Source organism: Ceratotherium simum, chromosome 22 (assembly GCF_057802395.1).
Source record: "Ceratotherium simum simum isolate JZ-2026a chromosome 22, ASM5780239v1, whole genome shotgun sequence".
NCBI lineage: Eukaryota > Metazoa > Chordata > Mammalia > Perissodactyla > Rhinocerotidae > Ceratotherium > Ceratotherium simum.
The window spans coordinates 34,429,556-34,558,292 of record NC_141921.1 but is presented as its reverse complement, the minus strand read 5'-3'; the positions used below and the strand labels follow the sequence as shown (position 1 = coordinate 34,558,292).

Here is a 128,737-nt window from a genome sequence, read left to right as displayed (position 1 = left end):
CCTCCTCCCTGGACCCCTTCTCCTCTCCACACACTCTGAGGGGCAGAGGAGCCCTCGAGAGCCCCTTGCAGAGTTGAGAGCCCGGGCAGGGCAAGCGTGATTTCTTCGCCCCTAGAATTAACCCCTTGGGTTGGTTCTCAGAGGAGGATCTGGCTCCCTTTTCGCAGGGTGCTCTGGAGCCGGGGCTGGGCCCTTTCTGCTCTGGGCAGGGCCGCAGATTCTGGGTGGAGGGACCACCTCAGGGCAGTGTGGGAAGCCCACTCCCCACAGGGCAGTCCAGCAGGGCTCCCGAGGGGCAGGCTCTGGGAGCACTGAGGCTGGCCTGAGGAGGCAGGAAGTCCTTCCGTAGTGGCAGCAGCAGTGGCGCCCAGAGAGCTGGGGGGAGGGGAGGACCAGGCGCTGGGCCTGGGCCACTGGGGGTGTGCACAGTACCAGGGCTGGGACCCAGGACTCCGGCCCCATCCAGGCTGCCGCACCGCCTTGGACGTGGCCCTCCGCCTCGCCAGTCTGTCTTGTCAGTGGGAATGATTCCTGAGTGGGCTCTGCATGTCCACTTGGCAGGGTGGCCAAGGGGCCTCCAATGTGCCAAGTTTCCCAGCCGGGCCTGGCCCCCGGGAGGCCCCGCTGGTGCTGGGACAGTGGGCCCTTGAGAGGGGCCATGGGGGCCGCAGGCTTCCCACCAAAGACAAAGAGTCCAGTGTGGGCTCCGGCTCTTGGGCCCTGACCAGCTGCAGCCGCTTCACTGGCAAGAGCTGGGGGTGGGGTGGGGGTGGGGGTCATGTTCCCTCAGCCAGGGATGCACAGGACACTCTCTGGCCAGCTCCTGGTCCCTCAGGCAACTAAATGCACCTTCTTCACCTGCAAGACCACTTCCAAGAATGTACCCTCTACGTCACAGCGCGCGAGCCTGAGGATGAATGGCTGAGGACAAGGGAGAGGGAGGCACGTGCTTACATCCCCATCCTTGTGAACCCTCCCAGGGATCAAATCCCACCTCTCCCACTTGTCAGCTGTGTGACCTTAGGCAAGTCACTTCATCTTTCTGTGCCTCAGTTTCTTCATCTGCGAAATGGGGTTGATGATGAAAACAACAGTACCTACTTCAGAGGGTTTTACCAAGGATTAACTAAGTTAATACTTGCAAAGCATCGAGAATAGTATTTGAATAGCATGTGTTTATTGAATAAAACACTAGCTGCAGCATCATTTGTATTAAGCTGAACTACATGAAATCACCATTTTTGTAGTTAGCAAAGATTTATTAGTAAGAGTTCCAGAACAAACTAATGGCCATCCAGAGGGAACTGGATAAATAAATTCAGGTCCATTTATACCAGGCGGTACCATGCAGCTGTTGGAAAGATCTATGTGTGGGCATGTGGAACCACCTCCAAAACAGACAGACACACACAGAGAGGCAGTGTCGTAAGGGCGTAGAGGCTGGACCAGGCTCTGACACTTCCTAGCTGTGTGACCTCAAACACATTATTTAACACCCCTCAGACATCCGACCTCCACTGGCCCCAGTGACAGGGAACTCACTACTCCCAAGTCAGCACAGAGCCCGGGCTTGGCAACTGGCACTGGGAAGTCATTGCCATCTCTGGGGTGGGACAGGGCTCCCTTCTTCCTTTCCCTCCAGCTTCTCACCTAGAAACCAGAGCCAGGCTGCCCCCCAGGGTCCAGGCCCTCCCTCTAGTAGGAAGCCTCCTCTTCTGGGCCTCCTAGATTTGCACCCAAGTTATTCAAACAGCTGTCAGACCGTGTGAAGGAGGAGGGAAGGGTGCAGAGGTGGAGGGGTTCAGAGCTCCCTTTCCAAGTTCACCCCAGGTTGAACTCTGAGAGTTCCACCTACCCGCCTCCAGCTCCCCCTTCCCAACCCTCGGCAGGGAAATGTAAGGGCACAGGGAGGGTCAGACTGCTGGGGGGATCTCAGGCCTGGGCTCCAGATGGGGCTGGTGGGGTCATTTCTTGCCAGGGTCCCCAGCAACCTCGCCCCGACCCAGTCATTCCCATTCAGGATATCTGCCTGGGGCCTCCTGGGCAGGAACAGAGTGGTGCTGGGCTTCCTGCCTGGCCAGGCAGCTTCCTGTGTGGCTCTTCGTTAATCAGTTTTCCTTCCTGGGCCTCAGTTCGCTCATATATTAAATACCCACTCTGGGCCGGCCCCGTGGCTTAGCGGTTAAGTGCGTGCGCTCCGATACAGGCGGCCCGGGTTCGGATCCCGGGCGCGCACAGACGCACTGCTTCTCCGGCCATGCTGAGGCCGCGTCCCACATACAGCAACTAGAAGAATGTGCAACTATGACATACAACTATCGCCTGGGGCTTTAGGGGAAAAAAAAAAAAAAAAAAAATTAATTAAAAAAAAATAAATAAATAAATAAATAAATACCCACTCTCACTTTGCTGGGTTAGAGACATAATAATGGAAAAATGCATTTGCCTTAAGAGAATTCCATGGGCTTGAAGCATCATTATCTTCAGCCCATGGCCAAGGATGCTGCAAACCTTGAGCTCCTGGAGAAGGAGTCTCCTGGGGGGTCTCCAGGCCCTGGGAAGGGGAGGGAGGAGTGAGTGTGGCTTGGCTCACACTCTCTCCCCAAGCAGCTTCCCAGTGAGGTTAGTGACCCAGCCATCCCCTGTCCTGGCTCTGAGACCCCTCCCCCATTCAATGGGTTCCTGAGACCCCTGCCTACTCAAAGTGTCCCCATCAGGGACCAGGACAATCTGGCCTGGCCAAAATAAATACCTCCACTCAGGCCCCACCCCCGAGGATATGTCTCTGGTTGCCATATGGACTATATGCCTCGAGGGTTCCTGAGAGCAAAGCCCTTCTGGAAACATAGACACACATGAGGGCACTTCTTCCTTCCTTCAGTTGGTCAACAAATATGCACTGAGCACCCGCTGTGTGCCTGACACTGTTCGGGCACTAGCAATAGAGGATGAACAAGATAGACAAGGTCCGTGTGGACCCGTGTGCTCACCTGCACAGAAACTTCACCAGGTCGCACACGCACTTACCCTTGTACTGTGCACTGAGGCACCTAACTCATGCCTCTGGAGACCATATCAAGATCAAGTGCACGCAGACATGCTCACATGAACGGCAGCCTCTGCCCTGCAAACCCACAGGTGCACACACATGCACAGGTCAGATCAAGCTCACACCCACAGGTCCCAAATCAGTGTGTGCTCGCCTACTGAGATGGCTGGTTTTGCACACACGTGTGCACACACAGCAATGACAACAGATTCATGTACAGATTTCACAGGCCCACATGCCCTTAGGTCATGGGCTTTAAGTGAGGCTCACACAATACACACACACACACACACACACACACACACACACAGAGTGCCCAGCTAACTATTGGGAAGAAATAAAGGGAGGAGAGAGGATGGCTCTTTGGGGGTCCAGAGATGTGCAACTGCTGCATCACCGAGGAGAGGGGGTGCTGAGGCCCCTCTCACACATTACAGGCTGGAGTCCAGCCTGCCCCCCTCTCCTACCCTCTGCTATGGGCAGGGCTCTCCCCGCCCATTTTCAGGGGCAGTAGGCTGAGCTGGACGGGAGACTGCTTGATGCCCAGACTCCACTCAGGGCAGCTGGGCTGACCGAGCCCTGGACCAGGGGGCAGGAGACATGGGTTGGGGTCCTCGGCTCTGCTGGTCACTAGCGTTTCCTGGCACAAGCCCCTTCCCACTTCAGGCCTCTGCTGGTCCATCTGTAAGATGGGGGACGGGATGCCCTGTCATTCCTTAAAGTGTCACCCTCCTGCTCAGCCAGTCTGGGATTCTGCGAGCCCCTCTTCACCCCGCCAAGGCCCCCACCTTGGCAGTGGTTCTCAACAGGGGTGGTTCTGCCCCCTAGAGGGCATTACGGAAATATGTGAGGGCGGTTTTGGTCCTCAGCAATTACTGGGATCACCACTGTCATTCAGTGGGTGGGGGCCAGGAAAGCTATGCCAGGGAGAATCCCACCCAAGGAAGACTTATTATGCATCCAATATCTCCCCAGACATTCATGTGGGTGAAAAGCCTGTTTATCCCATCCTAGAACCTAACTCTGGTTTACATCCGAGTATTTTTTAGTGTGTCTTTAATACATGCTGAGTCTTCCAAAGATGCAACTACTGAACTAGAAGTCAGGTACAGCGATAAGGTTTTCTGCCCTTAAATCTCAAGTTTATATATATATAAAAACAGGTGTAAGCATTTGGTTACTTCATTAGGTCCTGTGGTGAGAGCATGCCAGAGTATTTATGGAAGTAGAGGGCTTTTACTTCCCTAGGGCAGTATATGGTTTGGTTTTTGAAATTAGGTGTGTAGGTAGGCTTATTATCTAGGAATGCCATTAAAGGAAAATAAAGAATGCTCTTTAAGAACGTGTTCTGAAAAGGGCCTGGGAAGTCCGCCGCGGTTCCGGGCGCCCTCAACTGGCCACCACAGGAACTGCAGGTCGAAACCCGGGCGGGCTCCAGGACCAGGGACAGCGCCCCGGGACGGCGTCTCCCCTGGGGAGGGTGGGGACCCCCGAGAGGGCCCGGAGGGAGCGCCCTGCGTTCCCGGCCGCGCCCGCCACCCCCGCACTCACTCCTCCCCTTGCGCGGAGACGGCCCTCAGAGCCTGCCCTCTCCCTTCTCCCTGGAGCGAACTGCCGCGCCTCTCCCGGCCCACAATGGCACACCTGCGCGCGACAATGGCGGCACCTGTGGCGCCGCCCACCGTGTTCCCGCCGCCCCCTCGCTCCCGGGACCCGTTCGCTCGGTGTGCAGATCACGGAGCCGCACCTACGCGCCCCGGGACCTCTGTGATCCCCACAACAGCCCCGTGAGGCAGAGCATGCAAGAGTTACATCAGCCATGACTGATGGGAAACTGAGGCTTGCAGAGCAGATCCGTCTCTTTTGACGCCCCCTCAAGACCTCAACTCCCACCACACGTGCACCTCACACATGCACCTCAGCTCAGTAAGCAGCAACTAGTTCCCAAGGCCCTGTGCCAAGCACTCCTGCTGGTTCAGTCCTCATGACCACCCTGTAAATTAGGTGCTATTGTCATCCCCAGTTCACAGACCAGGAAACTGAGGCCCTGAGGGGCTAAGCGGCTTGCCTGAGCGTCAGAGGAAGTAGAAGTGGCTGTGAAGACCCTCTGAGGTCTTAACTCTGCTCTGAGTCACTCTCAGGGACACTCCCGCCCAGAAGAAAGCCCTGCAAATAGCACACGCTACCCTGCCCTGACACCCTTGGAGGCGGGAAAGCTTCCTCTCTCTGAGGTCTTGGGTGGGGTGGTGGCATGGGGCCCCATATCCCTCACAGAGGACTCTCTAGCTCCCCATCCTCACAAGCTTTAGCCTAACACAGCTCTTTCCCAAGGCACACAGTAGGTGCTTAATAAATACTTGCTGCTTGGCTGAAGCCCTGCCTTCCAGGAACCTGGATTCTAAATGCATAACCACACAGCCTGGGCACAGAGCCTGGACACAGAGCAGGGCAGACTGAGCCACAGGGTAAAGGCACAGGCATGAGAGCCAGACAGAGCGGGGTTCCAGCCCAGTCCTGAGCTGTGTGACTCTGCACCTCAGTTCCCACATCTGGAAATGGAGATACACTAGCTCTTGGCTCACAGGGTGACAGTGAGCGTTAGATGAGGTGATGCCCACAGAGAGAGGAACTAGCACAGTGCCTGTGCCCGCAAAGGGCTGGCATGGCACTGGTTGCTAATCCTGTTGCCAGTAGAATCTTCTTCGAAGTGCACAAAATCCAGAAGCCCCTGCTGAGTCATGCCCCCTTTCCCACAAGGGTAAATCAGGCTACATCGTGGGCAAGCAAGCAGGGCAGAGAAAGAGGTTGCAAAGGCACAGTCTTTGGCTGGGTTGGGGACAGAAGGAGCGGGGGGGGCAGCCATCCTTGGTGGGGCAGAGAATTTAGGAGTGTCTGGAGACGGGCCGGCCCTGTGGCTTGGTGGTTAAGTGCGCGCGCTGCGATGCTGGTGGCCCGGGTTCGGATCCCGGGTGCGCATCGAGGCACCACTTCTCCGTTCATCCTGAGGCCGAGTCCCACATACAGCAACTAGAAGGATGTGCAGCTATGACATACAACTATCCACTGTGGCTTTGGGGGGAAAAAATAAAATAAATAAAATCTTTAAAAAAAAAAAAAAAAGGAGTGTCTGGAGACCTGCCACCTCACTGCCTAATCTCTGACCCTCAACCCCGGCCTCAGCCTCCAGATCAGCTCCCTGGCCTCCTCGGCACAATAGGCACTCCACGAATGTTCAATGAATGAACGAATGATCTCCTAGGTTGGCTATGAACAAAAAGGAAGACCAAATCAATTTTATTCCTATCATAATACACAGAGGGGTTGACATCAGCCTGGCTTTGGAGTCAGAGGGACCTGTGTTTGAATTCTCGCCTCTGTTGCTTCCTGGTTTGTGACTTTGGGCCATTTTCATAACATCTCGAAGCTTCAGTTTCTTCATCTGTAAAAGGAGATGGTAATGATAATAATAGTACTTACCTCATAGGGTTGGTCTTAGGATTCAGTGTAAAGTGCTCAGCCCTGGCACACAGTCGGCACCCAGTAAGTGGAGACTGTCTTCAGTCCCATTACTGGACATGTGCAGCACAGCCATGCACTGAGTCAGGAGAGCCGGGTCCTGGGCCTGGCTCTGCCACCGGCTCAGTGTGACTGTGGCAGGTCCCTACCCCTCTGGGCCCGTTTCCTTCTCAGTGTAATGAGGGCTCTCAAAGAGCCTTCTCAGTCTGATTTTCTGGGGCAGCCTGGCTCCCAAGGGCATGGTGGGTGGGGAGGCCTCTAGGGAACGGCTCTGCCCCTCAGTCTGTCACTCTTGGCACAGAGAAGGGGAGTGTGTTCCCGCAACACGGAGGAAGGCGGGCAACTCTGCAAGTCCCAGAGCTTCACTTAATACCTGCCGTGTTCCCACGCAGACCTCTCAGAACCAGGCCCCCCAGACACCACCCCCTGCCCTGCCCCAACGCAGGATGCAGTTCTGAGCCACACCACGTGGGCTCCGGGTCTCAGGGGACCCAGGATGGTGCAATGGGCTCAGGGGGAAGAGAGATCTGAGTGTGGAGCCCAGTACCAAGGCCAGCTGTGTGCCCCGAGGCCCATCTCTGAACCTCTCTGAACCTCGGTTTCCTCAGCCCAAAGTGGAGAAGAGAATAATAATAATCACCACTCGAGTTCCGCCAGCCCCAAGGGCTCTGGCGCACATCAGAGGCAACCCAGATGTGAAAGCCCTTTGTGAATTGCTACCATCGGGCGTAATTATAATAATTATTATCTGTAAAACGAGGGGGTTGGACCAGCTGATCTCCATGGGCTTCTCTCCAGCTCTGATGCTGAGGATTTCTCAGCTTCCGAGCTGGGAGTTCATACAGATAGAGGGGGCCAGGAGAAGCCAGGGTCTCTGGGATTGTACGTCCCTGGGAACCTCCGCAAATAGACCTCCCCACTCATCCTCTTCCCCCAACCCAGCCCGGGGTGCTGAGCCCCAGGGACAGGCCATGGGGAAGGGAAAAGGGAGGGAAGAGAAGCCAGGAGGTTCAGGGCCAGGTCCTGGGTGTGCAGACAGCCCCAGAATTTGAGCCCCACCCCCGCCCCTGCCCAGAAATGCCCCATTGCTAGGGCAGAGCCCATTCCTCTCTCTTGTGCCCTCCCCTCCCCATCTAATTCTGCATGCAGTACACTGAAGTGGTAAAATTGGACTCAGACAGCCCTGAATTCAAATCTCAACTCCAGCCATACACCAGCTGGGGGACCTTGGGCAGGCTACTTAACCTCTCTGAGCCTCCGTGGGCCTAATAATAACTGCTCTGAGGATTAAATAGATTCGTGAAAAGTGCTCAGCACAGGGCCAGCATACTGTTAAGTACTCAACGAACACCCCCACCTGCGTTCGATCACTCAGCCTCCAGTCTGCTTCTCCCCTGCCAGAACCCTCCTGGAGTCCCTGAGCCAGCCAGCCAGCTCCCACCCTGGCTGACACAGGACAGGCCCCGACGGTACAGTGAGGGGGCGAGGGCACAGGGCAGGTCCCAGGTTTCTCTGCCCCTCAGAGGACCACGGGGGACCACACCTCTCCAGCCAGGGAGGTCTGGGGGCCTGCCAGGACTGGGACAGGTGAGGGCTCTGGCCCAGGGGCTCTGTCCAGTCCTGTTTCTGCCAGCTGGAAGCCCTGGGCGAGGGACTGTAAGGGCACTTCTATGCACCTGGAAAAGCCCCTACATCTCAGGGGGAGGCAGGTTGTGAGTGGGGCAAGGCTGGAGCCCACCTACCCAGAGCCTTGAAGCCCTGCGGCCTCCTGAGCCTGCTGCCCCAGCTGGCACAAGGCCTGCAGCAGCCTGCCGAGGTGGATGGCCTCTCTCCAGACCTCCGAGGTCGGGAAGAGGCAGCAAGGTGGGAGGCTTGCCTACCATCAGCCTGGGCCTCGTCCTGGCAGCCCCTCGCAGGACAATGACACACCCTACCTTTGAGACTGGAGGAGTCAGGGCTGCCCCAGCAGTCCAGCACCGAGCTTGGAGCAGAGAGAAGTCTCCAAGGTCACTCTCTATCAGCCACCTCCACCCCACCCCAGAAGCTCTAACTCAGAGGAGCCTTGGAGGGGACTGTCCTCTGAGCTGGGGATGGGGGTGTCTTTCCCTCGCAGACATGGGGCCGAGAACTCAGGAGCTGAGCAGAGGGCTGGACCCACATGCTCACTCCTCCACTCCCCCCAGCAGCCTGGCTACAGCAGGTCTGAGGCTCCTGCGGCTCGAGAAGGTCATGGCCTCTCTGGCGGATCAGAGTCTGTCCTCACTTGCTGTCCCCCCAAATCCCAGAAGCCCCAAATTCTCAGGGGAGCCTGGGGAACAGCTAGTTGCAAGAAACAGCACCATTCCCCCAGAGACAGGACACAGCTGAGGCTCATACAGCACGGGCACCAGCTTGGTCTCACTGGAGCCAAACTGCAGAGGCAGTTTGAAACCACATCCACCCATTCCACAGATGGAAAGGGAGGCTCGAAGAGACAGGTGACTTGCCCGAGATCACCCAGCTAGCGAGGTGGGGTCAGAGGGGGAACCTGGATCTCCTGTTTTCCAGCACAGACAACAGCCCCCTAGTTCCTGACCGGTTGGTGCCTTGGTCCTCTCGCCTGCCCCTGGGATGGAAGATGCAGGAGCCCCCTCCTTTGCATACATGGGGAAAATGAGACCCAGAGAAACAGGCAGTGGAGCCATACTTACAGAGCAGGCGCAGGACAGAGAACTGGGCCAGGCCAGTTCCTCATTCCTGGCTAGTGCGCCAGGCCAGGTACCCAAGGCCTGCCCACAGAAGGCTCAGCCGTCCCTCCAATGGTCTCCCCACTGGCTTTCAGGGAAACACAAACTCCTCAGCCTGGCATTCAAGGCCCTTAATAAACTTCCTTCCATCCGTACACGCACCTTCCACTGAAGCCAAGCCAGTGTCCTGATCGCACCTCTCAGGCTGTAGTCGTCACACCGCCAGAAACACTTCACTCCTCCTTTCACTGAGCGACCCAGAATCTCACCAATAGCCGCCCCTACCATTTACCGACCACCTACTATGTGCCAGGCACTGAGTCCTCAAGGGGGAAAACTACTCATCCCACGTGGGAGCAGCAATGCCAACTGCCTTGGAAATGTGAAGTCATGGAAAAAATTCCCACTACCCCAAAACAGAGAAGACAAGGCTTATTTTTCTCTTGCTGCAATAAAATATTTGAAGTTTTTTAAAAAAGATTTTCCTCCATATTTTCCTGGTGTTTGTTTTTCCTTCTGTGCATTCATATCTCTGAGGGAAGCTCTATGTTTTTCAAAGCAGCTCCCAGCCATCATGTCTGATCTGCACAAACAACACTCCCAGGTAGGAGGCAAACAAGGGCTCATCATCCCCATTCTGTAGAGAAGGAAATGAGGCACAGAGAGAGTAACTTGTCCAAGGTCATACAGCAAATGAGGCACAGAGAGATTAAGTGACTTGTCCAAAGTCACACAGCAGAGACTGGACTAGGACTCCTGACAACTCCCAGCCCATCTCCTCCTAGTCCCCAACAAATGCCCGCGCTGAGCTGGGCACTGCCCTGGGCATTTGCCTACATTAGTCTTCTTAACCCTTGAAACAACCCCATCAGGCACATAAAGTGGGGGATCTCCACTTTACAAATAAAGAAACAGGCTCAGAGAGATGGAGTAACTTGCCCCAAGTTGTGCAGCTAGTCAGTGGCAAAGTCAGAATTTGAATTGAGGTTTTCTTCCTCCAAAAGGGGGCCCAAAGGAGCGTGGCCCACGGTGGCAGAGGTATTTACTAGCGGAGTGGGCAGGTCACTTGACCTCTGTGAGCCTTACCTCCTCATCTGAGACGTGGTCACAGTAACACCACACTGGGCTGTGGCAGGGACCGAAGCATGCCACACCCAGCTCACACCTGTGTCCCGGTGCCTGTCATAGTCCCTGAGACACGGTACACACTCAATACATGCTTAGCGAGTGTGCAAACGCGGTCCCTACCATTGTGCCAGCACACGGCAGGCGCATCACAGGTTTGCCTCCTTTCTCCCAGTGGGGAAGGCTGGTATCCCAGTGGGTCCCCCTGTTTTGGGGTGTCTCCCCCCGGCGCCCCACTGCCTCTTCTCCCTCCCTCCTCTCTGAGTCACTGCCTGCAAGCACTAGTCTGCAGCCCTAAAAATAGAGCACATTTTGGGGCATAAAAATACCCATAGACGTAAACTACGGCTGCAGCCCCCTGCCCTCAGGTCCCCCTCTGAGGACCCCAGCGTGGATGCCCCAGGAAGTCCCCAGAATGGCAACCCCTGCTTGACCTAGTGCGGACCTAGTGTTTTCATTCTGCCAGGAGCCCCTAGCCAGGGGCCCCGTCTTGCCCCATGCTGCCCAGCAAAGCCACACTTACTTTCCTCATTGGCACAGGGCTGCCATCTCACTCCTCACTTAGCCAGGCTGAGCCGCCTGGAGCTGGAGATGGGCCCAGAGAGGGGAAATCATTCGCCCAAGTCACACAGCCAGCAAGAGGCAGGGCTAGGCCTGGGCTTGGAACCAGCACTCTGGCAAGCCTAGGGTGTGTGCCCAAGTGAGAATGGCGAAGCCCAGAGCCCCTCGCTGCCCCCCACCTGGCATCAGTCTGCCCTGGAGACTTCATCTGAGCCCACAGAAGTATCTCTCAGCAGGTGCTTCCCAGTGATGCCAGCCTCTCGCCAGCACAGCCAGGGGGCCAGGGCCAGCCTGGCAGAGGTTCTGCCCAACAAGGAGGTAAGCAGAGGAGGACTCTAGAATTCCCCTCCCTTCACACCAGCTGGCCCCCAGCCTTGCTGGAAGGGCAAAGCAGAAACCAGGACCTGGCAAGCCCTCCCAGTAAAAGTGGCAAAGGAGAGGGAACCCCAGGGGTGCTTGGGGCCTGGGCTGGGGGGGTTCTGTCTTGGGAGTGGCCTGTGGAGCGGCACCTTCAGGGGCAGCAAAGGGGCAGCCCAGGGGAGAGGCTCCTCTGGCAACCTGGCAGGTGTGGGGGTCGAGTGCAGGAGAGGAGGGTCCATTGAAACACCAGGGTTTCCCAGTATTTAGGGTCAGCCAAGCTGCGTTCACGTGAAGCAGAAAAGAGAGAAGAGAGAGAGGCTTTGCTGGAAGTGGTCAGAGGGGCCTCTGCCACCCCCTCCCGGGGTGATGAGGAGTTCATGTCCCACATGCAGGAAGCTGATGCAATGCACGCATGTGTGCACCCACAGCCTGGGGAAGGGTGGGTGCATGTGTGTATCTGCCAGGTTCATTATTAAGGGCGTGGAGCTTTCCTGTGCTCTTTCTCGCGTGTGTGTGTTATCACGTGAGCACCCTGGAGGGGATAATAGAAGCAGATATCAGCCCAAGGAGGGCTTCCGAGGAGGTCTATCTTGCTGTGTACACATCTGGACAGTGTGTCTCTCGTGTCTGCAGTTGGTCAGAGTTGGAAGCGGGGGTCTTGGCCTGGGTGTGCCTGTGTGTTCCTGCGTCTGGGTCTCGGGGTGTTTGTGAGTTGAGCAGTGTTTGTGTCTGTGTCTGGCTGTGCGCGGTCTCAGTTGTTTGCACAGCACGTGTGACTGCTCAGCAGCCTCTGACAGCCTGGACAAAGGCCTCCATAGACAGACAGGTGGTGTGGAAGACAGAACTGCCCCAGGAGTCCTCAAAGGGCCTCTCGCTCCAGAACACAACAGCCGGGCCGGGGGTGGGACCAGGTGAGAGGCAGGTACAGCGGGTTCAGGCTCCCTCACCCCAGGCCTGTGCAGACTCTGCAGGGAGCCTGAGGCCCGAGCAGCAGAAACGCCTGAGCCAAAGAGGAGACCCTCTGCATTTCAAGAGGCCAAAGGAAGAATCCTTCTTGTCTCCTAGGGGGTAGAGGGTGGACAGAGCCAGGAGAGGGACCTCCTGAGACCCCTGCCAGGCAGGCACCTTGGGGCAGAGAGAAGAGGAGAGGGCTTTGCCCAAGGAAGGCTGAGAGCTGGGAAGGTTCCAGAGTGGGAACACCATCATGGCTGTGGGAAGGGGCAGCAAAGTGAGCACGGGGCTCTGTGAGGGAGAGAAGGTCTCAGTTCTGGACCCTGAAGAAAGGTGGAGGTGTTCTCTTCGACCTGACCCAGCTTCCCTACCTCCATCCAGATGCCCCCATGCTCCCCTCCAGCCCCCGCCCCAGGCAGCACAGGGGAGCAGGTCCACTGTGGACCACTCCACCCCTTAGGAGTCAGAGAACTGACTCCAGCCCAGGCAGAAAGCAACTCTGGGACCTTGGGCAGTTTACTGAGCCTCTCTGACCCTCAGTTTCCTCATCTGTACAATGGAGATCCCAGCCCCCCACCTTGCAACGTTGCTGTGTATGGGGAAGGCACGCCCGCCACCTGAGGATTAATCATTACCCTGGGATCCTTTCCAAGGCCATTAAGGCACCCCTCCGCTTCCCCAGATCCTCCAACTGCCAGGGGGCTCAGAGGGAGGCTGAGGCCCTGGATAGAGGAGTGGGGGGATGCTCAGGGCCAGCTGGGCATGACCACCACCTCCCCCACTCAGCTGCTGCCCTCTCCCAGTTCAGGGGCACCTTCGGCTGATGTTCCCTCTCATTAGCTAGTAATCTCAGTCCCCCCACCCCCTGCCCTTCTTCTTCCAGACACTCCCAGGAAAGAGGAACCACTGCCCTGTGGCAGGGTGGGCCAGGGGCCTGGGACCCAGCGCCCTTTCGGGAGGAAATGATGTCTCCATACTTCATCTCCCCTCTGCCTCTCTCTCCTGCTCTCTCCTGACCCAGCTTCCCTCAGTGCCCCCTCCTGCCGGCCTCTGACTGGCGAGGGAGGGAAACGAAGCACGGGGACAGATGCCAATGTGCCATGTGTGAGGGTGGAGTGTCCTTCTTGATTGCACCCCCAGGCTTGTGGTACGACCCCAACAAGGACTGGTGGGGGGGTGGTCACACACAGGTCAGGGTCTGACTACCATGAAGGGAGGGTGTGCACCTCCTGAGCTGTGTGTGTGTGTACAGACAAGGTATCTTCCCCAAGCCCAGTCACCCCACAGCTGGCACCAAAGCCCCTGAGGGGCGCAGGGACCGCCCTGTGGATTCCCACCCAGTCCTGAGATCCTGCGGAGCCAGGAGAGGCGACGAGGGGGCGCCCGACTGCGTGACGCGGGTGCCCTGCTCCGCGGTGGGTCAGGGACAGGGGGCAGGGGGAATGCGCTCTGTCCCTGGGGAGGCAAGGACGTCACCGCCCTCATGGCTCAGGGTCGTGGGGCTTGGGGACCCCCACTTCCCTCCTCTGAGAACCGCAGCGCCTCCTCCTGGGGGGTTAGGGCCGGGCCCCTCCCTAGGGATCCGGGTAACGCACCCACTTCTTCACGTTCCCTCCTCTGAACCCAAGGCGCCCCTCCTCGGGGTGCGCGGGGGGTGGGACCCGAGCCCCCCAGCCGCGGCCTGGACCAACCCCCGCAGGCGGGGGGCTCCGCCGTTTCAGCCCAGGCCTGACCTCTCGCTCCCCCGCCCCAGCCGCGGCCAACCCCTGTCCCCGCTCCCCGTCGACCTTGGGGACCCGGGTCCCCGCCCGCTCCCCCCCTCCCGCCCCGCCCGCCCGCGCGGGGTCCTGGCTGCCGGCCGAGGGCAGCCCGGGCCACCTCCGACCCTTTCCCTTCCCAGGGCCGCACCCCGGGCGGGGCGGACTCACCGCGGGCCTGGGCCGGGGCGTCCTGGGCTGGCTCTCCGGTGCCCGCGGCAGCCGCTGCAGCTCTGCTCGGACGCGGCTCGGTCGCCGCCGCCGCCGCCGCCGCAGTTCGGGGAGGGGGGGCGTCACGTGACCGCGGAGCGCTGTTCCCGGCGTCGCTCCCCCCTCACTGCGGAGCCGAGGCCCCCCCCGCCCGGCGCCCCACGACAGGTCCCGAGGCCGGCGCTCGTGCCCCATTTTACAGGTGTGGAAACTGAGAACAGAGAGGGCAAAGACGGGCTCAAGGGTGCACGGCCCGACTGTGGCAGGGCCCGGGGGAGAGCCCAGCGGTCCAGCCAACAGCTCACGCTCCACGGTGGGAAGGACAACTTCGGGGCAAGTGGGGGCGACGGGAAAGGTGAGGGCCACGCCCCAGGCCCCCACGGGCTCCGCGTCTGCAGGAGCCGGGCAGGAAGGAAGGGCGCGCGGGGTTAGCTGGGCGAGGGGGCTGCGCCCCGGCGGCACGGACTCCGCTCAGAGGCCCGCGGTGACCCTCCCCAGCCGGTCAGCGGCTCCCGGACACCCTCCCTGGACTGAGCTGCTCGCTCCCCACTCCCAACCTCACCGGGGGACAGCGGGAGGCGAGCCTCGGGCCGCGCTCTAAAGAGGAAGTGGAGGAAGGCAGCAGGAGTAAGGTGGGGTCCCGACAAGAGTTGAAAACCCAGACAGGAAGGGGCCGCAGAGATCACCTTAGTCTGACCTCGGAAGCTCAGAGAGGGGACGAGACTTGCCCAAGGTCACAGGTGGCTGCAGCAGCAGCAGCACCGGACACTTGCGCGGCTCCTGGGCCCCACTCCCCACTGAGAACCCCAGTTGTCATACACCTCTCTGTTCTCTACTGGGCTCCCCTCCAAGGGGCAACCCTAGATGAATGGAGGAAACTGTGTCTGCAAGGCCAGAGCTGTGGGGGACAATGGGTGGGGGTATGCTTGGTGGCCCCAAGATCATGCCGCGAGTCACACAAACGTTACTTTTAGAGGGGGTCTTTGAGACCCCTGGATCTCACCCCCTTGCTCTAATAACTGGAGAAACTGAGGCTGAAAAAGTGATAGAGACAAATCTCCATCTCACCAACTATTTAGAATAGGTGGGTCAAGCCGACAGGACCCTCCAAGGTCAGCGAGTCCAATAGACCCACTTCACAGACAGGACTTAGGGAGGACTCAAGGCTTGTCTTCATTTATTTAACATTTATTGAGCACCTGCTCTGTGCTTAACAAGTGATTGTCAGTTCCATCCCCCCCACCCCTCCCATTTTCCCAGCCACAGGGACTGCATTTCATTAAGGGAAAGATCTGGGACCTTCAGCAATCCTTACATCAGCCTCTGGACGATGTGAGATATGCAGGCCCCTGAGTTTTCAGTCCCACGAGATTGAGGGTCTCCCCACTAAGACTTTCACCCCAACAAAGAAATTAGAATTAAGAAGGAATAGATAGCAGGACATGCCCCCACCTCATCTCACCCCCCACAAATGTGAAAAGGCAGAAGGGAAGTGGGCACGGGGCACTAGTTCTTTCCAGTCCTTCTGTAAGCTCCCCCAGCCGCAGAGGACCCAGCCCGAGGCTTCTCCAACTTCTAAGAGCATGAGCAGCCTGATCCCAATGCAGATCCTGACCCAGTGGGTCAGGGACCTGAGCTCCTGCATCTCTCATAAAGCTTCGCAGCGCTGCTGGTGCTACTGGGCCACAGAGGACATTTTGAGTGGCGCTGGTAGAACAAGGGAAGTTGTCAGGCCAGGAGGAAGACAACTGTTGGGGCTGAGGACAGACTCCTGGAGCATCACCTGCTCACTCTGAGCCCAGCCCACCCCTGGGGGCCCTTGATTTCCAGCCTAGCATCAGGCCTGGATCCTTCTCAGGATGCACCAGGGCTATATGGTTGGTTCAAAGCTGTAATAGGAGGGAAGTTGAACGAGCTTGGCCAAGGCACTTCTGGGAATGGTACAGAAGGGATTTCATGGTGTAGCAATTGCCCCAAACAGGTATGGTCTACAGGGCACTGGTCCTGGGAGAATCTTGGTGAAATAAAATCCTATTGGGAAATGCCGGCTGAAAGCCTTAAGACCGTCTAGGGCAGCATGCACTGGGCTGACTGGCCTACAGCAGGGCTAGGCTCGCACTCTCAGGGAGGGCACACCAGATCCAGGGTTCTCTGAAGGACATCTCCCCGCCATCCTTCAGCTTTGTTGTGTGCTGTGATGGATGGATCCTTGAATTCAATTTCAATGCCAATCCCAGGGCCTCTTCCTGCTTCTCCAGCCACTCTGGCAAAGAGCCCTCGCCCCTCCACGGTGTGAGACAATAGACCATGGGCTCCCAACTCCAGCCAGGAAGGCACTACCAATGGTACCTTCCAGACTGCGAGGGCAGACAAAGGTGCCCCACCTGAGCCGGAGCAAGGGGGCACACGGAGGCAGTGGTAGTGCAGAAACGCACTACGTGAGGAGTTGCAGCGGTGACCTATCATGGTCTGGACTGTCAAACTCCACAGTCCCCAAGGGCCTAAGGTCCTATTGGCACCGGGGGACTGAATGTGCCCGACCCTGGCTGCGTAGGCCAAAGAACGAAGGCACTTCTGCGCCAGGCCTCTCTATTTCTTCTTTATAATCAAGGAGCTTTTCAATTACAGCATTTTCTTCTTTACAGAAAACCTCAATGCAAGAGGCTTACAATCTCCAGTGTGTCCTGGGGGCACCATCCTGACTTTCAGGGCCCCTGGGGAGAAGGCAGCACGTGCAGTGGGGACCAGGCAGAGGGCCTGGCACGGAGCCCGGGTACCGAGGGGAGGTTGGACAAAGGCTCCGGGGCTCCGCTTTCCCTGCCTTATTTCAATCCAAACCACTCAGGACTGACCACTCATGCATGGCTGCCTCTGGGCACAAGCCTTTTCTTTTTCAAACACTTAATACCCTACGACCTAGCCACCACTCCTGCCCTCTCAATTGCTGAAAAATGAAAGCTGGTTAGAAAAAATCTGACATCTAAGAAGGATGGACAATGAAAACGTGGGTGGCACAACAGTAAACTCAGAATAATGCACGAGGGAGTCCTCAAATGGGAATGACTCCTCTGGGAAACAGCTCTCCTCTCGCTGCTCACCCCTCCCCGGCCAGATCAAAGGGGAAAAGGATGGGGATACAGACTGCCCAGCAGGAAAAGCAGGGGCAGAAAACTCGAGAGCGGTGAGTCCCCCAGGTGTGTTGTCTTTGAGCACTGAGGAAGGTCTAGGAGGGGCTGGTAAAGAAGAGGGTGGGCTGCAGGGGTGGCTGGGAGAAGAGGATAGTTCCGCTCCAGTGAGAACAAGACAGGAGGAGGAGTGGGAGTCGGCACCAGGGCACATCTGTCAAAGGACACGTTTGTCAGGGAAGGAGGCTGCCACACTGACGCTGGAGATGTGGCAGAGGATGCAACCCTGGGGGACACACTCCTGGGTTACAGAAGTCTTTGGATCACAAATGTGCACAGAGCTAGGAAGTCCCTGTTTTGAGGACGAAAGAGACAAGCCCAAAGGTGGGGACAGCTCTGGTCATACCGAAGTAACAGAAAGCTCCCTCCCAGGGGTCTCACTGTCAGAGCAGAAGAGCTTCTAGTGGATCCTGAAGTGTTCATTCCTTTTTCCTTGCTGAGGACGTATTATGTGGCACACTGCGGGATACAGTGATGAATATGATGGCCAGAGCCCCTGCCCTCAGGGAGCTACAACAGTCTAGCACTAATTACATTGATTCATTTTCTGGGATCAGAGTGGTTTTAGGTGCAGACATAAGATCCAGCCCTAACTCTGCCTCTCAGTAAGACAAAAATAAACAAAGTTCCAGAATTCTAGACAGTCTAGCACGGCTTGGAGCCTCTTTCATCCAGAGAACCAGTGCATGCTATAGATGGGAAAGATGCAGCAAAAACTGCAGAAATAAACCAACCAAAGAGGCAACTCACAGACTGACAAGAGAAGTCCTTAGAGGCTGTCCAGTGGGCGATTTTCCAGATGCACTCCCCGGAGCTTCCTCCAGGGAGTGGGTGGGTGTGGGAGCAGAGCTGAAGACATGAGGCCCCACTGTCTCCTTCCACCTAGCTTATGTTTGACAACTTCTACACATCCAACTTCCTTTTAGAGAGAACACTGAGGTCCAAAGGGGAACACATTTGCCCAGGATCATAAAAAGAGCTGGTAGCATTTACTGTTCCCTCGGTTACAAATACAAATGCACCAGAGAATAATGGAGGAGAGGGAGTGTGACACCAAGCTACATGTGTGCATAGGCTAATGTGCCACCTGGCAACGATTCAGCCCAGGCCTTCTGGCTTCCCTGGGGTGTGTCCCCCACTTCCTGTGGCCCAGGGCCTGCCCTCCCTGGCAGCACTGCAGATCTGGAATTCAAGCTGCCATTCCAGCTGCTGTTATAAGGCTGGCTCCGTCCCTGAAGGAGAGCAATTTCACTTCAAAGGCCCTGGCCTACGCAATCTTAGCCGAGTCCTTGAAGGCAGGGTTTTTTTTTTCTTTAAGCATGTTAGAGGGAAACAGATCATGCCTTCTATCTGCAATCAATATAGTAACATGTTGGACAAGCCCTTAGGACTAACTTCAGGGGGAATTTAGACAGCGTCATGAATGAGAAAGTGTGAAACACAGTACGAGAAGAGCCAACACGTCACTTGTACTTGTGGGATGGAGGCCATGTGGCAGTAGGATCCACTTCTTCGGGGATCATGGTCTTGCCTCTGCTGGGTGGGACACAGCAAAGGCTCGGTCCAGTAATGAGCTGGTGCAGGTCCCAATTCTAGAGGCAGACCAATGTCACCTAGAAGAGGTCACACAACTCCTGGCAAGTCAGAAAGAGATGAATTCTGCAACCTCCTTCTTCCTTCTTCCCAAAATCTAATGAGGTTCAGAAAAGATACTTAAATCTCACCATACGAAGAAATGTCACCAACTTGTCTAAAACGTACGCATTAAAAAAAAAGTGATGAATGAGATACAGTTAGCAGGATGCTGTATTAATTTGAAAAAGCTGGTCCTGTGGGTTTTTTGTTAGGGAAGGGGAAGCACAAGAAATACCTGTTCCACGTACTCTACTCTTGAACGATATTATTCCCTAAGTCTCAAGAGGTATATAAAGAATGAAAAACACATGGTTCTGAGATCAGGAAGCAGCCTGTCAGCATTGGCCACAGTCTCCTGCATTGCTTCGAGCTGCCAGGTGCCTGCACAGCCCTGCTTCCAAGGCTCCCAGCACCTGTTCCTGATGTTCTTGGCAATGACAATCAAAACACTGAAAGCTGCCCCTCTGGGGCAGGACCTGCCCATCACAAAGACATAAATCTTCAACACGCATTCTCAACGTGTTTTGAATACTTTTCAGCATGACCCTGCAAATAAACACAGAATCAAGGCAGCTTACTGTTTGGCCATTAGCTTCATTTTCCTTACTGGCCAGGAGGAAAGATTTATGTAACAGGATGATGGAACACCTGCCCAGCAACATTTTAGCTCTAAGGGCTTCCAGCATAAGGTATGTTCTAAAGTTCTCAGAGAAGGGGTTCTGGGTAGCTTGGCTATGAGGTTCCAAGACCTCTTTCTGAAGACTTGCGGAAAAGAAGATTCCCTAGCACTTCCTCACAAAGGCTAGAGTCTTTCTAATTACAAAGAATAACACAAAGCCTTTTACCCCAACAATATTTATTACTGCTTGACTCTCAGTGTGGGAGGGTCAACAGGCAGCAAACACTGACTGCCTTCTTCTAAGAGATAAGGAGACAAGACAAAGCTAAGTAACTTTCCTTAGTCACAAGGTAAATGGTGAAATTATCTGGAACACAGGTGACCCAAATTCTCAAAACTTGCCTACATAGGTATATGCTATCTGAACAGCTAGCAGACTCCCTAGCCCAACTGACTCAACAGCCAGACTTGAAAAAACCACAAAGGTTGGGGACGCATGAGGTGGAGGGGTTGTTTTCTGTGTCTCCCACTAGACTCTTTCCCTGGCACGCAGGACTCGGCACAAAGCTGTTGCTCAGTGAAATATCTGTCCAACAGAGTGGTACCATTTTACAAGTGTTTATAATTTGTATTTTATTGAGTAAAAGATTCCAATAATGTTGATAATCAAATCCCCAGCTAATACTGGTGTCCATACAATGTCTGTGGGTTGGGGCTGGTGAACTGCTAGCCTTCAGAATTAGAAATGCAACTGGCGACAAAACCCTGCACCGTGTGATAGGGGAGGGGGTGATGCTGGCAAAGGGGTGAGAATCTGCTTAAAATGAAAACGCTGGCTTTTCACCTGAGTGAAATCTGCTCACAGTCCCCTGTAACACTGAACCAGCTGAACATTAAAATGCAACAAGAGAAAGGATGTGATGCTCCTCCACGGTCTGTAACAGGAAAGACAGGCTTTGATGCTCACTTCACTTCTCCCGTTTGTTTAGACAGAGATAAATCAGCCTTGGGGACTTAAAACAGGTTATTCAATCCCAGCATTAGCTTCAAATATTAACCAGGCTCTGATCAACAAGTTCATGACCACACAGACCAACCAACAGGACATTTTTAAAGTAAAAAAAAAAAATTCATTCTGGATTACGATTCCATGGAAATAAAGGGACACTCATTTCTTTTTAATTTGGCAGAAAGATAACAGTAACTCTCAACAACACGGTTCATTAATACACAGAAAGATACTTATTCCCCCAGGGAATGAAGACGTCCAAATGGCAACCTGTATTTCAGGTAATGGCAACAGTGTGTACCAGCATATGATGTACACATTCGTTTAGGATTAAGGAATGGTCAGAGATATAAGGGGATGGGGGACCTCAAGCTTCATAATACCTTCAACAGAAGATTGATCTAAAATTAAAAAGGACACGTGCACTACATAAAAAACCCGATAGAAAGAGTCTTTCTACTTCAGTGTGGTCACAGCCCAGAAGACAATGGTCTCCATCCATTTCTAAATCCAGACAAGGCAAGAATCTGGTTTTAGGCTACACCTTGTACCTGTTTTCCCTGTACAGAGGTGAGAGGGGCAATGCAAGGCCACTAAACACGGTATACATTTCTTTGTAACTTTGTATCGGTCCGCCAGGGCTTCTCAAACTTCCAAGAGCAGGAGCGGTCTGATCTCGATGCAGACCCTAATTCAGTGCCTCTGGGGCCTGAGCTCCTGCACTGCCCATACAGCTTCGCAGCGCTACTGGTGCTATCGCACCACACACGTTTTGAGTGGCACTGGTAGAACAAAGGAAGCTGTCAGGGCAGGAGGAAGACAACTGCTGGGGCTGAGGACAGAGCCCTGGAGCATCACTTGCTCACTCTGGGCCCTCCCTTACCCCTGGGCAGAGTTAATAAAGAAGCCAGTACTGAGACTGGGTTATCAGCCTGACTTACATAAGGCTGTTCTTTTATAGCATTGCATAAAGAAAACAGACTCAAGTAACAATTTTAAAACTGTTATTAACGGCAAATTGGGAAAAAATATATCAGATTCCTGGCGGCTACTGACGTTTTTATATCAATCCCCAGAAAGAACCTGCTCTGGCCAAACAGCTTCTTTGTCGGGAAAAGGAAGCTTCTGCATCAAGCACTAAGTGAACCTGCACACACGTCTTTCCCTTGGGAAAGAGTAAGCCGCTTGGTGTGTTATTACTTTTATGCTCCAGCTTCATTTCTTTGGGGTGAAATAAAAGATTGCAATCTAAAAATCAAGATCAGCTATCCGGGATCTCCACTTCGAGTTCCTTCCCTGTGCCGACCTCCAGGTGGGAACCGCTGGCTCCTAGGACGGTTTCTGAGGGTCCCATGTGCAGCTCTCTCTCCCACACAGGCTCATTCAACACCCCCCGCCTCCTCAGGGGGCTAAGACTGAAGACATTGCAAACACAGAGGGGAAACACGAGCAAGAAGTTATAATTTTACCAAACAGCCATAATTATTCTGATAAAAAGAGCTATTCAGAGGGGAGGCTGCCAAGGTTACCGGTCCTCAAATTGAAACCTGCCTCTTCCGTCCATTATTTGAGTTTAAATTCTCAGAAAAGGGGGGTGGGAGGGAGAAAGCCCAGCACAAGCCCAAGGCTAAAAAAAAGTATTAACGAGAGATGCCTGAGTCAGCGTCTCTGCTCCGAACACGTGCATACAGACTCCACAGAGAAACAGCGACACAGACCCCAGGCTTAAGTTCCATTTAAAATTCCTTCAATATTCTTAAGAATATTGCTTCAGTTGTGTGTTGCTAATAAGAATAATGTTGAGTTAGATAAAACGGCACACCCCGTCCATACACTTGTTTTCTTTTTTAAACAAAGTGATCTAAAAGATCCTCTCTGGGCATTTCAGAAGAATGCTTTCAAAAAGAGAAGCAAGATCCAAGAAACGACTTAGAGGACAGGAAAATAAATCTTATAAAAACCTTGTGGTATTCAAACATCCTTCAGTCCACTTCACTCTTCTGATAAGGTGGTCAGGTTTTTCAAAAGTGCAAGGTGTATTTGATTTCCCACTTTTGAATAACAGCAAACCTGGAGGAAGATGCTACTGCATGTAATACACATTTGCCATCCTTTCTTAAATGCCTGAATGCAAAAAGCCTTTGAAGCCAAAACTGAGACACAATCCCCTGCTCATTGCGAGAGACACACAGGTGCCCCCTCCTTTACCCAACACTACGGGACAGACCACTGGGCAGTGCATGAGGCGGGCGCGCTGTAGGCGACATGGAGAGGAGTCTAATCCGAAGACACTTTTCCACAATTATGGCAAGTTCTTCACTTTCATGCTTTATTGAAAGTAAAATATGAATCAAAGACAGGTATTGGTAAGCAGGTTATGTCTCTAAAGAATCACTTTTAGTTCAGAGCAGAATGTTGTCCTCTCTACTGTGATACGAATCCTTTATGGACCAACGCATCTGGTATGAAACTCAAGCAAGGAAATATAACAACTTTATTTCCTCCATGACTATAAATCTCGTATGTAAACATGATTTACTGTTACTGCTACTAAACTTGTTCAATCTTTACTTGCCCCCTCCCTCCCACCCCCATTCCCCTTAAATATAAAATTTGAAACATTTCCTTCAAGTCTGATGTCCTTCAGTGCAATCTGCTTTATTTGACATAAGGCATTTGGGACAGTCACTTTTGAATGGTTTTCTGCCTTTTGGAAGAGTCATGTAATGGTTTAATTCTTAAATCCACCTTTTCTTTAATGCCCTAACATGTCAAACTCCTCTTCCCTTCTGGTCATTTCTTAGCAGTCAGCCAAGTGTTCAAAAGATTAATGTCCAAGTAGACCAGTACCTGGGAAAAGAAACACACGTGGAGGTACAGTTGTGAACTGAAAATTATGAGATCATGTATTCCATTTGCTGAGAACGCATCATCAACAGGGATTATCCAATTAAATACACAAGCACAGCAGCCCCTTGATGTTGACGGATAAAAAAAATATCAGCAGACTCCAGGCTTTCAGCTAAATCACATTTCTGCTGAAAGCCATGTGTTTCCTATGCGTTATCTTCACACAAGTTAATCAGATTTTATTGATGCTTTCATTTGATGGCCATTTGTCATAGAGAAATGTTTTGCTTTGTTTTGTTTTGTTTAACCACACCAGGAGTTTCTTGGTAGTAGTAACGTGTAGACAACAAAGCCGCACTGAGAGGAAGGCTTTACTGAGGCCAGTAGCTTGGCTCACTCATTTGCTTTAGCAAAGCACCCCTGGTATTTGATTCAAACTCATTCCTTGGCAAAATCAGGACCTGCCACGGACCTCTGGAGTAGGCCACAAGGAATCAAAATGGCAACAGTTAAATCTGTAAATGTCAAAGGTCTGTATTTGATGAATAATGAATATTATTGGTGTACACACTTTAGCGGCCAAGACATAGTACAAGGCACCGCCGTGTCTCCATCTAAAGTAATATTCCAAGAAATGCCTTAATTCTAAATAGATTAATGAAACCTTTTCACTGAGCCTGATACAATTCAGCAAATTCTTCTCCTTTAATTCTTATCAGTTACACACAAACTGTCTGCTCTAAAGCTGGGACCGACAGGAGGAACCGGAAAAAGGTCAAATATAAATCTTGAAATGCCACTCGCTAATTTCCCAACCTCCCCCCTGAAATGAGAGAGAAAGCAGAATGGACATCTGGTAGCAGACACTTCTAACACACAGGCCCTATCTGAGGCCTGAGTGCTGAAAAAGATAATGAAGAAGCTTGAATAAAAAATGCATTTAACTAAAATTAATTTCAGTCATGAGACTCAGATTGAATTAAATTTTAAAATCAAATTATAGCCTGCACTTTAATAGAAAATTACAGTATGACTCTGACATTCATGAACAAAACATGACAAATGTAACTTACCTTTAAACCCTTCTTCTGGCATACACACTGGGAAAGAAAAAAAAAAATTCCACATTGAAAAGATTGTCGTGACAGACAGTAATCAGATCACTTCAATGCCTAAAGATGAAAAGTTTAAAATAACTTTTAATTACCTTACTTACCCATCATGATTACTTTTGAAGTTATGGATGACAGTAATCAGATGACAATTTTTCTCTCTGTTTTTGTTTTTATCAGAGTGATATATATGCATCGTTTAAAAAGTCAAATACTGGTGGAACAGGGGTTGTAAGTGGAGCCGACATTCTGCATGACTGCAGGGGAGGCCTGGAGAAACCATGTGCCTGATGCCCTTTGGAGTTGGTTTCTCCCCCTCCCCCCATTCCCATCCTCTAGAAGGAAACACGTTTGACTCCTGTAGCCATTTCTTCCGGTATTTAACCTCTTTATTTCTAAATAACATGCTTATATTACTATTTCGTAACTTTAGGTAATGTCTACTAACTCCTTCAAGGAAAGATAAAACGTGAGCTCTTCAACCACCTGTTACATACCTCCTGTCCCCAACCCTTCCTCCCGACACTGATACTTGCTGCTGTTAAGCCAAGCTCCAGTGTTGACATTATGTTTCACTCCATTAATACTGCTCACCGTTGAACCTTCTGGTGTACCTTGGTTATATTTCTTGTCTGGCATGACTTTTTTCTTTCTAGGGTTGGTAACTGCTGCATTATTTATGTGTTTCCTTTCCTCTGTACCATCTCCAATTCAAGTGTCAACTCTTAAAAGACCTGTAAACCTCGAGAGAGTCACCTGTCACTTGCACGTTTCCCTGTGGACATCCTCCACCAAAGCCTGCATGCCACCGCTCCCACCTGAGCGGGTGTGCCCACCACCCGCCGCAGAGCTTCGTGCTGCGACTTCCCTCACCATCTTCCAGGCCTCCTTTCCTATGTGGATCCCTGTTTTCTGGTTCCTGTTGGCCTCTTTCTTGATTTACTCTCTTGTTTAAGAAGAGCACACCCTCCCATAGTCTCTCAGCATGAGAGACCAATTTTTTGAGGCTTTACGTGTGTTCAAAGAGCCATCAAGTGTGAGGGTAGAAAACAGCCTCTCTAGTTACAGAATTCTAGCTTGAAACTCACTTTTCCTCAGAATCTTGTGGGCACTGCCCCATTAGTTTGTCTTTCTGACTCTTCGTCCTATGAATGTGATGGGTTTTCCTTCCATATCTCTAGATGCTTTTAGGATTCTCTTATCTTTAGGCTTTCACTCACTGTATCAGGCCCTTGGTGCAATCGTTTTCCACTTTCATGAATTCTTTTCTGTTCTCCAAATGTTCCCTTTATATAGGCCCTAGCTGTTGTCTGCCCTTTCTCTCTGTGTTATTTACAGTTAATTTTTAAGCTTTCTTATGCTTCCTGCGTCGTCTCCTTCCTCTGGGTTCCTTTTCTCGGACTGTTGACCGACATCTCTCAGTTCCATGCTCTTGTTCCTCAACTGTCCGGTGATCTTTGGCTGCCCATTTCTGCCTACTTAAGTGTGAGGTACTAAAAAGATGCCTGAAAACTCTGTTCGGTGGGCACTGGTGGGCTTCACTGAAGGGTCCCCAGGAGAGGAAACACTTTTTTTTTTTTAAATATCTCTAGTTATTTTCTTAAATTGGCCCGTTTCCCCAGAGTGGAATCCCCTCCCTCCCATGCGGGAGGAAAGGGACGGGCTGCCAGCACTTGAACCAAGAACTAAGGGTGTTCTCCCTGTTTGTACATAACAGGCCTCATTCTCACCTTTCTAGTTTAATTTCTTCCAAGAGCTGAAACATACTGCAGTTGCTCTTCTGAAGTGCAGGTGGGGAAGAGGCCGTGATGGATATACAGGGATGGGCTGTGAGGATCCGCAGGGTAGTGAGTTGTCCAACTACTTCTTATACAGTTTTCCAACCAAGTTTCCTTCTTTTAGGCTCATACCTCGCTCCTCCTTTCAGAGCAGGAATTCCTGTGTGCCTCTCTGAAGCTCTGTGATGTGAATTAGCTTTGCTGCCTGTTGACCTCTTCCATCTGTAGGGTTACATTTACTTCGGTTTCCTCAGCTCAGCTAAATAATTACTACTCTTCTCTCTGCTTTCCATTTTCCAAGTTTTTGTAGACACCTTTCTCTCTCTTTCTATGATCTTTTAAGATAAATAATGTGAGGTTCTACCTTAACAACACGTAGAAGCTTTTTTCAAGGTTAAAAGTAAAAAAACATTGTAGACTAAAGCTTCAATATCCAATCAGTATCAATATCGTCTTTACCTTGCATGACATCATCCATTGCAGCATAATCTGCAATTGGTTCATCAGCCTGGAAAACAAATGAAGACAATTCAAAACCAGGAGGGAATGGGAGCCAGGAGGAGGAGCATGACAGACCCTCACCACTGAAGTCTGGCCCATGAGCTGACTACTCTTGCTACAAGACACAAATATGAACACTGTCCAGCAGAGAGTCGGGTTTAAGCCACAGCCAGTGATGTCAAGGATTAACAAATGCTGCCCTGCCAACAATGGGTCTAGACTACACCCCAAAAACTGCACATTGTATAAGGCATTGTTTTCTTGCTCCTAAAAACACCTTCAGATGTGGAAATGTTCAGATACCCTGAGGTTACTAAATGCAGACTTAATTAATGTGAATTAAGATGCTAGTGGTGGCAGTATGAGTTAGGTAGAAATAAAAAGTCAGACTGGTCCTCTAAAAATACCAATTATGTTAAAGACACATTTTTGTCCCTCCTCACCGTCAAGAACAAAATACCCAGATCCTTTTTAGGGCAGAAGCCAGCACTGAGTCCGAGCTAATGCTGGGATCAGCTGCAAGACCAGTACGGACTCCAGGTGCCCATCTCAAGTACAAATTCTTTAGTAATGCAGGCTGTTTCTAGAATTTTAGACAGAGCCCTTAGGATTCAGCAACTCAACAGGTTTTCAAAAGACTTCCACAGAACCTACAGTTTCAAGAAAAGCAAAAAGTAAACAGGGAGGAGTAGGTGGTAGGTGTGTGTGTGTGTGTGTGTGTGTGTGTGTGTGTGTGTGTGTGTGTGTGTGTGTGTGTGTGTGTGTGTGTGTGTGTGTGTGTGTGTGTGTGTGTGTGTGTGTGTGTGTGTGTGTGTGTGTGTGTGTGTGTGTGTGTGTGTAGGGGTAGATATGGGTCCGCTTCATCATTTCCAGGGCCTAACTTTATCTCACCAGAATTGAGGCTCCAGGGTATGAAAAGTATACATTTCACAGTTCAAAAACCTGACTACTACTCTACCACATAATGCAGTGGTCTTTCGCACAGTGGGAATGCTTCTGGCCACCAAGAAACAAAAGAGGCAAAGGGAAGTGATGAAATGAGATCCTTAGGGAGGGTAGGATCGGGCTAATGAGGCTGGTTCAATGATTCTTCCCTTTGACAACTTTTCAGAAACCCCTACTTTCTCAAACACCTCCACCTCTTCTAAATCCATTCTACCCAAAGCAAATTTCCACACCCCATTAAGCCAACCAAAAGTATTTCAACTGTTGTGGCCAAGCCTCGTGTCTTTGTTTGTTTCCCAGCCTGACTGGCTGGTACTTTTGAGCCAAGAGGAAAGGAAGTGATACTTTAATAGTAGAAGTATGGTTAAGTAATTCTGCTGATCCAGAATTTAGGGAGGAGGCTAAATCTAGATCTATTATTTTTAAGAAAAATTATCAAAACCCCGCAAGACCCAACGATCTCGTGACCCCCTCTAAGTTTCTTGTGGCTCAGCCAGAGCTGGGGAATCCAGAGGCCAGCAAAAACTCACCGCAGTCACTTTTTACCACACCCTGCCAAGGACCCGAGGCAACCTTAACCACCACTGCCCGTAATTTGCATATGGGTGTGTATCATGAAAACCTTCTAGAGTTCCTCAGGTAAGGAGCTGTTACATACCTTTAACAAAATGACAGATTCAGGAATGACGCCAAGGGTGCCGAGAGTGGCACAGTCATCACTTAAAATCTTTCCATCAATTGACAGATTCTGGTCAAAAGGAGCAACTGAAAACGCATGCATGATCTGTGCCAATATAAAAGAACAAAGTTTGGATAAAGCAAAATACTGAGACTTATGCCCTATTTGAATAAATAATGCAGGGATTCTTTAAAAAGAAAAAAGACTTTAGAGTACAGAAGATACTCCTGTTCGCAGTCAGCCCACTTGCTACATTCCTACTGAGACTATAATCCCAATATATCTGGGAACATCCTCAGGAGGTCTGGTAGAGAACTAGGGAACAATTATACCCACAGATCCTTTTGTTCTGCACCTTACCACCTCTCCAAGGGTGGGGGTGCGGGAAAATCAAAGGAGCAGAAGGGGGAGTGACGGTTCCTCTGTTACAAGGCTTGGGTAAGGCCATCACCGCCACTCCCATCATGCCCAGGTCCCACATCCTTTCAATAATCAAGTCAAGTCCAAATTCTTTCATAAGACCATCTTTAAATTAACCAGCAGGCTATCTGGACTCTTCCTTCTATTCTGATGCCTGCAGCAAGCAGCCTGGACTACATAAGTCAGCCCTTGGGACTGTCATATAGTCTTAGACCAAGTCTTGCCTCTAGGAACCAAAATACGAATTTCTTAAAGAGTAGAGACCACATACCTCACCCCAGTTCTAGCCAAGTGTTAAAAATTAAATACATTCAGAGAGATTATTCTATATAATACTTAACCATTTTTTCAAATTCAGAAAATTTTTATCATTTCTGGGTAGTAATTACCAGTGGGGGGCAAGGAGGAGCTGGGCTCCTTCAATGATACATTCTAATTCCTAACTTGGGGGCCGGCCCCGTGGCTTAGTGGTTAAGTGCATGCGCTCTGCTGCTGGCGGCCCGGGTTCGGATCCCGGCTGCGCACCGACACACCGCTTCTCTGGTCATGCTGAGGCCGCGTCCCACATACAGCAACTAGAAGGATGTGCAGCTACGACATACAACTATCTACTGGGGCTTTGGGGGGAAAAAATAAATAAATAAAATCTTTAAAAAAAAAAAAATAATAATAATTCCTAACTTGGAGGGTGAGTTCAAGAGTGTTCATTTTAGTATGCTTCATAATACATACTCATTGAATGTATTCTATTACGTGTATCTTTTATGACACCAATATCTGTGATGTTATGGGAAAAACATTCTACCTTTTTATGTACTCTCCTCCTCTACTCTGAATCTGGAAAGATAATGTGAGCCTAGCAAAGCAGCCCTGAACCAACTGTGTGTATAATGGGGCCCAAGAGCATTCTAAGCTGGGAAAGTGACCAGAAAAGTGATCTTAATAATGGCACACAGATGAAATGAGAACAAGGATAACAACACTGGCCTCCCTAACTGTTAGGCCAAGATCTTAATTGGACTTCTCAAAAGGACATCAGCCCCTGAGAAGCAAGCAGAAACTGATTAAACAGGATGCATGGACATCATTAATGATCTGCCTACGCAGCAAGAAGCCTCTTCTGGTAAGTGAGAAAGACTGACAGGACAGTTCTACCGAAGCCAGCCCAGCTCACAGGCATCAGGCAGGGCAACTGGCCCCAGGTTGGTAAACGGGGCCCGTGAAGCGAGCACAGGTCCAGCGGAGGCGTCGGATGCCAGCACAATGTGCGCAACGTCACGGCTGCTTGGCTGTAGGAGCGCTTGTCCCCCCTCCAAATGCTGAGGGTCTTGTACTACCCTGAGACGGGACAAACAGCAAACGCCTCCAGACACCTGTGCCATCACTGAGGGGCTGATGCGCATACTTTATCCCTTGAGAACGCATACAAGGACATTTAAATTCACTCAACAACTGATGAAGCGTTTATTACGAAGCTACCGTGTGTCAAATACTGTGCTAGGTGCTAGAAATACGAAAATGAATAAACCCGCCCTGGAGAGGTTCACTGGAGTGAGGGCAAAACCAAGTAGTGAAGACGGTGGCTTCTAGAAGGTGCATGTAGGATTTCGGAGAGCACGGAGGAAGGAAGAGTCAGCTCTACAACTAGAGGCCAGGACAGGTTTTGTAGAAGAGGTGCTATGAAAGACGAACAGTGTTTACTCGTGAGGAGAAATGGTATTTCAGAATGAGGGAACAGACCAATCAAAGGCATGGAGGTCTTTGGTACAATAATTCAAACCCTAAGTGCTAGGAGAATGCCTGAGGATAGTTAACATTACATAGGTCCGTGTAACAAGTAGTGCAGCATTCCTGACCTATGGAGCATAACAGGAACAACGAAAACCCTGTTCCTAAAGGTGAGCGGCTCTACGCTGCTTGCTATGGCAGGTAGGGTGGTGTGTGTGTGTGTGTGTGTGTGTGTGTGTGTGTGTGTGTGTGTGTGTGTGTGTGTGTGTGTGTGTGTGTGTGTGTGTGTGTGTGTGTGTGTGTGTGTGTGTGTGTGTGTGTGTGCGTGCGCGCGCGCACGCACGCGCAAGTCTGTGTCTGAAATAAGGAAATGAAGGAGCAATGGCTTCAACTGCCAGCCATATAACCTCTGTGCCAAAATTCCCTCCTTTCTAAGGCAGGCAACACCACCTACTCAAAATCTACCCTCGGGAAAATGAAATAACACCATTCAACACCGAGCATCTTCTGAGACAGGAGAGGAATAAATTGTACTTCATTTACTTTATGGCATCATAGATGGATGAATAATACTTGGGCAAAGCAAGTTTCTTAAGGTTTCAAGCAACAGTAAATGGGCATGTCTAGATAAAGCGTTTATAGTTTCACAAAGGCTGTCACCCTCTTAACGTGGAAATGTAGTATCATCTGGAGGAAAGCCTCCATCAGACAGAAAACACATTACATGCCTTTAAAAAAATCACCCCCCACCAGCAGCCGAGGACCACACGCATGCCCACCACAAACGCCAGTGCTGCCCAGGCTGCTGGGGACAAAGTCTCACGTAGCTGCGGCTTTCAGAGCTGCCGGCGCTGAGCAGTGAGGGGAAATTACGTTTCAGCGCCCTTGCTTTTGACTCTGTTTGGATCACGGTGGTCTTTGAAGTGAGAGTGGGAGATGAGAGAGAGGAGAATGCAAAGGAGCTGTCCGAGAACAGCAGGTTTGGGGCTTTCACTTGAACGGCTGCGGCTGCCTTCTAACAATTCATCTGTGCAGGTAACACGCTCCCCGATAGAGGCTATTTCTGCTGACTTTCGATTTATTCATCAAAAATGGCCGTCCATAATAAAAGCACAGGCTTTTTGAAGATCCTTATCACAGGGGCTCTTTTTGTAATTTAAAAGTTTTGAGTGTTCGAGGTTTACCACTGACAGGCAGAAAGCCGGTGACAGAAACAAGCTTTCTTAGATGTAGAAGGTACAATAACAGAGCAAAGATATTATGCCAATACGTTTATTTTCAGAGCCGTGGGTTCAACCAAGGGAAATACTGCTCCCAGGACAATCTGGGACACATAACACCCTCAAAGAAAGCCTGTACTTTTGCCTCAATTACAATGATAAATATCAGCAACAAGAAAAAAATGCATAACCAGTAAACTACGCCACATGAAAGTAGCACAGAGGGAAATTTGGTCAACTTTTTGGATACGTATCAGTGGCTGAAACAGATTAGGGGCCAGACTTTTTTCATGGACATCTTGAATTTATCAGCCACTTTTGCCTAGGTTTTGAGATATACCATTGGCATGCTCATTTATAGTACTTTAGTATTGATACCAAGAAATAAGAATATCATGGAGCTTTTTCATAATGCCTACATTGCCTTCACTGAATTGATTTCCAAAGCAATGTGTGTTTTTGGGACGGTGGAGAGGAAATGATCTAGAACGAATCTTTAAAAAACAATTTAGAAAACACGACTCTTTAAAGAGAGGTAAAGGTAACTTTAAAAGAGGTAAAGGTAACTTTAAAATTCTATCAAAGAGACTTATTTGACACCAAAAATACTGTGATAAAAAGAAGTTGTGACTCATCCAAGTGAATAAACAAGTGAGTAGCTGCCTTTTATCTCCCCTTAAATTTCATAACAGATCCTGGTAACTGGCTCAAATACCTATGAAGTGGCCAAAGAAGAAAATGCAGCACAATAAAAGGAGGGAACAATTACTCTGGAACAACCTCGACATGTAAATTAAATGGCTCTCACTGCTTCTCATTATTGGAAAGTGACTCAGGTCTTGCACAAGTTTTCAGAATCCAAAAGCACTTTCATCCTCACAGAAAGATTCTTGGCTATTTTGAAAACCTTACATCTAATGAAAGTTATTTTCATTTGGGGGTCCTTCAGACAACATTCTGAAATCAAAAAAGACCTCTCTCAACGGCTAAAACTATGAGTAGACAGAGGTTTAAAAGGTCAACCCTGAAGAAAAACACAGATACATATGTAAACACAGGTGGAAAGCAGGGATTCAGGAAGGCCCTCTAAGTCCAGAGCATACTGAAACAAATATTACATTTTCCTCACCTGAATTTTCAATTCTTTTAATGTTTGATTAGCAGAAACAAGAAGTGCTTTCTCACCACGAACTTTTCTATGTCGCATACTCCGCCGAATAACTTGCTTTTGATAGGCGATATAATTCTGATGGGATATCTTTTGCCGCTTTGTTCCTCCATTGCTCTATAATAAAGATCCGAAACAAAGAAAGCAACGAAATTATCCACAGCGTGACCTACGCATACGAAGTTCACCAGGCAAAGCAAAAGCAGTTTACTTATTGGTCCTTAACCATTGAAATGTAACGTCAACAACAGTGGAAACTCATCAGAGGCTCTCAGCAGACTCACGTAAAACTGAAAAAAGAAAAGGATGAGTGAGATACACCTCTAACTGCATGTTAAGTGCCAGGATTTTAAAACATTATTATAAAAAGGACATTTAACAACAAAATGATAAGCGTGACCTTAAATCAGAAAAACACACGTGATAAACTGAAAAACTTTAAGATTACTAAATTTAATTCCTAAGCAACCTGAATCCTAATTTGTTTGTATTAAATACGTTCTTCTCTTGTTGAGAATGACACGGAAGCTAAGTATAAACTGCTGAAGTCTTTAAAATGAAAGATAGTACCTTAATCAACACACCAAACCAAGTTTGACTAAGAACAGGACAAGACATTGTGCCTCTTGACATGATCGCAAAATATATAGCCTTGCCTATGAAATATTCTTGCAAAAATGTTAAACCTGAATCTAATCAAATATTTAGACCCAACTTCCAATTTACAGAAAATATAAGGAATAGAGAAATAAGTTAAAATCAATAACATAAGGAGGCAATCAGCCGAACCCAGAATATGGGACAATCTACAAAGAAATTGAAAATGGGACTACATCAAACTAAAAAGCTTCTGCACAGCAAAGGAAACCATCCACAAAACCAAAAGACAACCTACAGATGGAGAGAAGATACTTGCAAATCATATATCCAATAAGGGGTTAATATCCAAACTATATATAGAACTCACACAACTCCACAACAACCAAAAGCAAAAAACCTGTTTAAAAAGTGGACAGAGAAGGGCCGGCACGGTGGTGTAGTGATTAAGTTGGCACACTCTGCTTTGGTGGCCCGGGGTTCGCGGGTTCGGATCCCAGGCGTGGACCTACGCACCACTTATCAAGCCATGCTGTGGCAGTGTCCCATATACAAGATAGAAGAAGATGGGCACGTATGTCACCTCAGGGCCAATCTTCCTCAGCAAAAAGAGGAGGATTGGCAACGGATGTTAGCTCATGGCCAGTATTCCTCACCAAAAAAAAAAAATTGGCAGAGGATCTCAACATTTTTCTAAAGAAGATATATAGACAGCCAACAGGCATATGAAAAGATGTTCAACATCACTAATTATTAGGGAAATGTAAATCAAAACCATAATGAGATATCACCTCCTGCTCGTCAGAATGGCTATAATTAAAAAGACAAAAAATACTAAGTGTTGGAGAAGATGTGCAGAAAATGGAACCTTCATACACTGCTTGTAAAAATGTAAACTGGTGTGGCCACTATGGAAAACAATATGGAGATACCTCAAAAAAATTAAAAATAGAACTACCATAGGATCCAGCTATTCCACTTCTGGGTATTTATCCAAACATGGATAACGCTAATTCAGAAAGAGACATGCACCCCTATGTTCACTGCAGCATAATTTATAATAACCAAGACTTGGAAACAACCTAAGTGCCCATCGACAGATCAATGGATAAAGAAGATGTGGTATATATATACACACACACACACACACACACACAACAGAATACTACTCAGCCAGGGCCAGCCCAGTGGCTTAGCGGTTAAGTGCGCGCGCTCCGCTACTGGCAGCCCGGGTTCAGAGCCCAGGCGCGCACCGACGCACCGCTTCTCTGACCATGCTGAGGCCTCGTCCCACATACAGTAACTAGCAGGATGTGCAACTATGACATACAACTATCTACTGGGGCTTTGGGGAAAGAAAAAAAAAGGAGGAGGATTGGCAATAGATGTTAGCTCAGAGCCAGTCTTCCTCAGCAAAAAGAGGAGGATTAGCATGGATGTTAGCTCAGGGCTGATCTTCCTCACAAAAAAAAAAAAAAAAGAATACTACTCAGTCATATACGAAATGAAATCTTGCCATTTGCGACATCTGGACCTTCAAGGTCCATCCATTATCCTAACCAAAATAAGTCAGACAGAGACAGACAAATATTATATTATTTCACTCATATGTGGAAGATAAAAACAACAACAAACACATAGATGCAGAGAACAGATTGGTAGTTACCAGAGGGAAAGGGGGGAGGAGGTGGAGGGAGGGCAGAAGGGGTAAAGGGGCACATTTGTATGGTGATGGATGGAAACTAGACTTTTGGTGGTGTAGTCTACACAGAAGTCGAAATATAATGATGTACATGTGAAATTTATATAATATAAACCAACGTTACCTCAATTAAAAAAATCTGAATTGGTCTCTAGTCAATGTCAAAGAGGAAAAGAAAGGGGGTGGGGAGGGAAGATAACTGTTCTAGGTAACAGTCTAAAGTTATACCCGACAGTGCATACCCGGAATGCATGCTGGTTTGAAGGGAAAAGAATTGTTTAAGACATACTTGGGGGGCCGGCCCCGTGGCTTGGCCGTTAGGTGCGCGCGCTCCGCTACTGGTGGCCCAGGTTCAGATCCAGGGCGCGCAGCGACGCACCGCTTCTCCGGCCACGCTGAGGCCGCGTGCCACATACAGCAACTAGAAGGATGTGCAACTATGACATACAACTATCTGCTGGGGCTTTGTCGGGGTTGTGGGGGGAGGAGGAGGATTGGCAATAGATGTTAGCTCAGAGCCGGTCTTCCTCAGCAAAAAGAGGAGGATTAGCACGGATGTTAGCTCAGGGCTGACCTTCCTCGGAAAAAAAAAAATTTAAGACATACTTGGAAAAGCTGGAGAAATCTGAGAAGGGCAACAGGACAGTGTCCTTACTTATATGCTGGTTTAACCATTTAGAGGTGAAATGTCACGATGGATACGATTTACCTAAAGACAGTTCAGCAAAAAAGTGCAGGCATACATATGGGAACATAATATATATGGTCCTAGTCTTAAGGAAATATAAGAGATAAGGACCAAGTGTCTTTCTACAATACTCCTACAAACGCCTCATCAAGAGATTAACAAGCAGTCAAGATTCTTCTGCTAACCAGGCCAGGGAATGAACGAAACAAGATTTTTAAAAAAAATCTTTTCCCCTGATTTAATTAAATCTGGATGAGATAACCCGCTCCACCCCACTCCACCCCCCGGCCGCCCCCGGCTCTGGTTTCCGAAGTTGTCACTGAGTGTCAGCTGTGCATAAGCAGAGCGGTTTAGGAGTCATTATGGGCGCAGATGCCACATGTTCATTACCAAGGGAGCCCCAGAGATTTACAAAGCAGAAGAGGATCAGGACGCAAACACAGAAGAGCATTTATTTGTTCAGGGTGAGGCCCGCCGGCTAGGTGCTGCACAAGGCTTGGTTCAGCTCTGGCCCTGAGCCTAAACAGACAGATAGGTGACTCCAACATTCATAAGAAAAAGTGAAGTGAACGTGGGAGTTCAAAAAAAATCAAAGTTGATGAAACATGTTTCTCAATCTCGACTGTCAAAAGAAAAGGTAAAACAGGACCTAAATTCTACAATTATGAATATAAGGAAAAAACACCTACAGCAACATAAAATTTTACTTTAGAAATACAAAACACAACCAAATGACAAAGCGCGGGGCATTAAGCAAGATATTTTTAATGACTCTGATTTTAAATGGGTCTAAAAGCTTTTCCCAGAATTATTTGTTCAAAAAAATCCATAGAATTTAAATCCAACTTATCTGACAAAAACCAGCCCACTGGTTTTAGAAGGCTTTCAATTACCTAAGTGATACCCAATACTGGGTGCATTATTAACCTAAATCGTAGATAAGGTCAAAGTCAAAGGAACTGGGTTGATCTGGCTTAGAGAAAAGAGAGGGAATTCATTCATCTCCATTAAGGACCAGTAGAAATGCATCATTTTCTGTTACACGAATTTAAAACAGCAATGACAGAAGCTATCTATGTATTGAGATACTGTAACATATTACAAGGAAAAGGTCTGGGGAGGCTGACATTCTGAAGAGGCTTGACATTCTTCTGGAATCATCTACTCTTTTCTAAAGAAGGAAGGTTACACGCGATTTTTTATGGGACAAAAAATATTTAAAACATTCTAGAGTATTACAACATCCAAACAAGGAGAATGAAGACAGAAAAAAATGATAAAGTATAAAAAATAATTACAGCACAAAAACCAACGTTTCCCAATATTCTCTATCATATCTGTAGATGCAAAATCTGTTGTCATCCACAACTGAGGAGAGTAATTCCACATCCACTTTTAAAAAATTGCTGTGGTTATGACCACAATGAATAAAGCTAGACATTCAAAAAAGTTAGCTTCCCAAAAATCGAAATCACTTGAAAATGTAATGAGTTTTCTAAATAACTCTTAGGCTGAAAAGCAAAGCTTGAAGTAACAGAAACTAAGGACAGTAAGAGCACACATATCAAGCTTTACAAACCAATTGACAAAGTTTGCCAAAAGGATAGAAAAAGAGTGGGTGACAACAGGCAAGAAAAGAGTTGAAAAAAGATGAGATTCCCGACTGCTCATTAAAACCATGCTCCCAAGAGATAATAATTAAAACAGCATGATGGGCCAGCCCCATGGCTTAGCGGTTAAGTGCTCGTGCTCCGCTGCTGGCGGCCTGGGTTCGGATCCCGGGCGCGCACCAACGCACTGCTTCTCCGGCCACGCTGAGGCCGTGTCCCACATACAGAAACTAGAAGGATGTGCAGCTATGACAGACAACTATCTACTGGGGCTTTGGGGGAAAAAATAAATAAATAAATGAATAAATAAAAAACAAAAACAAAAAAAAAACAGCATGGTACTGCCAGCCAAGCAAACAAAAGAGAATGGAGAGTCCTAAATCAGGATGGATATGTACACGAACATTTTTAATATATCAACTAAAACAGCAAACAAACTGGTTTGTAGATCTGTGACTTGGAAGATGGATTGTATGACAAGAGGTGACATGGAAAAGAGCTGACAACAAACAGGTTAGAAGGCAGCAAAGATGTGTTTGCAAACTCCTATCAAGAGATGTTATCTGACTCAGTAATCTCAAAACCCATCCCAAGGAACAGAAGGCATACATATACACAGATTTTAATAAGGGTATTATTTATTATAGGAAAACATACCCTCAAAACTGAAGACCTGCATTCCTATAAAATGTATAGATTCTGTCAGCACTGGAACGAAGGGGCCCTCCAATGCTGACCCACTGAAATACAAATCTGGTAGGACAGCGTTAACAAAAGAGTGGCTGACTGCTACCAGCAGGAAGGTGTACAAAAGGGCACGATTTTGTTCTTTTGTAGGTATTCTAAAGTAAACGTTTTATGAGATCCAACAAGCCATGGAAAACAAATGCTGACATATCTCTATACCAGTTGGGAAACTACAAGTAACATTTACCTCGGAGAGAGCAAGATTCAAGTCAAGAGCGCTTTTCAGACTTTCCTAATCAATGTTGAAAATGAAGTAACCGTATCAGTGTGTACAGACAGGCCGACAAGCCCAGCTACCTCTGCTCTGTGACAAATCCAGCAGATGGCCATTATAACACGTTTATTCCTTCAGGAAGAACCATGATTTGCCTATGCTGTATCTTAGCAGTAAAGAAAGAAAATAAGTATCTCATCTGTTAACACTAAACTCTAATTAGAGTAGAAATTCCATGAATTTAAGGTATCTATAGAATATCCTAGGGCCGGCTCCATGGCTTAGCGGTTAAGTGCGCGCGCTCTGATGCTGGCGGCCCGGGTTCGGATCCCGGGAGCGCCCCGAGGCACCACTTCTCCGTCCAACGTGAGGCCGAGTCCCACGTACAGCAACTAGAAGGATGTGAACCTATGACATACAACTATCTACTGGGGCTTTGGGGGGAAAAAACTGAATAAATAAAATCTTTAAAAAAAAAAAAAAAAAAAAAAAAAAAAAAAAAAGAATATCCTGGAACATAGCAGTCTGACTTGTTGAGAAGCTGAAACTTATCTACACCATACATCAACCACACATATTCCCACATTATTTCCTGTCCTTGAGACAATTTTCTCCATTATCACTATGAACATGCAGAATATAATGAAGCAACAAGAAAATGATAACAGAATACACAGAAAACAGGCAATTTTAACAGAAGAATTTTAAGTTCATCACAATGAACAATGAAAGACTGATCTGGTCATCTAATACCTTAGAGACCCGAAAAGCTTGTCTATAAACTCCATTATTAAAGATATTGTTTATTTTGTTTCTAACTAGGGAATATGAGTTAAATAATTTTTTTATACTTAAAGATTCCATGATTAAGCAATAAACCAAGACATGGGTCTTGTTTGCTTCTTTTCCAGCTAAAAATTTAATCATTACATTATATTTTAGCCTTTCTTACTTCGTAGCAAGAAATATATTAATTCTGGAATAATGTAGTTCATAGCTTTTCACGAGAAATCAGGACAGCTATAGCGTGCCACCAAAACTAAGGAAAGAGGAAAAGCAAGGAAGGGAGCTGAGAACCAATGTCCCACACAGGGTACTGGGAGACGTCCAAGGGCACGGAGTGGCTGCTCTTTCGGAACAGCAGAAAGTTGAACAATGAAAAGCAGCTTCAACACGTACTTGATTAAAATCTGGATCTTTTTCTCCATCTGGTTTAGCTTCTTCCTTATCCTCCTCTGTTTCGGAACTGCTCACATTCAGCTCTGGAGCGGAATCCTTCATCACCTGAATGCACCAGGAAAACAGAGAGAGAAGTAGGTCAGACCCTAGGAAGGTGTGCTACAGAGGGTGCGGGGGCTCTGACGGGCCACCTTTATCAAGAGGAGGGACACCTTTATCAACTGAGGGATAACAGACCAGACAGAGGATCAAGACTCAAGGGCTCTCTGTTTTCTGTATTCTTTTCACGTTAGTTTTTATCCTATGATTTATTCTTGTAGTTAATGTGGTCACCATAAATGTAATCAGTCTCTGCAGAACAATTATTATCAGGCTTTGACAACGATGTTATTTTGCAGAACCTCAAAGGTGCCCTACATTTTCTCTAGTACATTGACTGTCAGGCCTTTTCAAGTTGCAAACGGTGCAGATAGCAGGAGTCACATGCTTCCTTAAGACTGAGAAAAGGAAGGATGGAGGAGATGCTCTTTTGCATGAAAACCTGCTATAAAACCCAAAATAAATAATAAAACTTTAGCTAAATTGGATACTATTTTATACTAGATAGCAATATATACAAAAGATTTAAGAAAATTCTAAAAGAAAAATTAAGACATTTATACTCATTAACTTCATTTTCTCAGCAAATTAGGAAATGAAGGCCTTAGTTCAACTTGCGAAGCGGAACCCTAGACCTTTAAAACATAATTTATAAGTCATCTTTCTAAAACAATGTTTGGTAACTATCATCAAATAAACTGTGTTCCACTTTGTCTTTAATTGCCAAAACCTTGGAATCAAATTAATGAGATGACCAGAGATCCAGGTCAGGATCACCTATGAGGCATCCCTAATTATAATAAAAATGCTCCAAATCCAATCCATATAGCAAGTTTGAACATCCCTGCTCCCAAAATATACCCAAAGCTGTCTACTTCACCGATCCTTGTAGATCAGTGCAAGAGGATCTAACCTGGCTTTCCTTATTCCTGTTATGCCCTCACCAATTCCAAACACAAATGGCAAGGGTGACCTTTTAAAAGCATCAATCAGATCACACCATGACCTTGCTTGAAACACTCCAGTGGCTTATCTACACTTAGAATGAAATCCCAAATCCTTGTTATGACATATAAAATTTGATAGAATTTGGTCCTTCATCCCATATCACTAACCCTCCCTGGAAGAAACTTCACTCTAGATCAGTGCTACCCACTATGGCAGCCAGTGGCCAAATGTGCCTATCTAAGTTTAAATGAATTAACAATTCAGTTTCTCAGTCAGCCTGGCCACATTTCACGTGCTCCATAGCGACACATGTCTAGTGTACCATAGTGGTCAGTGCAGACACAGAACATTTCTATCACTGCAGAAAGTTCCACCAGACAGAGCTGCTCTAGACACAATGACTTTCACTCTATTGCTTGAACACATTAGGCTTATTCCTTTGGCCTTTGTTCCCTTTGCCTGGATCCCTGATAGTTCCTGCTCAGGTAAAACAACTCCTCCTCCAAGATGTCTTTCCTGTCAACTCCCTCTCTAACAGTGTCACCTCCACCTCTGCCAGTCTCTCACTTTACCCTGCTAAAGTTCCCTCTAAACATTCCTCCCTGTGCGAAATCAAATTAATTTATGAATTACGGGTTTATGAATTACGGGTTTATTCTTGATCTTCCTCACCAGGTACAAATATTCTTGAAGGCCAGTACCGTGTCTGTCTTCTTCACTGTATCCCCAGCAGCAAGACCATTCCTGGCACATAGTTGACATTTCAATAAACATTTGTATATCAAATTAATAACTGACTAAATCCACATAGAATCACGTAACTATTCATTTTCAATCTTGTCCAATTTCAACTCTTATGCCAAATAGCTCCAAGGAAACAAAAATGTGATCCCAGGCAGTCCTCAGCGCAAAATCCAACAGCAAGTCAAAAAGCAAGCTTGATCATTACTGGTCACGGCCACAAGAGGGATCAGTACCTTTTTATTATCCACAACTTTATGGACATAGATGGTGGCTTGAGTGTATTCACGCAGGTCCCTCTGCTGTTGACACAATAAGCCTTCTCTGCATTCTGGGCAAAGTTCTAAAAAGTAGTAAAATAGAAGTGGCTGAGGAATTACCATCAAAGAACCAAAGATCTAAAAGTATATATTAAAGTTACCAGTGAGTATTCATTAAACTATTACTCATATTTTCTATTAACTGTTGTATTGTTATATGCAAATAATAATACGGAAATTCATTTACTACCAAGAAATAAACATACAAATAATGAGATGATAATACGATAGTTCCCACCTGGGATGTATTAGTTTTGGACTGCCACATGATCTTTAATTTTAAGTAGAGAATACAATATTAACATACTCTTTCCTTCCCCCTTAAGATGTCAACTTGTAACTATACAAACTAAGAGCAATATGAAAACTTACTAGGCTCAGAAATATACTGTGTTTCTGAAGGGTTTGCATCTCCCACTTCAGTTCTCGTGATTTTAATTACATGATCCACAACAAAGAGCTTTTGTATCATTTGCCACTCACTGGGCCATATGAGAGCTATACTGTGCAAAAAAACACAACATGCTTTAAGACACATGGAAATTAAGAGAACTAACACAATCCATTAGTCTCCTAAACCCAAATCATCAAAACCAATATTTAATACAAAGGAATAAGAGGGGAAAGATACATCACCATCCACAAGGAGTAGTCCTTTTTCACACAAAGGAAAGCTACAACAGCAGGGAAACTTAATGGACTGGAGTTAGGTGAATCAACACAGGTAAATCTCAAAAACCTTGGGCCGGCCCTGTGGCTTAGCGGTTAAGTGCGCGTGCTCCACTACTGGCGGCCCAGGTTCGGATCCCGGGCGCGCACCGACGCACCGCTTCTCCAGCCATGCTGAGGCTGCGTCCCATGTACAGCAACTAGAAGGATGTGCAACTATGACGTACAACTATCTACTGGGCCTTTGGGGGAAAAAAAAGGAGGAGAATTGGCAATTCTCCTGGCTCAGAGCCAGTCTTCCTCAGCAAAAAGAGGAGGATTAGCACGGATGTTAGCTCAGGGCTGATCTCCCTCACAAAAAAAAAAATCTCAAAAACCTAAGTTGAATAGAAGTTAGCTGTAGAAGAATAAATATAGTATGACGCCATTTAGACAAAAAAATTTTAAATATGCATAACATTACTACGTGTGGGTTGTGTTGTTTTTTTTTTAAGGAATACGTTCTGAGACCAGTCACCTTCAAATTCAGGACAGTGGTTATTGTGGGAGAGGAAGGAAGGGAGAGAGAAAAGGAGGAATAAAAGAAAGAATAAGTACTGAGGGGCCTTCGATTATATTTGAATTAACTTTTAAGTTGGTTGGTGGCATACATTTATTTGTTTTATTATAGATATTTTCCTGGATGTCTGGCATTTACAACAACAACAACAAAAAAAAAAAAGGGAAAAAAGAGCTAGAGGGAGAATCTAGAAGAAAATATATACTAATTCTAAGCTTCCTGACTAATGTTAACGTATGGGTATATGAATAGTAAACTCTCTAACTCTAGCTGCATCCAAAGAGAATTTTTATTTATGTGTTTCAATTTTCTTTTCATGGTTTACAGGAAAGATCAGAGGCATTTTACCTTCTCTTACATAGTTACTTAAAAATTATTTATTTCAAAAGATAAAATGGCAACATCAGAGGTGAATTTCATAGATGAGTCCTTTTGGAAGCTCTTGAGTGAAACAAAATTTTGATGCTGAGACCCTAGAATTCCAGAAGACCAGCTCGGTGGCTTTGCTCTGGTGTCATGCTGCCTTCCTCTTCCTCTATTTTCTGAAGCCTGGTGATTTCTCAAGCCCCACTGATTATGTAATTCTGGAAAAGAGGTCTACCTAGAGACACTGTACTGATTACCAGCAGCGTGGAAGGAGAAAGCAGGGCTCCAGGAAGAGAAGGAAAAAACAAAGAGCAAGGGAGCCTCGGGGAGCCTCTTGCCTCTTATGGAGAAGTCGTCTTTCTTTTCTAAAAACAACAAGTGCTCACTCGAGTAGAGCATATAAAAGGAAAACACTCTGCAGTTCAGCAAAGGACTAAAGTCCTAAAATAGACCGTTTATGTCAGATGAAAAACTTCCTAAACACACTTTATTAATCATTAGAAACAGAAAAACCGCATGAAGAGGAGAAACTCACAGTTTAGAATCTTCTTTGGTCATGGAAGCAAATGTAAACATGAGGCCCCCGTGGGGACACAGAAGGGCGTTGTTTCCAACTGATGACACGGGGCTACATCTCGTGGGTTTTCTACTCAAATGAGACAAGGAAGATCAATACATATCACTATTGTATGACGAAAGAGAAGATTTTTAAGATAATTATTTAAAATTAAAGATATATTTAAAAATATATTAGTAATTAAATGTATTTCTTAGGATTATTCATTTAACTTAAAAGAAAGCTTTCAGTAGACGCTAGTGAGAGTAACCATGAAGGCTACTAGGATCAGAATCCACGAATTTTTAAAAATACTAGAATCAACAACAACAAAAAAAGGAAATAGAAAATTTTTGGTTTCTACCTAACAAATTTCCGCCATTCTTCTACAAAAAACTGTGACACAATGTAGAGGACATCCGTGTCCTAGAATAGAAAAATCACATGAAAGCAGCCATTAATTCACTGCGTCCTTAACCTAAATCCTTTAGGGAAAATGTTTTTCCATATACCGTGGTTTTCCTTTTTCAAGTTTTATAAATAAAATGGAAATACAGCCCTCCACCAAGAAATAGCAAACTCGAGTCAATTCTCCCGATTAGATAACTAAACAGAAGAGAATTAGAGCAGCTCTGGGCTGTTCTGAAACAGTCCACCAGGAATTTGGCCAAGGCCTTAAAAACGTCAGATGAATTCTACCCTTTGTGGGAATCATTATACCTCTGGCCAGTTACTGAGACATGGTCTGTTTTTGTCCTGGAACAAATTCGGAAGAGAAGTCTTTTGCTCGTTTGCAATCATCTTATGTAAGGCTTCATTTTCTTCCCCTTCTCTTTCTAAAATCTGAAAGAGAATGAGGCAATCAAGCGTCTCCTGCTGACAGCACAGGACGTGCCTCCTCCCTACACCCCCATTAAAAGTACAGTTAATTCTCCCGGGGAGTCAAGCCAGGAGGCAGCATGCGATTTTCACGGATGTCAGGACAGCCATCAGTACCTTGCACTGTGAACAGCATTCTTTGTAACTTGGAAACTCAGGAGCCTTTGGAAAGTACTGTTGCAGTTTGCTCCAAGCCTCTTTAGAAACAAGCCTTCTTTCATTTTCAGATATGCACAACTCCCCTGAGTTAAAAAAAAAAAAAAAAAAAATTATATTTGGAAAAAAAAAAAAGCTAAAAAAAAGTCAATATATAGCCTCCAAAAAAAGCTATTTCCTATTTCTCAAACTTAAGAAAAATTTGTAGGTGCTCTTCCTTCTTTTCTAAAGTGTTGTAATTCTTTCTCTCTTTCCTTAGTTTCAAAAAATCTCTAAATTTTTAATTTCATCTAATTCTAAAGGAGCCAGCCATTCCTTTACATCCTTAATCTAGGTCTGTTGTTGAAAATCTGGAGATAAAAGCTCATAGAGCCTAGAGCTGTGCATTTCCTATCTTTCTTCCTGCCAGTGAAGGAAGCAGTAAAAGGGCCTTCCAGGGATCCTGGTGTCTCTGTGCTATGGCTGGGGTTGTTCAAAAGCCATTTCATCCACACCCACGCTCAAATGGCACAATTTCCTGCAGACTTTATTTTCTCCCAATTGACTGTGTTACTTTACTGAAATCCTGAATTGAAATGGTATTTTCAAGGTTGTGTCCAAACTTCCCAGATCCATTCTCTTAAGCTACCAACTCAAAGTTAAGGAGTGAAGCAATCTACTGTTCAATCGGAAAACCATCTCCAGTCAAGACCCAATTGGTTTGCTACTACTATTGTCATCACCCCTATGCCCCTGAATCTTTGAAAACCCCAGAAGAGAACAAGAATACTAGTAGTCACCACCACCCTTCCTCTTCTCAGGAGACCGCAGGACCCCCAGACGGCAGCGACATGCAGTCTCAGCAGGGCCCCTTCAGTTTACTGTTTACACGTCTACACCTCGCTTTCCAGGGCCCTTCAGTTTCCTGTTTACATGTCTACATCTCGCTGTCCAGGGCCCTTCTCCCCTCCATTTGTGGTTCTATTTTCTATGCTTTCAGCTGCTCCCAAATGATACATTGGCGAACTGCACTTACGTACTTCTATGGGTCAGCACCCAGAAAACCATCTGTAAGCTTCCAAAGCCATACACTTGTTTCCACCCTCACTGGCAAGATACCTCCATGTTTATTAACAGTAATAAAGCCAGGAGCTTTCTAAATACAGTATCAATCTCTGCTTTATGTGCTTTACATAATAAACTGGGAATCAGAGAAACTAATACACCCAGGGTCACCACAGCTGGTGAATAATGACGCTGGGATATTTCTAATACCTCAAAATGCATCTTCTTAACTTTCACCTTTCACCTCTTACTGAGCTTTGAATAATCCCAAAAAAGATTACTTTGCTTTAAAAAACTTATTACCAGAGAAAATAGGTCACAATATAAAAATTAACTTTTTTTCTGAGTCAGCTGTTAACTTAAATTTCCTTTAAGGCTATGAAAACTTACTCCAACATGCCTATCTATCCTCAGATACAATTAGAGAATTTATTTTTTTTTTTAAGGTTAATTGGATTACCAAACCCTAATGTAGTACACATCTTTATGGTGAAACATAATGCAGCCATAAAAAGGATTAAGGTAGACTTGCATGACCTGATTTAGAAAAAACTTCAAGGCAATTATAATTTTAAAGTAGTTTCCTTTTTTTCTTTTTTTTTAAAAAAGGACTTTTCCTCTGTATGTCTATGGTATAACCCAATCTGGTTCAGAAAAGGAAACAGAATGAAAGAAACAATAATACGAATACATACACACATTTTAATAGGATTCCACAGACACTATGGATGCACTGCCTCTTGTTTTGATGTGGGGGTACTTTTACTTAGTGACTGGCACTAATGTTGGGTATGTATTATTTTTTTTTTTTTTTTTTTTTTAAGATTTTATTTATTTATTTTTCCCCCAAAGCCCCAGTACATAGCTGTCTGTCATAGCTGCACATCCTTCTAGTTGCTGTATGTGGGACGCGGCCTCAGCATGGCTGGAGGAGTGGTGCCTCGGTGCGCACCCGGGATCCGAACCCGGGCCGCCGGCAGCAGAGCGCACGCACTTAACCGCTAAGCCACGGGGCCGGCCCGGTATGTATTATTTGATTAGAAAAAAACAACCCATATTTCTGAAAACAGAAAAGCATTTTAATATGTCATTTTACTGCACTCTAATTGGTAATAAATACAAGGCCCTCCACTTTACTTCTTAGCCATGTTTCTAAATTTAGTTTCATATCATTTTAATAACTACCATGATTTAATATATCTGAATATGGTTTATGAGCTGACAATAATTAACTTTTATTTGTGATATGAATTTTTAAAAATTAGACATGTATCCTACAATAAATAACATTGTTTCTTAAATTTAAAAAGAGAAAGCCAATCAACTAAATTCACCCTGTGAGCAACATCTCCCAATACAAGATCAAACCAGCCATGGGAGATTTAATTTACCAAACATAATTGGATAACCTAATCCCCAGAGATTCTTCCGGTAAAAATAGAAATCTAGTTAACAATGGGTTTAGACTCTGAATAAATACCCCTCCACCCAAAAATCCAGTTCAAACTCTAATAATTTGGGCCACAAAACATCTAAAGAACTTGTAAAAAAAAACAAAGCAAAAAACAAAATTAAAAAACTGCTCAAGTGTTAAGCAAACTAAGTGTAACAAACAAGGTAGTGTATAGGTTATCCACTTGAATACAAAATAAAGTGGATGAGAAAGCCTGATGCATATATAATATCTGCAATAAATGCTGAGCTCTGGTAGTAGTAAATCTTCTAATGGAATATAATCCAGTGATTAATTCACATAAAATCTGTGACATATTAAATATATACAAGGCTTTAGAAATACATTGGCATTTTGTTAAAAAAAAATATGAAAATTCAAAACAAGGACTTCCAGATAAAAATGATGTTTTAAAAGCGCATTTACGGGCCGGCCCCGTGGCTTAGCTGTTAAGTGCGCACGCTCCGCTGCTGGCGGCCCGGGTTCGGATCCCGGTCGCACAATGACGCACCGCTTCTCCGGCCATGCTGAGGCCACATCCCACATACAGCAACTAGAAGGATGTGCAGCTATGACATACAACTATCTACTGGGGCTTTGGGGGGAAAAAATAAAAAGTAAAATAAATAAAAAATAAAAAAATAAAATTAAAACCACATTTACTTTCAATGCCTCCTGACCACAGTAAAGAGATTTTTTTTAAAGATATAAAATCACAATGACAGATAAAGAGAACAGAGAGGGAATAACAGCAACAAAAACTTCAGAAGCTTAAAAGCAGATGGATGAGACACAAGAAAAATGAATCCTAAATTGGCATTAAGGCAAGATGTAACCAGATTGACTACACTACAGAACTGCCCCAACAGACCCGGGAACTGGGGGCACCGGGAAGTGTAGGCGAGGTTAAAAACACAGGAGAACAGATTAAAAGTCTACAGAAGAGGCAGTTAAAATTCTCACTCCCCTCCTCTACACCTTACAGATAACTGCCCCTCTACTCACAAAGAAGACTACAAGTTTCTCTGATGACATAAAACCTAGGGCCTCTGCACTGGGGGACACGCAGCACAGACGAATGAGGTAACAAGCTGAGATGGGGACAAGTCAATGTCTCCACACAGAACGCAGAAACTCCTAAGCCCTCTTCTCTCTACATCCCCAGAACAGTGGCAGACAGGTCTGTGTTTTCCAGGCAGGAGAATGAAGATGATTATGGAGAAATCTGAGCAGCCCACGAGCAGATACTGACATTGGGAATTCCCAGTGAAACAGCCCAGCCTGGGCCCCCTAACTGTGAAGCTCATGGTCATCAGCCCTCCCACACACACACACGTACCCAGAGAGCACCTTACACAATAAATGAGGGCAAGCCAGTGTGAGATGTCACCACACTGGGGACGAAGATCTCACAAGCCGCCAGAAATGGAAGGAAGAATGGCTTTCGACAAATGGTATACTGAGAGAGCAAGTCTTTCAAATGTCTGAAGAAAAATAATTGCAAGCAATTATATACCTAGACAAAACTATCCATCAAGTGTGGTAACCTTCAGCAAATGACTCTCACCTGTCTGTGCCTTAGTTTACTTACTCATCAGTACAACGGATACGATAATAATACTGATCTCTCGGGGTTGTTGACAGATTAAATGAGTTAATATCTGTACACTCAGAAAACTATCAGGCACATGGTAAACATTCAGTAAGTGTCCACTATCATCAGTACTCCTACTACCACCACCAACACCATCAACACATCTCAGGAACAAGTTTTAATATAAACCTAATGGGTCAAGTGGGTGTCTAGGTAAGATCCAATATCCTGCACTTGAAACACCAGACCCCATGGGCACGGTACACTGACAGGTGACGGCCACAAAAACAACAGTTTAGAACTATTCTCTTTAAATACTAGATAATGAAGTATGTCAACAAAATGCCACCGAGTTGCAGATCAAGCTAAAGATCTAAAAAATAGCTCCTCTGTACAATTTCTGATTGGCTGAGGAGTGCAGCATGAGCCCTGAAATCACATCAGCTCTGCCATGCTTCCTAGTCAAAACTGGAACACTGAAACGACAAGATGAGACAAGAGGTGGGAAGACAGAGCAAAAGTCAGTGAGCGAAGGAGTAAGACAACAATCTGAATTCTGGTGCCATTTCAACCAGCTGGGCAGCACCAAGCATCAAACGGTATTTCGCCACCAATTCCTCAACTCTCAAAATGGATGCACTTATGCCATGTCCACATCGCTGCTATGAAGGGAAAATAAAAGAGTTGATATGAAAGCATCTTTTGCCTATTTACTGCACCTTCCTCTGTTTACTTAATCTGTTTACCACTTGGGAGGTCACATCATCTCCCACATTTGTGCAGGGTGATGCGATAGGAAGGACAGATGGGCTTGGGATCCATGGAGACTCGAATCCACATCCCAAGATGACCCCCCTCCCTTTCCTAGTTGTGTGGCCAGGAAATGAGAATGCCACTCGGCTAATAAGCTAAGGTGCAGTGAGACAATGTCCAGAGAGATCAGCAGGCAAGCAGCACTCAAGTGACAACTATTAGTAGTGTCACCAAGGACCCTGATACAAAAGTGCTAGTGTGCATGAGGGTAACTGAGAGACATCACGCACCAGTTCATAATGAACCAATGAAGTAAGAACTAAAATTAGGAATTTATTAGGACCAACACGAATTCTGAATATTAGCAATATGTTAGCAAACAACAAGAAACGCAGAGACGTAGGTTAACAGTTTTAACCAGTGACATCCCAACTTCTCTGGGTCCAATTTTTCTCAGGATAGAGGGACTTACGCAGTAGAAGGCTTTGAGAAGTAGACACCTGTTTGACTTTCAGAGTGCTAACAGGATGGAAAATCATGTCTCATATGTAATGAGTCCCTTGCACAAAGTTACTTATTAGAAGTGAGCACTCAAAAGACCAAATAAGTACGTAAACAAATACATAGGATTAATAAGGATTTGGAAATTCTTCTAGCAGCTAGAAGTTAGCTACTAGCTACACAGTAGCTAGTCAATAAATATCTAAGAAACTATACCAGAAATAGCCCTAATATGGGCCAGCCCCGTGGCTTGGCGGTTGGGTGTGCGCACTCCGCTGCTGGCGGCCTGGGTTCGGATCCCGGGCGCGCACCGACGCACCGCTTCTCCGGCCACGCTGAGGCCGCGTCCCACATACAGCAACTAGAAGGATGTGCAACTACGACATACAACTATCTACTGGGGCTTTGGGGGGAAAATAAATAAATAAATAAGAAGAAAAAAAAAAAAAAAAGAAATAGCCCTAATAATAATATACAAATGCTGTTCTCAAAGTGTTCAAATTGGACAAAGACAGTCATGGGAAATAACTGAAATTCTTCCCTTCAAACTCAGACAGCCCTGTAATATGACAAGTGACAAAAAGTTTCTTCTCCTCTAAATATGGGAAAATCCCTTTTTTTTTCAAAGAGAGAAGAAAAGGTATGAGAGGCACTGGCATGAAAAGTGGACAGCAGGAGCTAACCGTTACAAAGGGTAAGAGACAGAAACATCAAAAACAAGTACGGTTTAGAAAACCAGTTACTCCACCATGGCTGCCATATTAGGGCCTAATCCCTGAGAGAGAGAGCAAAACACTTAACACAATATTTATGATATGCTAAAGTCAGCCTAACAACGGAAAATCTACGCTTCTGGCTTACCATGTGGGCACAGAATGTCTTCATTAAAATTTAATTCCTCCTCTTCTTCTTTTCTTTCTTCCTTTGATTCGTCTAATCAAAAGAAATACAGATAATAACTGCTCTGGCTGTTGTATTTAAAGTTCAAAGTAGCAGAGATATTACTCTGCACAATTTTGAACAAAGAAACCTTTAAGACATAATCTAAAAATTAGACCCAAGTGATTCCTACACAGTTCTGCTAAGAAGTGTTATATTTCTTTCCCTTAAAAGGGAAGAAAAATATCTGAATGGCAGTCTTCCTTTGTAAAGATTTAGGTTATGCAAGAAAATGTGCCTTTTTTTCAAATTGAAAAATAATTTACATATCCTTAATTCCAGTCAAGGTACTCAGAAGACTGTGTCATAAACCAAGTTAATCACCGACATGCCATGTCATTTTCACCTACCTATTCTTTTAGGGGTTGAATAGAAAGCTTTAGAGGCTAATGAAATAAAGACGTAATCTTTAACATCAAGCATATATAATAAGAACTTTGCTTTTCCTGTTAATATTTCTCTTCCAATATCTGCTTTTCCTACTTGTCTACACCATGTCACCATCAATTTGAAGTTGTGTATACCAGCAACATGATCGAATAAAAGAAGTCTGAAGTCAGGAGATGGGAATAGTTACTAATCCACAGGCTTACCAGGTTAAGTACATAACCCATTTTTAATATACTTAATATATGTAAAGAATATTTCTAATCATGAAAAAGCTCCAGCAGAGAAATGGGCAAAGGAAGGACATGACCAGATAACTCCATCTCCTCTTTCTGTCACACACAAGCAAATACAAATAACTCCTCAAATATATGACAATGATCAACCTCAACGATAATTTTGAAAGCCGTTAAGTCTTGACAGTGCTAAGTCATTTTTCATGTACCAGACTGATAAAAGATGATGTGACTGATGTACTCTGTGTGTTGACAAAAGCAGCAGAAACAAGCTCCCAATATGCTTCCTGGAGGAAATTTACCAATATGTGTCAGTATGTGGCAATTATAAATGGGTGTGATTCTCAGATCCAGCAATTTCTAGCAATTTATTTCTCAGAAATAATCTGAGGGGCTGGCCCCGTGGTGTAGCGGTTAAGTGCGTGCACTCCACTGCTGGCGGCCCGGGTTCGGATCCCGGGCGCGCACCGACGCACCGCTTGTCAGGCCATGCTGTGGTGGCGTCCCATATAAAGTGGAGGAAGATGGGCATGGATGTTAGCCCAGGGCCAGTCTTCCTCAGCAAAAAGAGGAGGATTGGCATGGATGTTAGCTCAGGGCTGATCTTCCTCACAAAAAAAGAAATAATCTGAAAATTATGCAAAGGTGTAGGTACAAGGACACATAAGGATGCTCACTGCATCTGTGCTTATATAACAATTGTAAAAAATTGAAATAGAATATGTTAAATAAACACAACATATCCACAAAATGAAATGCAGCCACGTGGGCCGGATCCGTGGCTTAGTGGTTAAGTGTGCGCGCTCCGCTGCTGGCGGCCCGGGTTTGGATCCCGGGCGCGCACCGATGCACCACTTCACCAGCCATGCTGAGGCCGCGTCCCACATACAGCAACTAGAAGGATGTGCAGCTATGCCATACAACTATCTACTGGGGCTTTGGGGAAAAAATAAATAAATAAATAAAATTTAAAAAAAGAAATGCAGCCACTAAGTAAAAAGAACTGTACATTTTGATAGAGGAAGAGGCACAACTGTGCCTATATAAGCGCCATTATAAAAAGCCACTGTTTACAGTGATTGTATCTGGTGGAAGGGCTTTCAGTTTCTGCTTTGTCTGTACTACTTCAAGCTTTTAAAATCTTTGAATGGAGGAAGGGGGAGAAGAGAAGCATATTACTTTGAAAACAATATGAAAAATATTTTTCAGCTAGGCCAACATCAAGGCACTTTCTATTATGGCATCCAACTCTACTTAAAATGAAGGGTCTTGGGCCAGCCCCGTGGCTTAGCGGTTAAGTGCACACGCTCCGCCACTGGGGGCCCGGGTTCAATCCCGGGAGTGCATTGATGCACCGCTTCTCCGGCCATGCTGAGGCCGCGTCCCACATACAGCAACTAGAAGGATGTGCAACTATGACATACAACTACCTACTGGGGCTTTGGGGAAAAAAAAGGAGGAGAATTGACAATAGGTGTTAGCTCAGAGCCGGTCTTCCTCAGCAAAAAGAGGAGGATTAGCATGGATGTTAGCTCAGGGCTGATCTTCCTCACAAAAAAAAAAAAAATTAACAACAACAAAAATGAAGGGTCACTGATATATAAAGAGGCTTAAATGAGCACCAAATAAATACTTAACACACTAGGTCACATGACACCACTAAAAGTATGGTTTCTAGATGACAAGCCAATAAAATTACAACTAATGTTAAGTTCATGAATTACACAGCACAACAAAGTATTTTAACCAAAAGGAAAAACATCTTCACATTTGAAAATGTTAAAAATCACAGCTTAAAACTAACTGTGGCTTTGGTGTTTTTTTTTTTTTCCGGAGGAAGACTGGCCCTGAGCTAACATCTATGCCAATCTTTCTCTATTTTGTATGTGGGTTGCTGCCACAGCACGGCCACCGATGAGTGGTGTAGGTATGTGCCTGGGAATCCAACCTGGACTGCCAAAGCAGAGTCCCTTGAACTTAACCACTAGGCCACAAGGCCGGCCCCAGCTTTGGTGTTTTTATTTCCTCAAAAAGTAAGGTAGTTGGGCCGACCTGTTGGCGTGGTGGTTAAGGCTTGCACACTCCGCTTCAGCGGCCCAGGGTTTGCAGGTTTAGATCTGAGGTGCAGACCTACTCACAATTCATCGAGCCATGCTGTGGTGGCATCTCATACACAAAACAGAGGAAGATGGGCACAAATGTTAGGTCAGGGCCAATCATCCTCAGCAAAAAGAGGAAGATTGGCAATGGATGTTAGCTGATGGCCAATCTTCCTCACCAAAAAAAAAAGAAAGAAAGAAAGAAAACAAAGTCAGGTAGTGATATGGGAAGATCCACATCAAATAAAATTAAATGATATAAAATGCTTGAGTCAGAAAATACAGAGGGCCGGCCCCATGGCTTAGCAGTTAAGTGCGCGTGCTCCGCTACTGGTGGCCCGGGCTCAGATCCCGGGCGTGCACCAACGCACCGCTTGTTGGGCCATGCTGAGGCGGCATCCCACACACATCAACTAAGAAGGATGTGCAACTATGACATACAACTATCTACTGGGGCTTTGGGGGAAAAAAGGAGGAGGATAGGCAATAGATATTAGCTCAGGGCCAGTCTTCCTCAGCAAAAACAGGAGGATTAGCATGGATGTTAGCTCAGGGCTAATCTTCCTCACAAAAAAAAAAAAAAAAAGAAAATATAGAATATTTCAGCAAAAAGGTTAAGAATATTAAAGTGATAATAAAAAATATATGTATGTAAATACTAATATTTGGAGATAAGAAAATTAAGTGAAATAATTGCTTATGGATCATTAATTGAATTAGTAAACTGATCAAACCACTAGTTTCCATTTTAAATCTAAAAAGTTTCTACACATTAATTTCCCTTGATATCTTAAACATTGATTATAAAATTAAATTTAGTGGTTCACTTACATTAACATAATTTCCTAATTGAAACCATAGTTTCAGGAAACTCAGGAAACTCAAGAGAATTTATAAGCAAAAAGCTATTCAAAAGCTGCCTTCTCTCCTGGATGAAAAAACGCAGAAGCACAAGCTCATCTACTTGCCAAAGGCAGCCTGTAAGTGTGGCAGAGAATCTATAACCAAAATTTACTGAGCTTATGACAAACTATGCAATTTGAAGCACTTACCTTTCTTAAAAACTTTATTTTATTTTTTTAATTTATTTTTTGTGTGTGTGAGGAAGATCAGCCCTGAGCTAACATCTGTGCTAATCCTCCTCTTTTTGCTGAGGAAGACTGCTCTGAGCTAACATCTATTGTCAATCCTCCTCCTTTTTTTGCCCAAAGCCCCAGTAGATAGTTGTATGTCATAGCTGCACATCCTTCTAGTTGCTTATGTGGGACGCCACCTCAGCATGGCCAGAGAAGCGGTGCGTCGGTACGCGCCTGGGATCCAAACCCAGGCCGCCAGTAGTGGAGTGCGCGCACTTAACCACTAAGCCACGGGGCCAGCCCCCTCTTAAAAATGTTAGTATTTAGAAAAATTAAGATTAATTTTGCACATGATTAACCAAAGAGACTCTGAGCCCAAAGCATGCCAGGTTATAAAGAATTCCTCAAGGATTGGCAACAGATATTAGATCAGGGCTAATCTTCCTCACCAAAAAAAAAAAAAAGAAAAAGAAAAAGAAAAAGAATTCCTCATATGAGCTGCTGAACCTTTGCTCAATTTCAATAGCTTAAAATTCTTATTTGTTCTGGGACATTTTTGAGAGCTTAAGGTTTAATAAAAATTGTCTTGAAAATTACATAGATGAGAATGACACCAATTTGACTAAAAAGGAGTGTTTGCAATTTTGTGGTGTAATTCACAACCATCCACACACAGGTTTTCAACGTTACCTTTATTCAAGGTGCTGCCATTCATCTTCCCATTGCTTTGGTCTGTGTCACCATCTTGCTCATCTAATTGCTCAAGAGCTAGTTGGCGCCAACTGCGCAAGGAGGATTTTCCTACCCAAAATCCATCATTGCTGAGGAACAGAGAGAATGTGAAATCACGCAAGTGACGTTTCCTAACGTCCTCCTCCCTTCCCCCCTTGCAAAGGCCACGACTAAAATGAATTATAAACATTCGAAGTCTGCTGGTGTACGCACAATTTTTTTAACCCACTTCCTCACTGTGGCCATTTTTACTCCTCACTATTGAAGTGCAAGTACCGAATATTTATTTCCAACCTAAATCTTACTCTGCTTCTCCTGACCCTCATTTACATTCATGCCAATCACACCAATCAGCTGGCCAATTTCTTTCACTCGATCCCTATTTCAACTACATACAGCTGTGCCTTTCAGCGCACATTTGGGCACTCACATATATACGTCCACGTCTATACACAAATGCACACTTAGGGGACTCAATAGCCTTTTTTTAATCTTCGAGAAATATACAACTGAAATTAAACCCAGACATAATAAATGCCATCTGATTCTATTGGTCCCCGAGTCCAGAGGTACTCTGTGGAGTGGGGCTTGACATACTCCAAGTACCCTGGATGCTTCTGACAAGGACACCCCACTGGGTACCATCTGTTAACACACTTACTTCAGCCTCTCTAAGGAGGACACCCCCGCCCTGCCAGGATGACTTCCCAACATAAGCTTTCTACAAACCCACGCCAGGAGACAGGCTAACACTCTGCCTTGGTTTGGTCAGGCCTCAGACCCACATCTCTGCTTCCACCTTCCTAATGGATGGAGTACAGTCACAAAGGCTGTGTGACTCAGCTTTCTTTATCTTTGCCCAGACACAATCACTGCAAAATGTAATCTGGCTCTGCCATCTACTTCATTACCCTTCTTTCTTCTAAAAGTCCCAACTCCCTATTATCTATAAATAATAATAAGCTACTCGGTTACTGCCCCTTGAAATTTCTTTAGTTTATCAGAAACAATATACACTGTGTAACATACCCCTTTACCGTTGCTTTTAGCAGATTATTAACAGTTTTATAATCTTCATTTAGTTGGTTCTTCAGACGTAACACACGACAACGTTCTACCACACATTCCTTACACAGGGCTTTCACTAGAGGCAAGAAAGAATGAAAGGAAATATAGTTGATTCATATACAAGTTTCCTGTTAGGAAAATGTTTTCAGCACTTCACAAAACAGAGAAGAATTCTAAACCAAAGTCACAAATTTTGACAATATAGCAAATTGGAATATATCCTACATTATTTTGGTAAAAGAAATATCAAGACAGCAACATTATTATCCGCATAAAGAATAAGAGACAAAATGTTATAATATGCTAAAATTTATCTATACCACGAAGTACAGTATTTTACAAGGTTTAGATGCAAATTTTACAAGACTACAATCAAATAATTGAGGCTCTAAAGGGGGGAGAGGGTAGTCCATGTATCTGACAACTATAAATGTAACATTAATTGTTTAAGAGCTTCCTGTGGGTATTAATTATTGGAACACCTCAAAGCACAGAACACTAAAGGGAAAAGAAAACTCAAGGGCCCAATTTAAAGCACAGTTCTAGGAATCACATGAAATGTTGATTCTCTGAAAGATTTTCTCATTGCACACCTTATTGATAGTGAACCAAAAACAGAAATTTAGAAAGCAAAACTCCACATGTGTACAAGAGAAGGCCTGAATCATGTAGTTGAATGCCAGTTTTTACGTAGTAAGTTGTACATAATAGCGTTTATTTAGGGGAAAAGGAGGTGGTGATGATGGTCATGCAATTTCATTTATTAGACTCATCTATAGACTGGAGGGGGCCTGTGTTGCCAGGTGCTCTTTAAAAAGAAAAATGTTTGGAGGAGAGACAACAAGAACCAAATGGACTATGGATACTCTGGTTACATATATTCAGGGTAGAATCAAGTAGCTTCCATTCATAGTAACAATCTACAGATGTCACACTGTTAAGAAGTCACCACAGAAGGAAGGCATACGACTTGCAAAGTACTCTTCAAGTACTTTGAAGAGTATTGTATAAAGCAGCAAAATATTACCGTATGGTTTTCTCAAAAGTATCCTATTTTGTCTGCTTTAAGAGGAAAAAAAAACAACAACAAAACTCAATGAGCAGTATCATTTTCTTTTCTAACATTATAAATATCCCATGTATAATGCTGCTTAACTTTATTTAGCAAAGCCTTTTTGCAAAATGTAAGGAACATTTGTAGTGTCTAGCATAGTTTGGGTTAAATGATCATCAAGATCATAATGAGGACTTAATGCATTACTCCTTTTTTATGCAGAGAAGACACCTCCAGTTACCAGTTAGTCTTGGTCCTCCTCCATATCGACTGTAGAAAATGTCAGCTGCATACTCAGAGATTCTCTTCATAATTGATATTTTATCAGGATGAAGCTTGTCATGGGAACACAGGCAAGCGTGATTATCGATAGGCTTGGTGGGTGTCGATTCATCCAACCACTTCTGTAGCCACTCAAGAGAGACAAATTCATAGGGCTCTGAGGAAGAAAGCAAGGGAAAGGGCCTATGTATTTTTACAGATTTTTGACTAAGTGATACATTCATTTTCCACAAAAAACAATGCAAACTCTGTCCAAAGTTAGCAGAATCAGAAGAATCATTGTTCAGGGAAGATGTTTAATGCGTACCACACAAAGCTCCCTTTAACTACCCCTCTTCTGAGTTCAAGGAGCTGTGTGCGATAGGGACGAGCCTGTACAGTGCCCTACGAGATCGGCTGGTATTATTAACCACATTCTACAAAAGAGGCATCCACAGAGAGAAGTGTCTTGCTTGATCAGAGCTCTGATCAGGACACCCATGATCGCTGACTACAAGCCGTGCTCTGCACTGGCTCACGAATCACAGACCCTCATCCCCTACTATGTTTATTTCATACGTGATTTTCACAAACACTTTCATCAATATGTGTCATCCATCTGAAAATTAAAATGAGAAGCCTGACTGAGTTCTAAGTTAGAAATGAACCTCATCAGTTATAACTGCACTTCTACAAGCCCATTTCAACCACTGAACTTTTCTTCATCCAAGATATTGATGTCGATTAAAAGGTATTTGATTTCCCCACCCAAATCTATATCATGATCTATTCATTACATTATTATATATTTCAAGAAAGTAAGCTATTTTAAACAAATTCCAGGATGAAATGCACTAGAATGGAATTACATCAATTTTGAAGTTGCAAAAATTAAGATAAAACCAAACACCTCAAAAGGAGCTTTAATTTGGGAAAACAGGGTCCCAGAGTTCCCTAAAAGCCAAAATTAAAGATAAAGGGCCAGCTTTGATTACTTACAAAGATCTCCAGTGAGTCCCAGCATAAAACATAGAAGAAAACATACAGAGGTTGAATTTATATATTTGTATTAGGTACTACTTCTGATGAGATCTGAGGGATAGACAATTCAACTCAAAGCCCATTTTGACCAATTTTATACTTCCCTGATAATTACAAGTCTAGAAAACTAACTCTCATTTTAAGTTTATTATAGAACATTTCAATTTTTACAAAAACAAAATTTGGAATTATTGATCCCTTCTTTGTGCTGAAACTGTACATCATCAGCTGAGAGCCTTCTGATTGGTCAGCTCTAACACAGTTGCACAGGAAGAGCTCATGACTGCAAGCTGAGACCAAGGTCTACTCCAAGGTCTGCCACCAAGAAACTGAACTTGAGCAAGTCACTTAAACTCTCTAATGCTTCAGGTCTTTTATATGTAAAATGAAGATAATAATACCTGCCTTCTACCTACCTCACAAGGATGTTGTTGAATGTAAAAGATAAGATATGTGAAGCATTTTGAGCTTTTTGGAAGAAAAGAGATATAGAAAAGTTAATTGTACATTCACATAATATATAAAAGAGGAGACCTTAGGATTCAGTATGGGTAACACATGGCTGTGACATTTTACAATATATCATGGTATGGTTAATTAAATTCAAAATACCTCCCAATTTCATCTGCCACTTATCAAGTTTAATCTGCCAGGGAGAGAGGACACTGGGTATCTTAAGAATGCAAAGATAAATGATCCCTATCCAAGAAAGCAAAGTGAAACTCTTAGCATATCTAATCTTTTCCCAAATATAGCTTCCAAATATAAAATTTTTAGTCATCTGAAGGCTATCAAACAAGGGAAAACGGGATTGTGATACAGAGCAAAATTCAAGAATAATTTGCCAGGAGTTCTGGTTTCTCCACCCACTGGGGAGGGGCGTACAGAGGACAGTACCTGCCATTGCTAACTGAAGAATGAGGCGGGAGAACCGGGCCCCTTCCAAGGAGAGGAATCAGGAAAACTAAATGCGCACAAAGCACTCCTTGCCAAGGGGTGGGTGTCTGCTGAAAGTCAGCGCCCAGGGTGACTATACTCTGACCTACACAAGGCTGTGACTCAAAGGCAGTTAGTTCAAGACAACACTTTCCTATCCCCTAAAGTCCCACAGAAAACTTCCGAGGGAAGCTTACTGTTCTGGTTTTGAGTAGTTTAATATGAACTCAACGTAAGATATGAAGATTTAAAAAATCATGTATGATTTTACAGAAGGAATAGGAAGGAAGAAAGCAGAGACTGGGCCTATAATTCTGATGTAATACATACTTATTAACTCAGCCAGTCTTCCAGATTTGGGGTGCCAATTTTAGTGTGCTGGAGGATCCACGGAAGGAAGAGTGACTGTAGTCACAGAGGTCTTTCTTTTCATTTTCAATCTCCGTCACTATAAAGAGTTGGTTCGATCTCTGCCAGCTTCCCTGAGAATCAGGGTCTAGCACAGGTCTCAATAGTTAAGGCAGATTCTGCCTGTCGAAAGTTTTTACGCTACAGATGTTTCTGCACCCGAGAAAGACTCGTGACAGGTTCTCCAAGATGTTTTCTGTTATTTGTGATTCAGTAAACTACCTAAGCATCGCCTTCCAAAGGCATGGAAAACCAACTATTAAAGGGGAATGAGAACTCCCTCCAATTATCAAGTTGGAGATAACAGACTGCATAAAATCTCGGCATTTGACAAACTGCGAAAACAATTGTTAAAATATCGGCCAAAGGGAAATGTACATTTTGGTTCAAAGTTATTTATAATTTTTTTTTAAATGCCTGCTTTTTGAACACAAGGAATTTTCTTTTGGAAAGTTACAAAGTTTAGAAAGACTGTTGCATGAAAAATATTTGAAACACTTTATCTAGAGACAATTTAAGATTATTTAGAGATAATTTATTTACATTTAAATAAAAAGGGCCAAAGGCTTATATTTTGGGATAAGTGACTCTTCTTTAAATATGTTCACAAGCAAAGGTAAGATTTAGAAAATGCATAACAAAAGACTTCAGTGGGCAGCACAAAACCAAGGTCATGAGCTTTGGGATTTGACAACATTTTAGGACAACATGGACTTTTCTACTATGTAAGTTTACTGCAAATGGGAAAAAAATCATAAAGCTCATAATTGGTATAATTCTTTTACCAAGAACATAAGCACAGGTTCTTATAGACTGAATGAAAACAGCCAAGAGAAGCATAAGTATGTGTTAACTCAGCATCTCTGGAACAGAGTTTTAAAGAATGGTTTTAAAGTTTTCAAGAGTGGTTCAAAAGAGCATTTTACTTTAGACCCAGTAAGTCCCCTTCTCTTGTCCAGTGAACACAGGAAACTGAGTATCAAAGTTCAAAAAATCGATTTCTAGGTCCCAACTCCTTTGAACAAATTTAGAGATTTGAATCGTATGTTCATTTCCAGTAAAATTAAGGTCAGTCTAATTCTTTAGGTCAATCCTGACCCTTGGGACAGAGTGAGAGTAACAGGCTACAAAGAAAGGTCAGAACAAATTAAGATGTAGTTTAGAAAGAACTTCTAAGAGCTATTCTTAGCAATTTATATTCATCTTTTGTCTAAGCTTATACCAATGGAAAATTAAGATATCAAAAAGACAAAACCACAAGTACAATTAGGCTTGAGTATTTATTTTCTAAAATTAGGATTAAATTGCCTCCCTTCTTTAAGTAGGAATTGGGTATGGGGAATTCATGTCTATGAAATGACAAAGACAACAGATCGTTTGGGCCGGCCCCGTGGCTTGGCGGTTAAGTGCGCGCTCTCCGCTGCTGGCGGCCCGGGTTCGGATCCCGGGCGCGCACCGACGCACCGCCTCTCCGGCCATGCTGAGGCCACGTCCCCCATACAGCAACTAGAAGGATGTGCACCTATGACATACAACTATCTACTGGGGCTTTGGGGGGAAAATAAATAAATAAATAAAATCTTTAAAAAAAAAAAAAAGACAACAGATGGTTACAAATGGCACACCAGCCTTAAAAAGCTGAGGTTTCCTTTTGGAGTCACTAGGTAAACTTGAATAAACATATACAGTAAAGGGATAAGCTAGATTATGTGAGATAATTCTTAAGAAGTTAAAGGTCAGCAGAAAGCTTTCCTATTCTTAGCATAATATTTGATATTAAATTTCAAATTAGTCTAACAGTATCATAAAAAATAGTACTCATATAAAAGAATGCCTGGTAATACTGTTAGTGCACAAAGTATGCAAGGAAACAGAACAGGCAAGTTGCTTCCATAGTAACCCAATCAGATTTTTCCTTAAGAACAAGTTAATATCTCACAAAATAGAAATATCTACAAGAGTCATATATGCAGAGAGCTGACCTCAAGTTTATAACTTATTAAGAGCTTCCCAGTTTTAAAATTACATGATAACGAGAAGTATATGGACCGCTACAGATCAAGTTATTGCTGGTTTACATAGTAATTTTATAGCACGTGAGCTGGCATAAGTGGGTCATAAGCAACGGTAGGGAAAAGTCTGTTCATATACACTTGTGAACATGAAAGAAACAAGGCACTTAATGGTAACAGTGCTGTCCCAGAATATCTTACAGACCAGCTCCAGCAGGTAACCTTTGGTACAGCTCCTTAACCTCTTCGTGCTTTGCTTTTCCTTTATCCACGCTTTGCTTACGCATCTCGGCCATTTCAATACACCACTCCTCAAACTTGGAGTTATCCCGATCTACCAGCTCTTGAAGAAACGCTGTTTAAAACAGCAAGACAAAAAACAACTTTATCCTGTTTTCAAAGACAAGAACCATGCTTATCTCTAAATTATATCAAATACTGGCTAAGATTTTGGGGGCAACTTCCTACTGTGGTCTCCCTTTCTGTTAGAGACCTCCAACCTGAAGGCAGAAGTAAACCTGAAGACAGCAACTGGAATCATACCAGGTGACTCCCCCCACCTGGTTCTCCATGACATCATCAGGCAACTGGAATCATCAAATTGGCTCAGAAACAGCACTCCAAAATAGATGGTGCCAAAGAGCACAGAACACTCTTAGGTAAAATGACACCTAAAGACTGCCCTCAGTTCCTTAAAAAGTTTAAAAAAAAAAAAAAGGGGGGGGCAGGGGTGCAGCTTGGTGGTGTAGTGGTTAAGTTCGTGTGCTCCGCTTCGGTGGCCCGGGGTTCGCAGGTTCAGATCCCGGGTGCAGACCTACACACCACCACTCATCAAGCCATGCTGTGGCGGCATCCCATATACAAAACAGAGGAAGAATGGCACAGATGTTAGCTCAGGGCCAATCTTCCTCACCAAAAAAAAAAAAAAAAGAAAATTTATAAATAACTGGCTAAAACCCACGAGTGTTTTACAAACTGAACAAAATGAAACTAAACTGCCCTTTAAAAACACTGATTCCTTATGGGATTGATTACCTTGATTAATTGTGTTGATTACCTACAGCAAATCTTTTTAATTGCTTTTACTTTTCTTTGTGGGGGGGGTGTCAGTGGAATAATTCTGTTAAAAGCTCTTTTATTTAGAAAACTCACTACTTTAAAGCAAATTTGTGATTATATCTACCTTTAGCAACATTTACCACATGCAATCACCCTCTCATGATAAATAAAAGCAATCTATTCTTGTCATCGACATTTGAAGCACGGTATTCTAAAATATTTGCCTTATATAATCCTGGAAAATTGCTTACCTGGTACCTGCACAGTTGTGTTGGGCTTTTCTTGAGTTTGTAGTCTATAAACCAACATGTACGCATTTCGGGAGCAGTGAGTTCCTTTGCCACACTTGGGTTTACGTGTCTGGGACTTAGAAGGTTCTGCTGAGGTAGAGAAATCAAAAGATAACTAAATTAGAATGCCTAATCTGTTCATTCTTTTGCAGGGGAGGGGAAGGAGGGGGGCCAGAGAAAACAATTGCTAAAATATACACTCCAGATACTTTCACATGGATCTAAAACATTAAATTGCAATACAAATTGAGCAGATTCTTTGGATGTTTGAATATTTAAACAAGTTTATACCCACCCCGCTGACTGCCATGGTCCATTTTTAAAAGATGATAAGAAAGTACTACATTTCATGAGGACAAACCTGGAACAAACAAAAGTACTGCTACTATAGGTTTATTTTGATGTTGGTTTTAAATTATAAAAATAAATTCAAACTTAATTTAACTGCCCAAAGAAATAAAATGGCACGTTCAAAAAAGTGAAATGAAATGCTAAGGAGTAGAAAGATTAGCCACTAGTCTCTATGAATTCAGTAGCAAGTAGGGAACATTATTAAGTGTTTTACATGGCAAGTAAATGAAAGTGATCTTCAAATTGGGTTTGAGCATCCCAGGGTAACCTTCCAAGGAGTGTGTGGTCAGGGATAGTTCTGAGGAATCAATACCAGATCCTCAGTTCACTGTGCACTTTTCTAAAATTGATATACCTCAAAGTTGAAGTTCCATTGATGGTTTCCATCTTTCCTTCCTCAGTCATCTATCTGCCACTTTACAAAAAAATAAGATATAACCTCTCACCCAGTGACAAAAAAAAGTCTCATCCATGTCATTAGAAGATGTATTTACAGTAAAATTTTGTGTTTAATTCAAAATTTATAATATACTTATATTGGTTTGCTCAATTATACAGTGATATTTATAATTTTTAAAAAAGCTCAATCCTGGGGCCAGCCCGGTGGCATAGTGGTTAAGTTTGCATGCTCCACTTCAGTGGCCCGGGGTTCGCAGGTTCGGATCCTGGGTACGGACCTATGCACCGCTTATCAAGCCATGCTGTGGCAGGCATCCCTCATATAAAGTAGAGTAAGATGGGCACAGATGTTAGCCCAGGGCCAATCTTCCTCAGCAAAAGGAAAAAAAGCTCAATCCATAACTTTTAAACTATTTAGAGCTTTATGGTTACAGAAAACTTAGTATATTCCATTAAAATAAAATTCTGTAGGGTCAAGGTAATGGAAATACTAGTACAGGAGAAAAGGGAATATTAAAAATGTCCTGCTATAAAAAAAAAAAACACCAGTTCATGTATCTTTGAAAAGAATGATGTGGGTGTTGAATCTCTGTTACTTAATTTCATTTGGATACTCTTAAAAGAGTGATGTTGCAGTTTAAGTTTCAATATTTATAATATGTCAGAAATTACGTTATTTGGAACTACTTAAATTTATGATGAAAACTGCTGGATTTTAAAAGGAGCAACATGGGCCGGCCCCGTGGCTTAGCGGTTAAGTGCGCGTGCTCCGATGCTGGCGGCCCGGGTTCAGATCCCGGGCGCGCACCAACGCACCGCTTCTCCGGCCATGCTGAGGCCGTGTCCCACATACAGCAACTAGAAGGATGTGCAGCTATGACATACAACTATCTACTGGGGCTTTGGGGGAAAAAAATAAATAAATAAAATTAAAAAAAATAAATAAATAAATAAAAGGAGCAACGGGGGGCTGGCCTGGTGACATAGTGGTTAAGTGTGCATGCTTCGCTTTTGCAGCCCAGAGTTCGCAGGTTTGGATCCCAGTGCGGACCTATGCACCGCTCATCAAGCCACGCTATGGAGGCATCCCACATAAAATAGAGGAAGATTAGCACAGATGTTAGCTCAGCAATACTCTTCCACAAGCAAAAAAGAGGAAGACTGGCAATAGATGTTACCTCAGGGCCAACCTTCCTCATAAAAATAAAGCAAAATAAAATAAAATTAACAAAGGAATACAAAGTTGCTCACTATTCTTATAGAGAATATAGGAACAAAAAAGTCTGAAGACCACTGTCATGGGGAATTAAAAATCTCAGGATGTACAGGGAAGAGAAGGCTGGTCATTTCTAACTGAAAAGAATTAAGATTAAGATGTTCATTATTCTGTATAAGATCGAATATAAAATGATTCATAAAAATTCATGATAGAATACGGTGATGAATGACTAGTGGAATTTAATGAACGAGTAGCTGCTATTTTTGATAAAAAGAAAACAACAGATGAAAGCTGCACTGTAAGTCGCATGTAACAGGGAGAGATATTAAAACACTGGAAATGGGATCCTGATAGGTGCAGAGTCTCTTTCTCCTGAACAGTTTTAGAAGTTAGGACTTCCTATATGTAGAGGATAGCACCACATTAACAATGCTTTTAATCCTAGAATTCTCTGACTAAAAATAAGATAGATCAAACAAACATGAGTAAAGAACAGTCAAACGAAACAAAAATTATTCAATTTAAAGCTACATGTCAATTTCGTTTCTAGTAAGAGTATCACAATAAGAAAACATATAAGCAAATGTTAAGATCTTGAGTATTACTTAAAGTGAGAACAAGATTGCTGAATATCTATAAACAACTAAATGTGATTTAAAAATAGAAAATACTTCTCCAAATTACAAGCATATAGTCACCACATGAGTATCTGCAGAAAGATTACCCAAATGCCTTTGAAGGTCAGTTCCAATCGCCACGCTCCTTCCTGTCGGACACCTTGGAAAAGTGGTTCTGATCCATTAGGAACGAACAGTGGCAGAAGACATACACCTATTCCCATTTCTTTTCTCTTATTTATCCCATAGTCAGAAGCTCACCCAAAAATGACAAACGTGGTAAGAAAGGGATCAAAACCTCAGCCAAGATGGCTCCTACTAGAAGAAATGTTCACTCTTTTAGGGAATGAGTGGGTGTTTTGGCCCAGGAAAACGAGGTGATGAGACCTACATACTAGGATCCGATATGAAGTACTGTTTATGGCAGACCTCATCACCACAGAGCAGCGAGCAGCTTACCCCCCACACGCACTGCTCCATGCTCCAGGGTTGGGATAAGACACTTAACAGGGAGGCGTAGACACTGTTCTTGGAGTAAAGTTCCCCTGCTACCGTTATTATCCCAAAATAAAATTCCCGACCCAGAGAAAAGGACTACAAATCTTACTGTATTAAATCTACTGTTCATCATTTTTAGCTTAATACTCACTATCCTCTCCCATCCCCACCCACAATTAACCTGATAATTGAAAATTAAATATTTGCCTTCAAACTGCACTGAAAACACGACACTATGGAAATGATCTCTGGAGCAAAAATCATTTTTTTAAAAATTCAGCATTGCTAATAAAAGATGTTCAGAGATTTTATGTGTGTTTAAGAAATGCAAATATCCTTGACAATCCATAACAATCCTGGGCCATAACAACTTATCACAAATATTTCCAGTAAAAAAAAAATTTATATTTTAAAAGGGCACTCACAACTTAAAGGTTTTACCTAGATCTTCCTCAATCCCTAGTTGTAATTTCTTCCCCTCCATCTTTTCTATGTCTTCGTCATTAAACTTATACCATTCACCGGACTGTGGATCTTTCACATGGGCAATGTAGTGGCCAGAATAGGCACTCACTCCTCTGTGTATGAGAACTGCACTGAGCTCATACACATAGGACCCACCTAGAGAAGGAGAGAGGGAGAAAGGGAAAGACGTTCTGATTAACAGTATTTCTTCTTATATCCTGAGCCTGAATTGCAGTAATTACAACTCTTTTTGCATCTGATAGAATTTAAAACATACCACCTAAGATAAAAAAAAAAACAATTAGGTCTTAGAAAACGTAGTAGACTTTGTCTTAAGCAGCTCACTGTATTAACTCCCCATTCCTTCTGCAAAATATACGGATGAAAAGCGCGGCATCCTGGACATTCGCTGGGGTTATGAAGCTCCTCTGCAGCATACTTTGCCCCTCTGCATAAACTGAGCCATACGTTTCCCAGGAATCAACTTAAGATTCTCCAACTTATTACAAAAATTAATTATGCAAACTAATGAGATATGAGTGCAAAACTAATAGGTATTGTTTCTAGAAAAAAGAAAAATGTTTTAGAAAAAATTGGAAGTCATTGAGAAAAAGTGCTTTCAAAATAGGCGTAGTCAAGACAATTGGAAACGACAGAGAAGAAAACATTAAAAATCTACAATGATTCTACACTCAGATTTCTTCATAAGTGGTTTAAGTTCCTCTTCCACCTTAAATTAAAAAAACCCTGCAAATCACAGCCTATATATTATGCACGTGCTTTAGGCAAGAAGAGAAGGCTTTACCCGTACATCGAAATATTAGCAAATGAATGAACATTTATATTTTAAGATAAAATATTTTAAATTTTGAAAAAAATCTTCCAAACTGAAACCAATTATAGGGAGGAAATTATATACATGTTGGAAAAGATCACTTCTACTACATGTTTTGTTATTAAAAATTAGAAAACAGGGGCCAGCCCGGTGGCGCAAGCGGTTAAGTGCGTGCGCTCCGCTGCGGTGGCCTGTGGTTCTGCCGGTTCGGATCCCGGGTGCGTACCAACGCACCGCTTGTTAAGCCATGCTGTGGCGAGGTCCCATATAAAGTAGAGGAAGATGGGCATGGACATTAGCCTAGGGCCAGTCTTCCTCAGCAAAAAAAGAGGACTGGCATTGGATGTTAGCTCAGGGCTGGTCCTCCTCACAAAAAAAAAAAAAAAAAATTAGAAAACAAAAAATTCATTAGCGATCCTACAATAGACATAACCACTATTAATATTGAAACCTGCAGTTTTTCTGACAAATTTATCATAAATATCTTTCTACGTCATTAAATATTCTTGCAAAAATTATTTATAATGACTATACACAAGTACCAAAATACATTGAACCACTCCCATATTGCTGGACATTTAAAATGGTAGCATTTTAGGGCCATTATAAACAATAATTATAATCTTTGTAGTAAAAAATCTTTGCACATGTCTTTGACTGTGTCACCACTATTACTTCCTTAAAACTGGAAGGAGTGAGTTTTAGCCAATCACTCGTTAAAGAAATAATAAACATGCTAGACACTGTTTTAGGCACAGAGGATACAGCCGTTGACTGAAAGGACAAAGTCCTGGCATTCTTGTAGCTCAGTGGGGGACACAGTAATGCATATTAATACCTAGACCAAAACCCACCTAACCCAGCCGAGCTGAAAATAATTTAAAATACTGGGTAAGATAGAAATATTTTAAATCTTTTAAAATACATTCATTAGCTGACAAGAAAATAAGAATTCTCAGAAGCCAAATACTATGTGAAGGCAGGAAGCTAGGGAAGTAAGAATAATGAAAACAATTTCCTCCCGAGAGTATTAGGTGAATCTCGATCAACTTGAACTTTGTTTTTTTTTTTTTACATCGAAGAGGCTTATGGGACCAGAGATAAAAGCAAAGGTTCATAAAAGGTGGGCAGTCTAGCAGAGGACTCCCATCGTGAAACCAGGGTCCTTCAGTTTAAGACATAAGAAGAGGGGCTGGCCCCGTGGCTTAGCGGTTAAGTGCTTGCACTCCACTACTGGCGGCCCGGGTTAGGATCCCGGGCGCGCACTGATGCACTGCTTGTCCGGCCATGCTGAGGCGGCGTCCCACATACAGCAACTAGGAAGATGTGCAACTATGACATACAACTATCTACTGAGGCCTTGGGAAGAAAAAGAGAAAAAAAGGAGGAGGATTGGCAATAGATGTTAGCTCAGGGCCGGTATTCCTGAGCCAAAAAAAAAAAAAAAAAAGAGGAGGATTGGCATGGATGTTAGCTCAGGGCTGATCTTCCTCCAAAAAAAAAAAAAAAAAAAAAAAAAGACATAAGAAGAAACGAAACTGCCCTGCACAGGAAATAGTAGGAAAAAAATTATCTGCCTTATCCTTACTTTGACACTTGGGGGTGAGAAGAAACCCAAATCTCCATTGCAAGTTCTTAAGAAGCTAGCCCTCAGGAATATTTCTACCAAGAATTCACACTACGTAGGAAGTCAGAAAAACCTCGAGCCAAATGTCTAGTTAAATGTGGTCCTGGGATGAGTGACAGTTTTAAGGAATGTGAATTCAGTATCTCTCTCTCACACTCACTCACACACACACACCCCCCACAAAAGGAAACAAGTCACTATAACTGAGAGGCAGCAAACACAACACAGAGCAAAACAAAACCCATAAGGATTTTCATCTGTTACTGGGAAAAGCAAAAATAACTGTAATGTTAAGTGTATTTAAAGAAATAAATGATGCAATTAAAATTAAAAGTAAGGAATAAGATTGTGAAAATGAAAATCAGATATGATAAAGAACCAAGCTGAGCTTCTAGAACTGACAATTACAATAACCAAAAGTCAAACAAAACTACAGGAAGGCCTAACAGCAGCTTAGCTTCACCTGAATAAAGAATCAATAAAGTAGAAGGCAGAGTTGAAGAAATTATGCAGAACGCAGGACAAAGCAATAAAGAAGTAGGAGACATTGAGGGCAGAGTGAGCAAGTCTTAACACACATCTAATAGAATTCCAGAAGAAAAATAAATGGAGAAGAGAAAAAATTTTAAGAGATAATGGTTGAGGGGTCAGCCTTGTGGCGAAATGGTTAAGTTTGGCACAGTCCGCTTTGGCAGCCTGGGTTCGCAGGTTCGGATCCTGGGCGCAGACCTACACCACTCGGCAGCCATGCTGTGGTGGTGACCCACGTACAAAATAGAGGAAGACTGGCACAGACGTTAGCTCAGGGCTAATCTTCCTCAGGAAAAAAAAACAGAGAGATAACGATTGAGAAATTTTTGAATGCCCTAGTAGGGAGGATAAATGTATTAAAAACCCAACCCAAACTGGTCATAGTGACATGGCAGAATACGAAAACCAAAGAAAAAATCTTAAAATCAGACAAAATAAAACAGGCTACTTGTAAAGAAAGAAGAATTAGACTGCAACTAATTTCTCCACAGCAACAACTGAAGTCCTAAGACAACAGAATCTTGAAGGTACTAAGCGAAAATGTCCCTACTTAGAGAAAATAAATTTCACAACAAGAACAAAAATATATACATTTTCAGACAATGATCTGTGAAAATAATTTGTCGCCAACAGACCCTTACTAATTTTATAAGCTCTAATTCAATATAAAAAAATGATTCCAGATAGAAGGTCTAGAATGCAAAAACGAATGATAAACAAAGGAGGTGGGTAAACTAAATACCAGTAGTCCTACAAATAAATAATAAAGCATAATAATAAAGCATCCTATGAGTTCCTTTTTTTTTTTTAAAAAAATAACTAAAATATATATGAAAAATAATAACAATTTAGGAGAAAATCGATTTCTTAGTGGTTTGAGGTCCTTGTACTGTTTTTAGAGGGTAAAGATATTAACTCTAGAGTTCGGTGTACATGTTATCATTTCCAGGTTAATTACTAAAAGAACAAAATAGTAATATCAGACAGCCCAGGCTGTCCCCACCTGGTGGGCATCTCCACACTCCATATTTTAGGGCTTACCTGGACTCACCCACCCACTGTTCTTTCTACCACACTGCACTCTCCCAATTATTCCATGTAAAGGTGAACCAGAAACAGCCTCTCCATCTCCCCAACCTCAGGAAACCACAAAGAAAATTCCTTAGCCCTGAACAGAGTAACAGAAAGAGAATGGGGGGGGAAAGATCTCATGTTAGACTGGCCTTCATACCAGGTTCTTATAGCTTGGGTGACCGAGGGGACCTTAAGCACTGAACTTGGTTTGTGACGCTGCCTAACTAGCAGGGACCCCAGGAGCCTGGCAGAAATAAAACTAAGGTCTCTCTGGAGGAGGTGGCATCATCCCAGCCCTAAGGGAATCCCCAAAAGAGATTTTCCATGTGCAATAACCAGCACGCGGTCAAAGATGATCAGGTACAGAAGAAACATGGCAACATTAAAAGAACCAGCCCAGACAGCAGAAGTAACCCTGCCCAATATTCCAACAATGTCAGTCATGGATTATAAAACTAGGCTTTCTACGTTTAGAGAAACAAGAAGCTTGAAAATGGTATGCAAGTTAATAGGAAACTATGAAAACTGATGCAAATTTGAATTAAAGGAAATATCAATAATTACATTAAGTATAAACGGGCTAACTGGCCCAGGCAAAAGATCAAGATTGGACTAGAGCTTTTGCATAAATTTGAAATTCTCCAAAATAAAACAGTGTGAGAGGCAGATGGACACACCTACGATGGTGTTTTTCTCCAGCTACCTTCAACAGCCCAAATAAAGGAGCAGGGGCAGCAGGGTAAGATTTAATTGTGGGTTACATTTCACCTGGCAATATCCCAGGAGGAAAAAGGGTCAACTAAGCCATAATGTTTAGGGATGTAAACTTATATAGTGAAACACCAAAGCAAAAAATAGGCGGGGGGGGGGGGGGGGGAGTAATTGCCATAAAAGTCAGATTAGTGGCTATATTTGGGGGGAAGAAGGAGGCTGGAATTAGGAGGTGGACAAGGGAAGCTTTGCAGTACTGGACAGTTCTCTTTCTTGACCCACGTGGTGCTCAAGCAGATGTTCACTTTGTGATAATTCTCCAAGCCACACATTTCTGTATTTTGAACTTTTATGAATGTGGTATATTTTACAAGAAAAACAGAAAAAAAAAATAGGAGAGAGTGAGAGGTATGAAATTTAAACTACGGAAGGACAAGGCACAGTATGACCCTCAGAAAGGTTGAGGAAGTGTGGAAGACAGGATCAGCGAAGGAGAAAAGTTGTTATGAGGTCAGTTGGAAAGATGGTCTACAACAAGAGTTCCTAATAGTATTCCCTAAATTATTAATGAACACAATAAACCAGAGAAGTATTAGCAGTGACTATGACTTTATTACCAATAGATAACATAAAAATTTTCAAATCACATTACCACCGGTAACCTGAATTTATACTCATCAATTCATTATACTCATCAATTTCAGAATTATGGTAGTTTTTATCAGCCACTGGAACCTAGTCTTTAAGGGGCACCTATATTATTGTATCACAGATTTGTCTTAGTATTTTGATAACTGTATTTAAATATATTTGGTTTCTTCTGAAATTCCATGAATTTAATTCTCTCACCAGACTCGCAAAGTGGTCTACAGGGCTATTAAAATACAAAACATGGCAGGACTTGAGTCCGGAGCTAAATGTTCAAGGAATGAGGATCCCTCCGTCTATAGGTCTCTGTATACTTGCAGGCTCACTATTTAAAGAAACAACTGGGGATGGCCCTGTGGCTTAGCGGTTAAGTGCGCGCGCTCCGCTGCTGGCGGCCCGGGTTCAGATCCCGGGCGCACATGGATGCACTGCTTCTCCGGCCATGCTGAGGCCGCGTCCCACATACAGCAACTAGATGGACGTGCAGCTATGACACACACCTATCTACTGGGGCTTTGGGGGAAAAAAGAGGGAGGATTGGCAATAGATGTTAGCTCAGAGCTGGTCTTCCTCAGCAAAAAGGGGAGGATTAGCACGGATATTAGCTTAGGGCTGATCTTCCTCACACACACACACAAAAAAAAGAGGAAAATAGCAGCCGCCCCATGGCGTAGCAGTTAAGTGCGCACGCTCTGCTGCTGGCGGCCTGGGTTCAGATCCTGGGCGCGTACCAAGGCACTGCTTGTCAGGCCATGCTGTGGCAGCGTCCCACATAAAGTGGAGAAAGATCAGCATGGATGTTAGCTCAGGGCCCATCTTCCTCAGCAAAAAGAGGAGGATTGGCATGGATGTTAGCTCATGGCTGATCTTCCTCACCAAAAACAAACAAACAAACAAAAAGCATAGAGGAAAATGTAAACAATGGTTATCTGCGTGATAGAATTGTAGGTGGTCTTTATTTCTCTTCTTTATGCTTTCTGAATTTTCCAAATTACCTAGAATGAACTAAACCTTATGCATTTATAACAAAAGTTAAGGGCCGGCCCCGTGGCTTAGCGGTTAAGTGCGCACGCTCCGCTGCTGGCGGCCCGGGTTCGGATCCCGGGCGCACACCGACGCACCGCTTCTCCGGCCATGCTGAGGCCACGTCCCACATACAGCAACTAGAAGGATGTGCAACTGTGACATACAACTATATATTATGCTGGGGCTTTGGGGAGAAAAAAGGAGGAAGATTGCCAATAGACGTTAGCTCAGAGCCGGTCTTCCTCAGCAAAAAGAGGAGGATTAGCATGGATGTTAGCTCAGGGCTGATCTTCCTCACAAAAAATAAAAAAATAAACCAAAAGTTAATTTGTTTTTAGATTCTACCTATATAAGGTAGTACCTTTATATAGCAAACATTACAAGTCTGTAAAAAAAACAGGCCTATAACTACAAACTACCAGATTAATTTTACCAGTCCTAGTTAACAACTCTAAAAAAGGAGACAATTTTTATTTCTCTATTTAAAAATTAAGAATTGACTACATTTAGTAAACCAACACACTAAAATTAAAAATTTCTACAGGTATTTTGACCTATCAAGTCTATTTGATAAATATCTTCCTTGTTTTCTTTACAGTACAAATTGGACAAATATGTAATAAATTTAATAACAATAATAATAACTATTCAAAATCCTACAGCAGACTTAAGGAAAGTGCTAATTTTACATCTCTTTAAGTGTCTGGCCCCTGAGAAACCACTAGGCTCTCAGACTTTTCTAATTTCAAACAATTAACCGAACAAAGGAGGCAGGAAGCAAACTACTACATAAAGTGAGCTACAGCTAAGTTTATTCATTCAGCCAAATAGAATAGTAACAAAGTCCAGCAGCAGTCTATAGCAGTTTCCTTATTCCACGGAGGTGCAAATTTTAAACCACAGTACTGATAGAGCATCACACATTTTAAAGGTTAAATATTTAACACATCATTCTCAACCTCCCCAATCATTTCTTTTAAAGGTTTTGATTTACGGCTTGTTTCTCTTGAAAGCTGCCTTCAGAAACTTTTTATGCAAAGACTGAGTTTATGATGTAATTTCTATACTAAAAATTTCAGGGGCCGGCCCGGTGGCACAAGCGGTTAAGTGCGCACGCTCCGCTGCGGCCGCCCGGGGTTCGCTGGTTCGGATCCCGGGCGCGCACCGACGCACTGCTGGCAAGCCATGCTGTGGCAGCGTCCCATATAAAGTGGAGGAAGATGGGCACAGATGTTAGCCCAGGGCCGTCTTCCTCAGCAAAAAAAGAGGAGGATTGGCGGATGTTAGCACAGGGCTGATCTCCTCACAGAAAAAAAAAAGAAAAAAAAAAAAATTTCATAAATTGTAAGATCAATCTTAAAAGGGAAAAAAAAACAGTTCTTCCAGTCAGGGCAAGAGAAACAAAAGGGCAATTTTTTTCTCTCTAGCAAGAATCACCCTGTTTGGTAAGCTAAAGACTACCAAAAGGAAAAAGCAGTAAATTACTTTTGTTGAAACTATGTCACAGCATCCTAAACTTATCAGTGGTTACAGACAGGAAGAAATACAGCATAAATATTGCAACTATGCCACCTAATGTTTTTCATAAAATGTTAAAAAAAAAAAAACAAAAAACTTGTGAATGGAGGCAGCTTGGAGACTCTTAATTTTACGAGGAAGTACAGCTATGGTATTGAGACTAAGGGATCAAGAGTGGGTTCAGGACAGTAAAACGTCTTTTTTATTCTTTTATACTCTTAATTAGGCAGATACTGATGAACCGTCTAATCTTTCTTATGTATTTACTCACAGAAAAGGGGCGTAACATGTCAGCTCACCTAAAAGCTTTTGTTCCCAGAGATTAGCAAATGAAATTTAGTAGTAAACGCTATTCTGCATTCATCACAAGTTACAGTCTCTGAACATAATTATTATTTCTCTGTAAAAATATTACCTTTATGTTCCACATAAGGCTCCATATCCAAAATTTCGGAGAAGCCAATGTAGGTATTCAGCTTTTTCTTATGTCCAGTTTGCCTAACCAACAAGAAAGCTAATTATATTTATATTTAAAACAAACATAAAACAATGTACAAGCTCTATCAGCTATTTTAATAAACTCCATAGTAGCTAGGTAGATTTCATTCAGCAATCTTGCCCAAAAACCTGTATGATTAGACATAAACATAATACTTGTCTTATAATTGGGAAAAAAATAACTAATGGATTAAAAGGTATAAATTTAAAGTGCGGATTCCAAATACAAGTTATTTCCAAAAGTCTTAATTTAATCACAAAAAGCTCCCACAGACGCTCCTGCTTTATATAAGAAATGTACACATGTAAACATTGCCTGAATTTAATTATAAAATAAAAGATCTATTCCCATGGGGGTGGGGGGTAGTTTAATAGGAAAATTTACTCTAGTTCCTTACACAATAATACAGAATGTCAAGGTAATTTGGTTCCTACCTAATGATTGCTTTTCCTATGCAGTTTTTAACAATTTCTTAGAATAAAAAATAAGGATTCTCTACTTTTCCCATTCTCGATTATATATGGCTGCTTCTTTAAGAATTTTGTGATAAAATCATGAAATACTGGCATTTCAAAATGACAGGCTCCATCTAGAACTTTCACCCCCAAATCTAGAGTTTCAAATTATAAGCATTTTACTACCTTATCTAAGGTAAAACCTGTACCTACTAGTGCGCCATGAGCAACAAGCACCGCGGCTCACACAGACTCACCTGTCAAAGACAAATCGCATCAGCTGTAAGTTCAGAGTGCAAGGAAGGCTGAGGAGGCGAATCTTCCTCGTTGCATTCTGTTTGCTTTGACAGTTTTCACAAAAGTATCGATTGTCTCCTTCTAATTTTTCCTCCTGATCAGAAATAAGACATATGAGTTAAAAAAAAAAATTAGAAGATGAAAAGATTTAAAAGAAGCGATCAAACTTTTGATGTAAAGCATAATTTTATTTTAATTAAGAGCTCCCACTCAAGATGTTTAAAAATGAAGCTTTTATAAATAATGAAGGACAACATAAGGTAATAGGCACTGCTTAGCAGTGACATTATTAATTTGTAAATTGAAAATTGATGTGGGCCGGCCCAATGGCATAGTGGTTAAGTGCATGTGCTCCATTTTAGCAGCCCAAGGGTTTGCAGGTTCGGATCCCGGGCGCGCACCGATGCACCACTTGTCAAGCCACGCCATGGCAGCATCCCACGTAAAGTAGAGGAAGATGGCCATGCACGTTAGCCCAGAGCCAATCTTCCTCGGCAAAAAGAGGAGGATTGGCATCGGATGTTAGCTCAGGGCTGATCTTCCTCACAAAAAATAAATAAATAAAATAGGATGCACTTTCTGAAATCTATGATTTTAAAAATACTTGTTTTAGGTCCTTTGTCCTAATAATTCCACTTCTGGGAATTCTAAGGAAATAGGTTTAAAAAAGAAATATACTTTGATGCAAAATTAACTTAAAACATGTTTTTTGTTTTTGCTTTTTGCTAAGGAAGATTCACCTTAAGCTAACATCTGTGGCCAATCTTCCTCTATTTTGTATGTGAGCCACCACCACAGCATGGCCACTTAGAAGTGGTGTAAGGTGCGTGCCCAGGAACTGAACCCGGGCTGCTGAAGCAGAGCGCACCAAACTTAACCACTAGGCCACCGGGGCTAGCCCTAAAAACCATTTTAAAAACGTAGAAATTACATATGGGCACCAGAATACAAAATTATATATATACAAAATTTTATACATGTATATATGCACACACATACATTTCGTTAAAATTACCTGAGTGACATTCATGAGACAAAGCTAAAAAAGGAGCACAGGAAAACTCAACGTTATAGCCAATAGTGGCTTTTTCCTAAATTTTTCTTTTGCTTCTATAATAGCCTTTGGGGGGGGGGGGTGAGGAAGAGTGGCCCTGAGCTAACATCTGTGCCAATCTTCCTCTAGTTTGGAAGTGGGTCTGCCACAGCATGGCTTGATGAGTGGTGTAGGTCCATGCACAGGACCCAAACTGCAAACCCGGGCTGCCAGAGCAGAGCATGACAAACTTAACTACTACGCCACGAGGCTGGCCCTTATAATAGCTGTTTGATACAGATTATTGTTAAGTAACACAATACTGTTATCTTCACTTGGCTTCCAAGATATCATGCTTGCCTGGTTTTCCCCAACTCACTGGCCAGTCCCCCTCAGCATCCTTTGCCAGCTGCCCCTATATTTCCTAATGTTTGAATGTCCCTGGCTCAGTCTTTTGTCATCTCTCTCTCACTCCCTTGACAATTTCATCCAGCCCTGACTTCTCCCCTGAACGATTCCTCTCAAGTGTAACGTGCCCCAATGCAAACTCCTAATTCCTCTCCCAAACCTCCTCCTCCCAATCTTTCCCATCTCAGTTACAGCAACTCCATTCCTCTAGCTGCTCAGGCCAAAAACCTTAGTAATCCTTGACTCCTTTCTTTCTCTCCATATCCAGTCTGCAAATTTTATATATATCAGCTCTACTTTGAAACTATATCTAACATCCAAACACTACTTATCACCTCTTCAGCTTACCTTTGGTCCAAGCCATCATCAACTCCTTCTGTCTGTCCTTGTCCCATCTTCAGCCTATTCTCAAGATGGCACCCAGTATTAAAACAGATGTGTCACGCCTAGGCTTACAACCCTCCAATGGCATCTCACCTCACTCAGAGTGAAGTCAAACTTCTGACAAAGCTCTACCAGGCCCCATCTGATCCGGTCCCTAGTTCTCGCTATAGCTTCGTCTTCTATCATTCTCCCTTTGCTTATTCACTTCAGCCACACTGACCGCCTTGCTCTTCCTCAAACCACCAGGCACATTCTTGTCTCAGGCTCTGCACTTGTTATTTCATCTGCCCAGAACTCTTCTCCCTGATTCTTGCATGGCTCCCTGAACCGCAATCATTTTATTTCAAACTGCAGCCAACCTCACCCTCCTCCCTACCACATTCCCCATCCCCCTTTCCTGCTTTATTTGTCTCCACAGCACTTATTATAGTTGACACGCTATGTATTTTCCTTAATTTATCTTACTATCCCTCCCTGGTTCCCACACCACTACATTAAAAGCTCCTTAAAGGCAATTTTTTTGGTCTGTTCATTCACTATCATTATCCCCAACAGCTGAAACAGTGCCTGACCACAGTAAGCACTCGATCAATATTTAGCTGAATGAATTCAATAACTGACTACTTCAAGCATGCTAATGGCTGTGCTAAAGGAGTACGGCAAGTACAAAAATATTTTAAGAAAGGAAGCTATGTAATAAGATCATCTATTTTGCTACGTGTCTATTCCTACTTGGAAACAAAGGTTTCCTCTTTGCACCTTTTCCACTCAGAACAAAAGGGAACCACTTCCATAGCTCTACATAAATTTAAACATACAGAAAGTAGAAAAATGGAGTGGAGGGACTGAAGAAGGACCAAATTCATGTAAAAATATCTGCATTCAACACATTCTAGTTCTCATTAAATGAAAAGGTAACTTAAACTGATGGTAAAAGAGCTTAATTCTCCTTAAATACTCTACCACACCCAATCACAGAACAAATTTTTACACATACATAATTTGACATAGAAAATAACCTGAAATAGCCAAAAATTTTTTTAAGACACAGCCTGCTTCAATGTTTTATAATTTACAAAGTTTCTCCTAGATCATTACATAAACAGAGACACTTCATATGTAGAAAAAGTTGAATGAATTTATCCATTAAATCAAAAACCATTCAGAATAGCATTTAGCTGTTAATCAGCAGAAACAACATATACACCAAAATTTGAATACCTTCAGAAATTCCGAGATACAATCTGTTAACTGTTTGTGGCCTTGGATATTTAACTCCAGTTCATAAAACTTTGATAAAAGCTTAGACTCTCTGCCACACTGGTTGCAACTATAATAAAAGAGAGTGATAAAATTCAGATCAAAGTGGGAAAAGCAACAAAGTTCTATTGCACTACATCCCAGAAATACGGAAAGCATTTATTACCTTAGTTCTCTTTCACAGAAATTATTTACACTACGTATATTTAAAAAATAAATTATGGGCCCGCCCCATGGCATAGCGGTTAAGTGCACGCACTCTGCTGTTGGCAGCCCGGGTTCGGATCCGGGGCGCACACTGACGCATCGCTTGTCAGGCCATGCCGCGGTGGCGTCCCACATAAAGTAGAGGAAGATCGGCACAGATGTTACCAGTCTTCCTCAGCAAAAAGAAGAGGATTGGCAGGACTGATCTTCCTCACAAAAATAGATAAATAAATAAATAAAATAAAAAAGGAAGTGATTAGTGAGGCCGTGTATTTTATGATTAGGAAAATTTTTAAGAGTTCTTTTACATTTACTCTTAGTATTCCAGCCAGGACCAACCTTCTTCTTTCAGCTCACTCTACAGCCACAAAGCAAATGGTAAGAGCTCAACCAGACACAGTTCCCAACACCTGGATGGGTTCAATGGCAATTATCAAGTCAGTTGTTTACATGTTCCCATGGAAATGTATTGCTATAAATATTTCAGGTCCCACGACAGCCCACGAAAGCTGTAACTTGGAACTGAACTGAAAGTTAGATAACATATGAGCAACTGTCTTAGAATAAAATGTACCACAAAAAAGCTGAAACACACTTACACAGTTACATAAGCGTATTCCCCGCAGAACTGCTGCTGGACAATGTTACGAACATCTGGATTCTTTTGCTTAGACAAAGTATCTTCCAAAAGAGACATAAAGAGCTTTGAAAATTCTTGGGCATCCTACAACACAAGTTTGGGTTAATAAAAAGAAAAATTGTATCTTGCTTTTCAATTTCTGATACAAATAGTAGTAAGTTAAATATTCCAGTAAGTATCCACACTTTGAACTTAGCCTTTTCGAACAATGACTTGAGCTATGTCCAATCAGTTTGTGCCCACATATGAATTTTCAGAAATGGGATCAAGGAAAATGTGTAATATACTGGACAGTAAATACATGCTCTAATTCAAAATAGAAAAAAATTAATTTTTAAAAAGCATTTCACTTCATTTCCTTCTATAAACATTCTAAGGAACACTTGGGTACCTTTTTATATTTAAAAAAAAAAGAAGGTTCTTACCTGCTGTTGCCCCGTGTCCAAGCCCAAGGCTTTAACAAATCCTGATGGATCAATGTATCGCCTATTACTGTTTTGCAACAAGGCAAACAAGTACTGGAGATGCTCACAAATTGTTTGAGGCTCATAATCTATTAAAAAATATATGTTTATTTTTCAGAAACTGCGACTTTTCTTTTTTAAAAAATGTACTTTCTCTTCACATGAGAACATAATTAAACACTCTTACATCCAAACTATATTAGTGTTTTATTATAGTCTTAAAACTTTAAAAGAAACAAATTAGAAATCACACATCTTTTGGAAGTAATAAGGCAGCCATAGCTGTCTAGACACATCCCCTGAAGACAAGAGGCTACATGCATTACAACAACAGCAATCACAACTACGGTTTCTAGTGTCAGATCCCAGTGAAATATCCATTCCAGTAATAAAACCATACATACACTATGTTTACAATTCCCTTAAGATGGCCAAATACTTTAACATAATCTCCTTAATGTGGACTCATCACAAATAGAGCAAGCGACAGGAATCTCAAGCATAGAGATTCAATCTTGAATGAAGAATGCAACGATGTCTGTGAAAAATCCTAGAACTTTCGAGTTGAAATTTTAATGAGTTGGGGGAAGGTATGCAAATAGGAAGCACGGATCTCAAGAGCCCCAAAAGAATTGAGTATGATCTTCTGTGCCGGTTAGCAATTTATTGCCTCTCAGATCCAAATGCACCCTTCTATGCCTGCTCTGTGATAGCAGAGATGAGCTCTGCAAATACTTCTCCTTTGCCAGCTAGTGCAAGGTTAAAAAGTCTTGTCAGTAGAGGGCACTGGAGGGTTCAGTTGTGCGTCTCCCTCCTGTGAGGGGGTGGGGTGTGGGGAGGGGTGCAGCTGTCTCAGGACTCTAGGTTCCTGTAGCTAACAGTGGCCAGCAGCTCCCTCCAGCACCTCCTCTGCTAGCTTCACAGTGCAATGCCTCTGGTGATGCGCTTCCTCTTGGATGACCACCCTGAGAACGACCTCCTGGGCACCCTCTCAGGTGAGGGACGGAGCAGAGGTTCTGAGGACCAGCACATCCCTGTGAACAGTTTCCAGCAGGGACCCCACTGAAGCATCTCAGCACCTCTGGGCTATCTAGTGAGCCCTGGCAGTGCTCTCTCCATAGAGGCCTCAGCTCAGGCCTGGGCAGTGGGAGTGAGGGCCTCCTCCCTGGGTGCCCTCTTTCAGCCACAGGGGTAGCGGCTGCTCCCTACCTCTGCTATTCCTGCATTCTTTCAAGTCCTTTTCAATCCTCACTAACCAACTCCCCCATTACTCTAATTTCCTGTTGATAATTCCCTATTCTTTCTCTGTTTCATACCAATTTGTGACTTTCAGGAAGTCAATATTTTGTCTGTAAAATAAAGATAAAAATCTGACTTCCTGGGGGTGCAAGGGCTTTGCAGGCTGTTAAAAGTTATTCAAGTTAAGTTTGTATCTACTCCAACTCTTATTCTACAGGTTAGACATTCTGTAAGATCTTAACTCACGCTCTGCTGGTTTTCCTATCTTAGACAGGAACTTAGATCCCCTCATTTCCAACACAAACCCTTTCCACTACACTGCACTGTGCCTGTTAAGATAGCAACAGAAATGTACACTCTCATCAGAGAAGAAGGTCAAGGACTTTGGTGAAATATAAAAATTTAAGTATTTAGAAATTTAACAAAACATTTCTTGAGGATACACATTAAAGCCACAATACTCAAAGAAGGCCATGTTACATCATTTCATAAAATACAAATTCAGTTTTCACTTGTTATCTCACTATCTTCTCATTGTTAAGTTTACATTTCAGTAAAACAATGCTAAAAACTAAAAATAATACATTTTACACTACTCATCCTTTATATATATTAGTACTTCAAATAATCTACTATTAATCTAGATTTAAATATTCAGAACTATAGAAACAAAGCTTTGGGGAAACAAACTTAAGAATTTTTAAGTACTGTGTTTTAAGGCCAAGATTGCTATTAACAGGGACCAAGACTCTAAAGCATTACCATTGTCAAATCCTATCTCTTCTCTCTCTGAGCCAAAGACATGAGCCATGTGCTCAAATCAGATCATATAAAAGACAGCATAGGATTTAGAGCTGGGAGCAAGAGTCAGAAGTTCCCAACTTGGAGCTCCCAGACCTGTGTAATCTTAGACATTCACTTCCCTCCTCTCCTCAGCTTTGAGAAGGAGAAAAATTTGGTTCATTCCATGAAAGTTCCATCTCAAAGAGAATAATCTCTAAATAGAAAGTAATATCAAGTAGGAATAACAATCCACATACTGTGCATGAAAAAAACTCCAGTGGAACAATTTGAAACTGATTCTGTCTAAATTTGCAATGAGTGTGGTCACATATTAGTGGCTGATTTTGCCAAGGTTAGTGAATTTCATCTTAATTTTAGAGGGTATCATCTAAGTCAGCCTATATGGGAATCAAGACAAAAGATTGTGGTTACACTGAAGTATTAAGTCTCTCAAACTATGCACAAGAGTAACCTTATCTGCTTTATTTACTGATTTTTATCAATGACTAGAAATTAGTGGACTACAATCACAGCATACTGCATAGAAAAATTGTAGATGTAAGCTATTTAAGAATAATCAGTGGCTGGCCCCGTGGCATAGCAGTTAAGTGCGCGCGCTCCACTGCTGGCGGCCCGGGTTCGGATCCCAGGCACACACCGAGGCATCCCTTGTCATGCCATGCTGTGGCAGCATCCCACATAAAAAAAGTGGAGGAAGATGGGCACGGATGTTAGCTCAGGGCCAGTCTTCCTCAGCAAAAAGAGGAGGAATGGCATGGATGTTAGCTCAGGGCTGATCTTCCTCACAAAAAAAAAAATCAAATGCATTTCCTTCAGTTGAATATTAGCCATTTCGGCGCATAAATGATAAATACACAGAAAAAAGGGAAAATGATTTCGAATCCTGACAACGTATATAGAGGATCTAGCACCACGCCTGGCACATAATGGGCACTCGAAAGTTAGTTTCCTCTGTTCGGCTCGTTCAGAAGTCATCTAGTGGGCAATATACTCAGAAGTGAGCCCTCCCCACACCCATTCCCACTAACCTTTCTCTTCTTGGATACCATCTCCCATCATGTAGTCGCTACAGGTGCTTGGACATAAGTATAGCGCCTGCCGAAGCTCCAAGTTGAGAAACCACACTTGAAGAAATGTGTTGACGTAACAAGTAGCTCCAAGGTTAGTGAGGCCCACAAATGAGTTCTACAAAAATACAAAATTTACAATTATAAAATAAATTTCCCTTTAAACAAAAAAATTATGAGAAGCATTATTTTTAAAATTTCAGATTAAAAATTTGTGAAACTGTCTCAACCAACATGGTATAACCACCTTCATTAGGCCTCTCTTGGCCGGGGTAGGGCATACTTTTCAGAAAGCCCCATGTGGCTTGACCACAGGAGTGGAAAGACTGTAGGACAGCACCACAGCTCATCGCTAGTCTTCTAGTCATCCTCTAGTCTTCTCCAGCCACTGAAATCTAAAATTACAACAGTGGGCTCTAGGAAAGAGCAGTTTTGAACATGTGTATATAGGTTTTTCATTTTCTATATTCCTAAACTGCCAACATTCAGAAGAATGACAAACAAACTTCCAAAAAAGTTCCCTTTTATCCTATAAATCTGGGAATAAGGGGGCAGGGGGCATTGGTTACAACTTTTTTCCAAAGATCGAGAATTCCTGAACTTACAAAGAATCATTCTTTTTAATAGAGAAAATATCTCTACAGCTGACAATTTTGTGAATGCCAGGCTTTATGTTTAGAAAATATTAATGCAGGGCCGGCCCCCTGGCTTAGCAGTTAAGTGCGTGCGCTCCGCTGCCGGCGGCCCGGGTTCGCATCCCAGGCGCGCGCCCACGCACCCCTTCTCTGGCCACGCTGAGGCCGTGTCCCACATACAACAACTAGAAGGATGTGCAGCTATGACATACAACTATCTACTGGGGCTTTGGGGGAAAAAATAAATAAATAAAATTAGAAAATATTAATGTGTATTAAAAAAAAAAAAGTAAATGTTATATGTGTAATATTTAAAAACACAAGCCCAAGAAAGCAAAGTAATATCATTATGGGAGTTTGTTCCCTTGAGTTACCACCTCCCTTAAAGAGACTTAAAAAGAGTTCAAAATAAAACACGCAATGTTAAAGCAAACACAGAATCAGCATTTAAACTAAAACTATTATTTACAGGCTTACTGGAATACACAGCTACCTGTTTTAAATCACGCCATTAAAAACTGTTCCAGGGGCCGGCCCCGCGGCATAGCGGTTAACTGCGTGCGCTCTGCTGCTGGCGGCCCGGGGTTCGGATCCCAGGCGCGTACCAACGCACCGCTTCTCCGGCCATGCTGTGCCAGCATCCCAGATAAAGCGGAGGAAGATGGGCATGGATGCTAGCCCAGGGCCAGTCTTCCTCAGCAAAAAGAGGAGGATTGGCATGTTAGCTCAGGGCCGATCTTCCTCACAAAACAAAAACAAAAACAAAAAAAAACTCTTCCAATTCAAGTGGTTTAGTCTTCAGCTCCACTACTTATCTTAACGCTAGAGGTTACCTGAAATCAGTAGTGGTTTGTGATCAAGGCACAAAACAAAACAAAACAAACACAGGAATACCATATAGCAATCACTTAAAAAATGATGGCTTACCTTTTTCCTCCTCTCACAGTTGGGATCATCAATGTTATGAAAACTATTTTCATCTATTTCTCCTAACCAAATATGCTCACCAATCCCAACCAGGCAATTCGGATTTCCTTTGCAGTTTCGTCTACGAAAAAAATTATTATTGTTTAATTACAAGATACCACAGTTCCATGATAGGAAACATGCAAACTAATTAAAATTACAACGATATTATACTTTTCATTTATATCTCATCTACAAGATTAGCGAAACTGAGAAAAGTATAACACCACACTCAGTTTGTGATGCTGTGGGGGAAAGGGCCCTCACATGCTGTTGATGGGGATGCAAACTGGTAGGACTTCTACAGAGAGGACTTCTGCAATCTCTAACAAAATTACATAAACAGCTACCTTTTGACCTAGCCATTTCATTTCTAAGAATTCACCCTGAAGATGTGCAAAAACACACACATTAGGTTATTCATTATAGCACTGTTTGTAATTACAAAATAATGCAAACCACCCAAATGACCAAACACAGGGGCTATGGTACATCCACACAATGGAATACTACACAGCTACAACACAAAAGACACGTGAAGCGCTCCATGAACTGATACGGAATAATTTCCTGGACATATTAGCAAGTAAGGAAAGCAAAGTGCAAAAGAGTATCTATAATATGCTATTTTTTTGTGTAAGAAAGATGGGGAATTAAGAAAATATACACGAATCTACTCATTTGAGCATAACAAAAAGCAGAAAGGGGGGCCGGCTCAGTGGCACAAGCGGTTAAGTGCACGCGCTCCACTGCGGCGGCCCAGGGTTTGCAGGTTTGGATCCTGGGTGCACACCGACGGACCGCCTGTCAGGCCATGCTGTGGCAGCGTCCCATATAAAGTAGAGGAAGATGGGCACGGATGTTAGCCCAGGGCCAGTCTTCCTCAGCAAAAAAGAGGAGGATTGGCATTGGATGTTAGCTCAGGGCTGGTCTTCCTCACAAAAAAAAATAAAAAATAAAAAAGGATAAACCAGAGACTAATGAAATTGGTTACCTACAGATCATGAGTGGGATAAAAAAGACAAAGGTAAAAAAAAAAAAAAGAGAGAGAGGTCTGTGACACTTATCTGAATATACTTTTCCATACATTGCTGAGTTTTGGGGCCATGTGTGTGTTACACACACACACATGAAAATAAATCAGTAAGGATGGGGAAACCCTAAATTCAACACAAACAGAAACGTATTTCAATTGAATAACATATCCACATGGCGGGGGCGAGGGTGTGGGGGGCCCACGCACGGGGCAGCAAACTAACCCTAGAAGCGTGAACACAGTCAGTAGCAAGCTCTGCCCTCAAGCTAAAGACTAAGTAACAGATACCAAACTCCAACAGCTTCCTGTACGTTCTCCAATTAAACAAATAAGTAAATACATTCATTGGGGATAAGGGGAACCAAGTTTTCAAGAGGAAAGTTACAAATAAGAAAGGGAGGACGAATAAAATGAACCGTGCAATACTGATTAGGAATTATAGGTGTTAAGTCTAAACTCGTGGGTTTTTTTTTTTTTGTGAGGAAGATAGGTACGTTAGGGTTGCCAGATAAAATACAGGACAGTAGCTATTTGAATTTCAGATAAATGACATATTTATACTAAAAAGGTATTTGTTGTCTATCTGAAATTTAAATTTAATCGGGCAGCCTAAGTTTAGATAGCTTTTGGTGCGCTGAGGGCCTAAAACAAATAACATGAGCACTCCTATTCCCCACTCAAAGAACCCAGGGCTCCCTGGAGAAATGGCTAACTCCAAGGCTGGAGAGGGAAAGTACAAGATGAACACGGAACAGCTTGCTGTGCCCAAAAAGTAAGGATGTACTCAAAGAATGATGGGGACGTAAAAGGACAGCTTGAAGGGGGCTCCTAGTGGCCAAACCTGGAACAATTTGAGCAACAAAATAACGACAGGATTAAAACCTACTGAACAGGGCCGGTCCCATGGCTTAGTAGTTAAGTGCGCGCGCTTCGCTACTGGCGGCCTGGGTTCGGATCTCGGGCGTGCACGCATGCACTGCTTCTCCGGCCATGCTGAGACGGTGTCCCACATACAGCAACTAGAAGGATGTGCAACTATGACATACAACTATCTACTGGGGCTTTGTGGAAAAAAAAAAGGAGGAGGATTGGCAATAGATGTTAGCTCAGAGCCGGTCTTCCTCAGCAAAAAGAGGAGGATTAGCATGGATGTTAGCTGAGGGCTGATCTTCCTCACACAAAAAGAAATAAAAAATAATAAAAAATAAAACCTACTGAACAAAGTAGGAATCCATAGTGAGATGGATGGATGGCTGGATGGAAGAGAAATCTTTCTTATAGAAGCCACCCATAGGGCCGGCCCCGTGGCTTGGCGGTTAAGTGAGTGCGCTCCGCTGCTGGCGGCCTGGGTTCGGATCCCAGGCGCGCACCGGTGCACCGCTTGTCCGGCCATGCTGAGGCCGCGTCCCACATACAGCAACTAGAAGGATGTGCAGCTATGACATGCAACTATCTACTGGGGCTTTGGGGGAAAAAATAAATAAATAAATAAAATTATAAAAAAAAAAAAAAGAAGAAGCCACCCATCAAGTAGAAGGAAGGACAGAATGACAAAATCACCATTTGGCATCCATCAGACTAATACAAGAATCACCAATGGATGCTAGCCTAGCAAGTCTGAGGAGTAACAGAATATTTACATAGTCTCGAAGTATCTCAGCACAAGTTGTTTGTTAATTACAAAAGGAAAAATAGTAACTTTCAGTTAAGACACCTGGCAGACACCACTTTAACCAAACGATTAAAGTGAAGGCAATGGGTCTAAACAACAGCACCCACGTCCTGGGATGATGCACACTTCTGTGGTGTTTCGACCAAAGTGAATTACCTACATCGAAGCGTGAGGCACCATCAGACAAACCCAACTTGAGGAACTTTCTACAAATAGGTGTCCTGTACTTTTCAAAATTGTCAATGGCACGAACTACAAAGACTGAGTAATCGTTCCACATTAAAAGAGTCTAAAAAGACACGATAACTGACTGCAATATATGAGCTTGGATTTTCTTTCGCTATAAATTATAGGGCATTACTAGGTCAATATGTTCTGAATATTTTGGAAGGTTACCCACGAAAGCTTTACTGATAGTAGTGAAAGATTGGAAACATCATAAATGCCCATCAATAAAAAACTGATAAATAATATAACCAAACAATGGAAACTACTGTAGTCAAAAAAGAAGATAAACTTTTTAATGTTGTGGTATGTAACATCATTAGTTGAAAAAAGCAAGGCACAAAACAGTGTTTAAAAATGGATGTTTTGGGCCGGCTCTGTGGCTTAGTGGTTAAGTGCGCGCGCTCTGATGCTGGCGGCCCGGGTTCGGATCCCGGGCGCGCCCCGAGGCTCCACTTCTCCGTCCAACGCGAGGCCGAGTCCCACGTACAGCAACTAGAAGGATGTGAACCTATGACATACAACTATCTACTGGGGCTTTGGGGGGAAAAAAATGAATAAATAAAATCTTTAAAAAAATAAAAAAATAAAAATGGGTGTTTAGACAGAAGGATACACTTTAGGTGAGAACCAAAAAAGCCAACGGCAAGGCTTTGTATTACAAGCGGCTTTGACTGACGGATTAAAGCATTCCAAACTGTGGCTAAGCCTTTTGTACATGAGCCCAATATTGTGAGGGGTTTTTTGTTTGTTGTCTTGTTTGGAGCAGTAAAGTATCTACTTAAGAAGCATAATCATAAAAACATATCTAATTATAAGCTATTACTTCCCAGCCAACCTAAGCAGCACAGCAGAACACCAAGTACAGAAGGCTAGAATCTCCCTGTAGAAGAAGCAAACCTCTCCCATTCACCAGTCTCCAATCCCCTAACTCCATTTTATCCACATTAAGAATAGGCCACAGGTGTCAATACCCCTTATCACCATATTTATACTAAGTTTATTAAAGTAGAAAAACATGGCTGCATACTTGTTTCCATCAAAGTATAAAAACAGACAAATCAAGAAGGCTGAGTGTTTCAAGAAATGAGAAGGGCCGGCCTGGTGGCGCAGTGGTGAAGTCCATGTGTTCTGCTTTGGCAGCCCGGGGTTCACGGGTTTGGATCCCAGGCATGGACCTACGCACCGCTCATCAAGCCATACTGTGGCGGCGACCCACGTACAAAATAGAGGAAGATGGGCACAGATGTTAGCTTAGGGCCCATCTTCCTCAAGTAAAAACAGGAAGACTGGCAACAGATGTTGGCTCAGGGCCAATCTTCCTTACCACCACCACCCCCAAAAAAAGAAAGAAATGAGAGACAGGGATATATGTTTATGGAAAGACTTATCTGTTTAATGTTAAATACCCTAGCCAGTTTCACTCACTTATACTACCTATTTGGCCCTAGAAAACATCTGGCTCTGCTAACGCTGGCTTAGAAATCAAATAACTTTTTCAAGGTCACAAGTATCCCCAATTTAATCTAGGTAGAGTGATGCCACTCGTACCTTTTCTGAAATAGAAAGTTCCAACAACCTTATAACTGTACCCTCTACCCACTCCCCACAGGTCTTCTTCCCAGAAATCTTTCCTTCTTCTTCCTACGGGGGAATCAGAGGGAAAACCAAATCACCAACAAGAACATGAAGAGCAGTCAACCTGGTTCTTCCCTGGGCTCCCTCCTACCCTCGTGTCTCATTTTCTTAGACATCTGTTGGCTTAAGAATAGTTTTTTGTGCGTGTGGCAGATGCCTATTACTTTAGGTGCCAAGATTCTTCATCTATCCCAGCCTCTGGGCCTTTTTCTGAGAACAACAAACTGTTCCTCAGCTCCTGTGGTTCTAGCAAGAGCCACAGAGATGCAGCTCCAATCCACCACCCAAAAACAAACATCTCAAGATATTTCAAATCAGAACTGAGATAAGGGAGAAAAAAAAACAGTCCCTCTCCGTGGTAGGCACTTCTGAACAGTGTGGGACTTGGGAAGCTTTGCTTCGCTGTCCTCACCACAGGAAGGAATCAATATGCTGATTTGCATGAGAAGCCGAGCTGGAAGAGGTTCATGAATCACTCCTGGGCCCAACTATATCCCTGCCCTATCCATGATTTGTCCAAAACTTCCCTGAATTAAAAAAAAAAAACCCCTCCCTAGATTCCTTAACTGAGTCATTTTCCTTATGGCTATGCTAGTTTCAAGTTTCTGTCACCTGTATCTAGGAGTCCTAACTAACAAATATGGACTAACTAAATAAAGCTTTTTGTGTTATTAATACTCCAAAAGCCAACAATCCACTTCAGCCTGACAGATCTCCTAATTCTTAAAAACGGGTTTGCCTCTCTTCCTCTACACTTCCTTGTAAGACCAGTTAACAGAGGGGAAAACACTCAGCTCCAGAGAAATGCAAATTTAAAACAGTCACGAAAGGGGTCAGTCCCGTGGCTTAGCAGTTAAGTGCGCGCACTCCGCTGCTGGCGGCCCGGGTTCGGATCCCGGGCACGCACCGAGGCACCGCTTCTCTGGCCATGCTGAGGCCGTGTCGCACATACAGCAACTAGAAGGATGTGCAACCATGACAGACAACTATCTACTGGGGCTTTGGGGGAAAAATAAATAAATAAATAAAAATTAAAACAGCCACAAAAGATGTTTCCACTTATCCAATCAGCAAAAGTTTTCCAATGATGAACCAGGGTAAAGTGAGAGCCACTGTCCATTCACTGTTCATGGGAGGAGTAACTAAACACAACTCCTTTGGAAAAATGGAGAAAATGTCTCAAAATGTTAAATGACACCAACATTCTGTTTCAATAATTCTACTTCCGGGCACACATCCACAGAATATGCGATGACACTGTGGCAATGACACAGAATGATGAAGACCCCTAATGGGTACTTTTTCTAGGACTGTGCGATATAAGAACACCAAGTGGGTAAAGTCGTAGGCAGGGCATAGGTTTCGAAATGTTTGGTATGACATGCTAAGCAGCTGTGACATTATTTGCTGCAATTTCAGGCCAGCGAAACACCTTGGCAGCAATGTAAATGTCGGACAAAAGCTGAACAAAAGCTCAAGACACAACAATTTTCCTAGTGGAAGATGAAGTCCTAAACCAATTTAGTGGCAATGGGAATGGAGGAAAGCTGAATTCAATCATATCAATGAGGGCCGGCCCCGTGGCTTAGCGGTTAAGAGCACGCGCTCCGCTGCTGGCGGCCCAGGTTCGGATCCGGATGCGCACCGACGCACTGCTTCTCCGGCCATGCTGAGGCTGTGTCCCACGTACAGCAACTAGAAGGATGTGCAGCTATGACATACAACTATCTACTGGGGCTTTGGGGGGAAAATAAATAAATAAAAATTAAAAAAAAAAATCACATCAATGAGATGAAATCAATAGGCCTCGGAGACTGATTAGATGGTGTAGGCAAGAAGGGAAAGGAGACGGCATCTGCAACGATGCCCAAAATTGTAAAGAAAGGAAACAATCTTCCACAAATCAAAAACTGTCTGGGGAGTGCAAAAACAGAAGGCTAGGTATCTAGGTACAAATGACTAAGTTCCCTCTATACTGACCATAGATAAGAGACGTAGTTTTAGCTCTGTTTTGATAGATCTCCAAGGATCTGTCATTTAAGAGTATGCCTTTTAGCACAATGGACAGAAATTTATAGTCAATGATTTCATAGTTGCTACGCAGTTCAAAGAAGATTCATTATTTGAATGGGAGAATGGGCGGAGATCTCACTCCCTCTGAGTGGTCATTTAAAGAATTATTGCTTTGTTTTTCCTCCTTAGCACCGTTTACTTTCTTAGGTCTTAGAACATCATTTCATGCAGACACCCCGGGCAGAAATCAATGAAGGACGGCATGCCAACTTTGCTGCTTCCAGTGAATATCCTGACTATACTAAGGCTTTGCCTAATGCAGCACAAGCTTTCTGGAAAGCAATTTGCATATACATATATTTCTTTATAAAGACTTTTGCTGGTCTTCATATCCTTTGACCCAGAACCACCATTTTAAAGAACGTATACTAAGCAAACAGAGATGTCAACAAATATTTTCCAAGATAATCATCACAGTATTGTTTATAATAGAAAACTGCTTAGCAACAAGCTATCTGCCCAACCATAGGAACAACGTTAAACTGTAGTACAGTCACAAGATGGAATATTACGCAGCCATTAAAACTTTTTTCAAGCAACAGTTTAATGACATGTGACCAAGCTCAAGACAGAATTCTAAATAAACAGGATGATACAAAGTTATCCATTATGATCCCAATTATGGTACTTTTTTTGAGGGGGGGGTGATGTTCTTTATATATTTTTCAAAAAGGAAAGTTTTTGAAAAGAGAAGTCACAAAGGAAATTAGAAAATATTTTGAATTGAGTAAAAATATACCAAAAGTTGTGGGATGCAGCTAAATTAGTGCTTGGAGGGAAATTTATAGCATTCAATGTTTATATAAAAAAACAGAGGGGCCAACCCCATGGCCTAGTGGTTAAGCTCGGCATGCTCCACTTCAGCAGCCTGGGTTCCATTCCTGGGCATGGACCTACAGTGCTCCTCGGCGGCCATGCTGTTGCGGTGACCCACATACAAAATAGAGGAAGACTGGCACAGACGTTAGCTCAGGGTCAATCTTCCTCAAGTAAAAACAGGAAGACTGGGCAACAGACATTAGCTCAGGGCGAATCTTACTCAGCAAAAACAAACAAAAGACCCAGAAAGGCCTCAAACTGTATTTACCCCAGTTTTCAGAATTATCAAAAATTCCAGGAACACTAAACCATCAAATTTTGACAGATACTTTATATTTTTATGGTAATCCATAGGCAGTAAGTACCATAACACACACACAAAACCCACCTCCTATAGTAATTCCGAGGTAAGAGTCTGGAACTGTGTAATTCATTACCATGATGAAGGTGTTAAATTAACAATTAATTGCAGGAATACCCTATTTAATGCTCTCCCATTCAGAGCTTATTTAAAATCATTCTCTAAAATATTTTTCTTTTAAAAAAAAGCCCTACTCACATATAAAACTATTAATTACAGTATGCTGTTAATAGGGTTTCTTTCCCCTCACCCTCTAAGCACTTCAAAGGTTCTCAGCCAACGAGGCTGGTGCAGCAGACTGTACTGTATCTGCTGGTCACCATACTGCCAACACACCTTTTCTGCTTGATGGCTACATCACTGCAGCACTGATGATTGGGGCAGGGGAGGGGGGGTGTCACGTAATTCTTAACCAGGCCTCACAGATCTCCACCAAGAGTTTTGCTACGAGTGGGCATTCTGCCTAAGTCAACCAGTCTGGTTCCCTTGGGAATCTCTATATTAGATTTGGAGATCAACATCTAGTCACAATTTATGCTTAATTTATAAATAGTTCAGATTATTACAGCAAATTCTAAGAAAACCTAACCCAAACTAAACTGAACAAGTTAACCAAACATTACTGAAATGGTTTCAAAAATAAACCTTTTACTGTCTGAACTGTCCTACAAAACTTCAAATCGTCACTGTAACTCCAAATGTCACCACGCTATCAGAATGACAGTTGTCAGGATGAGCTAGATCCATTAACTGAGTTTAGGTATTCCCTTCCAAACCAGTCCCCTCAAGTTAAGATCATTCTTGTCCCTCTAACATTTTACTTCAAAGCACAAACTGGTCTCTTAACACAAAGAACACGTAAAGAAAAATTCAGAGGGCCCTCAAGCATCATTCTTAACTAAAAAAAATAAAATTTCTGGGCCGGCCCCGTGGCGTGCCAGTTAAGTGCGTGCACTCCGCTGCTGGCGGCCCGGGTTGGGATCCGGCCGCACTCCGACGCACCACTTGTTAGCCGGTGCTGTGGCCTCGTCCCACATAAAGCGGAGGAAGATGGGCACGGATGTTAGCTCAGGGCCAGCCTTCCTCAGCAAAAAGAGGAGGCTTGGCATAGATGTTAGCTCAGGGCTGATCTTCCTCACCAAAAAAAAAAAAAAAATTTCTATAAGGTACTGATAATTAAAAGTCAGATAAGAAAATCAAGCATATATCCATAGGAGGAGGGGATAGACAAATCTAAAAGCAAAATACTGTAGGTCTCCATTTCTTCATTTATAAAACAAAGGGAAGTGGCTTAGGTGAACACTAAAATTTTCTAACATCATTTGTTTTTAATTTGGATCCCCTTGGAAACCCATGTTTATAAACCACTTGAGCACACGCGGCAGTAAGACCATTTAGCCTTTTTAACCTCAGGTGACAGCAGAAGATGCTGAAAACAAGGGTGCAAGTAGCACTGGGTAACAGCCAGTGACTGTGACCGGTCTGGATTATTTATGGTCTGGATTATTTATGCTCATAATGCTGCTGCATGGACAGTTTCAAATTGGTATCAATAAATGGCAGCATCAGCCTTCCACTAGATACGTCACAATACACATGAGTAAAAGGAAACAATGTCATTTTGTATAACCAAAATCTATCATCTCATAAAAGCAAATAGACTCTACAGGTTCACACATTCTGTCAAACAGAGATGCCCAGATAAAAATTATAAGACCCCTCTAAAAATGCCAAAATAAAAGACAAAGTCCCAGGGATCAAAGAAGGGTTCACAGCCCATGAGGTGACAGACAGGTAAAGGGACAACTTCAGAGAAATACGTGCTGTGGTAGCATTAAGCACAGGATGCTGCAACAGAAATCTCACAGCGGGGAGGAAGTGTTGCCTTGCTGAGAATCGCCAAGGCATGCAGGAATTCAGATGTGAACTAAAGAGCATTCCAGGCAGAGGGAAGCATACGGAGACAGAAGGCTAGAGAAACAAGCTAGAGGAAAATCAGCGAAGGCTTCCGTCCACGCTAAGGATGTCTTCCTGCATGCAGTTCAGCAAAGCTGGAGGCTTCAGGGAGAGGAAGTTGGGGCGGCCAATGAGGCTGCAGAGAAGTCAAGAGCTAGATTAGATCGCAAAGGACCTCAAATACTATGATAAGAGCTTGGTCTTTATCTGGTAAGCAACAAGGAGCCAGTATAAGGTTTTAAGAAGAAAAATAATCAGATTTGCATTTTGGAAAGACCTCTAATTATGCTTCTCAACGAAGGTGGCTTATCAGAATCACCTGAAGATTCCTCAAGTTTCGCTTTTTCAATGAATGGCAGTCTTATAACGCTCCTCTTGTTTTTAATAAGACAAGTTTTAAGCTTCTAAGGTTTTTTTTTCCTGAGGAAGATTTGCCCTGAGCTAACATCTGTGACATGGTGGAAGGAGGAGGGGCCCTCTTTAGGGGTCTGGTACGATGCCCTTTGGCAACCTTTGAAACTCTACTTGGGCAGTGAGCTGTATTCTTTTCTACTAGAGGACTTACTGATGTTGTTTTAATAGTTAGTTTGCTTCTGGGAGTTTTTTCTCTATTTTGTATATGGGATGCCGCCACAGCATGGTGGCTGACAAGTATAGGTCCACACCCGGGAACCGAACCCGGGCCCTCGAAGCAGAGTGCGCAGAACTTAACCCCTAGGCCACCAGAGCTGGCCCCGAAAGGTTTTTTTTTTTTTAAAAAAGACCAATTTTCAAAGTATAAATCCTGGCTCTTCTCCTGTGTGTGTGTGTGTGTGAGGGGGGAGACCAGTGAGACAGACAAATTTAAAGGTGATGCTGTTCTAATAAAAGAGATGAGAAATGAGGATCTGAAATATAAGATGATAGTAGAGATAGGAGGTGCACAGAGCTCAAATCAACAGTACTTGTGACTCATCATTTTTGTGGGGAGTGAGGAAAAGAGAAAAAATCAGGTTTTTACGTATGTGGCTTCATTTAAAAAAAATTTTTTTTAAGGAAGAATGGGAATCATTAGCAACAAATGCTTTCAGAATATTCACATCTAGAAATTCATAAAATGTTCATTCACCTAACAACCTGATTTCATTTGAAATTTTGAATTCTGACCAAAAGGATCGAGAGAAACTAAGGCATCAGGATCCTGGCTAAACATCTTTCCTAACGTGCAGTTTCCATCCCCAGGCAGGTTTGCTGGCCTGACAACTGCTCTTTTTTTTTTTTTTTTTTTTTGTGAGGACACTCGGCCCTGAGCTAACATCTGCCAATCCTCCTCTTTTTGCTGAGGAAGACCGGCCCTGGGCTAACATCCACACCCATCTTCCTCCACTTTATATGGAACACGGCCACAGCATGGCTGGACAAGCGGTGTGTCAGTGTGCGCCCGGGATCCAAACTGGGCCGCCGCAGCAGAGCGCGCGCACTTAACCACTTGCGCCACCAGGCCGGCCCCTGCACTTTTTGTTTTTTTTTTTTTTTTTGAGAAAGAGTTCCAAGGTTGGGAGATCTTTCACCAAAAAGGTTTAGTTCTATCATTCTTCTAAGATTCAAGCTGCTATGAAACACTTGGCAGTATTAAAATAGGCACTTTCATCCAAAGTTTTTAATTTCTTAGGGCAGGTTTAAAAAAAAAAAAAAAAAACTCCCAGAAGCAAACTGTTAAAACATCAGTAAGTCCTCTAGTAGAAAAGAATACAGCTCACTGCCCAAGTAGAGTTTCAAAGGTTGCCATAGGGCATCGTACCAGACCCCTAAAGAGGGCCCCTCCTCCTTCCACCATCAGGATTTCAAATGAGGGGTGGGGGGACCTTAAGCTGCTCTCCTGCTTGTCAAAAAAAAAGAGAAAAAAACACTTCACGACACACTTCTCAAACTCCAGTAAAATATTCTCAGCATCTTCATGGATTGTATGTTTTACACAACAATTAGAAAATTTTTTATTAAATCAAGCAGATTATATTATGGAATAGAATGCAAATTTTAAAATAAAACTTCTAGGCCCAGCCCCGTGGCGTAGTGGTTAAGTGCGCGCGCTCTGCTGCTGGCGGCCCAGGTTTGGATCCTGGGCGCCCACCGATGCACCTCTTGTCAGGCCATGGTGTGGCGTCACATATAAAGTAGAGGAAGATGGGCACAGATGTTAGCCCAGGGCCAGTCTTCCTCAGCAAAAAAAAAAGAGGAGGATTGGCATGGATGTTAGCTCAGAGCTGATCTTCCTCACACACACACACACAAAAAAAACTTCTAAAACAATCAGGAGGGATTAAGCCCGACTAGACACTGAATCATAAGATTAAGTCCCCAAAATTGAAACAGTGTCATAGAATACAAAGTCCAGAAACAGACCTGAACACATATGTAATTTAGCATTCAGTAAAGGCATCCAAATCAGTGGAGTAAAGACAGGACTTTTAATAAATGGTGGTTGGGACAACCAGCCTGGAAAAAGATCAAGTTGGACTCACACTTCACAATATACTTCAGTACCAATTCCAAATAGATCAAAGATTTAAAGGTTAATTGAAACCATAACAATAAACAAGAAAACATCAACAAATGTCTTTATAACGTCAGTATGAGAAAGGCCTTCCTATGATTCAAAATTCAGAAGCCATAAAAGAAAATATCCATTAATTGAATCTCATAAAAACTTCCTGCAGGGCAAACAAATCCATAAACAAAGGCAAAAGAGAATGATATAACAAAAAAAAAAATGTTTTTTCAACTCATGTCACAAGAATAATCTCAATACATAAAGAACTCCTACTAATTGACAACAAAAACTAATAATAAAATATAAAAATGGGCAAAGGACACAACAGGCAGTTCAAAGAGAAATACGAATGGCCCTTAATGAAGAGATGCTCAATCTCTGTATAAACAGAGACATCTTGTGGGGTAATCAACAGTGCAGTTTACCAACTGCTCTCCTCCTCCTAGATACTTTCTGGATCAGTGGGACCATAGAACAAGCTCTGGCCAATGAGTTGTGAGCAGAAATCATGCATGTAATTCTAAGGCAAGCATTTAACTGCTAGCGCTGATATCCTCCAGAGGAACTGATGATATTTCAAATGGTGGCTGCTACATTGTGTATCCAAGGGACAAGGATGAGCCAGCCTCCCCTACTCCACTCATCCTACCCCCATCTTGTAATCTCCACATAGCTTGAGTCAGATATAAACCTTCGTTGTTTTTGTTTGTTTGTTTTTTGGTTTTTTTGTGAGGAACATCAGCCCTGAGCTAACATCCATGCTAATCCTCCTCTTTTTTTTTGCTGAGGAAGACCGGCTCTGAGCTAACATCTATTGCCAATCCTCCTCCATTTTTTTTCCCCCCAAAGCCCCAGTAGATAGTTGTATGTCATAGTTGCACATCCTTCTAGTTGCTGTATGTGGGATGCGGCCTCAACATGGCCGGAGAAGAGGTGCATCGGTGTGTGCCCAGGATCCGAACCCGGGCCGCCACTAGCGGAGCGGGCGCACTTAACCGCTAAGCCATGGGGCGGGCCCAAACCTTCGTTGTTTTAAGTCATTGAAATTTGGGAGTTATTTGTTCCTACAACATAACCTAGCTCATCCTGACTGATACATCTTATCTCCTCTATCAGTTTGGCAAAAATCCAGAAAGTCTGACAAGGCCATGGGGAAACAGGCACTCTCTCATACATTAGCTAGCAAGGCTAAAACATGGAATGATCTCTATGAAGGACAATTTCCAATATCTATCAAAATTACTAATGCATTTACCTTTGACACCCTGTAATCCCACACAGGTACTTTTCTACAGATTTATCTGCACACATGCAAAACAACTTAAAATGAAAGTTATTTACTGAAGTATTGTTAGTAAGAGCAAAAGACTGGAAAACAAGCCCAGTGTCCATTCATATGGAACTGGTTAAATAAACTGTAATAAATCCCATACAATAGTATATAACGTAACTGTACATAAGAGCAGGGACCTAAGAGAAACAAATACAAGTATCCAAAGGTTGTACATGCAAGTTTATAGCAGCTTTTATTTACAACAGTCAAAAATGGTAAATGAGCCAAATGTCCATCAATGATAAACAAATTCTGATATATTCATACCATAGAATACTACTCAGCTCCCCCGCCAAAAAAACTACTGATAAATGCAACATGGATGATTCTCAAAGACATGATGTTGAGCAAAAGAATCCAGAGACAAAAGAGTAACTGCTGTAAGAGTCCATTAATATGAAGTTCAAGAACATGCAAAACTAACCGATGTGGAAAGAAACCAGAACAGCAACTACAGGGCCAGCCCCCGTTTGGTTCCCAGGCGCAGACCTACACCACTCATCTGTCAGTGGCCGTGCTGTGGTGGTGGCTCATGTACAAAAAAAGAGGAAGACTGGCAGCGAATGTTAGCTCAGGGCGAATCTTCCTCAGCAATAAATAAATAGATAAATAGATAGATAGATAGATAGATAGATAGATAGATAGATAGATAGATAGATAGATGGGAACTAAGTGGAAGGGGATATGAAGGAACTTGCTGGGATGATGGAAATGTTCTTTATCTTGACTGGGGTGGTGGTAACATATACCAAACCTCAAGGAACTCCCTTCACAAGAATTAACTCAAGATGGATCACACACCTACGTATAAAACACAAAACTATAAAACTCCTAGAAGATAACATAGCAGAAAATTCAAATGACCTTGGGTTTGGTGGTGACTTTTTAGATACACCACCAAACGCACAATCCATGAAAGAAAGAATTGATAAGCTGAACTTCATTAAAATTAAAATGTTCTGCTGCACAAAAGACACTGTCAAGAGAACGAGAAGACAAGCTGCAGACTCAGAGAAAATATCTGCAAAAGACAGATCTGATAAAAGACTGGTACATAGACAAAGAACTCCCAAAACTCAAAAATAAGAAAACAACCTCATTTGGCCGGCCCTGTGGCTTGGTGGTTAAGTGCGCGCGCTGCGATGCTGGTGGCCCGGGTTCGGATCCCGGGTGCACATCGAGGCACCACTTCTCCGTTCATCCTGAGGCCGAGTCCCACATACAGCAACTAGAAGGATGTGCAGCTACAACACACAACTATCCACTGGGGCTTTGGGGGGAAAAATAAAGTAAATAAAATCTTTAAAAAAAAAAAAAAAGAAAACAACCTCATTTAAAAATGGGCCAAAGATGTTAACAGACACCTCACCAAAAAAGATATACGGATGGCAAATAGCATATAAAAAGATGCCCCAGGGCCAGCCCCGTGGCTTGGCGGTTAGGTGCACGCGCTCCGCTGCTGGCGGCCCGGGTTCGGATCCCGGGCGCGCACCGACGCACCGCTTCTCCGGCCATGCTGGGGCCGCGTCCCACATACAGCAACTAGAAGGATGTGCAACTATGACATGCAACTATCTACCGGGGCTTTGGGGGAAAAAATAAATAAATAAAATTAAAATTTAAATAAATAAATAAATAAATAAATAAATAAAAAGATGCCCCACATCATATGTCATCAGGGAAATGCAAATTAAAACAACAATGAAATACTACTACATACCTATTTTTTTTTTAATTTATTTATCTTTCCCCCAAAGCCCCGGTAGATAGTTGTATATCATAGCTGCACATCCTTCTAGTTGCTGTATGTGGGACGTGGCCTCAGCATGGCCGGAGAAGCGGTGCGTCGGTGTGCGCCCGGGATCCGAACCCGGGCCGCCAGCAGCAGAGCGCGCGCACTTCACCGCTAAGCCACGGGGCCGGCCCACTACATACCTATTAGAATGGCCAAAATCTAGAACACTGACAACACCAATGCTAGAGATGAGATGATACGGAGCAACAGAAACTCTCCTTCATTGCTGGTGGCAGTGCAAAATGGAACAGCCAGTTTGGAAGACAGTTTGGTGTGTGTGTGTGTTGTTGTTGTTGCTGTTGTTGTTGTTTACAAACCTACACATACTCTTAGCACACAATCCAGCAATTGTCCTCCTAGGTATTTATCCAAAAGAGCTGAAAACTTATATCCACACAAAAACCTGTACATAATGTTTATAAAGCAGCTTTACACAGGATTGCCAAAACCTGGAAGCAATCCAGATGTCCTTAAGTAGGTGAATAGATAAATAAAACTGTGGTACATCCAGATAATGGAATATTCTCCAGCACTAAAAAGAAATGAGCTGTCAAGCCAGGAAACTAAAATGCATACTACTAAGTGAAAGAAGCCAATATGAAAAGGCTAGATACTGTATGTTTCTAACTATATTACATTCTGGAAAAAGCAAAACTATGGAGACAGTAAAAAGATCAGTGGTTGCCAGGGGTTGGGGGCAGAGAGGGATGAGCAGCCAGGACACAGAGGATTTTTAACCAGTGAAATTATAAGATACTATAATGGTGGATATATGTCATTATACATTTGTCCAAACCCACAGAATGTAAACACCAAGGGTAAACCCTAAAGTGAACTATGGATTTTGAGTAATAATGATGTGTGAATGTAGGTACACCAATTGTAACAAATGTACCACTCTGGTGGGGGATGTTAATAGTGGGGGAGGCTATGCATGTGTGGGGGCAGGGAGAACATGGGAAATCTATGTACCTTCTGCTTAATTTTGCTGTGAACCTAAAACTGCTCTAAAAAATAAAGTCTACTAAAAAAATGTGAATGACTTGGACATTTCACTGTATATAATTTTACCTCAATTGTTTAAAGCTTTGATTTCTTTTTTTTTGCTGAGGAAGATTCCCCCTGATCTAAAATCTGTTGCCAATTTTCCTCATTTTGCTTGAGGAAGATTCACCCTGAGCTAAGATCTGTGCCAATCTTCCTCTATTTTGTATGTGGGTCACTGCCACAGCATGGCTTGATGAGTGGTGTAGGTCCACGCCCAGGAACCCAACCCAGGCCTCCAAAGCAGAGCACTAGGCCATGGAGACTGATCCCAAAGCTTTGCTTTTAAAAAAAAAAAAAAAACCTAGGAAGCTTTTAGGAACTGATATAGAAATGTCTACAGGTAAAGAACAGTGTACATGGTAATGCTACATTTGTGTAAGAAAAGGGTACAGTAAGAAAATACGTTTCTGTTTGATTATATGTGCATAAAGAAATACTGAAAGAATAATCAGAAAGTAATGTTATTTTTTACAGAGGATGTGAAAGAATGGGATGATGGAGACAGATGTGGGAATGAGTGTTCTCCATGTACACTTTTTAAAATCAATTTCATATTTAAACTATGACTGTATCAGTTATTCAAATAAAAGTATTTTATTTAAATTTTTATTAAAAAGGAAATTTGTTTACTTAAATTACTAAAGCACATATTTTCCTGAAATACAGTAAAAATAAAGGAGAAACAAAGTAATCTAAACTCTAGGTTATAGTCAATGATAATTTTACAGTGTTTTTCCTTGTGCCATTATCGTATCAAGGTCTCAGATATTGGACATGTAAGATATAAGCAAAAATAAAAACAGAACAACCACAAACAGGTCCTTTAGCACTTATGCCCTGTTCTCCTAGGACTCCTATGCCGCATACAGAGACGTATTAGGCAAAAAAGATTTGAGAAGCAACTACAAAGCAAAGTCAATAAAATTCAACACCAAACTTATGTTAAACATCATGGAAAGAAACCTTCCTAAAGTGTTGGCAATCCTTTAAACAGTGTATTGGGGGCCAGCCCCGAGGCTTAGCGGTTAAGTGCGCGCGCTACACTGCTGGCAGCCCGGGTTCGGATCCCGGGCGTGCACCGACGCACCGCTTCTCTGGCCATGCTGAGGCCGCGTCCCACATACAGCAACCAAAAGGATGTGCAGCTATGACATACAACTATCTACTGGGGCTTTGGGGGGAATAAATAAATAAATAAATAAAATTACTTTTAAAAAAATAGTGTATTGGGTATTCAAAAAAAATTAAATATGTTTTTTAAAGCTTAAGAATCCAATCAACCTTTGAGGCTCTGCCAGTAAGCAAAAGTGAGATATTTTCATTTTTCCAAACCTCAAAAGTTAGGCCCCACTAAATTGGGATTCAAAAACTGCAGCTTAGGGCCGGCCCCGTGGCTTGGTGGTTAAGTGCACGCGCTCCGATGCTGGTGGCCCGCGTTCGGATCCCGGGCGCGCACCGAGGCACCACTTCTCCGTCCATCCTGAGGCCGAGTCCCACATGCAGCAACTAGAGGGATGTGCAGCTGTGACATACAACTATCTACTGGGGCTTTGGGGGGAAAAAATAAATAAATAAAATCTTTAAAAAAAAAAAACAAAAAACTGCAGCTTAGGTTAAGTGCGTGCGCTCCACTGCTGGCGGTCCGGGTTCAGATCCTGGGCGTGCACCGACGCACTGCTTCTCCGGCCATGCTGAGGCCGCGTCCCACATACAGCAACTAGAAGGATGTGCAGCTATGACATACAACTATCTACTGGGGCTTTGGGGGAAAAAAATAAATAAATAAAATCTTAAAAAAACAAAACTACAGCTTACAAAAATGATCAATATAGCCAATATTCTTGTAATCAGCATATTACATCAGCTGGCCTGATGTTCAGGCTTCTATTAAGGAAAGGCGGATTATCCAAGCAAAAAAAGATTTAAAGTTAGCCTACCCGGAAATACTACGAATCTACTTTCTAATAGGATACCTTTCAAACTGGTATTAAAGTAAAAACATTGGGGGGCAGGGGGTGCTTACTAGCAAGTCAAAAAAGTCTTTCCCTGTCTAAGCAGACTTATTTAACCATTAAAACATGAAAGATTTTTTTTCCCTTATAGTGGGACTTAGTTCTCCAAGGAAGACGATTTAACGTTTCTCTAGCTTTATACAATTTGGGAAATAATGGCCTCATACTTGAAAAAACAATATTTTCCAACTTCACTGGTAATCAAAAGATACCATCAGTCACTCATGAAATTGTGAAAAATTTTAAAATTTAATACTCAATGATGGCAAGGACACAGAAAGACAGAAACGTTTATATACTGAAGACAGCAGGCAGGAGCAAATCTTGCAATAAAAATGTATATCAGGGGCTGGCCCAGTGGCATAGCAGCTAAGTGCGCACGCTCAACTTCGGTGGCCCGGGGTTCACAGGTTAGGATCCCGGGCACGCACCAATGCACTGCTTGTCAAGCCATGCTGTGGCAGCGTCACATATAAAATAGAAGAAGATGGGCACAGATGTTAGCCCAGGGCCAATCTTTCTCAGCAAAAAGAGGAGGATTGTCATTGGATGTTAGCGTAGAGCCAATCTTCCTCACCAAAAAAAAAAAAAAAAAAAGTTTATATCAATAGTCTTAAAAATGTTCATGCCACTTTTACAACTTTTTTCTAAGAAAATAATCAGAGAAGTAGACAATATTTATAAGGATGCACAGAACATTAAAAGAGCTTAACAAAAAAAAAAAAAAAGAAGAAGAAGAAAAGAAGGGGGAGGGGAAAGGAAGAGAAGGGAGAAAAATGCAGGCAGGCAGACAAATGCCCAACAGGAAAACAGTTAAATACTGTGGGGTAGGTAAAATGGAATATTATGCAATGATTAGAAATTACTTTCATAAACTCTATAATGTCCTGGGGACACATTCTTAATATATATTAAGTCAAAAAGCACCTGTACATGGGGCCGGCACCGTGGCTTAGCGGTTAAGTGCACGCGCTCCGCTGCTGGCGGCCCGGGTTCGGATCCCGGGCGCGCACCGACGCACCGCTTCTCCGGCCCTGCTGAGGCCGCGTCCCACATACGGCAACTAGAAGGATGTGCAACTATGACATACAGCTATCTACTGGGGCTTTGGGGGAAAAAAAAAAGGAGGAGGACTGGCAACAGATGTTAGCTCAGAGCCGGTCTTCCTCAGCAAAAAGAGGAGGATTAGCACGGATGTTAGCTCAGGGCTGATCTTCCTCAGAAAAAAAAAAAAAGCACCTGTACAAAATGCACATATAAGGGGCCGGCACAGTGGTGTAGTGGTTGAATTCATGTGCTCCACTTCTGCGGCCCAGGGTTCACGGGTTCGGATCCCGGGCTTGGACCTACACACCACTCACCAAGCCATGCTGTGGCAGCATCCCACATACAAAGTAGAAGAAGACTGGCACAGATGTTGGCTCAGGGACAATCTGCCTCAAGTAAAAAGAGGAGGATTAACAATGGATGTTAGCTCAGGGCCAATCTTCCTCACAAAAGGAAAAAATGCACATATAACATGATAATACTCTTTTTATGCACATATAGAAAAATCAAAAGGAATTATATTAAAATATTATAACCCTGCAGCCGGTCCGGTGGTGTACCAGTTAAGTGCGCACGCTCCACTGTGGTGGCCCAGGGTTCACAGGTTTGGATCCCAGGTGCGCACCGACGCACCATGTGTCAAGCCATGCTGTGGCGGCGTCCCATATAAAGTAGAGGAAGATGGGCATGGATGTTAGCCCAGGGCCAATCTTCCTCACACACACACAAAAAATATCATAACCTTGTTCTCGGGGTGGTGGCTTTTATTTGCAACGAGCCCACCAAGTCAGCAGTGAGATCGGATTCCTTACATATCTACTATCACTATATTTCATTTTAGCTTATCCATGCTTCTCAAATTAGATTTACATTGGTGAATATATCAGATAAATAAAGCCACAAAAAAACATACTGTGCCATCCTGGAACCTAAATTTCAGTTAGTTTTACTAAAACAGTTAAAGAGTTTTTTTTAATATCACACAGAAAACACAAGAATTTTTGGATCAAATTTGAGGCTTTTCTTCTATTCTATTTCTTTGTAAAACTGTCCCAAATATAAGGCTAATTACCTCTGAAGCCAAGGGAAATAAATGATGTGTAGAGAATTTGCAATAGAAAGTTTCATTCAGTTGGTCTTGTTTTTTTTCCCTATGTATGTCCTCCCTTTCGCTAGTGCCCTTACTTTTCCTAGTATCAGAGATGTTTACCACTAGGAGTCATTCAGCTCTCTTCTACTTTGCTAAGGTCAGAGGGAACAGGAAACCCTTCAATTCTTCCACGCCCTTACTTTCCAATTGACAAGAAGGAAATAAGTAAGTGATTCCAGGTGGACTGCAGATCTAACTATTAAAGATAAAACAATACAGCTTGTAGAAGATAATATATAGGATAACACCTTTAGGACCTGGGGGAAGGTAAAGATTTCTTAAATGAGATATATGCAGAAAAGCAATAACCATAAAGAAAAATACTGATAAACTGGACTATACTGGAATCAAAACGTCTGTTCATCCAAAGAGGCCACTAAGAGAGTAAAAAGGCAAGCAAGAGAAGATATTTACAATACATATATTCAAACAAAGCATTTGTACCCAAAATAAAGAACTACAGTAAAAAATAAGAGAATAAAAATCAAGAACTACAAATCAACAAGATAACCAAACAGAAAAATTGGGCTTAAAAAATTAAACAAGCACCCCACTAGAGGATATGCAAAGAGTCAAATATGAAAGAGGTCAATTTCATTGGTCACTGGAGAAATGCAAATTAAAACCACAATGAGATACCATGACACATCCATCATAATGGCTACAATTAAATGACTATATCAACTGCTGCTGAGGATATGCAGCAAATGAACTCTCGTATACTGCTCATGAAAGTAGAAAGTGGTACAATCATTTGGAAAATGGTCTGGCATTATCTACTAAAGCTAAATGAACACTTTCAACCCAACAATTCCTTTTTTATCAAAAACGTATACATTGCACCAAAAGATACATACAAGAATATTCACTGCAGCCTTCTCCACAATAGCCATATACTGGAAAAATTCCACATGACCATCACCAGTAGAAAGGAAAAAGTATACAGTAACAATGGAATACTGCACAGCACTAAAAAGGATCACACTGCTGCTACCCACAAGGTGCATGAATCTCAATGCTGTGCAAAAGAAGCCAGATACAGAAGGAACTACAATGTATAATTAATTGTATACAAAGTTCAAAATAGGCAAAATAATTTGTAGTGTTCAAAGTAAGAGCAGTGGTTACTTTTGAGGAGGAGGAAGGTGGTAGTGACCAGTGGGAAGGCAGGAAATGGGAGATAGGGGTGTTCTGGAATGCTAGTGACGTTTTAATCTTGGAGGTAGATACATGATATATATGTTCCTTTTGTGATAATTCATCCAGTGTAATTCTTATCATTTGTGTACTTTTCTGTATGTAAAAAAATTTTTTAATTAAAAAAGAATCATTAGAAAAATTCTAAGAGGAATGAAGAAGGGTCTTGCCTTATCAGATATTTTTAATCTATTATCAAGTAATTAGAACTGCAGTCCTAGGGCCGGCCCGTGGCTTAGCGGTTAAGTGCGCGCGCTCCGGTTAAGTGCGCGCGCTCCGGTTAAGTGCGCGCGCTCCGCTGCTGGCGGCCTGGGGTTCGGATCCCGGGCGCGCACCAACACACTGCTTCTCCAGCCATGCTGAGGCTGCGTCCCACATACAGCAACTAGAAGGATGTGCGGCTATGACATACAACTATCCACTGGGGCTTTGGGGGAAAAATAAATAAATAAATAAAATCTTTAAAAAAAAAAAAAAAGAACTGCAGTCCTAGTACAAGGATATTGAGTCAAATCAATGAAAGAGAATAGGGCTGAGGAAAAAAAAACCAAACACACACAAAAATTTGGTATATAATAAAGGTGGCTTTTTAACTAGTGGGGGAAAAGATCTGATTATTCAACAAATGGCTTAAGAAAACTGAGTAGCCATTTGGTAAACAGTAAAATAAAATAAAGATGGACTCCTATGTCACTCCCTAAATCAAATTAAATTCTAAAAGGACAAAGATTGAACGCATAAAACAAAACCATCAGTAATAAAACAAAACATGAGTGAGTACTCCTATAATCTTGGAATTAGGAAATCCAGAAACCATAAAGAAAAGCATTGATAAATTTGACCACATAAATACACTGAAAAGAAAAAAATCTACAAAGTAAAAAAAATTAGGAAAATATCTTCAACAGAAATATTCAATAAGCTCTTGAAAATCAGTAAGAAAACAATCAACAATCCAGAAAACAATTGATACGAGAAATACAAATGGCCAGCAAATATAAGAAGATGCTCAATGCCACTAGCAATAAGAAAGCAAATGAAAATATGCTATTTTTCACTAGTCAGATTGGTGTTTGAAACAGAAATGCCTGGGGTGGGAAATAAGATGAAAACAAATGGCAGCGTTAAATGGCATTAACTTTTACCATCTACCAAAATTTTAAATGGTCATGGTGCCCTTTACCTCAGCAATTTCTCGTCTGTCTAAGTGAAAACACTCATTCAACCAAGAGGCATCTAGGGATGTTCACAGCAGCACTGTCTGTAGTATCAAAAACTGGAAACTCAAAGGTCCATCTACAGGGAACTGGTTAAACTGTTAACACCTCTATTCTACACAATGAACTATTACATAGCTATCAAAAGAATAAGGCGGGGGCTGGCCCCACAGCCTAGTGGTTAAGTTCTGCGTGCTCTGCTTCAGAGGCCCAGGTTCAGTTCCTGGGGAGTGGACCTACACCACTGTCAGTGGCAACCCACATACAAAATAGAGAAGGACTGGCACAGATGTTAGCTCAGGGCGAATCTTCCTCAGCAAAAAAAAAAAAAAAAAAAAAAGAATAAGGCAGATCTAGATGCACTAATATGGAAAAAGGTATATTATCAAATAAAAACAAGTTGCAAAAAGTATACAGTGTGACACTCCTCTTTTTTGTAAAATAACAATTACGTTGTTTGATTATACGTGTGTCAGCTCTAAAATATATGGCACATGAAGGAAGGAACTTTTAACTTCTGGGGCTTTATCCCAGAGCCACCGTAGAATACTACCAAGGCCACAGTATGTGCCAAAAATATTTGTTAAATAAAAGAATGAATACTTACTCCAGCAAAGCATACAACAGCCACTCAATAAATATTTGTTGAATTTAACTGAGAGAAAGAGAGAATGAAAGAAAGAAGAAAAAAAAGTTATCCTATCCTAACAATAATTAGCTATGAGCCTGGGATTAAGGAGGGGCTTTCACTTTCATTCAAAAATTAAAGACTGGGGCTGGCCCCGTGTCCTGGCGGTTAAGTGCTCACACTCCACATACAGCAATTAGAAGGATGTGCAACTATGACATACAACTATCTACTGGGGCTTTGGGGGAAAAATTTTAAAAAAAAAAATTTTTTTTTAAAAATTAAGAAAAATAAATTAGGGCCGGCCCTGTGGCTTGGTGGTTAAGTGCGCGCGCTGCGATGCTGGTGGCCCGGGTTCGGATCCCGGGTGCGCATCGAGGCACCACTTCTCCGTTCATCCTGAGGCCGAGTCCCGCATACAGCAACTAGAAGGATGTGCAGCTACGACACACAACTATCCACTGGGGCTTTGGGGGGAAAAAATAAAATAAATAAAATCTTAAAAAAAAAAAAATAAATTAGATTAAAGTTGTGTTAAGTAGTAAAAATACAGCATGCAGTGAGAAGAAAACAAATGATCATCTTGTGTCAATAACTGTTAAAGCTGGGTAATGGGTACATGGGGGTTCCTTGTACCATCCTCTCTACTTCTACGTATGTTTAAAATTAGCAATAAATAAGATTCCTTTTTAAACATCAAAAAAATGGGTCCCCTGACTTGGTCCAAGGGTCAGGGAAAGTTAGCAAGGCAAAAGGGGCCAACACTGTTAAAGTGAGAGAAAATGTGAACCAACTGAGAGAAAGGTGTCATTGGAACATCATCAATGAAGAAAAGCTCAGGGCAAGAAGCTTAAGAGTGAGGCCTAGCTGTCCTCAGCAAGGGTTTTGGACTAGAGCTACGAGAAGCCACTCAAGTGTTTTAAACTGCCATGACACTGACTTTCTAGAATGCATCACATTTCTGTAACGTTTTAATTTTATTATACAATCATGTGTTGCTTAACGAGGGGGAGGCATTCTGACAAATGCGTCATTAGGCGATTTTGTGGTTCTGCGAACATCATACGGTGTACTTACAGATACCTAGATGGTAGAGCCCACGACACACCTAGGCTATATGGTACTAATCTCATGCGACAACCATTGTATACGCAGTCCAGCATCGATCAAAACGTCCTCATGTGGCACAAGACTGTAGTCACGTACTGTTTCTCTAATGAGAACAAAATAGGCATTGTACTCCTATACACAGCTACAAGCACTAGTTAAGTCCAGACTTTGAAAATCTGTATCAAAATTTTAACTGTCACAAGAAGAAACAAATTAACATCTGACACCATTTTCCACCTATCAGATCAAAAAGTGGACTAACATATTGTGTTGATAACAGTATGAGGAAACAAGACAATCTTACACGTTGACAGCAGGATGTTAAGTGGACCCATCATTCCGATGGGCAATTCAGCAATATGGATCAAAATGAAAAATGCACATCCCTTACCCAAGAATTTTACTGCAAGGAACTTACTTGACTGTTATCCTCATTGTTAGTAAACAAGTCCGGTTTTAAGAATTAAGACACAGAATATTTGCAGAATTCTGCGGATATGGGATTTAAGCAGATTGCTTTCATCCTGTGATTGTACTAAGCAGTTTCAGAAATGTAAATAATAGTCCCGATGCATCTAGTCTTTGAATATGGCTAAACACCTCTTCGGCTCTGGCATCTGACAACAAATTGTCATGTAAAGTATAAAAAAAGATACTGATGATAGTATTAATTTAATTCTTTAATCTTTTCTTGCTAAGAGTCAGAAGAAATGCTTAAACAAAAGGAGAAAGTGAGTATGAAAAGAAGCCTTTTTGATATTTAAATAAAAACTGCTTGGACCTCAGATTATGCATGGTTTCAAAAGCACTAGGGACCAAAAAAAAAAAAGACAAAATGGACTACATCAAAATTAAAAGCTTTTGTACTGCAAACACCATCAAGAAAGTGAAAAGACAACACATAAATAGAGAGAAAATATTTGCGAATATAAGGGGACTTGTATCCAAAATATATAAAGAACTCTTACAATTCAATAATAAAAAGACAACTCAATTTTAAAACGGGCAAAGGACTTGAATAGACATTTCTCCAAGAAGACATATGAATGGCCAATAAGCATATGAAAAGATGCTCAACATTATTAGTCATCAGGGAAAAGCAAATCAAAACAACGAGATACCACCTCACACCCACCAGTATGACTATAAAAAAGAAGACAAAAACAAGTCTAAGGATGTGGAGAAATTGGAATCCTCATACATTCTATGTAAAATAGTGCAGCCACTCTGGAAAATAATTTGTCAGTTCCTCAAAATGTTAAACAGCATTATCATACGATGCAGCAATTTCACTCTATGGTATACATCCAAGAGAAATAAAAACATACTGTCTGCACAAAAACTTGTACACAAATGTTCATAGCAACACTATTCATAGTAACCAAAAAGTGGAAACAACCCAAACAAAATGTGATATATCCAAACAATGGAATATTATTCAGCCATAAAAAGGAATAAAGCACTGATACATGCTACAACATGGATGACACTTAAAAACATTATGCTAAGTGAAAGCCAGACAAAAAAAGGCCACTTATTGTAGGATTCCATTTATGAAATATCCAGAATAGAGAAATCCAGAGACAGAAAGATCAGTGGTAGCCAGGGGGTGGGAGGAGGGGGAAATGGGAAGTTACCACTTAATGGATATGGAGTTTCCTTTTAGGATAGTGGAACAAGTTTTGGAACTAGACAACAGTGATGTTTGTACAACACTGTAAAGATACTTAATGCCAATGAACCGTATACTTTAAAATGCTAAATTTTGCGGGCCGCCCCGTAGCTTAGCGGTTAAGTGCGCGCGCTCCGCTGCTGGCGGCCCGGGTTCGGATCCCGGGCGTGCACCGACGCACCGCTTCTCCAGCCATGCTGAGGCCGCGTCCCACATACAGAAACTAGAAGGATGTGCAGCTATGACAGACAACTATCTACTGGGGCTTTGAGGGAAAAATAAATAAATAAATAAAATCTTTAAAATAAATAAATAAATAAAATGGTAAATTTTGTTGTGTATTTTACACAATTTTTTATTTTTTAATTTTTATTTTAATTTTTAACTTTTAATTTTTTTTAGCTTTTTTTTGAGGAAGATTAGCCCTGAGCTAACATCCGTTGCCAATCCTCCTCTTTTTGCTGAGGAAGACCAGCCCTGGGCTAACATCCGTGCCCATCTTCCTCTACTTTATATGTGGGACACTGCCACAGCATGGCTTGACAAGCGGTGCATATGTCCGCACCTGGGATCTGAACCTGCGAACCCGGGGCCGCCAAAGCGGAGCGTGAGCGCTTAACTACTATGCCACCGTACAAGCCCCTTTAGACAATTTTTTAAAAAATGAAATGAAATACTGATATATGCTACAACATGAGTAATCCTTGAAAATATTATGCTAAGTGAAAGTCAGTCACAAAAGTCCACATGTTGTATGGTTCCATTTACAGGAAATCTCCAGAATAGGCAAATTTAGAGGCAGAAAGTAGATAAGGGGTTGCATGGAGCTTGGGGATGGAGGTACAGGAGAGGACTGAGTGCCACTCTAATGGGTACAGGGCTTCTTTTAGGGGGGCCTAAATGTTCTAAAATCAGATTGTGGTGATGGTTGAGCAACCGAACACACAAAGAAAAAACACTGGATTGTACATTTTAAATGGGTGAATCCTATGATAAGTGAATTATGTCTCAATGCGGTTGTAAAAAAAAACAACTGCTTGGATATAAACCTTGCAATTAACTCACCTTCTCTATGACATTCCCCTTATAGTGACCTCAGCTAATTTCTACTCCTTTACTTCCGTTAAAATCAGAACTATTACAGTGAGTTTATACTTTTTGGTTATTCTGGAACCTAATTATGTTGAGAAACTGACTGAAACTTAATAAATTCTATTACACACGGACTTCTGTCATTCCAGTACTTACTGTTGGAATCAGATTTGTCTTTCTTGGGAGCCAGACGCCCAGAGCTTGGAATTATTCGTTTGCTTTATGGAAGCTCCCTAACTCGTTTCACTTCTCAAACTAGACTTTAAGCTCCAAAGTTGAATCCTTGACTTCCATTCCTTCCGGATTTCGCCGCGGAATGTAAAAACTCCAGAAAATCTTTACTAAACGCCTGCTGAAAAAAGGCTTCTGAGCATGCCCGGCTTGGCCAAGTCAATTCAACAACATTCCGGAACAAAAACTATAGTTCCCGCGTTAAAAGGTGGAAAAACAGAAGAGACAGGCACAATGCCTAAGCATTCGCTCTAAAAGGAAAGGCAAGGTTCAAGGGCTAAGCAGAGGTGAACGACAGCACTTAGACAGCTCAAACTTCGCACTTGGTAGAGTGGTGTTGAGTCAGAACGACCAAAAAAAAAAGCAAAATTTACTAGATTAACGAAAGAGGGGAGGTCAACTGGGGACGAAGGATACCGATGACGTAGGCTAACCATACGTTTTTCTAAGGCAGCCCTATCCAAAAAATAATACTAAGATGACCAAGACTTCAGCGTCAACACTAATAATACAAGACATACTGTGATGAAGCTGACTTCGAAGTTCCCTTTTTCAAACGAAAAAGCCAAGCCGCGGCCAAGATACAACCACCACCAAGGTTTGCTAAGCTCTCAGCTCCTGCCTTCAACCATTTCCACCGCCATCTTCTAGATAAGAACCCAGAACCCTTTCTACAGGGCTTTCAGCAGCATCACCTCCGTGCAGAGGCCGGGGAGGCTGCGATTCCCAGGTCTCCCAGATGGCAGAGGAGGAAGCCTCCTCCTTGCTCCTTTCCGCGCCTGCTAGACGCGTGCAACGGGCCGCCGTCCTCCTTCCCCCAACCCGACCCCGGCCCCCGGCCGGATTTTCCAAGGTCTGACCCGAGGGGGCGGCCAGGCCCGGTGCGCGGGCCTCACCTGCACACGCCGCGGATGCATGGCTCCAGCCAGATGCGGTAGGCGGTCTCGATGTGCTCCTGCGACACCTCCTCGGGCCGCACCGTCTCCGCCCAGCGCCAGGCCGCCTTCTCCAGCTGCAGCCGCGGGGCCATGGCCTTGGCCCGAGAAGCGCCTCCCGAGCCGGACCGCCGCTGCCGGCGCCGCCGCCGCCCAAATGGTCTCCGCCACCTGCCAGCGATGAGGACCAGGCGCTCCCTGAGCCAGCTGGGCAGTCAATCACCTGTGCGCGCCACTGCCGCCGCGCCCGCCCGCGCCCGACCCGCACGACCGGCCGCAAAGCGCCGCCGCCGACACCCGACACACCCCGCTCCCGCAGACGTTGAAGGTGTACTCCCCGCCGCGGTGGGCGCATGCGCGTTCCCAGGAGCCTTTGCGCCTCCCGCGCCTCCGGCCCGAGGGGCGGAGGAAAGGGAAGCAGCGGTCCGAGAGAGACCTGCCACGTCCTCACTGGCGCTGCTGGGGAAGCAGCGTCTCAGCCCTTTCTAACTTCTAACTTCTAACAAGCGGGCGCCTCGAGAGCGGAAGGTTGCCTATGCTTGCTCTGTGGTACTTCCCCTTTAACCGTGAGGGATTCACGCGAGAGGCTACTCAACGCACACCATAGGTCCGCTGGACTACGGGGTGGGAGCTGAAACCGGGTCACCAAAGAAACCAGGGTGGGCTCTTTGGAGGGAGTTTTAACTTGAGCCTGGACTGGTTCCGACTGCTTCCCTGCGTCCTCTTGACATCACGGGACGTTCTGGCCTTTTCGTCAACGAGAACTGGACTACGTGCCCCAGCATGCATTGCGTGATGCTACTCAATGGGTGCGGGGCATGCTGGGATTTGTAGTCTTCGAGATGGGGAGGGCTGGGTGTGCGGCGGATTGTGCGGGGGCGCACGTGGGTGCCGGGGCGGGGTTTCTCTGGCTGGGAGGGTCGTCTTTGCAGCTGGCTGACTCTCCTCGCTGCTGTTCTGTTTGATGATTTCCTAGTTCTTTCTTGAAGCTCATTTCTAGCTGCCGGGTTTAAAAACATTCCTCTTTTGCAATTCTTGCCCCAGGATATAAAGAGTAGCCTTATCAGAATGCTTTGCAAACTGTAAAGGGCACTGCTAGAGTGAGGATTTCGAGGACTTTACATTTGAATGAAAGCCCTACGGGGGTCTAAGCACTAATTTCTGACTCTGCAGCTTACCAGCTGGGTAACCTTGGACTGGATGCTTAACGGGTGCTATTCATTAGTTAACATTCACCGAAAGCAGGACGAACATTAAGACATGATCCCTGCCGTTGGGCAAGGGTGAAAGGAGAGCGTAGAAACACAAAATAAGGTCCCCTTCCTAGCCCTTGGAAGGTTTGGAGTACTTGGGAAAAGGACCTTCCAGAAGAGGCAACTACTAAGCCCACCCTTAATAGATGAGGAGCCAGGATAGAAGAAGGGCACCATTCCAGATAGAGAGAACCGCAAGGAGCAAAGGCACAGAAGAGAGAAACTTCTTTATGTGAGGCCACAAATTCTGAGACAGGGAAAGGTGAGAGGTAAGGCTTGAGAGGCAGGCCAGGACTTGGCCTTTATCTGAGGGACTCATTGAAAGGTTTAAAGCTGTTGAGTGATAAATGGAGGTTTGCGTTTTGCATAGCTTCTTCAGTCCGGGTCAAGGTCAGAGACAGAGGAACCTCTTAGACTATTGCAGTAATACAGGCCAGAGATAATGAAGGCCTGAACTGGGGCAGTGTAATAGGTGTGGAGAGAGGAGACAAATTTGGAAGATACTTAGGAAATGGAATTGCTACAATTTGATGATGTTGGTCTAATCAATGTCTATTCACCTTTATTTGACCTTCAAGTCTGTCACAGCCCTTTCCACGGTGCTCACAGCTCCCTGTGTCATCCATTGCATCACTTAGCACAGATTGACAATGTGAATATTATTCACCATGCTGTCTCTAGTATATTCTAGTTTTCTAACTTGAGTAATTAAATGAATAGAGTTTCCCAAGTGAGATAGAAACTACAGAAGAAGGAGCAAGTTTTGAAGGGAGATGATGGGGGCGGGCTGGTGGCGCAAATGGTTAAGTGGGCGAGCTCTGCTGCGGCGGCCTGGGGTTTGCTGGTTCAGATCCCGGGTGCGCACCGACGCACCGCTTGTCAAGCTATGCTGTGGCGGGGTCCCATATAAAGTAGAGGAAGATGGGCATGGATGTTAGCCCAAGGCCAGTCTGCCTCAGCGGAAAAAAAAAAAAAAAAGAGGGATTGGCAGATGTTAGCTCAGAGCTGATCCTCCTCACAACAAAAAAAAAAAAGGAGATGATGATTTCAGTGTTTTTGTTCTTTGTGTTTTTTTTTGTGAGGAAGATCAGCCCTGCACTAACATCTGCCAAGCCTCCTCTTTTTCAGCTGAGAAAGACTGGCCCTGGGCTAACATCCATGCCCATCTTCCTCCACTTTATATGGGACACCGGCACAGCATGGCCTGCCAAGCGGTGCGTCCGTGCGCGCCAGGGATCCCGAACCGGCGAACCCCGGGCCGCCGCAGCGGAGCGCACACACTTAACTGCTTGCGCCACTGGTCCAGCCCCTCATTTCAGTTTTTAATGTATTGCATTTCAGAGGCCAGCCCTGTAGTGTAGTGGTTAAGTTCGTGCGCTCCGCTCTGGTGGCCTGGTGTTCGCTGATTTGGATCCCCAGTGCAGACCTACACACCACTTCTCAAGCCATGCTGTGGCAGGTGTCCCACATGTATAAAAAAAAAGTAGAGGAAGATGGGCACGGATGTTAGCCCAGGGCCAGTCTTCCTCAGCAAAAAGAGGAGGATTGGCAACAGATGTTAGCTCAGGGCTAATCTTACACACACACACACACACACACACACACACACTCTCTCTATATATATATTGCACTCAAGTGCATCAGGGACATCCATGTAAAGACAGCAGACGTGAGTCTAATCTTGCAGAATATGTTGCTCCTGCATCATGGATTTTTCAATCTCTACTGGATGATTCTCATCAGCATTCAAATGTGCTATAATTTCTCCCAAGTTTAACAAACCCTTTCTTGACTCCCACATCCCCCTCCAGCTTTTGTCCCATTTTTTTTTTTGATTAATTTTTGTTTTCTCCCCAAAGCCCCAGTACCTAGTTGTATATCCTAGTTGTAGGTCCTTCTAGTTCCTCTGTTTGGGAGGCTGCCTCAGCATGGCTTGATGAGTGGTAAGTATGTCTGTGCGCAGGATCCGAACCAGCGAACCCCGGGCCGCTGAAAGGCAATGCACGAACTTAACTGCTGTACCACTGGGCCGGCAACTGTCCCATTTCTCCGCTCCCTTTTGTGGCAAAACTCCTGGAAAGAGTTGTCTATACTCTTCTCCACTTTCCCTCTTCCTGTCTCCCTTAAATCCATTCCAAATCAGGCTCTTGCCTCTCTCACCGCCAAAACCACTCCTATGAAGGTCACGAAAGGCCTCCACGTTGTTAAATCCAGTGGTAAGCACACTATTTTACTTTTTCTGTCCGTAACATTTGAGCCAGTTATTCCCTCTCTCCTCTTGGAAACACCTTCTTTTCTTAACATTCAGAACATCACACTCTCCTGGTTTTCTGAACACTCTCTTGCCTTTCTTTTTCCGGGTCCTTTGCTGGTCCTTTCTCCTCTCTCTATCCTTTAAACTTGTGGCCTAGGGTTGTCCTTGGACCTCTTCTGTGACTACATTTACTCCCTGAATGATCTGATCTCCTCCTGTGGCTTTAAATACCAGCTGTGTGTGGATGGCTCCCAAGTTCATATCCCCAGACCTGACCTTGCTCCTTGTTTTGTCCGTGGCAAATTATGCTCAGAGATGAGATCGTCCTTGCCAATAATTTATTTTCTGCAGATTCACTGTGGGGAATTATAATAATAATATTTCATAAGCCAATAGCATAAGGATAATGTCTCTTAATATGCCAATAATGAAATAAAATACTCCAAGCCAATGATAGATTAATTACACTATTGTTCCAGGCAAAGGAGAGATGAAAGAAAAAAAGTCCAAATTTAGTTGAACCAGCTTTCTACAAATTGGTTCTTGGTAGAGTCAGTCCTTCCAACCAAAAGCTGGGTATCAGCTGCCGGCTTAAGTCCCTCACTGCTGGAGCATGTAGTTAGTGGGTGACGGCACTGGTTTTGGCAGGAAAAGTGGGCTGCTCTGAAGGTCATTATACCAGGGACCATTACACAGCTTGCACCACTGCCTACAAGGAGTAGCCTCGCCAAGGCAGGAACAGATGTCCCTCCTCCTCCTGAGACTACTGCACAGTTTAACACCACTGCCGAACAAGAGTAGCCTGACATGCCAGGAGCCAGGGTTTCAAGATCTTCAGAGAGCTATTTAGATCAGCAAAGAGTAGCCTTACCCAGACTGAACACTCTCAGTAAATCCTCACAACTTCTTGGTATTTTTGTGTGTGTGAGTGAGGAAGATTGGCCCTGAGCTAACATCGGTTGCCAATCTTCCTCTATTTTGTATGTGGGATGCTGCTCCAGCATGGCTTGATGAGCAGTGCATAGATCCATGCCTGGGATTTGAACCTGCGAACCCCAGGCTGCCGAAGCAGAGCACATGAACTTAACCACTATGCCACTGCGACAGCGCCGTTGGTATTTAAAGTTTAAATGCCCATTACATTGTCATCCCTCCTCCATATGTTCATATCGATAAGCACACAGTAGCACATCCTCTTAACAAGGCCTCCCCAATGTAAACAAATTCATCCTCAGAGCAAAACAGCTTCACTTTAGCCACAAACAAGTGGATCAAAACAACTTCACTTAAGTCATAAACAAGTGGATTTGAAATCATAACAAATCCTAATCATTTGTTATGATTACACAACGCTCCTAAAATGCCGGACTTGTATATCCTACTGCTTACTCGGCATCTCCAGGGTGCTATAGGTTTTTTCCACTTTACAGATCCAAAACATATCCTTATTCTACTTCCAATTGCCCCCAAATAGCCCTCTGTAATCTTTCCCATCTCAGCAGGTGGCAACTCCATCCTTCCAGAAATCTTAGAGGCAGCTTTAACCTCTCTTGCTCTTACACCCCATCCAGTCCTTCCACAAATCCTGTCAACTGTGCCTTCAAAATATATACAGAATGTAACCACTGTACAGTTATTGTTGCCACCTTGGTCTCTCACCTGGCTGATTGCAAAAGCTTCCTAACTGCTCTCCCTGTTTTCACACTTGCCTCTTTCTAGTCTGTTCTTGGCCTGTAAACCAGATGGAGATTCCTCTGCTCAGAAATTTCCATTTCATTCAGAATAAATGACAAAGTTTCTCCCCTCTACTGCTTACTGCCCAGACTTCATTTCCTACCACTCTCCCTTCCGCCAACTTTGCTCCAATAACAGTGCCTTCTCCCTCCCTGTTACATAACTACCCAAGAAGCCTCCTGCCTCAGGGCCTTTGCATTTGCTATTACCTTTGCCTAGAACGCACTTCCCCTGCACAGCTTTCTTGAGGCTTGCTTTGTCACCTAATAAGTTTCAGGAACAGGGGGTACCCTAGGAAGAAGGTCCAGAAGACACAGTTGTTAGATATAAGGAGAATCAGAAGAATTGACTATCTCAGAAGTTTAGGGAAGAAAGTTTCAAGAAGATGGGAATGGTCAGCAATATTAAACTCTCCTCTATTGGGGGCTGGCCCAGTGGCGTAGTGGTTAAGTGCACGCGTTCCACTTCGGCGGCCTGAGGGTTCGCAGGTTTGGATCCCGGGCACGCATCAACACACCGCTTGTCAAGCCATGCAGTGGCGGCGTCCCATATAAAGTAGAGGAAGATGGGCATGGATGTTAGCCCAGGGCCAATCTTCCTTGGCAAAAAGAGGAGGATTGGCATCGGATGTTAGCTCAGGACTGATCTTCCTCACACACACACACAAGATTCTCCTCTATTTTCCTCCCCATTTCTTCCCTTCACAGTAAAATTATGGAAAGAATTATTTACCCCCAACATTGTCCAATAGAAATATAATATGAGCCACATATGTAATTTTGAATTCTCTAGTAGCCACATTTTAAAAAGTAAAAAGAAACATGTGAAATTCATTTTAATAATGTATTTAACCCAATATGTCCAAAATGTTTACATTTCTACATGAAGTCAATATTTCTAATATATTAACGAGAGATTGTACCTTTTTTTTCTAGACACTGTTTTGGAAATCTGGTGTGCATTTTACACTTACAGCTCATCTCAATTCACACTCACCACATTCAAGTGCTCAACAGCTGCATGTGGCTAGTGGCTGCCATAGTGGACAGCACAGGTCTGCACTCTCCTGATTTCATCTCCTGGTCACTCTTCTAGCAACTCTAGACTGTATCACTCCTCTATGGCTGCTTTTATCAGGGTCACCATGATTTCCATGTTACCACATCCAGTAGTCCTCTGTCCTCAGCTCTCTGCAATCGCCAGCACAGATGACCACTCCGCCATTTTGAAATGCCCTTCTCGGGGCCGGCCCGGTGGTGCAAGCGGTTAAGTGCGTGCGCTCCTCCGCGGCGGCCCGGGGTTCACAGGTTCAGATCCCGGGCGCACACCGACGCACGGCTTGGCAAGCCATGCTGTGGCGGCGTCCCATATAAAGTGGAGGAAGATGGGCATGGATGTTAGCCCAGGGCCAGTCTTCCTCAGCAAAAAAGAGGAGGATTGGCAGATGTTAGCACAAGACTGGTCCTCCTCACAAAAAAAAAAAAAAAAAAAAGAAACGTCCTTCTCTTGGTTTCTGGGCAGTAGCCTCTCCTGGTTTTCCACCTCTCTCAGTGGCTGCTCCTTGCCAGTCTTTGCCACCATCTCCTCCTCTTGGTTTTCTAAAGGCTGGTGTAAAGGTGAAACGCGTTTCTGTGTCTCTACTCTCAATACGCCACTACAACACCACTTCTTCTGACACCAGATGTGTGGGTTTTCCACACGTCAAGAAATTCTGTGGGGCCGGCCCCATGGCTTGGCGGTTAAGTGTGCGCTCCACCACTGGTGGCCCAGGTTCGGATCCCGGGCGCGCACCGACGCACCGCTTGTTGGGCCATGCTGAGGCGGCGTCCCACATACAGCAACTAGAAGGATGTGCAACTATGACATACAACTATCTACTGGGGCTTTGGGGATTAAAAGGGGAAAAAAAAAAAAATTCTGTGACCCCAGCCGGGTGTCCTACAACTTAACTCAACCCTGACACTATCTACCTGAAGACAGCATCAGATCACACAGATTAAGGGTTCAGTCCTACGAGACTGCACACACACACCCCTTCAGACACCAATTGCAAGTCCAGGTTCTCACCTGTGTTTCTGACCAACTAACTGGCTATAAAGCAGAGGGTCCCATGACCCCTCCTCAGGTTCGAGTAATTTGCCAGAGTGGTTCACAGAACTCAGGAAAACATTTTATCTAGTTACCAGTTTATTATAAAAGGATGTAGCTCAGGAACAGCCAGATGGAAGAGACACACAGGGCAAGGCATGTGAGAAGGGGCACAGAGCTTCCATGCCCTCTCTGGTCTCACCACCCTCCCCGCACCTCCACACCTCACTGTTCACCAACCTAGAAGCCCTCCATATCCCATCCTTTTGTGTGTTTTTTTGGAGGCTTCATTACACAGGCATGATTGATTAAATCATTGGCCATTGAACTCAATCTCCAGCCCCTCAGTCTCTCCTCCCCAGAGGTAGGGGTGGGGCAGGGTGGGGCTGAAAGTTTCAGCCCTGGCAACCAGCCCCCACCCTTAGATTACCTAAGGTCTTTCCAAAAGTCACCTCATTAACGTGAAGTCAGGTGTGATTGCAAGGGGCTTCTTATGAATAACAAAAGACAACTTTATCACTCTTATCATTTTGGAAATTCCAAGCGTTTTAGGAGCTCTGTGGCCGGAATGGAGGGAGACCAAATATATATTTCGTGTTATAAATCACAATATCACAGCTGGAGTTGTTTTTTTGTGTGTGAGGGAGATCAGCCCTGAGCTAACATCTATTGCCAATCCTCCTCCTTTTTTTCCCCCTTTTTCTCCCCAAAGCCCCAGTAGATAGTTGTACCTTATAGTTGCACATCCTGCTAGTTGCTGTTTGTGGGACTCCGCCTCAATATGGCCCGACAAGTGGTAGGTCGGTGCGTGCCCAAGATCCGAACCCCGGGCCGCCAGTAGCAGAGCGCGAGCACTTAACCACTAAGCCACGGGGCTGGCCCCCACAGCTGGAGTTTTTCTAGCCTTTATCCTGGGCCCTCTTCCATATCAGTCAATAAAAAAAGAAAACAAATAAGTATAGACATAAATCAGATGGTGTCACTTCATTTTGGCATCTTTTTGCACTTTAAATAAAATCTAAACTCTTTTTCATGACCTATAGGTCTGTAGTAGGCAGAATAATGGCCCCCCCAAAGATGTTGCTATAGGTTGGATGTCCCCCTGAAATTAATATGTTAAATCCTAATGCCCAATGTGATGGTGTTTGAAGGTGTGGCTTTTGGGAGTTGATTAGGTCATGAGGGACGAGCACTTATGAATGGAGTGAGTGCCCTTATATAAAAGACTCTGGAGAGCTTCCTTGCCCCTTCCGCCGTGTGAGGGCAGCTGTCTATGAACCAGGAAGTGAGCCCTCACCAGACGCCAAATCTGCCAACACCTTAATCTTGAACTTGCAGTCTCCAGAACTATGAGAAATAAATTTCTGTTGTTTATAAGCCACTTAGTCTATGGTATTCTTGTTATAGCAGCCCAAATGGAATAAGACATATGTCCATGTCCTAATTCCCAACACCTGTGAATGTGTTCCCTTATGTGGCAAAAGGGACTTTGCAGAGGAGATTAGGTTAAAAATCTTAAAATGGGGAGATTATCCTGGATTACCTGAGTGGGCTCAATGTAATATTACACAAGGGTCTTGTAGAGGAGGGAGATAAATCCTCTACCCATTCTAGGTCCTTCTGGCTGGGCTGTGAATTAAATTGACATGAGACAGAATAACAGGAGAAAATCAAACAAAGCTTTATAACATGTATACATGGGAGAGTCCCAGGAAAAACTGGGTAACTCAGCCATCTGGCCAAAGTTCTCATCTTAAATAGCATCTTCAGCTAAAGACAAAGGAGGATGTTGGGGGTAGTGGTTTGGAACGTCAAAGAAGAAGAGGGCAGGGGCCGGCCCGGTGGCGCAAGCGGTTGGGTGCGCGCGCTCCGCTGCGGCGGCCCGGGGTTCGCTGGTTTGGATCCCGGGCGCGCACCGATGCACTGCTTTGGCAGGCCACGCTGTGGCGGCGTCCCATATAAAGTGGAGGAGGATGGGCACGGATGTTAGCCCAGGGCCGTCTTCCTCGGCAAAAAAAAGAGGAGGATTGGCGGATGTTAGCACAGGGCTGATCCCCTCACAAAAAAAAAAAAAAAAAAAAAAAATTAAAAAAAAAAAAGAAGAAGAGGGCAATGCACATGGAAGTGGAAAGCAAATGTTCGATAAACAGAACTTTGATAAGGATGGGCTTAGCAAGGACCCTCACAGTCTACTGGTACCCAGAGTTATCGATGGTGGTGGCCTGTCCTGGGGACAGGCCTTTTATCTTAAATTCTTTTAGGCAGTTACAGGAAGGCCAAAGTTTCTTTCAGAGTCTTTTGGTTATAAAAATAATCAAGCCAAGGCAAAGACACACATTTTGGGGTGGCCAATTCTGATCCCCTACAGTCTATATAAAAGGGAGGCAGGAGGGTCAGAGGCAGAGACTTTGATACCAAACCTCTTTTATTTTTGGTGAGGAAGATTGGCCCTGAGTTAATGTCTGTTGCCAATCTTCCTCTTTTTGCTGAGGAAGATTGGCCCTGAGCTAACATCTGTGCCCATCCTCCTCTATTTTGTGTGTGGGATGCCACCACAGCGTGGCTTGATAAGTGGTGTGTAGGTCCGCACCCAGGATCCGAACCTGTGAACCCTGGGCCGCCAAAGTGGAGCGCGTCAAACTTAACCACTACGCCACCAGCCCAGCCCCAATACCAAACCTCTTAATCTCAAATTCGTGTGCCCGATGTGCAGCAAACCAAACACTGAGACACCGGTGCTTGGAGAAGGAGAAAGATTTCGAATTGGCCAAAATGAGAAGATGGGAGCCTCGGTTCGCTTAAATCCACCTTCCCAAGAGCAGAAAGTGGGGCAGGGAGGTTATAGAGCTAAGGGGCTTGGCAGGAGCAGCTTTGGAGAAACCAAGGGGTCACTCCAAATAAACCCCTGGGCAATCTGACATCTGGGCTTCAATGGCTGCTGAGGGCCGGCCATCTGGTGATCACAACCTCCTGGAAGGCATTCTCTTTCTTCTGCAAAACACTCGCAAATCCTCAAGACCCAAGTCACCCCTCAAGTTAAACAAGAAAACAGCAAATTCACAAGATTCATCTACGTCAGTGTTGGGAACAAGGTCAAAAGGCAATCATGTTCTTGTCGAACATCTACAGTAACCCTCAGGGCCCGGCTTCAAAAGAAGGAGCCACAAGCCAAGGAATGCAGGCAGCCTTGAGAAGCTGCAAAAGGCAAGGAAATGGACTCTCTCCTAGAGCCTCCAAAAGGAAAGCAGCCCTGCAGACACCTTGATTCTAGCTCAGTGAAACCCTTTTCAGACTTCTGACCTCCACAATTATAAACTGTTTTAAGCCACTAAGTTTGTGGTAATTTGTAACAGCAGTAACAGGAAACTCAGACAAGGGCCCTTCGAGACCTGGCCACTCCTAACTCTACCCTCACATTGTCTCCTCATTCACTGAGCTTTAGCCACGGCCGCCAAGTACTTTCCTGCCTCAGGGCCTTTGCAATTGCTGTTTCCTCTACTAGTAATGCTCTTCCCCAGCTCTTAAGACATTTGGCTCCTCAGATCTCAGCTCAAATGTCACCTCCACAGAGAAGGCCTCCCGGACCAGCCTGTCAAGAGTAGACACCCCTCTCACAACCCCACTGTCACATCCTATTTATTTCTGTCCTAACACTTACCACATCTGAAGTGATAGTGTTCATTTTGGTCTGTTTACTTGCTCATTATATATCTTCCCTCTCTAAAGTGTCAGCTCCTCAGGAGTAGGAATCTGGCTGCGTTGCTCATTTCTATGTTCCCAGCACCCAGAACAGTGCCTGGCACATAGTAGGTGCTTAAGAAATGGTTGCTGAATGAATGAATGTGCCTCAGTCTGATTAAGGATTCATGTTCTAGTTCCCGAGGTGTGGATACAAGTAGCTTCTCTTTCCTAGATGAGGGAGGCTTCAACCTAGACAGACTCACAAAGTGTGTATGAAACACAAGCAATTTTTTAAAGTCATCGTCCATTCTTCCAAGACCGAGTAGGGAAGAAAGGGGAAAATCCCAAGCCAAAAATGGAAGTGAAGGGTTGGAGTGTCTCAGCGCCTGAGGAAGAGGAGGGTAGGTAGAGCCAGGGCTGCCTTATCCATGAGGTACCATGTATGTGGACACTGTAGACGCAACATTGACACTTTTCCCTGCCGCCATTATGGATCAGCGTGTGTATGATCATATTCTAGAGTCTCCCTTTGACATGTGTGTGAATTGGTCACCCGGGAGTTATTCACTGACAAGGAAAGTGGGGGAGGAGCCAAGGCCTACAGTGAGCCATGTTATATTCACTCCACTGGCTTTAATGTAATAATGTGAGAACCGACCGGAGGTAGCCTTTTGAAAATTACTTATATTTATCATGGAATTATTCAACATAATAAAGGATTACCCAATACAATAGCATCTTATCCATTTAGAAGAAACCTTCCTATTAATACACCAGCCACACACACATATTCCTTTTGGGTGGAGTAAAAGGGCACAGTGCCTTAATCTGTAAGTGGTGACTGTCATGGTCCATTAGTCACCTTCTCATTATGAATGCTCCTTCTTTTCTCCTCAGCCATTGCCCAGACCATCACTGTGGATTGGATCTGACATGATCCTCTGGCTAGAGACTGACCCTCAAGCATTAGGAGAGGGAAGGGCAGAATACACTCTTGCTGTGGGAGCAAGTGGCATCAGGGTCAGGATTCTTACTATGGAGACCGCCCTTTCTGTGTGTATTAGTTTCCTAGGGATGCCATAATAAATTACTACAAACTGGGTGGCTTAAAACAACTCACAGTTCTGGAGTCTAGAAGTCCAAAATCAAGGTTTCTGCAAGGCCTGCGCCCCTTGAAGCTCCTAAGGAAGATTCTACCTTGTGTTTCTCAGCTCCTGATGCTCCTGGGATTGCGGGAGCGTGACTCGATTCTCCCTCCATCTTCACAGGGTCTTCTTCCCTCTGTGGACGTCTGTGTGGCCTCTCCTCTTCTTATCAGGACGCCAGTCTTTGGGTTCACAGCCCACCCTAATCCACTATGACCTCATCTTAACTAATTATATCTGTAAAGACCTTATTTCCAAATAAAGACACATTCTGAGATCCTGGGTGGGCATGAATTTTGGGTGGTCACTATTTAGCCCACTACACTATTCGTAATCACTCTCCATGTGTTGCTGTTTTTGCTTTGACTGGTTGTAGGCAATTGAGCAAGCCCTAATATGTTGACCCTTGAGAGGATTACTGCACATACTGGCTCTTGCCACCTCACCCACTGGACTGTAGGTTTGATGGAAATGCAAATGAGGCAAGCCTCATATTTTGACACTGTTAAGTTGTGAGGTGGCCCTCACTGGGATGCAGGCAGCCCTTGTCAGCTGGAATCAATAAGATGCTGTGGCCAGAACTGGGACGTAATTCATAAACACGTGCATTCTACAATCCACCCCTGACTCTGTTTACAACAAACTTGAATCAAAATTATCAGAATCATAGCAAACAAGGCATATTCTTTAAGTATTTGATAGCGTTACAGTGTGTCCAATCACTGAGGTCATATCAAGAGTCCCATAAATGCCCATGGCACATAGTCTCGCCAAGCCAGGAAGAGAGAGAGCTCCGTCCACTGCGTCTGTGTCGTAATTGCTCCATGTTTCTCTTCAGCTTTTCGTGCCCAGTGTCTATGACCATTTGTAATATCCACTCTTACATCTATTCTATTTTTTCTTCTTCTTAATGGCCCAAGAATCCTTCGATGATGTTGTTATAAATCTTCCCCATCCTTTTTTTTTTTTTTTGTGAGGAAGATCAGCCCTGAGCCAACATTCTGCCAATCCTCCTCTTTTTGCTGAGGAAGACTGACCCTGAGCTAACATCCGTGCCTATCTTCCTCTACTTTATATGGGACGCCGCCACAGCATGGCCTGACAAGCAGTGCGACCGTGCGCGCCCGGGATCTGACCCCCGGGCCACTGCAGCGGAGCGCGTGCACTTAACCGCTACGCCACCTGGCCGGCCCCAATCTTCCCCATATTTTAGTTCACTTGTCTCCCTTGTGGAAGGTGTTATCATTCCTGTTGGGCCTACTCTTAGGAGATGCCTGTGAGGTGAGGTTCTAAGTATAGACTCAGGCCCATAATGTCCATGTCTGGTGCTCTGTTCTTATTGATATTTCTCTGATGGGGTGAATTTTCCCATTCGAAACCCCGTGAGATTATGTCTCATCCAGGCCACCTGTGGGGTCATGTGGCTTTCTTTCTTTCCATGTGAAAATGGACCACTGCTTTCTTTTTCAAGACAGTCACAGTTGGGCTAATAGGATGCATTTTAGTTATTGTACAATATCCGTGGGTCTGTATCTGATCATGGTTTGAGCCAAACAGTGTTCATTGCGTTGGCAATCAGGTTGTGAAGTCAACCTGTTAGGTTATGGTCAGTCTATCGACAGGAAAATTGGGCACATAGTGCCAGATAATTAGGATGGTTATAACAAAGCCATTGTGGGTTGTCAATGTAAATGCTTTTTTATTTTGAAAGAGATAACTTAAGAGTCGTGTATTTGTTTGCTCATTCCCCCATAATCTTTAAGTTTAATGTCTTTAAATTTGATTTTAGGACTATATTTTGGCTGTTCGAATAGCTCTAGGGTCTCAGGATAGTTGTTTATTATGTCATTTA

General features: G+C 43.7%; 1 protein-coding gene across 6 annotated transcripts; it reads right to left on the bottom strand.

Moving 5' to 3' along the window:
- Window positions 1-23,005: 23,005 nt before the first annotated feature.
- On the bottom strand, window positions 23,006-114,989 carry USP48 (ubiquitin specific peptidase 48). 6 transcript variants are annotated; one of them, XM_087446620.1, is made up of 27 exons: window positions 114,692-114,989; window positions 85,916-86,036; window positions 84,315-84,471; window positions 81,205-81,332; window positions 80,739-80,863; window positions 79,894-80,002; window positions 76,808-76,941; window positions 76,012-76,094; window positions 67,603-67,782; window positions 64,039-64,164; window positions 62,934-63,083; window positions 58,312-58,509; window positions 56,978-57,092; window positions 55,907-56,037; window positions 51,341-51,412; window positions 45,096-45,220; window positions 44,820-44,942; window positions 44,464-44,525; window positions 44,079-44,189; window positions 42,322-42,452; window positions 41,866-41,972; window positions 39,842-39,946; window positions 33,066-33,221; window positions 28,548-28,673; window positions 26,903-26,951; window positions 24,627-24,653; window positions 23,006-23,553 (listed from the first exon to the last, which is right to left on the bottom strand). In XM_087446620.1, the coding sequence occupies exons 1-27, from the start codon at window positions 114,823-114,825 to the stop codon at window positions 23,531-23,533; spliced, it is 3,108 nt and encodes a 1,035-aa protein (XP_087302746.1). In that variant the 5' UTR covers window positions 114,826-114,989; the 3' UTR covers window positions 23,006-23,530. The 6 variants fall into 6 exon arrangements, with proteins under 6 accessions (XP_087302746.1, XP_087302745.1, XP_087302749.1 ...); XM_087446619.1 differs by having other exon boundaries at window positions 64,039-64,167; window positions 114,692-114,988; XM_087446623.1 differs by lacking the exon at window positions 114,692-114,989 and adding an exon at window positions 113,721-114,460 and having other exon boundaries at window positions 64,039-64,167.
- Between the last annotated feature and the right edge of the window lie 13,748 nt (window positions 114,990-128,737).

Bases quoted from the DNA above. Each gene is read 5' to 3' on its own strand.
- USP48 (XM_087446624.1), bottom strand. From the start codon at position 114,825: ATGGCCCCGCGGCTGCAGCTGGAGAAGGCGGCCTGGCGCTGGGCGGAG. The intron at 63,084-64,038 runs GTAAGCAATTTT...TGTTTTAAACAG, and splicing joins CACAACTGTGCAGGTACCAG to CGTTTCTTCAAGAGCTGGTA. The intron at 45,221-51,340 runs GTAAGCCAGAAG...TTTTTAACTCAG, and splicing joins AGACATTCTGTGCCCACATG to GGGAGTTGTGCATATCTGAA.